Raw genomic sequence first — 102173 nt, forward strand, 5'->3', positions numbered from 1 at the left:
CAACAGCACCTCCCCATTTGGTATCATCACCAAACTTGCTAATGGTGCGTTCACCTCCTGCATCCAGATCATTGATAAATACATTGATCAGAACTGGCCCTGGAATTGAGCCCCGAGGGACACCACTGGTGACCGGTTGCCAGCCAGATGTAGCCCCATTCACTACAACCCTTTGAGCTCTGCCCTTCAGCCAGTTCTTCACCCTGTGCACCATAAACCCGCTCATCCCACAGTTGGACAACTGGTCCAGTAGGATGCTGTGAGGGACAGTATCAAAAGCCTTCCTAAAATCCAGAAAAACTACATCCGCCACCTTCCCTTCATCCACCAGGTGGGTGACCCTATCATAGGAGGATATCAAATTAGTTGAACAGGACTTTCCTTTTGTGAACTCACGTTGCTTGTCCCTGATGACTGCATTATTCTTTAAATGCCTTTCAGTAGTACCCAGTATAATCTTCTCCATAATTTTTCCAGGAACTGAGGTCAGATTGGCAGGTCTGTAGTTCCCTGGGTCTTCCGTCATGCCTTTTTGTACATTGGAATAACATTGGCTAGCTTCCAGTCAGCGGGGACCTCCTGGATTCCCAAGACCTCAGGTAGATGATAAAGAGGGGTCCTGCCATAACATTCGCTAGTTCCTTCAGAACTCTGGGATGAATCCCATGAGGCTCCATGGACTTGTAAACATAATGAATCTGGTCTAAGCTTTTGTTTTACCATGTGGGGTTTTTTGACAGCCCTAAATTCTTTTGTGGAAATCCTGGTCTTTGATGAAAATGGTAGTGCATGGGCAGAACACCTTATTCATATTTGTAACAGCATCCATTTCTTTAGGTAATTGTCCTGCAATAAGTGTATCAATACAGCTGAAGCAGTACAATTTTTTTGTGTTGGTAAGATGTTATGTGTCATTTTCCTGGGGTGCATTTTTGTCAATAAGGTATATAAAAAGTGTCAAATGCCATAAGACTTTGAACTTAGCTGTGGCATGTACTTGCTGTTGTTAATACAAAGAACAGTAGTAGTACCACCATCTTCTATAAGCAGTTGTTAATTGGCTGCTTACCTCATCTGCATGCAAAGTCCTAACTCCATTCATCATGCATTCAGCTAAGACCAGAGTTCTTTAACCACTCCAGATGCTTTGAAACAACCTGCACCCCCTCATCCTACAAAACCACAGTGTCCAGCATAGTTTTTTCTTAATCATTTTTTGTTTCACTGATGGATTATAGATATCATCCATGTCAGTCTAGCTGCTTATCAGTCACACTCGCAAGTTCCTCATTATCTCAGTTGCACAGTTACAAGATCATTTAACTGTCTAGCGTTGCTTTGGCCAACTCATGTTATTTAGATTTAAGTACATCTATTCCATTGGCTTACGAATGCTTCTTGTCTTCTGAATCCCCTTACTCTTTTTTAAATAAAAAATGTATATGTTTTAGGGCACTGCAGGTGGGATACAAATTTGAGAACTTATATGACAATATTGCTGTATTTTGTAAATACCGCATTATTTTTCATGCGTACCAGAAAAGGAGAACTGCCAAAATACCCAAATCATTCCCAAATCTAAAATCTTCTCCAGATTACATTTGCAGAAAGATGTTCCATGGCCAAAATGTGTGATAGGATAAAGGCATCATACAGATTTAGTGCAAATTTCTTTGGGAAGATCCCATTCAGGACTACAGAGTCTGTGTTTAGGGACTGGCCTTGTGCCAAGTGTCTATGCAATTCATCTTCCATGCTCATACTCTGATGTGTCCTTGTCATGGGATGCTGGAAATTTGTTCAGAGCAGAGGGGTGTTGCACAGCCTGTTGTAATGGGTGCACTCGACCCCTTAACCAAACTAGCAGTCATTTGGAACAGGCTCCAAAGGAGGTAAAGGCATGAACTGTAGCTCCTGTTCTCCAAAAACCCACAAAGGACCAGCGTGGCACAGTGAACATCAATGCATGTGAGCTTGGAACACCAATCATGCAACTAACACATGAATAGCGGGTGGCTTTTCCAAGACTCATTTATCAAGGAACAAAGTTGTGGGTGCAAGGAGTCTCACGCAAACCTTTCCCATTGCACGTAATTTGACTACAAGCCAACCACTTTATTCCGTAAGTATGACGGCCTAAGTAAGCCACCTTGGAGCTCTCCCTGCTAGGCAGCGTGGCTGCATGGCGGTGATCTCCCCTTGAGCTGGGACACCTCTCAGGCTTGCTCCTTGAGGCAGAGAGACCTTTTACCATCGGCAGATCTTTGGTAAGTGACTGATACCATGCTGAATTAACACTAATGAAACATTACTAATCCATGTAGTTACTCAATATTATTACAAACTTTCCATATATAATCCTTCAGACATAAACCGTTGACCAAGTCTGAAACTAAGCTTAGACCTAACCATACCTAGACTTCTCTCTGAGAAGGAGTTTAGAAAGCAAGGGCATCCACTTTGAACCTCGTGACTCAACGGGAGGGTCCTCCTTACCCTTTGCGTCCCCGGTCTCTCTGTGAATCATTCTAACTTGATGTAACTCAATTTTCCTTTGTATGTTTTTCCATGCAGTAATTAATAGAGTGAACCTTGCCATTGAATGTTGTTAATTTGCACTTTTACAACATCATATTAAAACCATTTTGCTAACACCTTTGACAGTGGTTCTTTAAGCGATCTAAAGCACCCATTTGCGACAAATTGTCATAGTCAGCAGGATCCTAAAATCAGGATTCATGACACCTGTGAGGCTGAGCTTTGTCCTTTTGTATTATCTTTGTTATCTAGACATGCTAATTTAAGATTTAGGCGATTCACCTTTTAGATATTTCTGACGAGTGGTTCACATTTTCTCTACAACGACCTCTTCAAACCCCTTTCTAAATGATGGTTTTGACCTCTGTAATCCCTGATAGTACCTAGGTATTTATCTTTCTGCACCTCAACTTGCCCCTTTTTGGGCTGAGGCTGCAGAGGTAGGAAAACTAGTGCCATATGTGTAAGCATGTTCAGCAAAAAATGCTAATAATCCCACACCACTGGATAGCGATTTGTCTTTTTGGTTTCTTTTTGGTGAGGCCTTGGGGAATTTGCATAAATTGAGAGACAGGTAGGCATAAACCTGTGACAAATGGCTCCCTTGGCTTGAATGCTAAGCGGCAGCTCCAGCTTGAGTAATGAACCCGGGGTATTAAAACAATACTTATACAAAGTAAGATATGTTTTCTCAGGGTACTTCTTCAGCACTGACAATTATCTCTGTTACGATGCATTTGCAGAGGAGCTTGCTGGACTTCTTGGACCCAGCTCAGCCCAACTACAGCACCACCACTGCGAGTGGAACTCTGCCCATCTAAACGAAGCCAAAGATTTTGCACCCTGATTTACAGCATGTGCTGCTTGGACAAAAGAGAATTGCAGTTGTACACTGGCTTTTAAAAATATTTTCACTCTTGAAAGAAGCCTGATTGACAAAGAATATGAGCCATTGAATTATAACACGCCAGATTTTACTAAGAACACTCTAAATATGCAAATTTATGGGAGGGGAAGCAATATTCTTACTCCTATTTAGGATGGGTTTGATAGACAGAAATAATTCTCTTGTCACTTGTTACAGAGAAGAATTATTAATTTTGCTTTGTCTGTAGAAAGGCAAAAGCCAGCAATCATGTTACAAAGTAGGTTGCATAAATTGGTTGACTTTCAATGCCTCTTTCCCCATCACATCTTAGGAAGAAGAAAAGATTTCTTAATGGTGCCAGGTTCCATTAGAAGAGTAGCGCAACATAGTTTTAATTGACGCTTACCATGTCTTAGGAAAATAACAGGCAAACTCCCTGACCATTCAATTACCATATAAATAAGAATGCGCATATCTCCCCACATATCAGCATCTTGCTTTTTTTGTTGTTGACAAAAATATGTTAATGGATAAAAGCAGCTTTTCATTTGAATAATGACTTAATGCTTCTCTGAATTTCAGATGGTGGATTAAGCCCTTTCTTTAAAAGTTTCCAATTTCCCTATAGTTCACCAGCTGCCTTTGCTCAAGGAAAAAAAAAAAGGCAAATGGGAGACTTCAAACCTCAGCACCTGCTAGGGTGCTGCTGGGGTTTATAAATCTGTTTAGAGAAATGAAGCATGTAAGTCCTCTGCTGCCTTTTGTTCAGAAGACTGTCGTTGATGGGAGAGAGGAAAAAGCCCAGTGGTGCGTGTTTTATGGTGGAGACCAGTTTTCTTTTTCATGCCTTGCCAGGTGGAGGTGATCCTTTGTAGGTACACACTTCAGGTTTACAAGATCACTGAGGAAACAAGCAGCACTACCTTCTTTTGACTTGACCATAGGAGAGGCACCAGATCTGAGCCAAAATCAATTACAGGCAGGGCACTAATGTTAATTGTTCAAGCAGGTAATTATTTATGGGTATAGCTGTGGTAGTTGCATGTGATGCCTCCTTCATTCTGCACTGTGGGCCATACTGGCTGCCATAAGTTTTGTTGTCTCACTTCATTTTTCAGCAGTCGGAGGATGGAAAACCCATTTGCCTGACACTCAGTGGATTCCCAAACAGCAGCTGCCCCATTTTCACTTACTCTCTCCCACACTTTGTACACCAGACATCAAACCGGCTTTGATCCAGCTAAAAAAATCAGTAACACTCCAGTCAGAATGACAAAAACAGTAGGCAATAGCACTTAAACCAACCATGAGACATGTGTCCGGTAACGTATAAAGATGTCGTTCAACAGCCAGCCTCTAGGCCCTTCTCAATTTCTGAAAGAAAGCTCCACGTTCAAACAAGTATTGCAGTTCAAATCACTTCCCTAGTTTAGGAAGAAAAATAAAGGCAATACCATGCTCCCCACACCTAATTTCTGAAATAATTTAGACTTGAACACTGACTGCTTAATAGGAGTTTTGAGCATGCCAGGGAAGGTGAGGAAGCGGTTTGAGGCTGAACCGTGTATCAGTGGAGCATCTCATTCTGTAGTTATATGCTGTGATTGATATACAGAAGCACAGGGCTCTGCGAGTGGTGGTTGCTAGATGGAACTTGCTGTTAAAATTGCAGACAGTTCTGAATCAGCTGTTAAAAAAAAGCTTCCACTAGATGGAAGGCTCTTCTTTCTGCTTTCTCCTCATCTCTTCCCCCTACTCACCGAGCCTCGGACCTGAAAGCCACTGTGCTTTGATTGTACGCCCATGTCACTTGGAAAAAGCACTTACATTGCATTGGCAATTCGCTCTGCAAGGCCCGTCTTCTATATCTGATTTTCAAAAGGTGTACTTAGCACATCTGTCTGAAAAATCCAATCTGTTAATTATTAGCTCCAGATGATACATATGATCAAGCTGAAAGCAGGAAAAGCATCAGGCTTTTCACAATAGTGATTTGTTACTCCCAAGTGAATTCCTCCAAGTATCTATGTCTTTCTATTCCTTTCACTGTGGAATAAGAATCTATGTCCATTTGTCTTGCTAGAGAGGAAAATAATCTACATTGTGCTATACACTTGGAATGGTGCAGATAAAGGAATGTGTAAATAAATACCTTTGCTTGTATTTGCTGCCAGCAGCCTTTGTGTTTCTCTCCAAAGGTTCAATATTGCAATAGTTGTGCTATAACAAAAGGACCTGTTTCGTTAGTGTAGAAGGGGATCTCCTGGTAGTGCAGTAAAATTTAACTTAACCATTTTCATCAAAGAAAAAAATTAAGTAGGGTTCAAGCAAACATGACACTGATATAGAAAAAAATCATGTTAAAAAAAAAATCAGTTTAAGTTCTCTTTACATACCTTCTGCATTTTTGGGCCATTCAAAGTACACTTGGATTCCTAATTTCATACATCCATTCTGAAAAGCAAAACACGATACTCCATAATAGTGTACAGAGAAGTTTCAGCATAACAGATAGAAGTCAAAAGAAGCCATATGGAACATGAATTGGATTGTCTTGCTTTGTTGCCCATTATCGTCTTGGTCTAGTTCCATATGGTGATTGAGCTCTGTTTACATGACTTTGATGTGTAGGCATCTATGTTATTGGAGCTGTTAACCAATTAATAAAAATCTAATGCCATATGTGCTGATTCTACAGTTCGCTGTTTTATTTGCATTGGAAACTGATCTGGGAAGAACTCTGTTCTCAATTCTGTTCTGATGATAATAATGTCCTTTTATACAGAAACTGTGCTCACAGTCACACTTCTAAGTTGTGCTTATTGAAAGGGAGCTCTTGATGGGAACTGATGCAAAGCTTTGGTAGAAATTCAGATTGAAGCAGTTCATGATCTGAAACAAGCTGATTCTTCTCGGTCCATAACTTGGGAACAAATTCTGATTAATGAACTCATGTCAGAAAGCAAAGTTTAAGTCGTCACCTTATGTGTAATTCAGGTAGGTGCTAAAGATGAGGTAGAAAGGAACTCATTAACAGGTTTCTGGACAAGGGCCGGTGAAAATGATAAGAACTTGATTTTGAGATTGTTCATTAGTTGTTAAAAAATTTAGAAAGGGACTTAAATTTCACGCTTTGGTTGAAGACCAGATCTTTTATGGATTCCATTAAAATCTTCAGGAGGGACAGGTTTTGTAATGTCTTCCTTCTACAAAGTGTGCCACTTTTTTGGCACATCTGGGACACATTGAGAGGCAGGGCCTCGGTTGGGTGGACTGCTGCTTGGGGCCAACGGGCTTCTTTCTGAAGTCTGTGGTTGTGGAAGGTATTTCTCTGAAAAATCCATATCTGCAATCTTTCTCTGTTGATCCTTACTTACCTCTGCCCTCCAGGAATTACCAGCCATGCTCACTTTGCTTTTTGTTTACTAAAGCAACAAATGTATTTGTACAGCAGTGCTTCAGTAGTACTTCTGGGTCAGACCACGCTACTCTTGTAGTTACTCCATGCCACATAATGAGCTTGTTTGAAACGAGAGTATGGATGATTTGCCAGAGCAAATTGTTTTTCTGCTGAATTCAGTGACACTAACTCAGCAAATGAGGATTTGGCCCATATTAGCGTTTATTTCCTTTAAAAGGGAATGACTTTAAAAAGAGCCTGTGGATTCACGGGACTGCTATTACCACAGCTTGCTAATGATAATTACCATGGAATTTCCTGTTTGAGGAAATCCAACTGTGAGTTCATGAACATGTGTGAAAGCAAACAGAGAGGAAAAACAGAATTCAAACAACTCTTCAGTCCCTTAAATCTTGCTTTCGATTTGCAGCTTTCCTTCGGCGTTCAATTCTGTTTTGTAGCAATGAAAGGCTCTGACAAGTTGCCTGGATGGGGGAAGTATTAAAGAAATAAAACCAGGAACCAAGCAATTCTTTTTTATTGACGTATATTATTTTTTACCCTAAGTGGTGTAACAGGAATTTCTTCTCGCCTTCTAAATTAATGTTTTTGTTTTATTATCCATACAGTAATACTGCACTGCCATTTTAGAAATTACAGATGCACTGAAAGAATACTGGAGGTTCCACTGAATCTATGTATTTATGTTGCATTCATCGGGGTAACTGATACATTATACATCATAAATAAAAAGACACAGCGCCCCATATTAAGTCATTTTGCGTTAGAGGGCTCTCATTTGCAACTTTCTCTAAAGCAAATTTTAATAATAGTGAATTATGTTCCTTAAGTGAACCTGTATATAAATTACAGATTTAGAAATGAAAAATAGCATACATTTGGTTCTTGTTCATATGAAATGAAAGGCTAGAATATATACACATGGTAGAGTCAAATTGAATTCACTTTCCTATATAGTACTCTCTTATTTTGAACAAAAAAAAAAGGTTGCGTGACTTATTAAGCTTAGCCTGGTGAGATGTCACAGCAGCCTTACCCAAAAACATAACTTGCTGTTTCTGTTGAGCCTTCCTCCAGTTTGCATGAGGTCATCTGGCCTCAGTGTTGAGTCTTATCTTAAAGACCCACCATGCAAACCTACTGCACCTTGAGAGGCGATATTTTACCAAGTAAAAATCTGCAGCCTGATGTTACTCCACTATTTTATCAGCAAAACCTACTGTCTGTGACCAAAGTCTAGTCTATACGTAGCTTTAGATCCTGTCTACAGAATACTGATCATCTACCAGCCCAGTTAAAATAACACAAGAGGTATACACCTTGCACAGGTCTTCTGCCAACAGGAGGTGATGAACAGCTGAGTTAGCACCAAAGTCTTCCAGCGATGATCCTACAGTTCTTACAGTCATCGCTGCTCTGATTTAAATTTTGCTGCTCAGAAGATCACAGTGACTGGAAGCTCCTCTCTTCAAAATTTCTAGACAACCTCCTTCTACAAACTGTGCTCAGTGCTGTAGGCTGGGGTCTCTAAATAACCTGTTTATTTGGACGTGCAAAAGGACATAGAGAGTACAGGAGGGGAGAGTTTCATGCCTGGTGAAGGACATGGAAGTACAGTACAGTGGTCCAGCCAAAAATCTGGACTTGCCTGCCTCCCCTCCCATTTGTGCTACTGTTCTGAGGAATTATATGTCACTCTCAGTGAGGACCTCATCGTGGTCTTCACCGTCTGGAAGAAAGCAGCCTGGAGTCTCATATCAATTGTGAGCTAATTAAGAAAGTGGCAAAGCCCATGGAAAGAGATCTCTTTTAAGACCAAACTAACACTAAGCTCTCTCTAGCTTCTGTAGGACAAACTTAACATTTCATTTACCAATGAGCTTCACTTCTATATCTCATTTTGAGTTGACAGTTGGCTGCAACTGGGGAAGAGCAAAATGATTTTGTTTTAAATAATAAGATTTATTCTAAATCCATTGACTGGACATGTTCATAAAAAAGAAAGTAGAAGCAGTGTTCTCCAACTGTTCTTTTTGGGTTGCAGACAAAATGTTAATAGAATAAAAATACGAACAGAAAGAATGCATTTGAAATGGAAAAGAGGTATGTGCCAGAGCATTCATGTTGCGTACATAAAATCTCAAAGGCATGACTTCAAGTAAATCCACGAACTAGGCAATCTGAATGCATGGTTTTGCAGAAGAAACCTGTGAGGCAGACTTTGAAGTAAAAAAAATATAACATTTGGCTTTTCCAGCCTGAGGGGTTAGGCTAAAATCAATCAATCACAGGCATGCTGTGCCTTAATTTCAGGTCAGACCCAGTGGCCACAGCATCCCAGGAAAGACACTAAAAAGTCTGGAGACTTTTGTGTGGGACTTGCACTTGGTGAGAAAACGGATTGATCCAAGCAACTACAGGCTCTTTTCTCTGATCTCATTAGTACACAAAGCTTTAGAACAAATGCTGAAGGAAAAACTAATTAAAGATGTGGAGGTATATGAAAAACTAGTTAAAATGCAGCAGGACTTCACCAAAGATAGAACATGCCAGACTAAGCCAGTATCTTTGTCTGATAAATCATTTTCTCGAACAATGGAAATACGGTAGATCAAATCTATCTGGACTTCAATAAAACATTTGAGAGGATGCCATGCGAGAAAATATTAATTAAGATGGAGAGATGTGAATGAATGTAAGAAATGAAAAGTAAGGACAATACTGTGTGCTGAAAGGGAAACTTTAGATGGAAAGAGGTTACTGATGCAGTTCCACAGGGACTCATCTCAAAACTAATCTTACTTAAAATTTTATTAGTGACCTTGGCACAAAAAACATGAGTGTGCTAATGAAACTTGCTGATGACATAAAACCAAGACCTACTGTTATTACAAAAAAGGATTGGAATACCCTATGGAAAGACTTGGATGAGCCTGTGGACAGGAGAAAGAGAAATGACATGCAATTTAACAGTAGGAATACAAAGTTGGGCACTTACTTAGCAGAAATTCCTATTAATTCTAGTAAAGTGGGGTGAAGAGGAGTCTTCTCCAGATGGACAGAAAAAAGAAAAGGTATTGCATGAATTAATCACTCAGCAGCAGGAGCGAGCCAATTTCTGTTTGGAAAAGGCAGCGCGAGGGGTGTACCACGTAGCCAGAGCTGTAAGGGCAGTCGCATTGGGTCAGATGCCATGTCCCATAGCCCCCCCTTTCTGACAGTAGACACCAGCAGAAGCTGGGGAAAGTGAGTCTGGCAGGATTTTCGTGGAGCAGTGGAAGCATCCGGCAATTTGTGACTCAGTGAGGTGGTGTCCTTCTGTCTCTAATTATGTTTTTGCCCTTTTGGGTTTTTTTTACTTGATTTATCTCAGCTTACTTCCCATTCTTATACTGGCAATGACAATTTCCTAGTGTGAGTTTGAGGGTGTATAAAGAAAACGGCATGATCCTGGTGAAATTGTGGGATACGAGATCAACCTGGAGCCTTCTGTCAGGATGCTGATGGTACTTTGGACCTCTCCTAACTGCATGGGGATGCTTGGGTAGACCTAGAGGGGCTACTGGTGTCACATGCTTGTAAAAAAGGTACAGGAAAAGGATAAACGTTGGTCATACAGGCTGGAAAATTACACCAGGCAGACGTCGTCTGTTTGCTCCCCGGACGGACGGAGCAATGCCACCAAAGGCTTGCGGCGTGGGGCCCACCAGCAGCACGTGTGTGCCTTACGGCGAAGGGCCACGTCTCACTCCTCGACATCACTGGAATGAATTACAAAGGGCGGGTCCCCCCTGGAGCTCTTTGTCAATATGTTCATTGCTCCCTGCTGTAGTCAGATGGCGATGCTTGAAAACTTGATAACTCATTCATTCCCCCCCCCCCCGGCTAAACAATAAAGAGGCAGTAAAAAGAGACTAATTTCCACATTTTGCTTCCCCCCCCCGCCCTTCAGTCATCCAGCAGGCCTGCGGCAGCGCCGCCCCAGCCCCACACCCCCGGCCGGCTCTCTTCTTCTCCTGCCGCAAACCACCGGCGGGAAACGAAACCGAAAGGCCGGGGCCGTGCTGTGTCTCCGACACCCCGCGGCATTTGCTCTAAGAGCTGCCTTCCCCCTGCCCAGTTCACCTGTGTGAGAGGAGGGCGGTGGGGCGGCCCGAGTCCCCAGCGCACCGCCCCGCCAGCCCGGGGCCGACGACAAGAGCCCCGCTTCGCCTGCCCCGCGGAGCCCTTTCCGCCCTTCACACCGCTTCCATTTCGAACAGCGGGGCCCAGTACCCACCCGCCCCAGGCCTGAGGCGAGGGCGGCTACAGCACGGCCCAACAGCCCCCCCGCCCCGCGTTCCGCTGCCTCCCAGGGGCCGGAGGCTCCCACTGTGCGCCGGTCAGTAGCCTGCCCCCTCCGCCGGCTGGCCGCCCGTAGGGGAGGCCGGCCCCGGGGCGGTGCCGCCGCGGCCCGCCTCGTCTCGGCCGGGAGAAGCACCTGTGGTGCCTGCGAGCCCGCGCCGCCACCAGGTACGTGAGGCCGGCCCGGCCCGGCTGCCTGCCCCGGGGAGTGCGGAGGGGCCTGGGCTCGTCTGACCCCGGGGTCCCGCTCTGCCCCGGCTCCTTATCCTTGGGGCCCGTGGTGGTTTCCTCCGGGGCGGCAGCGATTTCCTCCCGGTGAGGGAACGTAAAAGTAGCTGGGCTTCCCGGGGGGAGAAACTCGCTGCCGGGAGGGGTTTCGGGGGCGGCGGGGCAGCGCGGCCCGGAGTGCCAGGTGTGATCCTCGGGGGCTCTTCCAGAGAGCGCTTCGGAGCTGCATATAGATATGTAGGTGTCTGTCAAACCAAGCGCTCTTTGCTTCTCGTTGTAACAACCTGTTGTGCTGCCATTGGGATGAAAGGTGCCTTATCTACAGGTAAGGCAGCCAATTGCTGGGTGTGGGATTCCCACCCCATTTTGCTCCGTCGGGTAGCGGCTGTACCAGGTTCCCCCGTGGAGGGTGCTGGGGCAGGCCGGGGTCGGGCAGGCTTTTGGTGTGTCCTTTCCGCGGGACGCTTTCCTTTTTACTGTTTCCCCAGTAATATGATTCAAAGGTCATAATGAAAGACAGGTTTATACTGTGATAGGTATGATATGAGGCTGTTATTTTACACTGGTGCTTACACCTTAGTCTGAGAACTGAGTCACATGGTTATTTGCACAAGGACATGACTCAATAGGATTCTGTATGTTAAGAATATGTGAAATAGTTTGCCGGGTTTGATAGTAGGTAGATGAATTTGTGCTCTTGTGGCCATCCCTACTGACTTTGTGGGAGAACTTCATAGGATGAAAAGTTTCTGCATGCGAGTCCTGTTGCAGAATTGGAGCTCGCATCGATATTGAAACCTCACAAGAAACACAGAAAATGGGGTAAAGATTACAGTAAACTTGTGATTGAGATTTAATGCTATGATTATAAGCTATAAAATATGTCTTAAAGAACATCTCTAGTTATATATTGATGTTGTGCTTTTAGGGTTTTCTTTTGTCATCTTTGTTACCAGTCCTTTGCAAATTAATTCCTTGTCACCCATGTTATAATATATGTAATTAGTTCACTTTTCAGCACTCTTTCTATATATGTTGCATCATATTTTTGGCATGTAGTTAAAATCTGTATCGGCATGCACGTGCACAAGGGGCTGAATTAATGTATATGAAACTTTCGTTCTGACCTTTCCAGATGTCTGAGTGATGACCTTGTTATTTTGTAGTAAGTTTTCCAGGCAGAAGGTGGTACAAGGTTTAGTTAAGGCTGATTTAGCTCCTGGGGGGGTGGCTGTTGTAAGCTGGGAGTACAGACTGGAACCGGTTCCTCTTGTTCGCTGCTATTAGCATTCCTGCAATTCCTTCTGTCCAGCCCCCTTCCAAAGGCACCCTGGTAGAAGTTGTCTACCAACAGGCTGAAACCCTTTAGGGCAAACAAACCCTTTAGGGGTAAGCCTCTCTTCCCATACTTGCGTGGCAGGCAAGCAGCTCACCTGAAATCTAAGGGAAAGGCCCGTTCCTGGTTAGATGCCTTTTCCCTTCCCACAAGGGTAATTGAGTGCACAGCCAGGAGTTTCCTGTCCTTGATGCAGTATGTTGTATCAATGACCTTGCTGGGGTTTTGGCTCTTCCCCCCCGCCTTAACACAGATGAGCTGTTGGCCTGTTTCTTGGTCCCTGAGCCAAATAATCACTGAACTGTCTTTCACTTCCACAAGTCCAACCGAAGTGGCTGAATGCAGGAGCAAAACTCATGGAGCAGTGGTCAGGGCCATTGAAGGTAGGAGCCTTGCTTCCAACACCAAAGGCTCTTCCAAGGAGGAGTGACCTCTGCTCTTGGGAGGTGTTTCGGCAGCTAAGTGTGATTTTTGCTGCTGGCGTGTTATACACCTTAAGTATGCTGACTAAAAGAAAAAAAAAAAGCATGCCATTTTAGCTTCAAATCTAACAGTTAGCTGAGAAGTCTCTGAATAGATCTAAGTCAGGCAGTGATGTTTCTGTAATCAAAGAAATTCTTTTTTAAAGGTGCTTTTACACAAGTCACTTACTCCAACATCTTCGGACAGAAATATGCAGTAATGCTAGATGGAACTAACTTTAATAAGTGAAATGAAACTGAGTTGCCTGTGTGGTTTTCTTAATTGTTAGAGCAGGAATTCAAAAAGTAAATAAACATGGAGGGGGATGTAAACTATTTTTAACATTCTTCTGGATTGAATAAATGTTTAATAATGGTACTGCTGGGGAAATGTGTAAACAGTATTTTTTGTACTCCTCTGTGAACTCTTAAGTTTCTTTTAAGAATATGGATAGAGCCATGAAGTCATTGTGTGACTGAGTATTCTACGTGCTTATGTGGGTATTGGTTTTTATCAGGTTTAAATTTAACAGATTTTTTTTTTTTCAGATAAATTGTTCAGAGTCAAAACAGTTTGTGGTGTAAAGAGTTTGTGCATAGTATAGCTGTAATGTTTGTGCTGTGCTGACTGGATTAGTTTAATTTTGAAATTCAGATACAATAGAACAGTCATTATTTAATAGGCATTCTGTTATTGAGACTATAAATCCCATTTTTAAAATTACAAATGTTTCATTTTGTTTAATGAGACAATAGAATAACTGTAGGATAAGTACCGTCACCGTGTAGACGATATAAACCCCGGTCCAAGATGTTATTGTGGCTAGGGATGTAGGCTGTAGCTCTGAGAGGTGGAAATTGGGGGATCTAGGCAAGCTGCTGCTCAGGAATGGGTCACGCAGCCAAGGCCACCTGGGAGCGACTCCTCACCCAGCATTAGTGTCCACAGCTGGACATACCACTGGTATGGCACCACCATAACCCACTGCCAGGCAAATGATACAGGCTGGCTGGGGCAACCACGTACGACCTGCTTGTGAGTTACGTGAGGCTGGAGTCACACAGGTTGACCCCCTTTGCTTTTGAAGAAAAAGGAAATGACCTTTGTATCTGGCAGCTTTCCTGCATGTTCCTTGCTTCATCCGCCCAGCTGAGCTGAGAAAAGAAGCAGCTGTTTCATATCCAGGAATGAAGAGGTTTGGCTAGGATTTGTATTATATAAAAAAAGCCCACACGTGATTTTTCATGAAAAAACAGGCCGTGTGAACAGTATCAAAATTTTAATGTCAAAATAAGTACAGAAAAAAAAAAGTAATTTGGGAATTTTGGAAAATGTAAAATCTTACTGGTTTTAATTGACGCCCCACCCAAAAAAAGCCACAAACAACAAAACAAAGCTTTAGAATATGTGGGTAAAAGTACTGATGATGGGAAAGTTTGAATCGGCAATCTCTAAGACTGAAAAGGAGTGAAAGTACAGAGTAACTGTAAAAGTATTGTCAAAAGACCTTTATTTTAGCAACACTGCTGGATATTACTCTCAGAAGACACGAATTCTGTTGTAGGTATACACTGCTCAAGCCTGACAGCTTAAAACCTGACAACTCAATTGGTGCCTTTTCAGGGAGACAATTATCAAAAAAGCTTTCTTTGCATCAGATGAGAGACTGGCAGGTAGTATTACCAGTATACTAAAGAGGGGCTTAGCTGAACCGTCAGATTTTCCCTGACCCTAACTAAAATAAGCTCTCTTGTTATAAAATATAAGGCATTTTAAAAAGATAGCTAAATGTAATCATTGACTTATACCTGGTTTAAGCAACAAGAACGTTTGAAGGAAGGAAAAATAAAGAAGAAATTATTATTTCTTCTCTGCTTCTCCTGGAAGTCTTACTTTGTTCATACTTACTGAATCTTTCATTTTTTATTACTGAATTCACTTGATATGGAATTGATGCAATCCATATCCTTTGAGAGGTTTTTTCCTCCTCACTCTGTCTTTTGGAGGCATAATCTTTGATCTATGATGACAATAATTTTCACGGCATGTGCAGACAGTGACTGCAGATGGGGAATAAGTAACATAAGCTGACAAACATGTAAGAAATAACAATCCTCTAATCATGCAAATATGAGATGGGTCAAACTGCACATTTGTAATAAATTTTGACTCCTGTGAGTGCTGCCATTTGCTACACCTGGGCTGCAGGTGCCTCTGAGAACCAAGGACTATGTGTCCAGTGCCAGGCACTCAGCACTGCATTCCAGCTGCTATTTGAGGTTTTCTGTAGACTGGTAGCTGTACTCAGTTTTCTTTTATTCTCAAGCCGATTCTTTATGTCAGACTAGTCTCCATATTCTTAGTTCTTTGAAGAGTAAAGCATGTCTAAATAAATAAGTAAAAAAAAAAAATAAAGTTTTGGGGAAAACCAACTACATATAGGTATTCCTTTAAGCTATTTTTTCATGCTTTTAAACTATTCCAAAAGTAAGGATTATATTTCTGTTTTCACCATTCAGGCAGCATGGCAGGCCTGTTGGCCAAGGGGAGCAAGCTAGGATTGGCTCTTCTGAGGGAACTGCTCTGTTTATATTACTTACATGTTGTCTCTTGGCAAACTCATAGGTAGTCTTCAAACAGTCTAAGAGAAAAGTTGTATTTCATGACTTAAAGTATCTCATTTGAAATTGTTGGCAGAAACAAAAATGGATTCCAGATCATCCATGTTAGCTCTGAGATCATTCCTTCTCCTCGTCCCTGCATGCAAGCCTTGCCTCTATGACTACATCCCTTAACAAGAGGGAAGGACAGTCATCATCTCAGTAGAAATGAATGGTTCTTCTCCAGGTCACATTCTCCTGTCCAGAAGCTGAAGAAGGAATTACATGGAAACAAAAAATACTGTTGTGAGTCTGTAATTGAAAATATGTCTTTGCACACATGCATGGGGACTAAAAATCACGTTGTTGAGGCGTATTCCTCTCTGGCATTCCTGAAGGTTTGTGTGCTAGGCTTAGGAAGCGCATTGCTCTTTTTGTAACACACTTTGTGGCTTTGTATCCATACATAAACTTTTAATTTTAAAAAACATAGTAATTCTATTGTAGAATATCATGTTGACACCAGTGTAGGTCATCATCAAGGCTGAATCTCAAGATTAGCTGTACAGACTTCTGCGTATTGGTGGGATGGAATAACTGATAGCAATTGTAAGTTGCTATTTCTGAGGCCAAGCAATGTAAGAGGATGTAACAGCTGATGTGCTGATAGGAAAAAAAAAAATGGTGAGACAGAACAGTCTTGGGTTTCATTTCGAGCTATGTTAGTGGACACAGATTTTCTGCTTATTATCCCCAGTTCGGACTCATTCAACTTCTCTCTTATCTCATCTCTTCTCTCTTATCTTGTTCAAATTCCATTTCTTTCACTTAGCCTTCTCAGTAACCCTTCCTGAACTCCCATCTTCCATGCTTCTTTTGAGGTTGGAAAGTATCAGCCCACAAACAAACTTGTGAAGAACTGAAGAGAAAGCCTCAGACTTGGAAGTTTCAGGTGATACCAACTAGGCTATGATACCAATCGTGTCCATAGTAAAGAAAATCCCCAGCAGTGTAACTTCATTGCCTTTCAGTGATGTCTGCCTTAAGAGCATTTTCTTTGATTTGTTCATTCTGAAAATATCTTTTATACTTTTTATGTTAATATATTCTGGGAATATTTCTTTTAACTGTAGATTGTTAGCAAGACTACAGCTGACATTGTGTGCTGTGAAGTGCTTGTATTTCACTAGATTTTTCTAACTTTGAAATTAAGCCTGCTGAAGACTTTGAGCTTCCTCTTCTATATGGCTCCCACACAGCCATCAGGAAATACGCTGTCTTTGGCATGATGCTGCAGGATCATGGTGATAAAGCTGAACATCAGAAAGATGTTCAGATGGACGAACATTCACCAGGAATTAGTTGTTCTATGGCATACAGTGACTTTCTCTGACAGTTACATATGGTGACAGCATAACACAGTGAAGATAACATGTAACAAGTTAAAACGTATACCAAGTTTCTGCAGATAGACACTTCAAAACAAAACAAACAAAGAAAAATTTAAACTAACCCTTAAACTCCTTACAGAGTTCTCAGGCATTTGCATCGTGGTAGCCCTTAGTGGGGATTTTGTTGGCCATCACAGGCTCACACTGATGAGCGTGGGGAGCTTGGGCTAGTTGTAAAAAGGGATGCACAGGAAAAAGTTACAAGGCTGTTTACAAGGAAATAGGTGGTGGTGGGGTTTTTTAACCCCTGGTCTCCAGTGAAGAGTCTCTGTAAATATCCACATCTTCTTAATATTTTCCTGATACCATATAACTGACACTATTCCTGTTTTGTCTGATGTTGCGCTCTCAAACCTCTGTTGCTTTATGCACACATGCATGTCTACTAAAAAATTTCCACTGAGATGCCTATCAGCTAAAAAGCTGTAGAGCCACCTCTATGTGAGCATTAAAGAAAACCCATTCCATGTCATTTGTTAGACAAATGAATATAAGGTCTATAAACACATGACAGTGTGCACGCTGATAAACCAGTGTATTGGATGCTACATCCTGAAATACTTCATGGTATCTTTTATCATGTAACTAAGAAGAACTAGAGAAGATTCAGAATATAAACCTGGTGAGTCCATTTTTATTTTTAAGAAGGCATTGAATTATTGGGGAAGAATGCATAACATGCCATACAATAAATTGGAAAGACTAAGGTGTTTCCATTCATAGACTTTCCACATCCATCTTTACTGTTATTCAGTATATTAATCTACCATGTGAGGCAGAGAAAAGTGCCAAAATTTTGTTTGCTATATACATAATTTTTCATGTGTTTACACATACTAAATATGGAAATGAATCGAAACAATGAAAAAAATTAAGATTTTTATCCGCTTTTTTTCTCTAAATCTCACTCTCTCTTCTGATAAATGTTACTAACAAAAGTCTGTAGTGTCATGGGAGCTTCCACTTTTGGAAGCTGTCCCAAGCTTGAGAAGCCACTTGCATGAAGCTTGAGTGTGAGGCTGAAATTCAGAAGTTTGGCATGTTTGGTACAAAGCTGGCTTTGAAAAAAGCCTGTGCACTGAGGGCTGATCTCTGTAGCTTCAGAGAATACTGACATTCCCAGCAGCTCATTTGTATCTTTCTTCAGTAGGTGGTAGTGTGGAAACCACAGTAGCTTTAACTTGAAATCTCAGTTCGATATAACTGCTCTCTTTTGCATGGATGTAGTGCTGGTTGTCACCTATTGGATGAAATAGAAACAAAAATGTCACTTTTCTGAAAAACATTCTATAGGTTTAGGTTTATGGGGTTTGCACCCTGTGTTTTAGGAGCTGAGAACTGGCAATTTCAACCTTCTTGTTGAACGTTAGCTGAGACAGTGTACATGGTGGGATGCTAGGAATGCTGAAGCTGGGTGCCGCAGAGGGGACTTGCCACAGAAGGTGGATAATTCTTGTGGTCCTCAGAAGAGAGTTTTAGCATAAGCAATGATCCTATGCATGGGAGGAAAATACCTGACAACATAGGAGTGAGATCCTATCCCGACTCAGTCAAGCTTAGTGTGAGTTGCGGTGGTGACTTCTGTGGACACAGAATCTCACTCTGTGCATGCAAGAAGGACATTAAACCAGTAGGCGAGTTTTCATGTTAAACTTGGAAGCCAGAAATAACCAGTAGTAGCTTAGTATCATCTTCCCTGCTCCTGTATGTCCACTGGGTCTTTTTTATTTGGCAGTGGTTTTTTGATCTTGCCTAATGGTAGGAAAATTATTTTGCAACAGTGTTTGGGTAGCAGAGTAATTTGTGGTTATGTTTGTAGCTTGGTTTGTCTCTGTGTCTGGACTTATTATACATACTCTTTTGTTTGACAGAAAGATTAAGCAGATGTGACAAACTCACAGTTGTAACCTTATCTTTGCAGTCAGAAGCTTACAAGCCAGGATAAAAGATATGTTATTAAGACTTACAAAGGAAAATACCGCAGGAAAAATGAAAAGGGAAAAAAAAAAAATTTGTGCTTGATTCAACAGCTGCCTTTGCAAGTAGAGCTTGTGGTACTGGATATTGGTGTCATAAAAATGCATGTGATATTACAGGTCTTTTTTGTTAGTCTTAAGTTTTGTTCTGGGTGTAGTGGCCTCATTGATTGTTACTGTAACCTGCTGACAACCCATGTGTAAATAACGATTTTCTGTAATTAAAAAAGAAGGAAGAATGACACTGATATGAACCTGAAAGCTAGTATTTTTAAGTAATTAATTGTAAGAAATGCAGTATGTAAAGCTAGTTATTTCCTCTGACAACCTGGTAACTTTTCTCATACCTTATTTTCTTATCATTTAAAAAAGTCTTCTCTCCTTTCTGCAAAGGACCCATGCAAAGAAACTGGTTGTTTATTGAAGTCCGTGAAGATATCCAAGTATAGAATTGTACCAACTAGGAACTACTAAAAGTACCAACTAAAAGAAAGAAGTTGTAAACCAGGGAAAAATCTTATCCTTAATTTCTTGTAGTTGTCTTTGCTCTTAATTGTACCAACAGTACTAAACATTTTTTGATAGAAATGTCATTTTAAGTATAAGATGCCTTTGGTTAAAATAGCTTCTTGTTCCAGCCATAAACCTCGTAGGGCCCAATTATTATAAATGGGATTATTATAAATTCACCTTTCAGTTTCTTTTTATTTCGTTTCCTTTCTTTCGCAGCAGACAGGAAGTGTGAATGAATCGGCTCTAGAGCCAAATGATCCTTATCTGCCCTTGGGATAACTTACTGAGGATTTTAAAGTCAGATGGTAAGAAAAATTTACACTAACATTTAAGAAGCCTCATGAAACCCTACAGAAGCCTGACTAAATCTATGGAAAAAAAAGAAAGAGGGGAATCATTAGAAGCCATATAATAAAGACTGGATGAAAAAGCAAATAGTACTTTACTCCCAAATTACACTTTTCAATTGAAGCTCATAAAGAGCTTTGCTATGATACTGTTACTGACACCAAATAGTACACTTCTCCTCGAGGAGTCCTGTTTCTTTTCACCAAGTATCTACCAAGTGGGTGCAGGGTGGAGTACAAGTTGAAGGTTTTGGTTCTAGCAGCTATAGTCAGGGGTAGTGAAACCAAATTTCTTACGTTGAAGCAAAATATATCTTGACATGAGCTGAGACTGGCAAGATCTGATTAGGTAAAGAGTGGCAGAAATGCTTCCTGATTAATCAAGCAGCTAATGGCCCTTCAAGGCATTGATTCACATAATTCATTTTAGCTGGACTTCTGCTGAGCGTATATGTGAGCTGGTGCTTTATGTCTGTCCCAAATGCTTTCCTCAGTCTGGGCCTAACAGGGCTGTATATCCATTTTACACTGAGGCATGGCAAGTGACTTACAGGTGTATGTTCTTAATATATAAATAAAAATGAAGAAAAGGATAAAAGTCCATGTTTGGAAGAAGGCAGAATATTCTGTCAAGTGTTTTGTTGCATTGATGGGATTCTCAAAGTTTGTGCTTGAGTGTGTCACTATTTCTGAAAAGTAATCTGATAAGCAGTGTGCAAGGTTGTTTTCTTGTTTTGGTTTGGTTTTTGTGGTTTTGGGGGTTTTTTTGGTGTGTGGGTGCTGTATAATTTTAATTGACCCTCTGAGAGAATGGAAGGCTTCTTCATCCTGGCCTGAAATTCTTTCTAGGGTTTGGCATCTAAGTTGTTTAAAAAAGAAAAGGCTGGCATAGTAATACTCATTCTGGCTGTTTTATATGGCATTTCTTTATTATGGCCAACAGCTAAGACAAAGATGGCACATATATTAGTCTAAAGAAATAATGTTTTTCTTGCCAACCACGTTGGTAAAGCAAGTGTGTTACATACCATTTCTGGTGAGGTAAACTGTGTGTCCACGTCCTTGGAAAGGATAAAAATGTTGTTCAAGAAAAACTAGGGATTTATTTAAAAGGCTAAATTTTGAATTATGGCAGTAAGAGGAGAAGAGCCTCACCTGATAGCCTTATTTACTTCTGATCACTGCATAAATGAGGAATTTGTGTGTTCTCTGCTGTATGGCCTTGCAGTTTTCCACAGCTGACTTACAGTAGCCTTGTCCCCTTGCTTTTTTCTCAAATTCTGCACTCTTATGTTTATATACTGCTTATTAAATATTTATTAAACATATCAAAGGGAATATTGTTGGAAGGTGGATAATATGATAAGTTGCTGGGTGCACAAGCTTCTCTTTCAGGTCACCTGAAGGGCTTGAGTGCCTGAAAACCTACCAGTTGTTTTTTAACCCTGCTGCATTCTTTGACTTAAAGGGAAACATAATGTTTTTTATTGTCTTGCTTAAATGCAGACCTTTGTGTTGCTTCTGTTGTAGTAGTACTTTAGCCTGTAGCAACACCAGAGACTACTTCAGCATGTAAGTAATAGAAAATTTCTGTATGTCTTCCATTTTTTTGTGTGTGCTGACAGAGAAGAATAATGAATAAACAATGTGGTCTTGTTAGATTTAGCATAGGTTTATGTGTGTATACAACCGATGCACTCGTATCTGTAGATTTGTGTAGCAATTAGCATATTTATGTTTGAAAGTTCAAAAAGATCTGGATATTAGTATTGTTAAGTACCTCTGAAGAGCCTTCTAGTAGCATTTCATGGAGATTAATGGGCTAATATGCGTCACTCCTGCAATATGTTACCAGTGCTAGATTTCATACGTTGGAAATAAGATTTCCAGATGTTAGAAATTTGGATTCTTTCCTAAGATGATAATCTGTGCCTGTTTGGGGGCGCTGTTAAAGAGATAAAGGTAATAAACCAGGTACAACGACAGCAAATAATTTTACATGACAGTAGGGAATTGGCAAGATTTCTTTTGAAGTTGACTTTAAGAAAAGTATGGAAAAGGTCAGATAGCAGAATCCAGTTGTTAATGATAAGTTGTCATTTCAGCCACCATGCTACTGGTACCACTTCATTTCTTTTTCTACAGTCTCTTACCTGAGAACTGCTCTGTAACATGCATGAATATAGACAAATACCTTTGGATAAGTTGATGATGTCTCCAGGGTTGAAGCCTTTATAATGGGGCAATGGTTCCACAGTCATGATTACCAAATATACATGCAAGCAGATCAGCTGGCAATAAAAATTTGATCCAGATCATTCAGTGATGCACAATCCCATTTTGGTCAATTTAGTCAAAGTACATGGAGGCAGCAGAGAAGCATAAATCCTTGTTTATGTCAGCTTCAGGAGGACAGGAGATACTTGATGCCACATAAATCTTTCTGATAAAAAAGTTAACCTGCCAAAATTGTTTGAACAAATTTGAATTCGTAGAGTTCGTTTATGCTGTGTCATTTCTTTCTTTCATGTGACCTCATTTTTTCTGATCCAGTACAGGGAGCTTGAAAGTCACACTTAATATATCATTGAACCGTGACACGAGATGCTTCTCATGCAGATTTTACTTAGTCCTTTTGGAGCTGGTCTTCTGTATGTCATACCTGGTAAGAGAATTGCACCTCTAAAAGATGTGAGCGTAGTGAACAAAAGAAAATGGATAGGAAGCCTTTTAGCCATATTTCTAACTTTAAGTCTAACTTTAGGGTTCAGTGTTGGTATTTTTCCAGCTTTTACAGTTGGAAAGATCTGCCTTTTCCTCCCTTTCCGTCTTCTGTTTCTTTTTTGTCCTCTAGTTCCCAATACTCCATAGTCCTGGCTGAGAAACTTGGTTATTCTGCAGTTTTGCACATACAAGAATTCCTTGTGCTCTACCACAAACATTATCTATCACAAAATTTTGCTCGCAAAAGCCAGCAAAATAAAGTGTGTGTGAGTTGCTAGCGAGTTTTAGTTTTGGTGACAAGATGAGCAAGAAACATTTTAACATCATCTTCACAATTCTACCATCAGAAAAACAGTTGAAGCTCTTGAAATGTGTAATTGTTTTTCAGTTTTTGTTCAGTTGTAACTCCAAGACATCTATAGAAATCTAGCGTGATTTTTAAAGTTAAGATTCTGAGGATGGGATGCGCTGGTGTGAATAGAGGGGAAATCTGAGGTGGACTGAATATGGAAGAAGTTGAGTTCAAGGTTAGATTTAAATTGGCCATTGTTGCTGCTTGATTATATTGATGGTATTGAACATATGAACTATTTTGGGCTATCCTAGGGTGCACGAATCAAGAAACAATCCAATGCAAATGGAGAAACAGTGGAACAATAGGTGCTGTTGTCGTCATTTAACTTGATTTTGAATTGAGATTTATAACTAAACACAGGCTATATGTTCACCATATGAAATGGCTTTTGGAATTCGCCTCCTGTGCTTTACAGTACTATTTCATTCTGGTGCAGTGTGGAGGTGGGAGGGGTAAAGGTAAGCCTGAGTATTGCTACATCTTGACAAGAACTGGAAACATTGGCCTGTGTTGCATAAATATAAGAAGGGTATTAATTTACTTCAAAAGCCCTAATTTATTCCAGCCAGAGGAATCCCCAGTGAATAATTATGCAATTAAAAAAACCCTTTTTATCATAATATACCAGCCCTTTGTCCAGTAACTTGTCAGATTAATTTAATTAAAAAACAGTCTTAAAAATATACTTGTCTACAATTGAAAGTGTGTGATCCCTTGAGATGCAAGCGCTAGTTAAACATGAGTTCAGCCCAACATAATTCTGCCACATTAGTGTGTATTACAGTATATTAATTTAGAGAGCAAGTTCCATAGATGACTGATCATTAATGTTTATTATGATTACATTATAATAATCTTTGTTTAGTCAACAAACATTTACACTGAATCAAAAAATGGTGGTGTAGTGTGTCATATTGCAGCCACTTATCCATGTTCAGATAATTTTGTCCTAACGATACAGCAAGCTTACATGGCTTTCTGTTAATCGGTTATACATTAGGCACTTTTTTTTCCCCATGTGCTTGCACTGTGCCAGATGAACGAATGGATGTGATAAGAAAATAGCTGCACTGTTTCAGACAACAAAAGAGTATTTCCAAAACCTCTTTGCTAGTAATGGGTAGAAATAATCCCTTTACTTTAGTGCTTTCAGAACTGGGAATGCCTGATACATGCAGATATTTATACGCAGTAGGAAAACAATTTTTATTTCGCTCTGACATGCTCAGTTCTTCCCGTAAATAGATTTTTGACTCCTTCCAGCAGAGAAGGTATGGCAGGGTGTGTGTGGGGGAAGAGACCTTGCTGATATATTTCATGGTCAATGAAATGACAATGCATCGCTGGTTTCCTAGTAGAGGAGGAAAATGGGTGATGGGCAGTCTGTAGGTTCAAAGTATGACCTGCTCTCTTTACCTACCTTCTCCAGTCCTGCACAGAGGTGATCACAAGCATTATAGAGGCCGGCAAGTCACAGTATACTTTGAGATTGCACATAGTATATAACTGTGGAAAAATGTTTTATTAGGTGAGTGAGGTCTGCATGGCATCCTGCAGTCCAGAGTCAGCTCTTGGAGGACTGGCAGGAGTGGCCAGAGTTGGGTTTATGTATCCCCCAGGCATTGTTCATGGCCCAGGACAGCCTGTAAAGGCTGTCCCAAACAGCAATGCAGCCCCTGCTGCAGGCAGTAACCCTCTACTTTCCTATCTCTGTCCCACTCCAGCATCTGTACTATTTTAGGTAATTAAGTTCTAAATTCTTACATACAAACATGTGCGTATGTGTTTAAAAAAAACCCAACCAAACAACAAAACAAAAAATCACCACCAACACCCCCCCCCCCAAAAAAAAAAACAAACCAAAAACCAAAACCTTAATGAATACATTGCTCTCTCTGAGAGGAAAAATAATTCTGTCCAACAAAAACTAAACTTCTCATTTCAGGAGCATGCTACACAGTGTACACCATCTTCTCTGCTGAGAATTCACTTTCTTGCACAGTGTAGCAAATGTTGCTTTATCTATTTTATATACAGTGAATGTTTTCTTTAAATGAATGCACTGCTAGTTAAAAATTACCCAGTTGATGGCATCAGAAACTGAAGTCTGATTTATCATCAGAACAAGTAGCATGTAGGCACCTCTTCCCCTCCTTTCAATGCTAATATATTTTTGTTCCAAACAAGGTTTGAACCAATGGGGCTTAAGAGGATGCTTCAAAATTACATTTATCATCTTTGTTCAAAAATGCTTACTATTTCTGTGAAGTTACTGGTCTCTCCTATCTTTGCTGCTATACATCCATGCGGTGAACATACAGTTTGCTTTGTATTCACTCTGGTAACTCAGTGGTGAAAATTGTTTGTGTACCAGGTTATTGAACCATCAAGCTTCACCAAATGCTGTATCACAAATGAAAACCATTGCTTAGAATATTACAGTTCTGATTGCCAGTGTAGTTGTAAGTGCTAAGGGAATACAAAGGCATTTGCTCATTCAGTCAGGTTTCATCATTAACAGTTTAAGCAGAAGTAGTATAGCGGGATGAATTCTTAAGCCTTAATAATTTAGGAAGTTGTACAAATAAAAGGAGATCTGCCTGCAAGTTTCAGACAGAATTCTGTTCTAATAAATACCACAGTAGCAGTGAGAAATGTAGTGGACTAAAGAAAAACCTGTTCTGCAGTTATGGACTTTTCATCCCCTTTGTTTCTGGAGGGTCTTCAACCTTGGAGGTTCATTTGTTCATGTGCAGCCTGAGAGCTCAAAATCTGATTGTGCCGGGAGTGGGAGAGATGAGAAGAGAGAGAACTCGAGGCAGGAGAACGTGGATATCAGCAAAGCAGAGGGTTGTGTTAACCGGCAAATTTGGTGGTGGTTGCAGATGAAAAATTATGCACAGAGGAGCTAAGCCATGGTGAAGAAACTAGGGAGAAGGTGGAAAACAAAAGAGTCGTGGTGGCAGAAAGAGATGAACAAAGGGGAAGGCCAGACAGAAAGAAGAAGGGAGGGGAAGAACTTGATGGATGGGAAGACAGGAAAACAAAGTGAGAGGAGTTAAATCAAAGAAGGAACAAAGAGCCACTTGAATGGGCATGGAGAATTATGACTTAAAAACATGATCATGGAGGAAACGGCAAGTAGCATGTCACTGGCTTCCCCTCCTTCTTCCCATTGCCAGCGAGGATCAGGTTTACCAGAGAGTTGGCGTTTGGCTGAACAGAAGATAGGATTATCCCATCCCGTATTGAAGTGGGAGCGTTAGAAGAGTGTAAGCACAAAAAGCCAGGAGGGAGTTGCCAGCAAAAATTGACATCAAAACCAGAGTCCCTCGACCTAAGAGCAGTAATGCCTGGGAGTAAGGAAATAGGATTTGGGGTACAGGCTCTTTAGGGAAGTCATGCGCTGGGGCAGTGAGGGCCACAGAAGTACCAAGCACCAATAGCACGCTGTCCACAGAAATTGCTCTGCCCAGTCGAGACACCAGCAGGATTTCTGCACAGTGCTAGACTACACTAGGTGGCTCTGCCATGGGGAGTTATTTTTGCATGGTTCAGATTTACAATGCAGATATGCTCTGAGCGGCCCAGGCGTTGGAGGAGCAAAGCCACATTTCCGTGTGCCTTCAAAACTGCAAAGAAACAAAGCAATTCAGGTTTTGGGGGTTGGGTAATTAAAGAATAATGCTTTAGTATTGATCCAGGAGTAAATACTGAAAAAACTGCTGCATGGACTTGGGCTTCTTTCAAAGTTTAGGACAATATATACCATGTCCAAGGAAGCACTGTTCTCCTATTTTCCAAGCTCTGAATGGATGAGCCTAGTAGAAAATTGCTTTCAGAGAAATCAGTGCTGTTTGATCAGTGTGTAACTTGGTGTGATAGAGCACAGAGACTCATGACAGGGAGACTGTCTTCCTTTCTTTCTGATTTTCAAGGCCGTGTCTCAATCCATCACAGGAATTAACCTTTGTGTGTGCCCTCTCTGATCATTATATGAAAAGAAGCTCAAAATCCCCCAAACTAATGTGACAGAGAAAGAATAAAGTCTTTGTTTGGCTTCTTTTTAAAACCATACACATTTCATTTTTTTTTTTCCTTTCCCATTTTAACATAGTATTTTTCATCTCAGCCTGAAAAACAGGTAAGTTCTTACATTATGTCTGAGACAGAGTAGTGATGCTACAGCACAGTGTTATTTTGTATGGAGATAGATAGTTTTAACCACTATAAATTCTTTAATGTTTTTGTTAATTCTGAAGGAACAAAGGCATCAACTTAACATGTAAGAACCCAAACCATGTTAAAATTTATGCACAAGGTAAATGCTGAACAGTTGCAGGGATATTTCTGATATTTTGCTTTAAATTTTATCATGACATTTTTGTGTATTAAGTGATATGGAAATCAATTTATATAGAAGCAATTAAGAATAGTGATTATGCTTTTAAAGTTGATTGAAATATCCATATATAGTTGGATAACCTTTTGTAAACTTGCATTGAACTTTTCAAAATAATAATTTTCTAATTGTAAATATTAATTTATCAACCTTTGTATCATCATCCTTCAAATGCTTTATTTTTTTCAATTTGCTGACTTATTTTATTCCTTTGAAAATGAATTTTTCATCGAAAGTTTGGTTAAAAATATTTTGACATTACAGAGACATGTGGCCAGTTCTAGAAATTTGTGTGTATTTATCTTTACCGCACCAGAACCAGTGAAACTTATTACAGTAGTAAAATTAATTTGGGATTAGAACCCAAATGGAAAATTTAATAAAATTAAAGCTGTTTAATTTTTCCTGAATTTCTGGGTTCAGTAATGCTTCTTACCAATGTTGATGTGTGAAAGTAACACTAGAATATTTACTTTTCCAGGCTTCACAGTATTTTCATTTAGAAAAGGGTATTTCAGTTCTGTGCAAACCTGGAGATGCAGCCATGCAACTTTGCTTGCTGTGTGCAAAGCCCCATCCTTGCAGAGTATGGGAGTCCAGGCTGTAGGGTGAATCTGTACTGGCTGTCAGCATGGAAGGAGAAGTCATTGCAGCAAATAGGAGAACCCTTTTATTTTAAGAATAGTTTCATCCATCCGTTTTGATTTTTTTTTTTTTTTTTCCTTGCATACTTCCCATTTCTGATCTGGTCAGCATGGTAGGTACATTGGGTGTTTAAATCACACATCTACACATCTCTGTCACAGACTGTAGGCCTGACTTCAGGACCCTATATGTTTGTACTGGGCTTGCATGGCAAGGTTTTGGTAACAGTGGGGGTACAGAGGTGGCTTCTGTGAGAAGCTGCTAGAAGTTTCCCCCACGTCAGGCAGACCCAATGCTGGCCGGCCCCAAGATGGACCCACTGCTGGCTAAGGCCGAGCCCATCAGCCACAGTGGTAGCACCTCTGGGATAATGTAGTTAAGAATTGGGGGAAAAGACCTGCGCAACACCAAAAGAGCAGTTGCAGACAGAGAGAGGAGTGAGAATCTGAGATGAACAACCCTGCAGACACCAAGGTCAGTGCAGAAGGAGGGGCAGGAGGTCCTCCAGGTGCTGGAGCAGAAATTCCCCTGCAGCCCCTGGAGAAGGCCATGGTGAGGGAGGTTGTCCCCCTGGAGCACACGAAGGTTGATGGTGGAGCAGGTATCCACCTGCAGCCTGTGGAGGACGCCCCAAAGGAGTCTGTGACCCCATGGGAAGCTCGCACTGGCGCAGGCTCCCGGCAGGACCTGTGGCCCCATGCAGAGAGGAGCCCACGCTGGAGCGGGTTTGCTGACAGGACTTGTGACCCTGTGGGGGACCCACGCTGGAGCAGTCTGCTCCTGAAGGACCGCACACCATGAAAGAGACCCACGCTGGAGCAGGTCATGAAGAGCTGCAGCCTGTGGGAAAGACTCACGTTGGAGAAGTTGGTGAAGGACTGTCTCCCATGGGAGGGACCCCACGCTGGAGCAGGGTCAGAGTGTGAGGAGTCCTATCCCTGCACCACAATATTCTCCAAAAGATGTAAGCAGCTGTCAGATACAACAGAGGGTGTGGCTGTAGGTTATAGGCTCCCTCTTCCTTCATGCTTGGTGTTGGGTGAAGGTAGAGCAGCAAGCAGAACTCTACCGCATCTCCTCCCTACGTGCAGCGGTAGCAGTGTTGTTGCCCACTGTCACGATGCTAGGAAGGCAAACAAAACACCAGCTCTTGCAGGAAAAGTGATGATTTTGTGTTTGGTTCCCCTCCAGGGAAATACTATACCAAATGCCTCCAATAGTTTGGGGGAGTCTGGGTCCTATATGTAAAACTCTGCGAATCGTTTGGTTACATCTACAGTATAAACAGCTGCCTGAGACAAAGAAAGAAGACAGGCAAGAGAGAGTAGAGGGTGAGAGAGGAAAGAGGGTAGCCGGGAAGTGTTAGTGTGCCAGCTGTAGATTATAAACAAACAAAAAACCAAAACAACAAACACAAAAATAAACCCCCTGCTTGCTGCCAAGTGAAACATTAGAGTTTCCATGGTGTGATAATTTGTAGAAACTCCAAAGAAGAAAGGATTTTCCGTATTTTCACCTGCGATGCAGATCTCAAATAACTCCAATGTTCAAAAGTACTGGCATTATTTTAAAATGAGTCAGTATGTACTCCATTCCCTCAGGTTGCCCGCTCCCACACACACATTTTGCACAGGAGCAGAAGCTGGGAGAACAAGAAGAGTTGGCCGGGTATTGGTGCTGCTGCAGCAGAGGCAGCTGGGGGATCGGGGACAAGGAGCTTGCTGGAGGAAAAGGTGGCTCTGTGAAGAGGTGCTGAGCGGTGAAGGAACGCTGCTCGTATTAACTTGCTTGGGCGTACAACTGCTCTGCTGCTGAACTCTGGTTTCCTTTTTAAAAGCTAATCCATGCATTGTATACGTGGAAATACGGTAATCCTTTTGATTTTATTTACTCTGTCACAAAAATCGGTCTAGTTTGCGAGAGACCCTCTGGGTAGCAAGGCAGGCTTTTGACATTAGCTGAACTAGACCCACATCAGTCCCTAAAACAAAGGAGGCCCAAAGAACCAGAAGCCTGGATGCTCTCCCTGGCAGTCGGTCCTCTGGGTGTCTGCTTCCTAGGGGTGGTCTACTGATTTACACCAACATATTGCTAACAAAGAAAGGTAGATTGATAAAGTATATGGAAATAAATGATGTCAAATATGTGAAACAAACTGCTAATGAAGAACATGGGCTTTGGTTTTGGTAGCCATTGTGTAGGAAACACACGAAGGAAAAATAGAGCAGAGAACTTATGGGAAGAAAAGCAGGATGCTTTGAATACACTTTTCGCGAGTACATTATGCACTCAGCTCGTGTTGCTGTGTTTATAAATTCCATAGCAAAGTTCCTGCAGTATTATAAATAACAAAATAATCTTCTGAAACCACTTTACCTGGTTTTGTAGATGATACCCCTTAGCAAATACTGGGTGTGTGTAGAATTCTCATCCTATCAAAATGTAAATTGCAGACTGCTGTTACACGGTGAGCTGTGTCACACCTTTTAAAAGTAACAAAGAATATCAGTGGAAGGCAAGAACATTAGGAGAAAAAAAAAAAAAAAGAAGAGAAACCACACTATTTAAATTTGAAGAAGAACATATCTGACAGCTGAGTGAACAAAAAGAATAGGCATCAAAGACGTCTGCGCCTTGACAAATGTTGGGAGGAATCCCTCGCCTTTGTTTGGACTATCCATAGATGGGAGTTCATTATCAAGCAGTTCTGTGCATGACTGCCTTTATTTTCCAGAAAGTAATGCCCTTTTAGGGGTGTCAGTAAGTAATAACCTTGCCTGTGGAGGGATGTAGGATGTGGTATTTTGTAAAATACTTCCAAAATTTCTATTATTAATGAAAGGCTTGCAGTTTGGCTCTTTTCGGGGCTTTTTTTACTACCTTTTTGGCAGGGCGAGGTGGGGGAAGGCACTAAATCTGACAGTTTACTAGAAATGGTGATACGTGGCATGGAACGCTATTAAGGAGATTATGTTATCTCCTAGGAACAGAGAATGCTGTGGTCAACGGGAAATCAATTTCCGAGGGTGCTACAGTAAATTTGTCTTGTAACTGGAAACTTTCTAATTGCTGCCCCAAGGGAATGCTAAGCTGAAAACCAGGCAGATGGTTTCTTCCCCATTTCCCTTCTTCTTTGATTCCATCTAAATTATTTCTAGCTTCCTAGTAACTTTGTGTGTTAAACATTTGCAAATGTTTTAATGCTATCATAGTTGCTCTCACTTGTACAGTAACTTTGCTGTTCAAAAGCCAGATGTTTTTTGGCACATTTTGGGAGAGATTTAAATCTGTCCTCTTTAGATTGAGCTCGCTGCTTCCAAGTATAGTGTTAGCAATTAGTATGAAGGAGAAATTGGTTTTTATTCCATGCTATGCAGCAGAAGGATTGTATATTTCTTTTTTCTTCAAGTGGGGGCTCAAGGAGATGGTGCTTTTTTTCCTATTCCATCAGTTCATTGAGACTTTCATTACTCACATGATCTGAAGAACATTCTGGTGTCAAAGTGTGGTGGGTCGACCCTGGCTGGGGGCCAGGTGCCCACCAGAGCTGCTCTATCACTCCCATCCTTCTCTAGACAGGGGAGAAAAGGTATAACTAAAAAAAACCATGGGTCGAGATAAGGACAGGGAGAGTTCATTCTCTAATTACCATCACAAGCAAAACAGACTGAACTTAGAGAGGGAATTCATCTTATTTATTACTAAGCAAAACAGAATAGAGGAATGAGAAATAAAACCAAATCTTAAAACACCTCCCCCCACCCCTCCCATCTTCCCGGGCTCAACTTCACTCCCGGCTTCAACCTCCGCCCCCCTCAGCGGCACAGGGGGACGGGGAGTGGGGGTTACGGTCAGTTCATCACGTGGTGTTTCTGCCACTTCTTCATCCTCAGGGGGAGGACTCCTCTCATCGTTCCCCTGCTCCAGCGTGGGTCCCCCTCGGGGTCACAAGTCCTGCCAGCAAACCTGCTCCGGCGTGGGCTCCTCTCTCTCTCTCTTTCTCTCTCTCTCTCTCCCCCCCCCCCCCCCCATGGGTCTACAGGTCCTGCCAGGAGCTTGCTCCAGTGTGGGCTTCCCACGGGGTCACAGCCTCCTTCAGGTGCCTCCACCTGCTCTGGCGTGGGGTCCTCCACGGGCTGCAGGTGGAATCTCTACACCCCCTCATCCTCCCTCCATGGGCTGCAGGGGGACAGCCTGCTTCACCATGGTCTTCACCACGGGCTGCAGGGGGATCTCTGCTCCAGCGCCTGGAGCACCTCCTGCTCCTCCTTCTGCGCTGACCTGGGTGTCTGCAGAGTTTCTTACGTCTTCTCACTCCTCTCTCCGGCTGCAAAAGCACTCTCTAACTGTTTTTTCTCTTTCTTAAATATGTTATCACAGAGGCGCTGATTGGCTTGGCCTTGGCCAGCGGCGGGTCCGTCTTGGAGCCGGCTGGCATTGGCTCTGTCAGACATGGGGGAAGCTTCTAGCAGCTTCTCACAGAAGCCACCCCTGTAGCCTCCCCCACTACCAAAACCTTGCCACACAAAACCAACACACAAAGATATAGCCTAGTTTTTATGACTTGTTATGACTTATGATTTTATTTATGATTTACAGTTAAAATTCAATAGGATGGAAAAGCCTTATGTAAAAAGACATGTTAGAAGGAAGGTAGTGCCCCATTTCCTTATAAGAGCTTTGGGAAATACTTGGTTGGGATGAAGTGCGTGAAGATCAGATATATTGAACATTGGCTTTCTTTCTTCAGAAAGTTTGGCTGAATGCAGGTGGTAGTTGTGGTGGGTTGACCCTGGCTGGATGCCCAGTGCCCCCCAAAGCCACTCATTCACTGCCCTCCTCAGCCGGGCAGGGGACAGAAAATATAACAAAAGGCCCATGCGTCGAAATAAGGGCAGGGAGAGATCACTCACCAATTACTGTCACAGGCAAAACAGACTTGGCTCAGGAAAATTAGATTAATTTATTACCAATCAAATCATAGTTGGGTAATGAGAACTGAACCCAAATCTTAAAACACCTCCCCCCACCCCTTCCTTCTTCCCAGGCTCAACTCCACTCCCGATTTCTCTCCGTCCTCCCCACCAGCGGCACAGGGGGACGGGGAATGGGGGTCGTGGTCGGTTCATCACACGTTGTCCCTGCCGCTCCTTCCTCCTCGGGAGAGGACTCCTCCCACTCTGCCCCTGCTCCAGCGTGGGGTCCCTCCCACAGGAGACAGTCCTCCACCAACTTCTCCAATGTGAGTCCTTCCCACGGGCCGTGGTTCTTCACAACCTGCTCCAGCGTGGGTCACTTCCATGGGGTGCAGTCCTTCAGGAGCAGACTGCTCCAGCATGGATCCCCCACGGGGTCACAAGTCCTGTCAGCAAACCTGCTCCATGGCGTTACAGACTTCTTTGGGGTGTCTCTACCTGCTCTGGTGTGGGGTCCTCCTATGAAAACTAAATTGAAAAACATAACAGAAAGGTACATTACAAAGAGCTTATTATGGTCAGGTTCCAGCTTCAGCAAAGAGCTGAAAGGCCAACTTGAAATACTTGGTGGAGTTGGAGGCTAAGAGGTGTGAATACAAGTGTAAACATTTTGTTTAGGGAAAAAAGTTGGGAGCAAATTGTTCAGTAAGGTAGGAAAAGTCAACTTTTCTTACTTTGCAGATACATTTTGCTTCAAAAACATTTTAAATTTTTGTTTATTCAGCGTAGATACTTATGTACCATTTACTCCTGACCATCGCAGGTATTCGTGATCAGATAATATACCAAGTACTTAGGAGACGAACCATGTACAATATGTGTCTCAAATTAGTTGCTAAATGAAACATGAATCATCACACTAGTTGCTAATTGTTAATTTTAGAAATGTCTAAATACCACTCAGAATAATATTAAACAAATTAATTACTAGTTAGAGTATCAATCACTGTTTTGTTTGCATCATAGTTTAAAAACAATAATGGAATTATCATTTGGAATGCTGTGTGGTAAAATTAACATGAAATGTATCTGGCCCAGAATTGCTTTCATTTTTTATGAAAATTGTTGCTCAGTGAGAAATTGCAAAATTTTCTCTTTTGAACTTAATGGGACTTTTCCTTTTGTATGTGCTTGTACATTGAGAGTTTCCTGTAAATGAAGATAATTATTTTCAACAAGAAACAAATAAGATTGTTATAAAATAGTTGGTGAGTGTTTGAAAATGCTCAAAGTGGTAGAACCATGTTCATATTTTATCTGTAGTGCAGCAAGTTATGGAAATGCATGGTTGCCTTTGGTGATAATTACTGTTACATTAGTATCAGATCTGTGAAATGTTTTGTGAAATTCTGGAAAATCTTCCTTAGCCATCAGAAGCTCTTTTAAATATCGTGAATGTTATGGTGAATGTACTTGTTTCACTGTAGTACTTGGGAGGTGTAGTAATATACTAGGATGCCAAGGATTAAACCCAAATGAAGACTTTGCATTACATGGTGAGAATCCATCTCTAATTCACACATGTAGCATCAGATGTTTATTAGCTTTGTTGATGTGCAGTTTATTTCTAGAAAACTCCTTATATATTCCTTCTCTGTTTGTTTTTTTTGTTGGTTTTTTTTTGGTTGTTGTTTTTTTAGAAAGGGTCTTATCTAACTTTCAGACTTGGTCTGGAATAAACCAACTTAAGCTTTGGGATGTGCAGGTTGGGCAGCATCAAGCAGGCAAACTGGTCTTTTCTTGGTCCAAAATTTCCCAGTTTCAGTTCTTTGAAGTAGCAATACAAAATCTAACCTCTTGGCAAAGAAGAAAAACATCCTTGTGCATGCCTTTTCTCAACAACCAACCCATGAATTTGCCTTTTTTTATTTAATGTGTTTAGATGAAACTGAACTGGTATGAAATGGGGGTGGGGTGTTAAATTTAATTAAAAGGAGAATTATAAAAGCTCAATTTATTTCTCACCTCCACAACCAAGTCTGGATTTTAATTTAAGGGAAGCACTCATTTTGCCTTTTCGAGCAGCTGCTTGGGAAAGCAGATCTTCTAAATCATATTCTTCGCTCCCGATGCTCACTTTGGGTGTGTTAGTATTCTGTTTACAAAGCACTCCACAGAGCATTTGACAAAAAGCAGTGATTACGCACAGGAACTGCTGTTTTTTCAGGTTTTTTATATGTTAATGCTCACTTGAAATTTTCATGAAGCTCTTTCATGTGAAATGTGAGGTATAGACTGTTTCCTGTAATAAAGCTTAAAACTGTTATAGAAGAAGTGATTATGGTGTGAGGGTATGGATTATATATAATCTTCTTCATCAGAGAAATAAAATTAAGAAAAAAAATAAGGTTTAAGTTGTTTCTAGATGTGAATTCATCTGCAATGCTGATGTTTATCATTAAAAATATGTAATATGTATGTATTTTGAAGAACAACCCCCCTGAAATAAAAACAAGTCAATTTGTTGAAAGTCTTGTTATTACACATAGGTTTTCTTTTTTTTTTTTACTACTGTTTTAAAATACTTTTATAATACTTTGTTGTACGAAAACGGTGCCCAAACGCAGATGAGCTGGTTCCTCAACAATAATTCGGCAGTAGGGTTTGGGGGGTGAGGGAGGGGTGTGTTTTCTTTTTATATCTGTACAATGTGCAAAAACCGCCACGTTGTGATGACAGCTACTTTTGTTTATTTTCGTAGGGTTGACCCAAGGACCATTTCATCCTGCAAGAATCAGTTAGCAAGATCTGCATAGACTTGTTCCTCAAGGGAAACATGTCTGAGATTGACTATGAGAAGTTAGCTGAAATAGGTAAATATTTTTAATTATACTTCAAATGGCATCTGCGTAGCCTCACAGGTGATTTAATAGACCGTCTTCAGTAAGTGAGAGGCTTCACCAGCATTTTGTAATACTTCTTGGAGCAATCCAGTATGAGTTACAGCCACTGTACTGATGTGTACCCTATTAAAGCCATTAGGGTTGAAGGTTAGTTTAATACATGCAGCTTTTATGAATTATTGGTAGATGTTCCTAGTGCAATTCTAGGCTATTGGAATATCACCATCATCACATATTGTGGCACAAATGGGAGTCATTACTCCAAAGAGACAAGTATTGAATGAGCATAGAGATTGCTGTATTGCATGTTATCTCCAAAGATGTTAGTGGAGCTGAGCAATATGACCATGGCATTAGGGGCCTCATCATTTTGAAATATCAGCGCTACGTTTTTTTTTCCTTGAGTTTTTCAGGATGCCAGGTTGAACTGCAAAGCAAGAGCCTTCCAGAGCTTTTTTTTTTTTTCCTTCCCCCCCTCCACCTCAGTCTCCCTTTCCCTGTCCCTCACCTTAGCTCTGATTTCTCCATGTCATGACTTTGAGCTGCAGCACCTGGCTGGCTTTTTACTCCTAGGGCCTGATTCAAAATCCACTGAAAGCAATTTTCCCCCTCACCTTGGCGAGCCCTGGATCAGGCCCCTCATGTTGTCTCCCAGCCTGGGTTGAACAGTGATAACGGTGCGAGTAGTAACAGATGATCCTCTGCTATGGGTCATGGAGCAGGGCAATAAACTCCCCTATCATTTGCAGGAGAAAAATGGACCTGTGGTCTTCCGCAGTTTGGAACAATGAATCGTCTTTTTTATTTGTGTTTATTGCGCTCAGTCATCTCTTGAGCTCCAGTCCTCTTGCTCGCATGTTTTTTGGGGGGGGAAAAAAAAAAAAAAAAAAAGGGGTGGGGTGGGGAAGAAAAAGAATATGGAAAGAATTATCTTACTAGGTTAGGGTTAACTAGCTTTTCAGTAGATACTGGGATTTCTTTAGTCTCTGTGAATAACTGCAGTACAAACTGGCATGTGTATTTACTTTGCTTCTCTCCTTCTTTGCTACTTCTCAAAGCCAGATATCTATACTTTGTTTACAAACCCTTACCCCTGCTTTTTGGAAATGTGTCAATTTTTATGCATAGTACAAAATAATTTTTTACAGAAGGAGTTAGCCTCTGCCCCTCTGTACCAAAGGCTGTAGTTAACATATTGATTGTTTCTGTTGTGTTTAACTTGAATATATATTTAGCTTTTAATAAAGCCTGTTAAGATTCAGTGGATTCTGGTAAATGGTTCACAGCTTCTGCTTCATATCCCCACAGACGAGAATTTTCTATTTCTTTTTCTCTCTCTCCTTTGCAACTTTTTGTTACTTTTAAGTGGTTAGAGTGCTCAGCCGTGAAAAAAAAACCCTACTAAACAAAATAGCGTTTTCCTTGTTCTGAGTTTTAACATGACTTAGATATACAAAAAGGGAAAAGAATTGTGAAATTTTTATGTTTGTATTATTATTCCTGGGTCTTGTGACAAAAACATTCTTTAAAGTGTAAGAATACTTTTCTAATTAAGGTTAGTGTAGCTTTTCGTATATGTTACACTTTTAAAGGATAGAAAAATACACGTTTTGGAGCTGATAAGAATTTTAACTTTTTTCTGTGTCTGAGGAGGACTCTAATGGTATAATTCTAAAAGCAGATTTTTTTTTTCCTATAGGACTGCTGATTTATTTTCTGAGGAGACTTTAATGTGAATACAGACATAAAGAAATGTAAAAGTAGTACATACATTCCTGACTCCGCTTTGTCTTTGAGAAACCCAGCCACTAGTGGCATTTTTCATTCTTGTGAAATGCATTTTTGGTACAAATCGTGTTAAAAATGAGACAATAAAGCTTTCACGTGGTTGTTTATAGGATAGAAAGAGATTGGGAAACTGTGAGTGGAAAGCATTCCAAAATATTTAGTAGGAGTCTTTCTCTAGCACTTATTAGCTACTGGCATATAAATCTGGCTGAAATCTACACTTAATATATTCTCTCTGCCCTAGTGTTTCTTGCATGGTGGTCAAGTCATAGGAAATATGCAGATGATCAGAAGGCAAAACATTCTTGAAATACTTTTTAAAGTTGCACTAATAATGTTATAGATAAAACCGTTAATTCTGCCTTATTAAAACTTGCATGATGAAAGAAATGGATGAAGTACAGCGGGTGGTGCACCTTATCAGAACGTTCATTTTTCTCTTTACATGTACCTTTTCTTGTTTTAAGCTACCAAGACGCTTGTGTGTTAATGTGTCAATATAATGTTATTCCCATCAGTTTGTAGAAAACTATTCATGTGAATGGCATAGAAACGTTTGTGACAGTAATTATCCCAGAATCTGTCTTCTTTTGGGTATGTACTTAGGATCAGCTCTTTCTGAACCTTACAACAGTTTGGAAAAAACCTGGGAAAAAAATGAAAACAAAACCAAAAATCTCTGGAACAAGATTGATTGACCTTGTATTGCTAATGTCAATGTAGAGTAGATTTTAACTTGAAAATTTAGTCCAGAATGTAATGAAGTTTGGGGAAGGATGCCCATTGATTTCACCAAGATTTGAGCAGACTTTTACACCTTTGCTTGGCCTCTAGGTGGAATATATGCTAGACGGACGTTCGGCTGCCTTGCCTATTGCAACTTCAGAAGATTAAAAGATTTCAAGGAAACAGTGGATTTTGGCGGAGGGGAGGTGGAGATTTGCTTGCACTTTGCTATCTTTATGCAAAGTACTAAGTCTGCCCTCAGAGAGCGTTCCCGCAGGGTCTTATAGTGCAGTAGCTGTCAGTGAACACGTTAGTGTACTGAAACTTTGACTTCCCCGTTTGGACAGCCTTGAAGTAAAAGACAAGCAGCCGTAGATGGATACAACAAGCAGATTGTCAAGTGTAGGAAATGATGACACAATACCAGCAGTCGTGAATAGCAAGGTCACAGCTTGCCAGCTGTCCAGTCATTGTCAAGATTTTTGTGAGCATCACAGTAGAAAGTAATCTTAAGGAGGATGTGAAGGTAGCTTTGAGATATTAAAGGGTTGCTTTTCCCACATGTGACATAGGGTAAAGAACAAGAAACTGATCTGAAACTGCAACAAATGGTGATAAAGACCTATGTTTTTGTCAAACTGGGCTAAAATTCAACCCTTCGATAATGTATCACAGGCACAAGTTTTTCTTTGGTCATTAGCACTTAAGCATTCTTGCTTGCTCCTTTAGAACTGCAGAAAGACGAAGCAGAAGATACACAGTCAGAACAGGAAGAAACATATATGTCTCCACCACTTGAGGATCCTGAGTTAAATATCAATCACCCTTACTATGATGTTGCGAGACATGGCATCATCCAGTTAGCAGGTATGTTTGGAAAAATACTACGGCTTCATGCTTACTAGACCCCTTACCACATTTTTCTTACTGTACTCCTCAAGGTGATGCATAGGAATCATGTTGATGCTTTCAGCCTTCATCCTGAAAAGCGGCTGAATAGTAATATGTGAACTCAGTGCTTTTCTGCAGATGAATTATGAGTCAAATATATGAGTGTAGTATTGCTTTAAAATATAACTATAGCAATATGTTATAATCTAAAGCCTAACTGTGGCTGTAACAGATCTGTACTTTATTTCAGTGATAAGCTGTTTTGTTTTCTGAATAACCTGAAGTGTTGCATAGCCACACATAATCATTTTTCTAGTCTGCCCTGGAAAGGGCGTGCAACTCTGAAGAGATATGGGTTACTGTATAAAAACTAATAAAAGGCAGAAAGGAAACTGTTGATGTAAATGTTAACTGCATTTATCACCTGACTTTCTGTTGTGACATGGAGAGAAGCGATGGTTACATGGCGTATTTGAATATTGGATCATTTAATGTTTACAGTTACTTATTTTTAAAATGTTATGGCAACATATAAGACATGCAGGCATATTTATGATATAAAAGAACCTCTTTACACATTGCATACTTTTTCCCTTTGGCTTATTTTTGGCATCAATGTGCTTATTAAAATAGCATTAATAATCACAATCCTGAACTAGAGATGTATACAATAAGAAAATAATAGCAGTATTTAACACTGCTCATCCTAATGAAGTCTAAGATTATGTTGTATTGTGCACACTTTTTGTACCTCATACTTTAGTGAGCCTAGATGATGATTTTTCAGGAAAATTATGAACTCAGGTTATACATATGTACCTTCCTGAATTTGAGCCATAAACAGGGTGTCATCCATGTGAACATATGAACTTCAGCAAAACCAATCCTCTAGCGAGGTATGATTGACTAGGGCAGTGAAATCCATGGTAATTTGACTTCTGACTGTAGTGCTAGGAGAATTTTACCCATAGTAATTTTTCTTCTTGAAGCTAGTTATGCACAGGATAATAATTACCTTTTACCTTTTTCAAAACTAACCCTGCAACATAAGACCCAAATCCATAAACAAGGGAATAAGATTTACATTCTTGTGATTTAAAAGCTACTACCTGCTAACCCACTAGGATGTTTCTCACTCAAGCACCAGTTTTGGGATGGGGGAAATACCAAGATATAAAAGTAATTAATGAAAACATTGAAATCAAACCAACAAACTGTGAAATAGATGTGTTAACAGACACACTGGATACACCAGAGTCACTGTATCTGTCCATCTAAGAACCTCTTCCATCTGCTGTATTAGACAGTGCTTCATAATAATGCTTTAAAAGAGATCTTCAAGACTTTTTTTTTTCTCCTGCTAGTACACTCAACATCAAATTGTGATGGGCCATGTATTTACTGCTTCAACTTTAATTATACACAGTTATTTAGTAAATGTTTGTTGTTGTTCCTCATTCTTTATTCACTCAAAGCTGCCCTGGAAGTCATAAGCGCTTGCTACTTGTCTGTCCTTGTGTGTTTATTTTCCTTGGAGGAACCATCATCATTTTTGCAGCTGTGGGCAGAGCTGCTGGGTGATGAGCTGAAATCCCTGAGTCCGTGCTTAGGCAAAGCTCCTCTTCTCCATCCCTCCAGACTGGGGGAAAAGGGGACGAGTTGGCAATTTTAGTGAGTTCTCCTCAGCTGACCAAGATGACATTCCTTGCTGATTTAAAAAAATAAATATATAAAGGTTCACTTACTACCAAGGCAAACAAAACCTGTAACTTTCATAGTCTCAGAAGGACCCTGTCATTTGACTCAGAAGAGTTGAAATGGTGGGGGAACTCAAAAAAGGGTAAAATTTTTGAATGAGAAGATTAAATATACTGGAACAACTCCTTTTAAAAAATCATACTTTTTCTGATGGTGAAACAGAGAACAGGTGATGGGGAGAGAATGATAACCTACCTGCCCTTTCCTGAGCAGTCCCACCTGGCTTCATCTTATGCGTATGCCTTGTTCCTGCGTTAAAGAATGGGAATGTGCTTCATTATAGTGGAGCGAAAGCCACAGTGCTTTTTAGAGACCTACCTGTAGCTTCCATAGTTTCATCTTGGAACTTGCTCTGTATCAGTATTTGCTTGGAATAAAGTCCAAACATTAGGTGTACTCCTGGCTTAAATTCACCAAAGCAAATGGAGGTATTTACAAGATGAATCTTGGCTGTAATGTTGGATTATCTCTGATGATTTTGTCCTTAATACTGCAGTCTTTTCTATGGGGAAAAAAGTCTCCTAGCCATTGTTTAAGCTCAGAAAAGAATTTTAGCTGCCGTTTCAGTCAGAAATAGATGATGGGGTTTTGCAAGTCTCCTGGACAATTTAAATGCAAAGCACAAGCCAGGAGCCGTGCTTCAGAAGGCAGTGTGCACACTCTACACCAGCTCTGGTGGTGGGATGTAAGAGGAGAACGCAGAGGTGTGCATATGAATGCGGAACACGGGGAAGGTGAAATATGATCTGAAGACATGCTTCACCTCTGCAAAACGAGACCTCACTATCCCCAGCGCTAACTGGCGTGGAGTCAGGTTTGAACGTTTTCTGGATTTAGATTCCAGTGAGGAAAGGCTGAGCTCTTCTGATCTCCTTCCTATCTTGGAAAAGGCCATTCTCTTTTGAAACAAATCATTTTTAAATTATTTGTACCTGGTTTATAATGGTTTTAATAATCTCTCTGACTAAGACAAAGTATAACTTCAGTGTTTGGAACAGCTGATTTAAAGCAATTCTGAAAGCTGTACCTTCAGTTTTAATTCTGTGATTGAAAGATAATGAGATGTATTATTTGAAATGATTGAAGAAAAAGAAAGAATTTAGGTGAAAATATTTGCGGTAATTTATCCATCTCTTACAGTGATCTAGTTTCCAACAGTTAATTTTAAAAAATTCTAAAATTACTTCTCGCTTCTCACAAATTAAAATGACTTGTAGCTGCTTTCCATAACAATAGCTTTGACTATATGCAAAGGAGATATTTTTTTTTAGTTGTATTCATATACTGTGAAAAGACAATTAATCAAATAAGAGTAGGGGACATTTTAAAAAGATGTAAGCTTTAATAAGTGTTTATTAATTACAGACTGATTTATGTCACTAATACCAATGTGCAGCTGACTAAGTATATGTATATGCAACAGTGCTGCAATGCTGGTTCTTTTTATTTCTGTTTTGAAGGAGAAATTTCAATCTGTTGCCTAAAAAGAAACTCCAGATTATTTTTCTTTGTGGCAAAAAGGAGGGGACGTACAAGGATATGTGATGCATCAATCTTCCTTATTTTCTATAGTTTGCTTCTATAATATGATTGCTGACAACTTTTTGTGATACCTTTTTTTGAATATCTGCTTATTTGGGAGGACTCTCTCTGATGCTTGTGTTTTCATTAACTGCCAGTGACATCCCTTTATGTCTTAGACAAAACTTTCTGATGGAATTAAAGTCCATCGTTGTTTTAAATCTATATTTCCCTTCTTAGCCTTTTATTGCTTTTCTAGTTATATTTAAAGATTTCAGCTATCCAGCCTGAATCTTTGTAGAGATTGTCCATATTTTTCTCTAAGATCCAGTTGGTTTCATGCCCATTTCTGATTTTGAACCAGTGCATTAGAAACTGATTAGAATAGTATTATGTAGATCAGACTGTGAAAGGTAAAGTTGTAATTTAGTTTTTGTAATATGTAAGGAGAAATGGTAGTGAATTACCTAATAAGTCTAAGACACAAGTCCTAATAATTTTCAGTCCATCTCAGTGACAGCTTTGCTACTTCTTGCAATACCTTTAGGAGCAGATCTGTGGTCTGTAAATTGCAGGAAAGAACTGGGTTTAAAGATTATATATATTTAAAAGATTTACTTTGTTCACTTTTTTTATTTGGAAAGGGTATTCCTGAAATCATTATCTCTGACACTATTTCATGCGTACCCTTTTGGGAAAAACAAAAAATCAACTGGAGAGACCTAAGACTCAGGCACTTATCAAGAAGGAAGACAAGGGCTCTGGTTTGTAACCTATTTGCAGCACGAGAACAGATTTTAATATGGGCTTTGCACTTTACAAAGTGCATTGTAACCGTTTGGATTGTCATATTTTTCTCTCAATTGTTAAGAGAGGAGGCCCAAAATAAAAGTTGATATCAGTGAAAAGTATTCCCTGCTCTAGTGAAGAGGGAACTTGCCTGAGTGACAGAAACATGGGTTCAAATCCTTGGGCAGGAATTGAACTCGAATTTTCCACATTCTGCACCAGTTTTTCTCTTGCTTCTTTATTCAACTATTTTTTTCTCCGAATGTGAAAGGAAATAAATCCTTATTTACTGTATTTCTCATTTCAAACATTAGACTGTAAGTAATAGTGTCTTTTAAAAAAGACAGTACTGAGTTAATTATATCAAAGTATACGGATGTGCTTTCTTGTTGAATCTGAGAAAATATAACGGGTTTGTTTTAAACACCATTTAATAGAGAACAGGCTTGCTAATGATGGCTGAAAGTGCCAAATTCAAGTGTCAATGTGAACTCAATTTTAGGTTTGGGTATCCTGACAATATACCACAAGTCATTCTACACCCAAATGTACCCTATCAAAAAGAAAAACTTAGCACTATTTCCCCTTAACCAAGTAAATTTAAATTATATTCCCTTTCTGTTTGACCATTCTGCTGTTTCTTTGCTTTGCTTAAATTTTCTTTTACGCTTTCTGTGAATTATCAAAATACTTAGTTTTGCATCACGGAAAGCAGTTTTGATTTTCACTGTCCCTTTTAAGACTAGAGCATTGTTCTAGTCCAGAGAGTCAGCCAGATATAACTGTACTGACATTAGAGAGGTTAGCTTCAGGAAGGGCTTTAACTCACCCTTTTTTCAACTTATTTGACATTCTTCAAGAGGAGCACAGATGAAATGTAAATAATTAATTACATCAAAAAGCAAGCCATCCTTTTGCTTTCAGCTGATCTGAAGAAAATGTGCTACAGAAAAGTATTTTTCTCAGACAAAATTTAAAAGAAAAATTGCTCATGGAAGAATCTTTGATGGGGAATCTTGGCTTCCTGAAGGGAATGAACAAGATTCCTGATGTAGGAAATCTCCTGAACATTCACTTATAGTTGTTCCTATTTAGAAAGACACCTGAGCATGTACTTGATTTTAATAGCAATTTTAGCATTTTCCAGGTGCAGTACTGCTGCAATCCTATCACAGAGAGTTTCAAAATAAAAAGGTGGACATGAGTGGAATCCAGAGGAATGAACACAGAAAGGGAACTTTGTGAAATCAAAACAAATTGACTCTTGGAATTTAGAGTTGGTGTCATTTTCTGTATTTCTTTGGTGGATCTGGTCTCTGTCCCAAAGGATAAACATTACAATGGATATTTTAATACTTCATCTTTAAGCTGGCTAATATCAATTGTAATGTATTTTCATATGATCAGCTGAGGTGATCAATGCCAGGAGAAAGAGGACTCAAATCTCTGCAGACAAAGGTGTAAGCTGCTCCTGCTAATGTTGAGACTCAGCTGTGTTATCTTGGCTGTGTATTTTGAACTGACAAAAAAGTTTGCCATTATGGATGGGCAGAGACCCACAGTGGATTAGTTGTGGGTGTATTCACTGTCCATTACTCAGCCTAGGCAAAACACAGAAGTTTCATAATGGCTTTTTTGTGACCCCGTATTTCCCTGAGTTGTAGAGAGCAGGAGGAGGCTTGGAAGCACAGTTTGTCTTGCTATTTACCATACTGTAATTGAGGTTTAGGCTCATTTTCTCTAGCTTAAATTCTATGAAAGAAACAAATACATGAGCAAGTGTTTTCACTGTTGTGGCCAGTCCCTTGGATTTTGAACCCGCTTCTACTGCCATTGAAACCAATGGCAAAACTTCTGTTGACTTTAGGATCTCACTTTGCTGTAATGTGGTAATGACAAGCTTCAGTGAAGTAAAAGGATATTTCACTTTTCATTTATAAGATAGTAATGTTTAGTATCATCAGAACAAAAGCTCTTAAAAAGTCATGCTAAAATTGCAGCATTCAAAAGATCTCATTTGCAAATTAGAATGAGCTGTATCATTAGAAAGAAACTTTTCATTTGTAAGAAGCAGTTAAGAAGTGCTGTGCCATCCAAATTCTTAATTAAAAAGTAGAACAAAAATCCCCTTTCCCAATTGCCCTTCCCTGTGTTTTACTGTAACTTTTTTTCTATTGCAAAGTTTGACGTCAGAAGCGATGTATGATTTATATCTGTTTCACTGAAATCCAGACAAATAAAACTCCTGCAGATAGCTTGTATTTTAATGTGCATAACTCTCATTCTGGACAGCTCGCTCCACACACCCCTCTTTACTCACCAAGCGCAGAGGAGGAGGCTGGCATCTCCGTGCTGTGCTCCCAGGAGTGGCTCCGTGGCCAGCACAGCTGATAATCCTGAGGCTGCCCAGGAGCGTGTCTGCACAATAGCAAGTCCCTGGTCCAAAGGCAGAAGCCTCCTATTCATGGGTGAGAGAGGTCTGTTGGACCTTTCTGTGCATGAGGGCAGAATCTGAGCCAGGGACGTTTTTTTTTTTTAAAGTGTAGGTAGGTGGCTAGAAGAATGTGAGTGCCCAAGCAGTTAAGGCACTTTGGGAATGCCTCCTGAATATTTGGAGCTTAAAACCAGTGCAGAAAGGTAAGGGGAGGGGCACATTTTCCAGGGAGGGTAGAAGAAGTTACCAGCTTTCATCTGAAAGTGTTTGGTGACATTAGACTGTGGAATAAAGTAGGTTAATGTGAAATTATGTTTTTGACCTGAAAATGAAATGTTAAGGAGCAAAACTGAAATTGCAATATTGTTTTTGCTTCGTCCCCTGTAGAGAATGAGGCATCTTCTGGTTCTAACTTGTTTAAGTCCAAGTGGTAGGGAAATAAGGATAAAAATGTACTCTGTGCTGATTTAAAATCAGTGTACTTCCAGTTGCACTCTCTTTTGAATGTGCAAGTAACTGCCACTCCCTACTTAACCATTCAAACTGCACTTTCACATGTTTGGGTAAAAATTCTATCCTCAAGGTCATGGGATTCAAACTATGTCAGACTGGGAAGCAAATGCTTTAGCAAATGCAATGGGAATTTCCCAGGGTGCTCAGTCACAGCCCTTCTGGTAGAGGGCAAGAGAAGTCTGCTTCTGTATTGATGAGCACTTCATGTGTCATGTTAAAATGTCATAGAATCACAGAATGGTTTGGGTTGGAAGAGACCTCAAAGATCATCTAGTTCCAACCCCCCTGCCATGGGCAGGGACACCCTCCACTAGACCAGGTTGCCCACAGCCCCATCCAACCTGGCCTTGAACACTTCCAGGGAGGGGGCAGCCACAGCTTCTCTGGGCAACCTGTGCCAGTGCCTCACCACTCTCACAGTAAAGAATTTCTTCCTTATATCTAATCTAAATCGACCCTCTTTTAGGTTAAAGCCATTACCCCTTGTCCTGTCACTACATGCTCTTGTAAATTTGATGTTTTTCAAAATGTTACTGATACCTATGAAGAAAGAACAGCCTCTATCCTTTCATTAACTGTCATCACTAATGGGAAGCTGGCATTGCTTTCTTTGGTTTTTAAGAGTTGAGGTTCTCTGTCGCCTTTTCTGGTTTGCTCTTGTTGCCAGTGTGTCAGTGTGGGGTGGGAGAATGAGGTGCTCTGCTCGTGATTTTGAGAACGTTTCTCTGCCTCAGTTTTCCCATTATTGAAACTAAGCAATTGTGTTTGTTTATGTTCTAAGTGTGTCTGCAGTCTTTTATAAAGCTGGTTATTTTTTTCTAGCTTTTAATTCAGGCAGTCAGATGTGACCAACAGTAACAATTAGTGACTCATTTAGTAATTGAACTGGAAACCTTTCTTAGATTTATTTTGCTCATAAATATGATTGTCTCAAAATCTACAGTGCATTTTAGCACAGCAATTTTTTCACAAACAAGTCACAATTTAGAGAACAATCTTTTATTAATGTTTTAATTTAATTTTTGTTCATCGTTCATATTAATGCATGTCACATTATAATGCCTTTATAAGTACTCTGAGAATATCAAATAAGACACTTAAGAATAACTTCAGGAGATAAATTATGGTCTGTTTAAGAACAATATGCAGACATACCTGAGCACATATAATTTTGGCATTGTGCATATTCTTCCTTTAGTGGTCCTCAAGCACCTTATTTAACCCAGGAGTCAGAATTTATTTTTAGTGTGAGAAGGGACACCAGGCCTTGTGGGATGAAAACACACCTGTGAGAAAGATAATAAAAATAAGCAGTCAGCCAAAAAGAACAGGAAGAAAACCAGCCAGCAGAAAAAGCTATGTTTTGGAAGTCAAAATTACAGGACTAAAGGGGTAATTACCAAAATTCAGGGTGAGTTAGATCTTTAAAGGATGTTAACGCAAATAGCAAAAGGTTCTTTGGTTGTATAAATCAGAGAGAAGTGATCTTCTGTGAAATAAGAGTGGGGTGGCCATCAGAGATAATCCAGATATAGCTGTCAAACTAAATTAATATTTCATCTTGGTTTTCAGTAAAGACAATGATGTTGATGTTATTAGGAAATTTTTTTGAAGTCTCCTATGTGATGTTCATCTGTAATTTATTATCTAACTCTTGTCACTCGTGTTTAGGAAAGATGCATTCAGTCTGGAGCAGGGTAGAGAATAGCAAGGTCGGGGAAGAGATAGAAAATCTAACTTGTTTACAAGCGGTAAAATACAGGCTGAGAGGGGATATGATTATTGTCTAGAGAGTCCTTCAGGATGGTAAATAGTGCTGAAGGAGAAGCGCTGCTTCAGCTGAGTGATGTCATTGTCATACAAACAAATTTCCTGTGACTTTTAGACTTGAATTGAGAAAGCAGGTTGCTAGTTGTCAAAGCAGTGAGCAGAAGGAGCAAGAAACAGAAAAACCAAACTTGTTTTTAAGATAGAGCTCAACAAATCAATGGAAGGATTACGTGGTACGGTTCCTGGTGATAACACAGGCTTGGAACTGATAGTGCAGGAGATCTGTCCCAGTCCATGTTCATGTGTGAAAAGTCATTAAGTGTTAATCTCACCTCTTCCCTTCCTTTTCTCCTTCTGCACCTAAAATGGAATGGGTTTAAATAGATGCTGTCCCATCATGTCCTCTGAAAGTACAGTTGCGTACTTACACTCAACATGCTATTGAGGAACTGGACAAAGCAAATGTAGGATTTTTTTTTTTCTTAGAGAGGAATCCGTCAGATGAAGTCACCTCTTCCTGAGCTGAATGAAGAAGAGCATATTGCTATCGGTGGTGGGTTTTCATGGAAAATGTGTGTTTGCAAAGCTGGGAAGTTTTTTCTGTTTGTTCAGGTCACTTAATTTGAACCAACATCAGTAATACAAATTAGAACAGCTTCAGAGGTGGTCTGAAGTTGTTCTACCCAGTTTTCATAGAAATGCTCATATGATTTTATTTATTCATTAAGTGACTCCATTACAGATTTAACTTCCCCCATTTTCTTTTTTTATTTGTTTATTGTTTACAGCTACTTACTTAATTATGGGTTAAAAGAGGACAACAGAATTAGAAAGAACATCTGAAAAAACCCCAATGTGTGACAAAGCAGATGCCCATAGGGCTTGTAGGAGTAGCAGTGTTCTTATAAATTCTGGAAATAAGGCACGCAGAGTTTGAAAACATGCCACTTCCAAGACTACTAGGGAAAGCAGGCCTGTTTTCTTCCATGACTGAATACTGCAGGACTTAAATGTTCCCTGCCGGGAGCTGAGCACTACCAACCACCTTTGAATATGACTTTCTCAGCTGAGCTTCCTCATTTGCCCAGCACCTGCTTTGTTTCACTGCAGCGGTGGCCAAATTGCTTTCTGTAGGCAACATGTGATTTGCTAGTGAAGTTTCACGGTATGTTTTGAGTAACGATGACCGATACAGAGGTAGCCCCGCATATCAGGAGGTACAAGCCATTCCTTCGGATCACTGAGGTCCCACTGCATAAGTAAATGAGCATTGTCTTTACTAACTGTTGTGTTCACTAGGTGATGACAATTCTGGAAGGAAGGTGATTATCTTCAGTTGCTGCCGTATGCCCCCCTCCCATCAGCTCAATCACACCAGATTGCTGGAGTAAGTTTTTCTCAGTGTCCTGCATTTTATCTGTGAACTTCTATTAGCTTGTTTCCAGGTGAATGGGCTTTCAGAGAGGAGAAGCAGGGGGTAGGGAGTGAAACGAAAAGAAAATGTAAAACCTACTGGTGTTAATATTAAGTGAATGAGAGGTGGATGAAACTGCCAGAATTACTTCACCTGGAATCTTGACTAGAAGAAGCAATTCACTGTGTACTGAAATTAACTTCTTGTCTTGATTTTTATTAATGAATTCTGACAGTATTTTTTAAAAATGAATTTATGATGAGGACCAATGGAAGGGAAATTCTAGTATTTTAGTGCTCCATACATATGTTCTCATGAATAGCAGTGTTTGCCTTAATTTGCTGTACTTTATCTTTTTGAATTGCTCAGCAAGAGCATTGTTTAGTTATTTACCTCTTAGTGGTTTTCCTCTTTCGGTAAAAAGATCTGCATTATGAACAGAATATTATGCTTAACATTTTTATATGTATCTGACTTTGAATGTGTAAAATCACAACATTCTTTCTTATAAACTTGCTGCAGCAAGGTACCAGGACATGTTCCTGCCTTGTAGTTTGTCACTACAAGGAGATCTATTCTGCTGTGGGAGTCCTCTCTTTGTCAAGCATTTTAAGCCTATTTGGAGTTTTTGTACAGCCTCCATTGCCAAAACATTTGAGCACCTTTCAACCGTCAGTACCCGCCACCTTTGTAAAGGACCGAAGTACTATTATCTCAGCTTTTCAGAAACAGAGAGAGATTAGAAGGCAGATTATTTGAGAGATGTTTGAGACCATGTTGCTTCAAGACCTAGCTCTTCACAGCTGGGGTATTTCCACAGCCCTACACCAAAGCTTCCTGTGTAGCATAGAGGGAGTGTTAGTGCCTAGGAGGAAGAGCCTCACCAGTCAGCTCCTCACCTAGAGGAGCTACCTGCACCGATTTAACAAGAAATGCCAAAGAAAGGACAGCGACAAACTGTGGTGCTACCAGATCCAAGAACCCTTCCTCAGTTCTTTGAGGAGGCACCTTGATGAAACTAGGATTTCCAGCCCTCAGACTCTTCTAGACTTGAACACTTACACATTTTCCTGTATCTGAGCCCACATCAAATTCAAGTGGGAAGTCTGTGCGAAGAGAGAACTGAAGGCAGGTGTCTGAGTGTGAAGCTAGCAATATAACTATCAAGTGGTCTGCTTTTGAGTAGTTAGACCCAGATGTTGAGTTTTGAGGAAAAACTGCAGAGTAGGCTCAGATTGGTAGGTGTTTTGTGATGAAATCACTTAAAGAATTGATTTGATAACGCTTTTGTAGTGTCCCTGCAGTTCTCCTACAGCCTTGCAACAGGTAAGTGGCTGTACAAAAATACTGGTTATTTTATGCCCACAAAATTCTCGCAATTTTTTTTAGAAGTACAGGCTTTCCTGTGTGCAGTGTGCCAAGGAATTTACATGCTGTGAAATAAAACGTGAGGCACTCTGCACCTAAGAATATCTGTTTTGATATATTTTAATTTCAAACTCTTCTTTTAAAAAGTCTTGAATGACTGTTATTACTACTTCTTCCATTAAAATACCTTTAATACTTAAGTCAGGGATCAAAACAGCATTATAATAATTGCAGTGGCAGTCTTTGTCCCAGACTATTCGCAGTCTAAGATTTACAGTATGCTGAGGGAATAAGCAGATAAATGAGGCTGTGGGCGTACAGTGTAACAGTAAAGTTATGTGCTTTTCCATACAAAGGTGGATAGTCGAAATGGCCTTGATCCTTACAGATAGCCACAGCCTAATAAATGGCACATGGAACTATCTATTTTATTGAATGAAAATCACATACATGCAATTAAGAGCAATAGCTGGGGCTCTGTCGCAGAATAGTAAGATAGCATTGAGAATGACATGAGAAAGTTGAAATCTGACACAGCAAGAGATGAGGCCAGATTGTACTCCTCCATCATTGCTTTATTTGAATCATTGAGCTGTGTAATAGGCCCTACAGTGTTCTCAATTGTAGGAGAAAGGGAAGAGAAAAGCATCCTTAACTATACCATAAAAAAACAAATACACAGAAATCTGCTTATAAGGGGCGCAGAATTATTTCAAGATGGGGTAAGTAGTATAGTTCTTTAAATTAGGTTTAAGGGAAATGATCTATGAACACAGTCCCTGCAAACACGGGAAAGGCAAATATATTCAAGAAAACAGTTTACATTAACAAGCTGTAATTGGGAGTAATTAGGGCTAATGGATTTTTCAAGAATTTGAAAAGTTTTAAATTAGGAAACCCCAAGATTTATTCTTTATTATTCTGAAAAGTCAAATGACATTGTTTGCTTGGCTAAAAGAAAGGAATTTACAAAGACCAGAAGAAAGCAGAATAGAAGTTGCTGTCAGTTAAAATGCATCTTTTAAAACATTTCTTGGAAAACAGAGTCCCATATTGTCTTCATATTTTAGTGATTCATGAGCACCATAGTTTTTGTAACTAAATACATTCTTTCAAATTTCAGGCTTTGCAGTGATATGGAATTACTGGCAACACTGTCACTACAGCAAGATGAAATTGTTAGATAAATACAAATGTGAATTTGCAGTCGCTAGCGTTCAGTGCAAAAATAGCACATTTTCTTTCTTAGTTACTGCTTTAAAAATCTCATCCTCTAAACTGTCTTAAAACTAAAATGTTATCTTTCTCCTCAGGTACTTAAAGTATACGCTGGACCAGTATGTAGAGAATGATTACACAGTTGTCTACTTTCACTATGGCCTGAAGAGTCTGAATAAACCTTCTCTGAAATGGTTACAAACAGCCTACAAAGAATTTGACAGGAAGTATGTCTCCAAAATATTTGGTTTACTCTTCTGGTTGTGTAATGTCTGTAACTTAACTTCCAGAGAGGAAATGTGTCTTTCCTGATCCGCCTCCAGCTAACTGAGTTTGTTTTGCCACTGCAGATTCTTGTAATGATATTGGTGCTGTTGGTTCTCTTGTAAGTGTCTTCTGTACAGTACTAAGGAATGGCCCGAGTGCTGCAGCGATTATCCAAAGTTATAAAAAGCCTTGGGAACAAAACCAAGAGCCATTCCCTTTTCTGTGCACTGTTTAACAAGATACCCATGACACCTTATTAGTTATTATTCTCGATTATCTCACAGTTGTGTTTGAACCTTTGATCATCCCAGTGGCTACGGCTCGTGGCTTCAGGCTTTAGTTGGTTAGGGTGCAGTCAAGGCCAAAACTCCTAGATAAATAGCATTTTAACAGTGTAAACTAAAGTTCTGATGTTTATTCTCTGAAAATGCATGCTTACCAGTGGGGCTGAAAGTTCCTGGTGAAGTAAGTTAGTTTTGTTTGCAAGTTGTTACTTGGTCTACTTGTTTGTAAGTTGGCCTCAAGAGGGCAACATAACCAAAAGCAAAAATGTACACAAATAGCTCTTTCCTGAAAGTGAGAGCGTACGTGCATGTGCATTTTGGGGGGATGGATCACACATGTTTGATGTTTTTCAATTTTGGAGCTGGAACAAGAAGCAAATCTCATAAAAGAGGCCATGAAAAGGATTATTGGCTGTTTCTAGACTGGACTGGGATATAAATGCCTGAGCTTTTCACAGGACTGCACACCATGCTTTGAAAATTGAAGTTGAAATGTGCACAGCACCTTTTGATGGTCTAGTACTAGAGCTCACATTCTTGAATCTCCTGAAACTCTAAAACTCGCTAAGCAAGAAGAAGAGGTGGTGCCTAGCAGCCCTCAGAGCTGCCTTGGGAAGCTGTTACCTGAAGCCTCTAGCTGCTTTCATGAGATATTGCTCTCCACTCAGCAACAGATTGAGAAAGCTCTTTGGTTTTGCTAGTAGGTTTGTGAGTATGATTAGTACAATGCATCTGTTTTATCTGGGATTGGGTAAGAGAGAAGAAAGGTAAAGGACTCTTAAATTTTGTCTTAGATGAGAGGTTTGGATTACACTACCATTTTTGCTGTGCACTGACAATTCCTGAAAATAAAGCACTCTGTGGAGTTGGAAGCCTACTCTACCATACTATTTTCCTTCTAGGGGAATCCCAAGCCAAATTTACAGTTACTGTAGGAGGAGAGGCAGTATGAGGGTAATATCTTCTTCAGTTTTGTTGCCTTCTGACATGTGTATGTCTCAAGTGCCACAAAGTTACTTTCATTTGTGCCAGAAGTCTGTTTTATCCATTCCCCCACCCTGACCCAGAAAGTAGGAGAACCAAAGAGGAACAGAGAAGTGCAGGTGGCCGGGCAAAACCAAGCAACCATACACCCATCACTTTATTCACAGTTGGGACTTCTTAGTATACTGTCATTGAGAAGCTCAAAGCAGTATTTGCAGCCCAACATGTATGTTCCACAGTACTAGCCAGAGGAAAAAATAAAAAAGCACCTTTCAGACTTTTGCGTGTATGTTTCAGGAGTCAAAGGAAAGAGAGACCAAAAGAGAGTACAAGGGACGATAGTAATTAGCTAGTATCATGAAAGCAAATGTTCAACAGGAATAGTTTCAAAAGAATAGATCTTGCTTTGCAAGTTTAAAGCAGAGGCTCAGTAAACTTTTGTGGGCATTTAATTCTAATCTAGGAAACTATGAAGTACGTGAACTTCCACAGAAGCGGTGGCTTATGGCCATTTCTTCAAGGTACAAAACAAACTTCAAATGGAAACTTCAGCAAAGCAACTCAGGTGTTTTGCTTGTTGGTTTTTATTGTTGATTTTGGGTTCTTATCCACAGTGGTGACAATTGCACTGGGATGGTTGGTTGCTTATGTACGATAGTGGCTTTGTGAAAACAATGCCTTTTTCGTTCAAAGATCTATGGGCCCCATTAAAACCCAGACGGAAAAACTGCTGTAATTGCTGACTTGGTCCCTTTTCCCCCTCTTACCATAACCTAATACAAGAAGGTTTTTCTCAGGAGTTCACAATCTTTTTTTTTTTCCATGATCATTATTTTTCTAACAATGAATGGTGAACACTTGGGAGGGCGCTCCTTACTGGGAAGCAAACTTGGCAAAGTAATAAGCAACAATTTTATATAAAAAAGCAGGATATTTCATTATGCGTTTCTCAGGTTCATTTTGCAATAACATTAAATAAGAGCAGAGTCTTTTTTGTGCAGCCTGGTTTCCATTTCAGTTTCAGCCTACTAGAATCTATTGTTTGTGTATCATGATATGACACTGTAGAATCAAGCAATGCTATAATGGAGAAAGGTTTTTGTTTCATACAAAGGGGACCGTCCAATATAACCCAATGTGCAGTTGGCTTCACCTTTAGTAATTACTAGCAAAACAAGACAAAAGTAGTGGTAAAAATAAAAGATTAGGTGTAAATTTTACATCTGAAAATTTAGAAATTTTCTCCAACATGAAACTCCTGCAAGCAGAAAATAAAGGGAGATGAAGGAGAGTTATTTTTTAATATCATGTAATTTTTTTATAGACTCTTCATTCTCAATATTTTTTCAAGTCAACTAATTTCCTTTCTGTCCCCCTGATATTAAATCTATGAGGCAGCAGACTTTGGTTAGGAAAGTAATAGTGTTATCTTGACCTACTATTGTGTCATCAAAACTGACCATTTTTAAAAATTGGAGGGGTTTTTTCATTTTACATTCAGTTACTTCTGAATTAGGTCTTTTTTAATATATTTGAAAAGAATGCTGTATAATGTTCCTGTAATAATACCTCCCATTCAGTTGTAGCTATTCAGTTCTACCTTCTATGATATTCAGAAGTCTTCTAACAATTTCATTTTCTTTTCCTAGGTATAAGAAAAACCTTAAAGCACTCTATGTTGTACATCCAACCAACTTCATAAAAATTCTGTGGAATATCTTTAAGCCTCTTATAAGGTACTTGGCAGTTTATTCAACACATTTTCCCATTTAGTCTAAGGATGGTTTGTTCTCTAATAAGTTGCTTTTAAAAAGGCTTGAGGTAAAATATGTCATGTAACAGCACAATAGCCATTTAAACTGTCTTGAACTAATGAGTAAGGTGAACTTAAGCTTGGGTATGAATAATAGGGTAGAGTTCTTTCTAAGAAAAGGGAGTCTCAATTCATAGTAGTTTTACTGGTATGTTAAAGTAAATACCACTTTAAAACATAGTTATTCTGTGGACCATGAATGACTTTTTTGTCCTGTTTGACAGCACTTAGCACAATAGACCTGAGTCCATGGCTGGAATTACTAAGCAGTACAGTAAAGCAGATAATAAATGGTTAACCTTTGCTCTGATCCAAGTGCTGAGATGAATAGGAATGATGCTACTTGTGTGTTCAAAGTTAATGGCAAAGCCCTGAAGTGCCCATAAGAATTTGAGGTGGAGGGTATAACGGTGAAGGTAGATGTATTTTACTCGTGCATTCTTTTCCTTTGCCTGGTAAAAATTGTTGCTACCTAGAAGGAACTGACAATGGGGGCAGATATTGCTAAGTGCTAGGATGGTTGGGCTTTCTTAGTTTCTGCGCCTGAATTTCTGTCAAATTGAAAGTAATTCTAGCATGTTGCAGATTATATTATGAATGTCCTGAGGGCTGAAGGACGAAAACAGCTTATCTTGAGAAGTCATAATAAACCAACTAAAAATGTCCATTACAGTAACTTGCAATTGATTCAATTTCTGACTGGTAGAAAGCTAATCAATTAGAAAGGGGAAGTTTAACTTCTAGACAGATCAGAACATGTAAGCAGCATGTGAAAATAAAAAAAGTAATTACAGCTAAAAACCATTCCAGAATATGCTGTTCTTGCAACAGGAAGACTGACTATAGTACCTTATTTTAACTAACAAAACTAGTAAAATAATGCCAGAGATCCAGGATGTAGGCCAAAGGTGAGGGAAGTGTATCAGAAGCAGGAGGTTCAGTAGCTGATGGTGCCTGAGGAACGGGGATGGATTTTTTTTTTTTTTTTCCTCCTGATTTGCTGTAGGATGGGCGTGAAGAGCTTTTTAGGTAAGAACAAAAAAAACCCACAATAAAACCAAAAAAACCTCTTGATGGACAGTACAACACTCAGGTGAAAACTTCTTTCTCAGAAGCAGCTGAGAGCAGCTTGGGAATAGCTGCAGGCAAGCGGTTTTGGGACACTGATGGTTTTCAGTCTGTGTGTGTTAATGCACTCAGTGGAGCCACAGCTGGACAGCAGCCATGCTGTTTGACTTTAGAGTAACAATTGTCTGTTAATTCTTACTGAAGAAAAGTTTACAGGTACCTGTTCCAAATATTCATTTTCCCTGGATCTTACTATGTCCGTGTAAATAAGATGAATACTTTTTTTCTTGGAAACAGTATACTACACTAGCAATTAAATCCTTGTTTAGTTTGGATGTGAAAATGGGTGATCCTGATAAGCTTAAGCACCCATATCTAGCATGGAACATTCCAACCAGGGTTTGTCATCTTAGAGGCATCATCATGCTGACCTTCTGAACACCCTGCTTGCATCAGGATTGGCTGTTACTCTTTGTACTTGAGTTTTACTACTGTGTACTTGGATACTTGTTTTGAGTCTAATTTAGTAACACTCTGTTGTTACAATGTAACCAACAGAAACAAAGATATTTGTACACTGGGACAGACAAAGTAATTGAATGTATGAGTAAACTCGGAAAAGGTTCATAAACCGGAAGGTGGGATTTGCTGAAGCTCTTCTCCTTAAAATGGTTTGATTGCCAAATGCTCACATGCATTTGTGCTTTGGCTTGACTCAAGTTTGGATTGTTCAAGTAGGGGAACAAGTAAGGATATAATTTTAAAACTGGAGTGTGAAAGCAGCTATGTCCAATTTGCCTAAATTGTACTCTCATTGAAGATTGAAACTTATGAACATTGTTAATTTACTAGAATAGTACAATTTAAAATTTGTTCACAGTACTTTTTCCTTCCAGTTTAGAATAATCTTATCTTAGCAGATCATACTTTTATTTAAGTGTTAATATTAAACCAAAGTTCCCCAAAAGAAGGGAGAAAAATCCTGTGGACTTGCTGTAACCTAGCTTTGCTGAATGGTAGCCCAGACTCATTTGTAGATAGTGTTTCCAATAAAAATCACAGTTGTAAAATAAATTTCATTATCAAGAAACGTGTTTATTTTTCAGAGGTCTGTTAGTGCATTTGGTACCAGTTAGCACATGGCCTAAGTACTTTTACATGAACGATGTATTTGTTAAGAACTGGACAAATGACAGAATTATTAGAGTGAAGAACAAAAGTAATAAGCATTTTAGCATACTTGTATTTGAAAGTATTTAAGAAAATGGAAATACTTGAAATTTTTCAAGCTCCAGAAGTCAATTGATCTCCTTTCCAGTCCTGAAAGAGATGAGCAAGAAAGTAGTGTTAAATCAAATGTGTATTTTCCAAACTGCAAGAAGAGCACATTTCTGTGTGTGAGCTACTAGAAGCCAGCCACCTGTTATCAAATTAATACACAGTTAGATGATGATGGTGATGTGTCATTTTTAAGGAACAGCAATAATTCCTAATTGCCCACGATTTAGTTACAAATTACGTGTTCTGTCACATGTCCTGTATTACCAGGGGTGATGAGTTACAGAGAATTCTGCGCTAGCCCGTGGCTTAGGCAAGACGGTGAAATTGCAGACTGTTTTGGATAAAAGACACGCTGAAGAGCTCTGAAGTTGTACACACACAGACTGATATCAGTCAGCGTCCCAAAATTGCTTGCCTGATAGCAAAATTTAGCTCATTTCGATTAAAAGCTTCTGAAATGTTGAAGTGACTTATATTTGTACCATCTCCCACTAGAGGGAGTGTGTGTATGTGTATTGGACATTCCAGGGATAAATTCATTAATGTGAGAGAATTTTTCTCCTATTTTACTATCAAAGTAAGTTGCAGCAAAGTACACTTTTTATCATAACACCTATTATTTTGCTTGACACTTCATTACAGGACAGATATTTTGTGTTGTGGAAAAATCTGAAATTATTTCAGAACACGTGTATAAATGTGTCACTGAACCTTGTTTGAACACCTCAGCCTGTAAGTAGTGTATTCTGGCTGAAACTCAAGACCTAACTAGTGATACTGGGTGCTTCAAATTTGGAAAACTGTTTTGTGCAACTCATGGAAAAACCTTATTATTCAGGATGCTTCCTAGAAGCTATCCAGCCCTTTTCAAAACAGATAAGGCTGATGGCCCAACACTTCAAGGGTATACACTATGCACACTTTGAAAATCTTGCCTGTCGCTTACTACTTAATAGTTTGTGTCTACAGGCCCATTATTTTGTCTTTTGGCAGGGAGGAATACCTAAATAACACAAACATGTTGTTCTGTTGGCTGTGTAACATTTTCTCCAAAGTTAACAGTTCTTTTAGTGAGCTTTCTAATGCTGTGTGAAAGCTGTTTTTCAGGGGCTTTTAAAGCAGTGTTTTTCATATCTATGCAAATCACAAAACATTCAGATGGAAGTCAGTTATTTTTATTCAAATCAGACTCTCGGGCATGCACTGTATATGTTTGATCATATGAAATGAAATACATTTTATGTCTCCTGCTGCTTCAATTACAGTCTAATTCTGAGTTGCATCAGCACTTACATTTTTGTAATAGAAACTAAACCCTTCATAAATGTTCCTTACATGCTGATTTTTATACTTCTTTGTTGTTTGGTTGTTTTTTTTTAAAGCCATAAGTTTGGGAAAAAAATCACCTACTTGAACTATTTAAGTGACCTGAGAGAGCACCTCAAATATGACCAGCTAAATATCCCTCAAGAAGTCATCCGGTATGTGGCAAGTTTAAAATATATTGTCTCACCTTTTCTTGAGTAGTGTTGCATCCTGCTCACAATATTCCGAGCAGAATCTAATCCTATTTATTCAATGATTAAAAGTCTAATTTACCTATTTGTGCTTGGCTGGATTTAATTCTGAAAGCTGCATTGCCATCAAAGATGTACTGAAGTACGTCAGGTGTTTAGAGAAGAGAACGCTGTATAGTTTTCTAAAGATTTGGAACATCTCCATCTCAGTCGTGGAGCACTTTCTTAGTATAATTGCAGCTTCTATGTGAGTGTTAACAAAACAAATCCATATGTCATTACCGCTTATGAGTATTAGGTAACGTTCATGGGCAAAAATGTAATCCTGACCTCTTTGCTTGTATATTGTAACAGATTAAGTGACTTCCTTTTGCTAAGAGCATTCCCAGTCAGGAAAGTGTTGATTGATTTGAAGCTTTATGGATACGTCTATTGTTAGCCGATCCATTACTTTTATATCGTGCACGTATGTGTGTTAGGGAGGAGTATTGGAGAGGGGGCGGGAGAGGAAAAGAAAAAGAAATGCACAGGGCTAGAATTGTCAAGTGCCAGTATTAGTATCAATAACAGTCTTTTCGACACAGCACTTTACATGGAAATGCTTTGATGTACTGACAGGAAGTGATTTTATGTCACTGCTGAATGAAAGTAACTGGAAGCTTTGATTATGACTGTTATTGATGCCTGGTGGGTTTTTACGCTCCTTTTGTGTAAATACGGAATAACAGAAAATACCTTACAGCTCTAAGGTTATAAATTGGATTGCATGTTGCCAAAGAAAGGGGAGTTGTATTTTGAGTAGCAGATAGGTTTGAGTTTTGCTGTTAAATTATAGTGTATTCCCATTTTTTGGACACATTTATTATTATACTCCATTGGCCAAAGCAAAAGAGCTCTTCTATGTCTTGCTTAAATATGCAATCACAAATACTACTTAAAGATTTCCCTAATGCTTAAATTAAATTTAAGTTCTGTAAGACCTGCAGCATATACATTATTGTCAGGAAATCAGCATCACAAGCAATACTGGTAGCTGTATATAGTTTGTCAACTGAAGTGCGGAGAAAATCAGTGATTTCTTGACTTTTGCAGACATGATGAAAATCTTCGGGGGAAACAGAAGGGAAAACTGCCACCTGTGGTTAAAGTTCCTCCGCCACGACCACCTCTGCCTACCCAGCAATTTGGAGTCAGCCTGCAATAGTAAGCTGTGAGATTTCTAAAATATGAGATTTCTATATCCTGCAGCCTTCCGTAATGTGCAGATTCACCGGACGGAACATCTGCAACTATTTTGTTTATTATATGTTTAGTTTCTCATTGTCTTTGAAAGCCATGGAACTACGAGGCTAGACAATAGGTTTTATGAATTCAGGACAATCAGTCCCTGTGACCTGCCTGGTCTTTGTGTTTACAGTATCGTTGTGGTATTTAGTGCCAGCACAGCTGCACAACTTTTCTCCCAGTGGATAGAAATTTGCCCATATATGACAGACCCCCAAACTCATCTGTTGCTGGTGGATGCTGGCAGTTTGAAAGTGTTTTGGAGATATTTAGATAGTGGATAGCAGAGCCGAAACAAAGCTTCAGGTTCCAAAATGGCTGCATAAAGCTAAAATGGATGCTTGAGCCTTTATATATTGTTGTTTTGTTGCTCACATATTGTTCCGATCAGAATTTTATGAAATGAATAAAATCACTCTCTTCCAGAAATGCCCTGACAGCTGTTTACATAGATTACAACTCTATGTGGTATAAAAAATGATTTACTTTACACAATGAATGGGGTGGCAATAGTACTTGCAAGATTCAATTTTGGTTAAAAAAAAAAACAACCAAAAAAACCCACAAAACCTTCTAGCTTCCTACCCACAGTCATTTCTGTCATCTTTCTATGGCATCCTTCTCAAAAACAGCTGAAGAATATTGTTCACATTCAGCAAAGGCAATTTAGGCTGTCTGATACATGGGCATTTGTTGAATCGCCTCCCACCCTCAGTCTACTTTTTTGGTTCTAATGATTCAGCTGTAAATGAGATATAAAGTATAATTTTCCCCTGGTTAAATGTTAAGCATTAGTCCTCTCTGGAAGGCCTGAAATTAGTACAATCAATATCTATTGTGTAAGAGCTACTATGACATTAACTTTTATGATACCTCTTTAGAGTTCACCCTAACACTCGAAACATGGCTAACTCACTTCCCTAATTCAGAGAATATCTTTTAGGTGGGCTCCACTGGGCCATTAAGAAGGACAATGTTTTATGCCGCCACTTCAATAGTAAAACTCGGAATGTTTGCAGGCATCAGGGCACGCTCTGTCACTGCCTCCAGCCCAGCCTGGCTGCTCAAGCAGCTCTATGAAACTTCTTGCAGGCTTATGCGATCATGTTGTGCCACTCTTACCATCTGCTAGTCATATTTTATTTCTCTGTCTGTGCCTGAACAGTAAACAGTGTCTTTTGCTGAGCTACACGTGATGAGGGTGTGGTGGCCACCCTTCCTGGTTCTACCACTTTCCAGCTGTGTTAACATCAGCAAACCACGTCTTTGCTGTGTGCCTTAGCTTTCCCAAGTATAAAAAGGGTGACTACTTATAAAGAGCTTTTCTATGGGAGATGTGTGGGTGGAGAAACACCAAGCAAGGCATTACTGTAATTTTTGACCCAGAGAGCTCCAGCGCTGGCAATGGAGACGCTGACAGGTGGATGCCTTCCATGTGTGGATGGACTCACAGCACTTGGGTGTCTGAAATCAATGTACATGGGGAACCTCAATCCACCCCACTGCTACCAGTTTGATGCAAGTGCCAGCAATAGATGCCCAGAGCCTGGACAAGGATCACAGGTCAGCAGGAGAGCACCTGAAGTGCAACACAAAGGAATTCCAGCCAGTAGGTCAGCTTCACTGGGGGCCCAGCTTATGCCTCTATGCAAACGCGCTTAGCATGGGGAATAAATGAGAGGAGTTAGAGATGTTCACACGCCTGCAGGACTGTGATCTCATTGGCATCACGGAGATGTGGTGGAATGGCCCCTATGACTGGAGTGTTGGAATGGAAGGATACAGGTTCTTTAGGAAGGACTGGCAGGGGAGATGAGGAGGGGTTGTCACTGTCTACGCTAGAGTGCCTGGAGCTCCACCTGGGGATGGATGAGGAGCCAACCGAGAGCTTATGGGTCAGGATAAAAGGGAGGGCAGGGACAAGTGACACTATAGTGAGAGTCTACTACAGGCCACCCGATGAGGAAGACCAAGCAGATGAGGCCCTCTATAGACAGATAGGAGCAGCCTCATGTTTGCAAGCCCTGGTCCTCATGGGGGATTTCAACCACCCTGATATCTGTTGGAGGGACAAGACAGCAGGGCATAAGCAATCCAGGAGGTTCCTGGAATGCGTCAATGACAACTTTTCTTCAAGTGATAGAGAATCCAGTGAGGAGAGGTGCCATGCTGGACCTTGTTCTCACCAACAAGGGGGCACTGGTGGGGAATGTGAAGTTCAAGGGCAGCCTTGGCTGCAGTGACCATGGAATAGTGGAGTTCAACATCCTCAGGGCAGCAAGGAGGGTGCACAGCAAGCTCCCTACCCTGGGCTTCAGGAGAGCAGACTCTGGCCTCTTCAGGGATCTGCTTGGTACAGTGCCATGGGACAAAGCCCTGGAGGGAAGAGGGGCCCAAGACAGCTGGTTACTACTCAAGGGTCACCTCCTCCAAGCTCAGGAGCAATGCATCCCAACAAAGAGGAAGTCAGGCAAAAATGCTAGGAGACCTGCATGGATGAACAAGGAGCTCCTGGGCAAAGTCAAACAAAAAAAGGAAGCCTACAGAGGCTGGAAGCAAGGGCAGGGTAGCCTGGGAAGAATACAGAGAAAATGTCTGAGCAGCCACGGATCAGGTTAGGAAAGCTAGAGCCCTGATAGAATTAAATTTGCCCAGGGACATCAAGGGCAACAAGAAAAGCTTCTATAGGTACATCAATGATCAAAGGAACACTAGGGAAAATGTGGGCCCTCTCTGGAAGGAAATGGGTGACCTGGTTACCCAGGACATGGAGAAGGCTGAGGTACTCAGCAACTTTTTTGCCTCAGTCTTCACCAGCAAGTGCTCGAGCCACACCACCTAAGTCACAGAAGGCAAAGGCAGGAACTGGGAGAATGAAGAACCGCCCACTGTTGGAGAACATCAGGTTTGAGATCATCTAAGGAACCTGAACGTGCACAAGTCAATGGGACCTGGTGAGGTGCATCCATGGGTCCTGAGGGAACTGGTGGATGAAGTTGTGAAGCCACTATCCATCATAGTTGAGAAGTCGTGGCAGCCCAGTGAAGTTCCCATTGACTGGAAAAAGGGAAAACATAACTCCCAGTTTTAAAAGGGGAAAAAAGGAAGACCCAGGGAACTATAGACTGGTCAGTCTCACCTCTTGTGCCTGGCAAGATGATGGAGCAGACCCTCCTGGAAACTATGCTCAGGCACATGGAAAATAAGGAGGTGACTGGTGAGACCCAACATGGCTTCAGTAAGGGCAAATCGTGCCTGACAAATTTGGTGGCCTTCTATGATGGGGTTACAGCATTGGTGGACAAGGGAAGAGTGACAGACATCATCTACCTGGACTTGCCCAAAGCATTTGGCACTGTCCTGCACACCATCCTTGTCTCTAAATTGGAGAGATACGGATTTGATGGGTGGACCACTTGATGGATAAGGAATTGGCTGGATGGTCAACAGAAGCTCAACATAACCTGGCAACGTGTGCTTGCAGCCCAGAAAGCCAACCGTGTCCTGGGCTGCATCAAAAGAAGCGTGACCAGGAGGTCAAGGGATATGATTCTGCCCTTCTACTCCGCTCTTGTGAGACCCCACCTGGAGTACCGCATCCAGCTCTGGGGTCACCAGCACAAGAAAGACATGGAGCTGTTGGAGCGAGTCCAGCGGAGGGCCACAAAGATGGTCAGACGGCTGGAGCACCTCTCCTATGAGGACAGGCTGAGAGAGTTGGGGTTGTTCAGCCTGGAGAAGAGAAGACTCTGGGGAGACCTTCTAGCAGCCTTCCAGTATCTGAAGGGGGCCTACAAGAAAGCAGGAGAGGGACTGTTTACTAGGGCATGTAGTGATAAGACAAGGGATAATGACCTTAAGCTGAAGAAGAGTAGATGTGGATTAGATATAAGGAAAAAAATTCTTCTCCATGAGGTTGATGAGACACTGGAACAGGTTGCCCAGAGAAGTTGTGGATGCCCCCTCCCTGGAAGTGATCAAGACCAGACTGGATGGGGCTTTGGGCAACCTGGTCTGGTGGAGGGTGTCCCTGCCCATGGCAGGAGGGTTGGAACTAGATGATCTTTGAGGTCCCTTCCAACCCAAACCACTCTATGATATTCGTTCCTTCTGTTTGCCCACCCTTGTCCAAATTCCCTCTTGCAGAAGAGATGATGCTGCGTCACTACATAAAAGTCACAAATAAACAAATCCCATATGACTTCTAAATGAGAAATGAAGGGCTTAGCTTAGACTGTGAAGAAAGGTAAAGTTAACAGAGTAGAGGGAATGATATGTGTGGATGGCTTCTAAAATCTGAACCAAAAAAAACCTATGAACTTTCATCTTGATGAATGAATTGCTTTTGCCAATTCCTTCTCGTTTTATGAGTTCTATAGACTCTAATGGCAAAATGGTAGTGACCTCCCACCCATCTAGCTAGGAGCCAGATTTGAAGTCTTCTCCTGGGTGAGGAGGCCTTTCCATTTTTCTGAAGAGAGCTACAAGGAGACCCTGATTTTATTTGGTACAGGCTCATGGGAATACGTGTGTTGTGTATTTCATTACACTTAGTAAAACTTGTACTGTCAGAGTTGCTGCTCAGAGAAAGCTACTGTCGTTAAAGGACTGTTTCTCTGCAGAGTCCTTTAGTTTAAGAAAAGAAATTATAAGGCCCACAGGTCTGAGGTTTCATCAGTTTCAGTACTTCTGGGATGATGATTTTTATTCAGTCAGTAAAAGGTTGGTGAACGGGATTTATCCAAAGCCCTCATAGGTGGCCTAATTTTGATAAGATGTTTGATAATGGTATCCCAATTACTTCTGGCTGTAGAACGTGGTAAAGTCATACTGTTTTGAATATCCCTCCCTAAAAGCAGCGGGCAATGCTATCTCTGGTAACACTTCCTCATTTATCTTTTTTCTCAGTTTATATTGGTTAATGCATTTGCTTTCCAGAGCTATAATTAAAAATTAGAAAAACAAAAAGTGATTAAGCATTGGTTCAAAATATCTCACTGTTGTCCAACAGGCAAAGGGGAAAAACAAATAATGTTTTGTTAGGACAGCAAAATGAAGCTGAAAGAAGTTTCCATCTAGACACTGATAAATGACTGTCTGGGACCAGTGCCTCATCTTGGAGGAATCTGTTAACTCACAAAGACATTTTTAACCTCATAGAGTCAGATTTTCAAAATGACATAAGGCAACTGGGCATTTAAAAATCATGGAAGGTCTGTGAGACCTGGGAGTATAATTCTTTGAAATATAATCTATACTGAATTGGGTTTAATTTATGAGCGAGCTGAAGGGCTTATTATCAGGTTAGTTCAAAACTTTTCTTTCTTATGTTACCCACATCCACTCAGGATCCAAAATCTGAATTTAAATCTGCATTTGATTTCTTTAACCCCTTAGTGTCACCCTAAACTCTTTGTGGGGAGGAGAAAACAAATCCATACCAAGCTGACTTCATATTAAGTGTCCATCCAGCTTTGTTTACATTTACTTGTCTGGGATTTAAGCGTGTACGTGGTTAGGCATAGATGTGAACTGGAAAACATTCCTTATTGTGAGCTCCTGTGAGGACTCAATAACTTGGTCTTTGCTGCTAGAACTTGAATCTACTACCAATTTGTCCTGAAGTTTTCACTGAAATGACCCTAATTCAAGCAATAATAAATGAGCTTAGTAAAAGCAGTTAAATCATCCAAAGCTGGCTTATAGGATGTCTTTAGAATAAAGTGAGGGGGACCAAAAAAGTTTGGCTGTCTCCCTATTTAATTCTTTATGTCTACACGTACAGAGCAGATTTGACCAGTTTACTGAATGACAGTCTTTCCGTAGCATTTCTGATTCACAGCCTGGATTGCCTGGTTGCTAAATTGCACCTTTAAAGGTTTGAACTCATGTTAAAAACTATGTGATTTTCTTGAAAATATAAAATAACGCAACTGGAACTAAGGTTCATCTTGATGGGGGATATCAGACAGAACAATCCTTCTGAGGAGGTTTTGTCCACACTTAGTTTTTCATTTATAATTTAATGGGAATACATGCTCGGATTTGACAGGTACTTAAGAATGTGTAGCAGAGAGTGGGTGGGATAGTTTGCATGTTTAGTGTTTATTATGCCCTTCTCTATCTGCACATAAGAAGCTTGAATTAACAAGTTAGAATGAGGAGAACAACAACTGTAATGAGCTGGTTTAAACACTTATCGAACCTCCCGTCATGTCCCCAATAGAGGGCAATAGCCGATGTTAGCAGGGAGCAGGGTTAGAACAGGGCAAGCGCGCAGCGATACTTCCTCGAGTATAATGTCCCAGCTTGTAGTGGTCAGAGACTGGCAGGGGAGAGTACTACAGTACTATGGAAATGGCGCTCTGTTACTCACCAGCAGCTATTGCTTTTATAAATCCAGAGATTTCAAAGAACGTTCAGGTATTGTGTTGATATAGCAAGACTGTTTTTCTGTTCATTCAGCAATGCTACCTTCACACACAAAATGTAGAGCAGCAGGAATTAGCTATTCAGAATATATTCTCTGTAGTTTGCACTGCATGTCAGTGTGAAAAGTAGAATTTTTATTCTCAAAGTAAAGATTTTATGTTTAAAAAGGCAAGGAAAAATTTAGGGGACCCTCTGCTTATGTTGTTCAGATAAATACAGTTAAAAGGCACGAATGAAGCTTCCTAAATTTGCATGCTTTAAAGGAATTCATAATTGACTATATGGGCCAAGCGGCATCATTGTCATCTGCTGTATGTTCAGCAGGCTCCTGTAAACCCCTGTTGCTGCACCCGGGCGCCTCTGTAATCAAGGAAGGCTACAGCGGAGCTCCAGCACAGAGCACAGAGTTGACCTTGACTAGCTATTGACATTGTTCTGTTTTCTCTGGTTGGTTTGAAAATCTAAAATTAAATATCTTTTGTGGGAAGACAGGAAATGTTTTGATTTTCTATCCATTGCCATGGATGGGGAGAGAGGGCAGAGAAAAATGCACAAAATTGCCACAACTCTACAGCTTTTGCTTGTTGAATTGTTATCATAAACGTTTCAGGTTGCTTTCCTTTTGGTCAATCTTTCCGCTTGTGCATGCTGTGTATGCGTGACCGGGGAGGAAGAATGCATTCTAAACCAAATCTCAGTATGTCTCAGCAGGGAAAAAATGAAAAGGAGAGGAAAAGCAGAGAGAGAGAAAGATTATCAGCCAAGAATACTTAATGACACTTCAGAACAATGTGTAAAGACCTTTTGTGATAACTGTCCACTGTCTAGAAATGAATCATTGGGTATATAATGTGTTGCAGTAACTAATCATATATCCTATAGTGAGGAGTATTCTCCCTGGCTGGTGTGTTTACCAGAATAGATCCTTCTTGGATCTGACATGTTGATGAAATACAATACAGATCTGTGAATCGGTTACAGAAAACTATATTGTGCAGCATTGAAATGCTGTGCTATGCTCATCTCTTAAGCAGAAAGCGTAAGAGATCTCTCATTTCAAATTGCCTTTAGTAGTGCCTGATCTCCAATGTCAGTTTGCATTGGCCATCATAAAGCACAGCTGCTCATCACACCGTCCCAAACAAGGCAAGAAAAATGCAGATTACTTGACGTGATCCACAAAAAGAGGATAGAGGTGTGATTTCAATGACCTCTGAGCTGGTCTGATTTACATTAGCTGTGGTAATGTCCCTATTATTTTCTGTCACCTTAGGTCCAGTAAACTGAATGCTGTGTCCCACATTGTGAAATGTGATGAAAATATCCATCCCAGCTTTCCCAGCGTTGGAAAAATAGAACAAACGTTTGCATGTGACTTTCAGTGAATATCTTGCTCTATTTTAAAAAAACATTTATCTTGAGGACCTCTTATATTGTACTGAGCATGAAACCTTTCCTTCAAGGGAAACAGGGATCTGGTAGAAAATGGTAGATGTGCAGAAACTGTATCTTTTTTCCTAGAAAAAGAAAAATTATGTGTAGGTTTTATTATTACAAATTATAGCCCAGTTATTTGTCTCACCTCTCTGACAGATAAACTAGTGCTCAGCAGGAGCAAGTGCTGTAAATAATCAGTCTGCTATTTATACACTGAAATGGGAAACACATTTATGGGTAACAATAATAATTAGAAAACATTTATAAAAAGCTGCTGGGTTGCTGTTTGGTGCCTCTGGAGTGAGCAGCTGTAAGAAAGCAAAAACAATCAGTGCAACTTCAGAGAGACTGAGAATGGGTTCTATGAGCTTAAATTGTCAATAATAAAGATGTAACAGCTTCCAAGCAAATTAAAGTCTTGATGATGTTCCCATTTAAGTGAATTAAGCTTTCGACTAATTTTAATAAAAGTTGCCCTAAATGTTTAGGGTACTGATCTGAATACATGAAACAAAATTATTTGACACACAAGGATTGCGTTATAACTCCCCTATTAGAAAAGCTAAAATAAATGTTGGGGTTTTTTTCCCTTACCTTGATTTGCTGCAGGCTTTTCCTCGCTGGTATCCCGAACATTGACCTCGATACTGACCTCATCTCCCACCCCCTTTTCTTGTTTAGTCCCTTACCAGGGGATATCATTTCACTGGGGATTTCAACTTTGCATGCTGTGCAGAGACCACCTAGAACTTCCTTCCTCATGTGGTCTATTAGCAAGGCTAATTTATTAACAGGGCTGCAGAGTCACTGCCTGTTTTGTTCTATGTTTTTGCAGCAGGGTTGTTGTACAATACTGATCTGCTGCAAGAGAAAATAATTCAGATAGAGAAGCTGCCTTTCAGAGCAAGGGGTTCACACGTTCTGTGTTTGCATGGCTCTCTTCCCTTTGCTGTTTACTTTTGCAGGGGCTGGTGTGAGAGCTCATCGTATTGAAGCAAAGTTAGTTGTTAATTTTTCCTCTCCAGGGTCTAGGTGGAAGGCAGGGGGAAGGGGAGAACAACCTGGGTCTCGGAGCTGGTCTGAGAGCACTGCACAGCTCCTGCATGGTTGTAACACTAGCACTGACCTTCCGCTCTACAGTGTCACCAGCATGCGTGAAACTGCTGTAAGGTTGCTGAAGCTGGAAGGAGCAGGAGAGCCTGGGAATGGTGGGATACGTGTCCTGAAGGAGGCTGAGATGATTTTAGTCCTAGGAGAGATATTTTATGGAGGTGCCTGATTGTCACTGTGGGTAAGAAGAGGATGCTGCTCTGAGGACTAGGTCATAAACTTGGTCCTGGTAGCATCTCAAGCCACGGCCTTCTCTTGTCAGTGAGGTTTTTTCACTTACGGCCTCTGCTTTAGCTCTCATAAGATATCTGTGATAATGGGGAAGATTGAGGTTGGACTTGGTCTTACAAGTCAGGTCATAAATATTTCTTCTGGCCATTATCATGTTGTTGTGATACTGCAGAGAATGATTACTCCAGCAAGTCTGGTACTGTTTCATATTGAAATTAATGGTGCCTTGCCAGTGTGTAAGGACAAGAAGTTGTATCATTTCATGCAAAGATCATACTTGCAAGCAGCAGCAAATGCTGAGAATTACTAACATATAAAAGATCGTACTTTAGGATTATCTGAATTAAACTCGTTCCTTGCTGTAAGTCTTTTTTTTCTGCAAGTGCATTGCATACATTGTAGAATTTATTTGGGCAAATGTCTACAATTATCATGTTATGAACCTGATTTTGTGACACTTAGCTATATTTTTATTTAAAATTCCCATATCTGTTTACATCAAGGAAAATGCCCCTTTCCTAAAGAGTTCCTGTCAGATATAGATACAGCAGCGTCCACAAAGTAGTATTAACCCACACATAGAGCAGTATTGAATTTTGTACACTTCAGATTCTGGTATGGATACTTTGTTGAAAAAGAGCACGAAAAATTTGTTCAATGGATTGATTTTTAGTTAAGCCCATGGTTCTCCTGTGAACCTATGTCAACCAAATTTGACGGAGGAGTCGAGCTCTCACAAATACTACAAGGTTTTACAAATCATTGGCTGGAAGGAGAGAAACTGTAGCAGGAATTCAATTTTTCTGTTGCATTTGGTCTGCTGGTGCACCGGTTAGTGTTTAGATGGTGACTAATTATAAGCTACTCCTTACCTTATGAGGAAATATGAGATAAAGAGGTCAGAGGAGGAAATGAAAATACTCTGTAAAGGAAGTGAGGGTTTAGATGACATAAGGAAATGATCTTGGGTTACTATGATGAGGAAAGAGGTAGGACATAGGATACAAATCCATAGCAGATCAACTTCCCTCTGCAGGGAACAACTTATTTCCTTTCAAACAGCAGGGTGGTCTAGGTATTTGAAATAGTAGAAAGAGCTCTGGGAGCTGGATTAACAAGTTTATTACAATCACCTAACAAATTACATTGTTTTCTATAGCACTAGGGGAACTGATACATAAAACATGCACAGTAGAAGGAAAAAAAAATACGGCTTAGGAGAATCTGGGTAACATACAGACGGACAGACATTAGTGCCTGGGATTAGATTGGATGGTGAAAATAGGAAAGAAGAAGAGTAGGATTGAGTGGGCAATGAAACTGTAACTGGAAGAAATGGCACTGGTGGCTCAGCGTTGTGTTCCTCGAGTGATGAATAAGGTCAAAATGTTTGATGGTTGAATAACTGAATGGCATGAAGTATATTCCCCTGTCAGTTTATGAGTAAGAGAGGCAAAACCACTCTTTTTTCTGAATCTCTAGGGTGATTCAGTACCTAAGTCAGGATCTTGCTCTGAGTCGTCCCATTGGAGGAACTCGTCCACTCATGAACCTCCATTCATGAGGCTGGGGGTGACCAACCTCCTAAGCTTGGAGGTCCAAAATTAACCAGTCCACACATCCTCTTCTAACTCCCTTCATAGGCATCGGGAAGACAAATAGGAGGAGGAGGAGGGGATGATTTGACAATTTCCCTACCCCTCCATGCTGACTTATGTTGCTGTAACATCTATTTTAAGGTAGTTTTTATGTGTAGTTTAAACGAAATATAATACTAGATTGCTCAATCCATGCAACAATGTTACAGAAATTGTGTCAAATACACTCCAGTTACTGTAAGTTGCTTTATATTAATAAAGTAATAAGCCTAGATAGAGAAGAAATCACAGTATTTGGAAAAGAAAAAGACTAAGAATCATTCTCCCCTGCAGGTGCAACCTCAGCTAGCAGCACTAGGTTACGGCTATGTTGCATGTTGTATAAACATCTTGCATTTTCTGTGGGTGAGCTGCAGCATTTGCAGCCTCTCTTGATACAGTCACAGATCTCTGTGCTGTTTTGTGCCGGTGCTTTCGAGTTTGTTAGTAAAGCTGGTCACCTTTTAAATACCAAATATGAAATTGTACCTGTAAATATATATGAAGTCTACTTTAAAATCTGCGATTTGTCCTTTATTTTGTTATTAATTACTATAAAAATATAGCAGAATACTCAGCCGATACTGACCGTCTCTTTTGTTATACTTTTTAAACTGCCAAAGACTGTTTTTTTAAATAAGGAAGATAATTGCAGAATTTTCTGCGCTGTCTAGATCAAGAAAATGCTATGTTCGATTTTTTTGCCTCAACTGTTCACTCATGAAAGAGAGGAAAATCTCATTTCATGGGAATCATTCAAAGCGTTAATAATCTCACTGCATCACTTTGCCTTCAAAATAAATAGTACAATATCTTTTTAATTATACATGCACTGTGGCTTAAAAAGAGACAAATGACAAAGAAAAATCTGCATGATAAAAGGCCCCTAAACTTGCAGCATCCCTTGATCAAGACTTACTATGAAGCATTTGCTGCAAACTCCTTCGCCTGCCTCTAAGCTGCCTTGAAACCCCATTCCACCAGTGGTGTCCACCCAAATCTGATCACAGCCGCCACCACCGTCGTCACTGCGTCATGGTTAAATGCAGCTGTGCCTGGGGAATGCCAAGCGAGGGGTACAAAACTGGAGCAAAACCAATCTCAACTGGGGGCAAGGTTGGCCTGGAACACCGTTCTGCTCTTCTGTCCTTGACTCCCCTTCAGTACAGTAAATAGCACTTATTTATTACTCAGCGCTGTTATATAGCTTTTCTAGCGAGAAGAAAGCATTTAAGAATGGCTCTTCGAGTGGAAGCCCAAGTCAACTGTTTCAGTGGCTCCTTCAACACCTGTTGGAGTTTCGGAGGACTCTTGTGTTTGGTGTGGGATCCTTAACTTGTGGAAGGGAACATATGCTCTCAGTTCTCTCTCAGGTTTTTGCTGAGAGTGTTCCGTCTTGGTTTTGACTCTTTGTCTATGAATGCCATTTAAAGGCTGTTACTTTTTCTTTTTTTCCTAACAGTATCAAGGACAAAAATAAAGGCGAACTAATCCCCCCAGTAATGAAGGAAACTGTATCCTACCTAAAAAGAAAAGGTGAGTTTTGTGTCAAAAGATGTGTCTTTCAGAACAAGGACAATAGTATAGCTCAGTGCCTGATTCAGCAAAGTTTACAACTACACAGGATATGTTTATGTCCTGAAAACTTGCATGGCAATTGGGCACTGCCTCGAGAGCTTTTATGGGTAGGGAATACTTATTATCAGATTATTGTCCCACTGTGAAAAAAAACCCAAAACCTTTTTGCCCTTAGGATTAGAGAATAGCAAATGAGAAAAGATGCCTTGAAATACACCTCATCAACTCATGTCTGGTTTTAAGTAGGACTCCCAGTAAAAATCAATGAGAAATTCTGTTTTTATCAAACCAGTGGCCATAAAAACTCATTGAAAAAACATGTTTTGCAGGAGTAAGCCTGAAGTCCTCCCTTCACAAAATATTTTTCCTGGTATTTACAGACCCTTTGACTGCAGTTCCATTCTATAGTTACATTACATAGAGATACAGGTTACAAAGGCTTATATTTAAAATGGGAATGTCCAAACCTGAATTCCCTATATCACCTTCATGTACAGGGCAAAGAGAGGGTAGACTTTGAACTGCTGCCTATACCACTGAGCTCCCCGCTGTGTACCTGACCAACATAAAGGACCAAATATCAGGTGCGGTCTGTAGGGTAAGTGCACTGTATTCCCTACATAGGGACAAAGGTGCACACAGGGAGAAAGCCAGAGATAAGGCCGCAGTCTTGAAATTCCTTTTTCCAGTGTAATGTGATCTTACTTTTCGATCCCTGATTTTTAAGGCAATCACAGCAACGTTTCCATAGCCCTTTGTGCTCCAAGGCCTCAGAGTTTCACAAATGTTTGCTAAATCTTATAGTACTAAATCTATAGCCTAGGTACATTTATCTTACAGGTGACAGAACAGAAACAGAGCATGTGACATGCACAACATTACACAGGGGTAGAACTGGGAATGATTTCTCAGATCACTGAAAGAAGGGTGTGAATTTTTAATAGGTGTGTCAATAGAGGCAAGAGAAGAAAATCAAAATGTGTTTGGTTTAGTTACTTAAAAAAAAAAAAAAGAAACATCACTGGTGTTTCACATACCATTAAGTTTGGTTAATGTTTGAACAAATTTTGAGGATCAGCATGATATTTGTTAAGACAAAAACCAGAGTCAGATCTCTATATCGCTGTTAAATTAGTTTTATCTGAGATTTTCCTCATTTAAAGAGCTATTTGTATTGACAGCACACAAATGATATAAAATATAAATCTTGAGTAAATTATATTCTTCTGTAGACAGGCTCAACCAAAAATCTATATTCCACAATATTCCCAATTCTTAATTTGCATCCTTGAGCTGTCATTCTGAACAAGGTAAATTTTGCTTTCAGTATTCTAATAGTATGCATCATTGATCTCTGCTTATTTTAACTATTGCCACTAGGGTTTGGTCTGAGTTTGTTTATTTGAACCCTAAGTGAGAAATTTCAAACTTTTTAAAAACTTGTACTGAATAGGCTTCACATTTGTGAAGACAAAGGTGGAGGGGCCAAGAAAAATGTTGCTTCTCAGCTTTATTGGTCATTCTCAAGAGAAATCCTGGCTTCATTTAAATCAGTGCAAGATGATACTGATTTAAATGAGGACAGGCTAGACACTTAGTATCTTGCCTTCGTTGCTAGGCTGTGCTCCTTCATATTTTAGGTTACCACATGGTAAATAAGAACATTCAATAACTGCCCATTGTGGTTTTGTTTGGGTTTCATACCTTGAGTGAAGCTGATTAACGATATGCATAAGAGAAGAAGGGAGAGATCCACTGCAGTGGATACCCGCTTGCAATTTGCAAGCAGTGGGGCTTAGCATCTGTAGGGATGCTTGTGTACTGAAGAGGTAGCACCTTGCCTCTTGAAATTGCTGATTTATCTTCAAAATACCTGCAGCAGCCAAGGCCAAGTACTGGAGTGGGGCCAGTTCGGCTATTAAAGGTATCTACTGATCTGTAGTAGATCAAGAGTTCCTAATAGACTTTATTGAAGGCCTTCTGGTCCAAATTCAGGATTTCCACTCAAGCCCATAAAGCTGTTTGGATGTGCTGTTTCCAGCCTGGTGCTAAAGAGGAAAACTTTGCAGGTGTAGCTTGTATCAAATATTATGATTGGATGCAGGGAATGTAAATAGTTCACTACTAAGAATGTTGAAGGCAAGTGACTGGCAGCTTGAGACAATCCTTGTAATTATAATTGTAAGTGGATAATTAAAGCTCGTGTAGTGTATCAGTGCATGCCCCATCTGCAGATGAAAGCTAGACTTTTTGTGTGTCTTAAATTGTTATGAAACAATCATCCTTACATATATTTAGCTTATCTTAATAGGCAAATACCTCTTCCTCACTAATCACAGGAGTCAAGAGAGCTAAAATGAGGATGAATGTGCACTAACATCATTACTTCTCACAGCTGTTATTATTTAAAAATTGAGTGAAAATTTAGTCACTAAAATGTTAGTTGATTTAAACTTTTGGCTGTGCTTGGGAGGGGGGTTTTACATATCTGGCACTTCCTTGGACCTATTTAAAGATTTTAAAGAAATATGAGGTTTATGGACATCATTATATTGTGCCGGTGACCAGTAACTAATAATTCTTGCACTGATCTGACACAAAACCTCCGTATCTTGCTTTTGTTCTTTCTGGGTGTTTTGTCTCATCACTATTGCACCAGTCCCATACTCTTCCGTCTCGACAATTGCTGAGTCGACCAGCTCAGAGACCCACAGTTTTCTGAAGCAGCAGTAACATTAACTGTGCAATACAGCACAAAAAACGAGCAAGTTTTAGCTCTCATGGTTGTGATAAAAGAAAGGGTTGGCTCAACCTTGTTGTTGCAGAATTTTTCCTAGATGAAATGTTTGTTATTCTGAAAGCAGTAATCATCCTTGGGTTTTCTCCAAACTTCATCTTTTTTTGGCTAAAAATTCATCTGTTCAGTGCAGTATCAGCACAGTTTGTAAAGGATAGTCTCTGCGGAAATGTGATGATACTTCTGAACAAAGCCCTTGTCCTACTTTATGCATCTGCGCAAGTCAGTGGCATGGTAATGCTGGCCACCGATACGTAGCCCACCCCACGCACTTGCTAGCTGGACTATCTCTTTTTTTCCCCTGCTCTCTGTCCTTCTGTGCCCTCAGGAAGGAAGGACATGGGCTCTGTCAACTTTGACATTTTCCAACGAAGCCCAGGTTTGCTCAGAGCTGTCATATTCTCGATCATAAGGAGATCTCCACAAACCAGATTTCCAAGGAGAGATGGCTTGTCAGGTAGAGTGTTTTCTGACATTCTCAGCCAGCTGATGCTTGAAAGCCAAGTACCTGCCATGCCAAGGCTGTTAAGCAGTAGGTGATAGACATGCATTTTTTTGCACTTGATTATAAGTGTGCAGGTATCTGTTGTACCTGCTGTCTGCTATGATTTTAACTCTTTCTCTAAATCTGGAATATCTCAATGCTGCCATCAGCTTCAGTGAGTGTCGGTTCCTGTGCTGACAGCCCCGGGAGGCTGACTGGCAGCGTTCTTTGCACTCCAGACGTGGCCGTGAGCACAGTGAAAGCTTCAGTTCATCTTCCGGAAGTGACAAAAATTCACTGTCATTACCCTATTCCATTTGATTTTGGCATAGTTTCCAGCCTTGCAGAATTAGCAGGGAGCAGGTTTTGTTTTTCACCCTAGGTGCAGTATTTCCACTCTTTCTTCCCATTGCTACATTTTCACATCTACGTACCTGAAATCAGTTTCTGAAACTCTGACTTAGATCACAAAAGCTTCTGCAAAATCATGCTTCTTCAACAGGGTTAAGATTTTTTTTTGAAATATTAGAGACCCTCTGACATCTGTTAAGTCCGTTCCGTACTGCTCAGGCTCTTATTTCTCGAACAGATCTGATGCAGGAGCTGTGGTGGTATTCCAACTAGACACCAGCCTGCAATAACACGCTACCAGGCGAAAGAAACTTTCAGTCCCCAAAGTTCACCCAGCCTTTTTCATCTTAATGACTCTGATCCCTTTGACATATTGCTTCACGTCACATTCTTCCTCCTTGATGTTTAAATTTTTTGCCTCAGTTTCAGACAACGCTGTTGGTATAAGTGTTCTTCGCAGTGTGAGGCATCCTCATCTGTACAAATGAGCCCAAACTCCCCTTCTTGTACCGAGTTAGTGAGTGGGCTCTGACAGCAGCAAACACAGCCTCATCCCAAACAGCCAAATTAGCGTTACAACAGTGAGTGCGGGTTTCTTCCTTGTATATTTATTTATCTGACTGCATATTTCGATAGCTGTTTCTGAACAAGATGACTCTCACTGGATCCAGTTAATAAGTCACCCAGTACCATAACAGAGACTAAAGAATGTACTGTAAGCAGAGATTCCTCTACATCTGTTTGTATTATATAAATGAGATCTGTTATGGCTAGTGCCTCAGACACTACTGCAATAGAAACAATACATTAAGTTTCTTAATTTCTATAATTATTTTTTCAACAAAGGAAGGCAAAGTAGCCATTTCACCACTTTTATTCTATTTCCACTTTAGAGTGAAAAATGTTTTTAAAGTTCTTAATGCTGAATTTTAAAAATGCTTAATTTCAGTTCTTGCTAACCTTCACAGGTGTGGTGGGTTGACCCTGGCTGAGGGCCAGGTGCCCACCAGAGCTGCTCTATCACTCCCCTCTTTCATTAGACAGGGGAGAAAAGGTACAACGAAAAAAAACTTATGGGTCGAGATAAGGACAGGGAGAGATCATTCTCTAATTATCATCACGAGCAAAACAGACTGAACTGAGAGAGGGAATTAATCTAATTTATTACTAAGCAAAACAGAATAGAGGAATGAGAAATAAAACCAAATCTTAAAACACCTCCCCCCACCCCTCCCATCTTCCCGGGCTCAACTTCACTCCCGGCTTCAACCTCCGCCCTCCTCAGCGGCACAGGGGGACGGGGAGTGGGGGTTACGGTCAGTTCATCACGTGGTGTTTCTGCCACTTCTTCATCCTCAGGGGGAGGACTCCTCTCATCGTTCCCCTGCTCCAGCGTGGGGTCCCTCTCATGGGAGACAGTCCTTCACGGCCTTCTCCAACGTGAGTCCTTCCCATGGGCTACAGTCCTTCATGAACTGCTCCAGCGTGGGTCTCTTCCATGGGGTGCAGACCTTCAGGAGCAAACTGCTCCAGCGTGGGTCCCCCACGGGGTCACAAGTCCTGTCAGCAAACCTGCTCCAGCATGGGCTCCTCTCTCCACGGGGCCACAGGTCCTGCCAGGAGCTTGCTCCAGTGTGGGCTTCCCACGGGGTCACAGCCTCCTTCAGGTGTCTCCACCTGCTCCGGCGTGGGGTTCTCCACGGGCTGCAGGTGGAATCTCTACACCTCCTCATCCTCCCTCCATGGGCTGCAGGGGGACAGCCTGCCTCACCATGGTCTTCACCACGGGTGCAGGGGAATCTTGCTCCGGCGCCTGGAGCACCTCCTCCCCCTGCTTCTGCGCTGACCTGGGTGTCTGCAGATGTTCTTACATCTTCTCACTCCTCTCTCTGGCTGAAAAAGCGCTCTCTAACTGTTTTTTTCTCTTTCTTAAATATGTGATCACAGAGGCGCTGATTGGCTTGGCCTTGGCCAGCGGCGGGTCTGTCTTGGAGCCGGCTGGCATTGGCTTCATCAGACACAGGGGAAGCTTCTAGCAGCTTCTCACAGAAGCCACCCCTGTAGCCCCCCTGCTACCAAAACCTTGCCACGCAAACCCAACACAACAGGGAAGAATTGGTTTCCTAAAATGAGTTCTGAGTATCTGAGAAAATCATCAACTCATTAAGACTAAGCCTCAGAGTTCATCTTCTGGACCAAACCAGAGAAGTGCTCTTAATTTCAGAAGTAAGGTGTTGGTATCATCTTGAACCCAACTGATGATTTAGTCAAGCCAAAGAGGAAGGACAGGTTTAACATAGTACATTTGTGACTAGATCTTCGTGGCAACCAGCAAACCAGAGGACATTTTTTTCTACACTCAGCCTCAAAACCACAGCCCGCTCATCTGTCTAGTTTATAAATGCAAGACTTGACTTGCACTTGCACTAAATAAGGTACTACACACACACAAAAAAAATCTTATCTCTACCATGCCATGAGAAATTACCTTGCTTAATTAAATATTCACTCTCTTGTCAGAACAATTCGTAAGTGTTTCTAACCTGGTGTCATTCCTCTGGTGGTAATGATTTGACACTTTGCTCACAGGCCCTTTTCTCCAAAAAGCCCAGCTTATGCCACAGGGTAGTAATTTTCTTTCTCTGATTAATATGTCCCCACGTGTCCTCGGCAACCTATTTTGTGCTGAAATGAGACTATAAATGGGAGCTGCCACTTCTAACTGACTCTTTTGGCAACTGGGGATATAAGTAATGCCATGCTATGGAGGATGCATCTTTGCGTGTATGGCTTCCATAATGCTCCGGGACCGGGCTGCGCGAGCGGCTGCAGCTGCTGGTGCAGAGAGGGGCCCGCTCCCTCCAGAGCTGCCCAGCCTCTGAGGCAGTTTTATCTGTCATAGGCTGGAGGATTCAGAAACGCATTTCTGCTTTTAAATTCCAACAAGATGTCACAGCAGAAGTTCCTTTTCATGTCCTTTACTTACGTGTCTTTTTTCTTTTTTCTTCTTTTTTCTTTTTTCTTCTTTTTTCTTTTTTCTTCTTTTTTCTTTTTTCTTCTTTTTTCTTTTTTCTTCTTTTTTCTTTCTTCTTCTTTCTTTTTTCTTTTCTTCTTTTTTCTTTTTTCTTTTTTCTTTTTTCTTTTTTCCTAGAAAAGCAGGTTACAGACTGGATATAAGGTATAATGATAAATTAAAAGCTAAGTGGTGTGTGGCTGGTGGTTTTAGTGTTTGTTTAGGTCAGTATTAGTACAATTCACCATGCTTGCATAGTTTTGAAACTCTAAGCTGCAGTTTGAGTGTACCGATACACTCTAAAAATAACACTGCTTGGCAAAATCCATGTTTTGTTTGCAAACTCCCAACATCTGGAGGTCAGAAGACAGCTTTTAAGGGAACTTTTTTTTTCATTCATTATACAAGTGGGTATAAACTGCGCTATTTGGACCTGCATGAAGGCGTCAGATAGATTACAAAGGGCAGGAATGTTGCTCAAGCCTATCTCAAATATTAATACATTGTCATTTGTACTGGTCTTATGCAAAATACCAATTTGAAATATGTAGGTAGGATTATTATTTTTAATGTATTTTATGTTTTAGAGAGTATCCTCAAAGGTATAAACTACATGTTTGTCTCTGTTTTAAACAATTTAAAACCAAAGCTAACATGCTGGTATTATTACTAAAATTTCCCAAATTTGGTAACTTTTACATTCTGAGGAATGGCCAAATAAGGAAACAGCTACAAACAAATTGCAAAGAGAACTGATAACTAAAGAGACCATGTGAGATCATCAGCAGCTCAGAAGTGATGGAACAATAAATTCACAGTGAAGGAATTGCACTACCAAATTATGAAACAGAAAAGTTAACTATCCCCTGTAGGAAAATTATCTTGCAGTAGCCCCAGTTGTCAAGCCTTTCTCTCTTACCTCATCTCTTTTGTTGGCTGGAAGTGCTTTGCAGCACAAAGTTTTTGTTTGATGTTGTCTCGTGGTACCACTGGAGAGTCCTGAGCAATGACTAAGACTTCTAAATGAAATGGTAATAACCATGCTATAGAAGTTTAATGATAAAGTAATAAATGTCCTGTGGTATGATTATAGTGACAACTAAAGCTGTCCTTTATCTGCTCAATAGCAGAAGCAGTGGTAAACAGTGATTAATCTTTCCTCCTCATCCCCTCCATGAAGCACAACAAATCTTGCTGATGGAGAAAGTTTTGGTTCCATTTTTTAATGTGAATGAATACATCCTGGTGGTAATAGTCAGAATGGCTAGAGATGGATGGTTATGCATTCTGAATGCATTTGGATTGCTGCAGCTTAGCGAGTTTGCCTTCTGGCCCCCAGTTCTCGTGATCAATCAAATATCTTTTAAAAATGCAACACCGGGAAAGCTTGACATTGGCCATAGAAACATTTCTGAGTTCTTGGCTCTTTTGTTTTTATGTGGATGTTTTTACCTAGGGTTCATGGAGATGAGATAAATCTCAAGACTGGTTCATGTGCTATCAAATAAAAATGAACCTTGTAATAAGCACAGTTTGTGGTTTTGGTGCTCAGGCATTGTAAATAAATTATGTTCAGGGTGCCAAGTGTAAACTGAGAATATTCATTCATAAATCCAAAGGCTAGAGACTATACCATTCAGAACTGCAAGGTCACAAATACACTTTGTGGTCTGTGGAGGATGCACAGTTCAATGTCCTTGCTGCTGCTCAGCTTTTCCACAGGGCTGGAACTGTCCCTTCGCTTCCCCTCTGCACTTGATCTGCTGTGCACCTTCTTGCAGTGCGAGTCATCTTTACAAACTGCAGATATCACGCTCACTTGTTCTGTATTCATTGCACAGACTACAAGGGAAAGGAAGGCTGTGCAATCTCCTCCTCAAACTTGCACTGTATTCTAGCTTTTAAAAAAAAAAATACAACCCCCCAAAAAACAACCCTCAAATCTGTCTCAAGCATAAAAATTCACAATTGCCACTACTTTGTGCATTGAAGTTGTTACACTGAAGATGGACAATTAACATACGCTATAAAGTCATCAATCCTCATATTAGAAATAAATTAGTTCTAATTTTTAAAAAGAAATCTTACTAGAATTAGGTGATCTGCATGAAGATGTCCAAATCAGTTGTATTAATGAGAATAAAAGCTGCTTCCAAATCAGGATGGACACTTCCTGAGACTTGGCAGGACCCCAGCCAAAAGAAACACTTCCAAACTCAATTTGGGACAGAAGGAATTCAGATGCTCACTCTTTGCTGTTTCTCTTCTGAAAGCAGACAAATTAACAAAGGTTTTTGATGCCAGCAACCCTCAAATCAAGGATGATTGAAACAAAAAGAATGTAATTTTCTCATCTCTCTTTCTTTGACAAGTTTGCAGGAATGTGACAGCATGTGTTGCTTTAATTTATCTTTATCAGTTTTGATTTTCTGTGTCTTTCCTGTGGGACAACTGATCGAGGAGGGTAGAAGGGGCTTAAGTATTTTTAGCAACACTTTATTAATTCGGAGTGTGACACAGTTGTGTCATTGCACTGTAAAATTTTGTCTACTGTGGTAGACATCTTATTTCAATGTGGAATGAAGTGCCTGCCTGTTTTCATTTATGATTACTGACATTTAAATAATTACTCAGTTAAGTTCTCAATCGCAGAATCACTTTTCATTGAATACAGATGGATCCTTCACTAGTCACATCACTACTTTTTTTTTTTCTGTATAGCACTTAATATTGAAAATAAAATTTCTCTTTTTTTTTTTTTTTTTTTTTGGTCTGCAGAGCTTAGTGCAGGGTAGCAAAATTCCACTGGTCTCTATATCTGTCTGTCTATATATATGTTAATTTTTTAAATATTTTTTTTTGTGAGGGGCAGACAGCAGTTTGTGCTGAGTTATCTCAACAGAGGCTCTGCAGTGTGGATAGAATATGTGAGTGACATGCAGCTGCGTGTTTATCAGAACCGGAAAGTCCAGGCTCATGTCAGTCATCCCCTAGCAGCGTTCTGGCAAGCACTGCTGCTCCAGAGTTGGTATTCTCAATGGACTTTATTACCCATGCTATTCATGGAAAAATAGTTCAACTTGTACACAAAAAAAAAAATATTTCTCTTTAAAGAGACAGCTGACATGAGTCATGCTGTAAACAGGATTTGATTGAAGAACACTGCTAGCAAAAATTAAATATGCTACTTCAAAATTATTTTTTTAAAGGACAAAAATTAATGCTTTGAGCTGCAATGACCAGGATTGTCCTCAGCCAATTTTGCTTCCTCATCCCATAACTCTGCTGGCTCTGGCATTTGTTTTGTCTACAAAAAGAAGACAAAGTGATTAATTTTATTTTAGTGTGGGTACCTTGTGTTAGCTTAATTATGGTAGTTTCAAGAACTGTTTGGGGTTTTTTTTCCCTGAGTGTCTGAAAAGGAAGAGAAGGTTTGAAGAAAGTATTTCCTGACTGTGTATAAGGGTGTGTGCTTATCCATCACAGTAGAATAACCAACAGGAGGCTTCAGGTCCCCTTCCTCCTTCCCATCCCCTATTGTGAGACCACAGTTGGGCCATGTGCTAATGCTGTTCAGGTTACGTGACATGGGAAACACCAGCGTTCAAATCACATTTTCAGGTAGCTTTGCCCTGCCTAAACGCAGAAAGCACTGAGAGCAATTAATAGACCTACAGACTGCTAAAAAAAAAGGATCCTGATGAGTTCATATGCATCATAGAATTCAGAAAAATATATTGCAAAAGGGCTGTCTCTGCACACAGGCTCTTTGTTTTCCCCCTTCAACAGCATAATTGCTATTGACTCATGTTTCTGTTTACCGGTAGGCTGAAGTTATGACCCATGCTTTATTTAAAAATTGCTCTAATATATTATTTTCTGGTCTGAGCATCTTTTATGCAAAAAAATATAAAATGTGGCTGTCTTGCTGTTGCATTTTTTTCACTTTAGAATGAGAATATAGCTTTTTCTTCTTTCTTAACAATTGCACTAACCTACATTTATTTCGTGTCAGGTCATTTGGATCGGTTGCCCACAAATGTAAGAAGGATTGGAGATATCTGCTTTGGTAGTTGGCTTGTTGCCACCTGTGATCAAACAAATTGTTGTATATTGATTCAGTTTCAGCTGACCTGGAAAATGAATTCTGGAAGAAGCAGAGCTATCGCCCATATCCCACATTTCTGCAGATAAGGATAAAAGTTGCTTTTTCCCCCTCAGAACTCCAGAAAACATATCCAGCAAGAGCTTAACGTTATGTGCCATTACAGTAACGTTGATGGGATGCAGGGCCAGACAAGTACAGCTGCTGTCTATGCTACAGATTAATGTCTTTAATTAGATTCTTGAAAGCTTAGCCAATAAAGGCATAAGCATGTTAAAAATTGATATTTATTACATTGTAGTTTATACAGTGAGATTCACATCAGATTAAAGCATTAACTATTAAACCAATTCCTGCAAACTGAATTGCAAGTGTTTATGATGTCCATTTTCTGAGAGACTTGTTTCTACAGAAAACCTCTAGTCCACTGACAGCCAGCATAATATTCTACAAATTCTCAGGGAATTATTGTATTTCTTGTTTGCTGAGGGCAATGCGTTGACGAGCTAGCTGTTCACAGCTGCCACTTCCAAAACCACGTCTTTAGACAGGTTGCGCTATAAATCTAATGGAACAGTTTTACTACAGCGATGCCATTTGCCGTAACTTTATTCAACTGAAACATGACCTGGTCGGGAATAAAGCAAGCGGTCAAATAGATCATAATTATTGTCCATTTGGTTCCTTTAGTAACCACACGTGTCCTTCTTAGGTACTGTAGTTTGAGATGTCATACTCCTTCCAGAACCGAGTGCATGGACTAAAGTTTTAATATTCAACCTGGTATTTAACAGGCGAGGGCATAAATGCTGAGAAAGTAACTAGGAGCTGTGTTCAGCTAAACTCCAGCTAAGCCTCTAAATCGAGCCAGTGGAGCATTTTCAAGCACAGCTTGGGGTTCCTTGCAAAAGTCTCTGAATTGTGTCTCTGAAAATTTACTTTGATAGTACATTATCAGTTCTTTTAGTATGCTGATCTAAATTCATCTGAGCAATACTAAATGCTCTTCTGTAAGGAATGGGTTCATTAAGGAATTTTGTATTAATTTATTAATTTTTCATGTGTAAAATATGCATACAACCTGGGTGAATTTACAAGAGTGACTGAATATCTTTCACTAATGTATGACTCAAAATTTTTCTGGAACACCACAAAAATTCTTGATCATGCAAATAGATGCACGTGTACTTTAATTGAAATGTACAAGCATTGATTTCAGTCTGGCTACTTACCTGCTGAAAGATAAGCATGAAAAAAATAAAAAAGTCAATCCACTCTTCCACACTCACATAAAGAAATGAAAAGCAGTCCCTTCAAGTCAGCGGGTGGTCTGCCACCCTCTCAAAATACCAGCAATTTTATGTTTTGTCAGACTACCATAGGCTAATATTTTAGATTACTGTGCTTCCAGTAGGAATCTCCAATTGAGACTACATCTGAGCCAAACTGCATTACCTGCTGGGTGGAAGGAACAGCACAACCTGGAGAAAAGGAAAGAGAGAGGGACGTGATGATTTTGCCAAACTCAAAAGCAAGAAGTACAAGTCTCAAGAAAAGTAATACTTCTTGTCCTCATCCTGTTTTGCATAATAATTCAGATAAATAACTTGCCTTGAAAGCTGTGGTCCAAATTAGATCCTTGATTGGATGCATTTTATTGAAGTTTTTCCTCTGTAGCTAAAGTCAGATTTCAGTTAGTCCAAGACATGAAAGCAAATTAGATACATACCCTTCAGGAGATTTATGATAAATATTTCAGAAGTGTCTCTAGACTAGAATTGGGTATTTCAAGATACTGTGGGCAGACAGAGTGTTAAGTCTTACTGACTTCCAGAGGGAGGTGGAAGGAGCAGTGGTCTGCCCCAAACTACCTTTAAACTGGGGAGGCCGGTATCCCTCCAATGGTAAGAAATAGGGTCCTTGATTCAAAGAGCCTATGAAACGTTCCCAGCCTAATGGATCTTGTCTCACCCACTGACAGAAGAGGGAGCTTAGGGAATCTTTGCAAACACCCTCTTTAGCTTGCTAAGGATTTAAGGCATTTAAAAGGACAATAGCAGATTTACAGGTGTGGTTTGGGGCTCAGTGCGCAGATATGCTCAGTGAGAGTGGGTTTGTAAGCAGCCTGGCGAATCTAAATCTCCTGCTTGTATGTCATTAGATGCAATTGAAAGCTACTTTTAAAGAAGAATGATGGTTGGCAAGACACTCTAAAACACTTAGGAAAGGTGGTGGTATTTCTATGAGACACACTAAAGAAAGTGCTGTAGGCAATGTTGCAACATTATTTGATTGGATGTTGTATTCTCAAGGACTTTATTTCCAAAAAATGAATGTATCAAGTGGGGTTTTTTTCCCAAGCTTTCTGCCTCTGTTCTCTTTTCAACTGAACTTGTAGAGAAAAACAAGAGAGTGAGAGCTTTTACAGATAAGACCTGCCTTAATTGTTTTTTTTTAGGACTACAAGTAGAAGGCCTCTTCAGAAGGTCAGCCAGCATCCAAACTATCAAAGATGTTCAGAAACTCTACAATCAGGGTAAGCTGTCATCATAACATTACCAGTAATAGTGCGAGGGTTTTGTTAGTGTTGGGTTTGTTGGTGAAGCAGAAATGCTAGCGTTCTTATCATTAATCATGTAACTATTTGTAACATAAAATAATAAGAACACTAGTACAGAAACCTGAAAGATAGCAACAGGCACTTAACACTTACTGAATAGCAAGTCATCAGTTGATGTCAGACCAGAGCTTACAAAATCCATAGCAGCTAATGAATGATAAGGTTTGAGTCAAAAATGGCCTGTTTGTTCATAAACACTTCTATTGTCTCTATGCACTTTGAGTTACTGTAGTTACAAAGTACAATGTCTTTGTGTCATTTTACCTCTGGTGTTTTTCCGTGGTTACGGCAAAGAAATATAATTTTACCTAATAATTTGTGAAATGTAGTGAGATAATTTTGAAAGTCACTGACTTCCCCATGAAGTCATTTAATGAAATGCCTTTATGGGAGAATCTCTTATAGCAAGATTAATAAAACTCTATGAAAAAATACAAAAAGAAAATGCCAGGAGTTACCAGCAGCAGAAACCCAAGAGGTTTTCTGTTCAAAATGTAGTATGAAACAGTTTTTAAGCAGTAGTTTCAAGAAAAAGTAAAACATATGATTGAACACCTTTTTTCTTCTTTTTCTCCTTTCAGGCAAGTCTGTGAATTTCGATGATTATCATGATATCCATATTCCTGCTGTTATCCTAAAGACTTTCCTTAGGGAACTCCCTCAGCCATTACTAACGTTTGAGTGTTACGATCATATCCTCGGAATCACCAGTGAGTATAAATAAGGTTTAGAAAAACTTATACAGCAAGTTGAACTGGACCTGGCTAATTCATAACCGCTGTTGTTTGTTAACCATGACGCAGTTGTGGGTATGTAACATTATTTGTGCTTCACTGCAGCCACGAATGGACAACCTCATAATCTGTACCAGAGCAAGGTGGTCAGGGTTACTGAGACCCTCTCTGCTTTTTACAAGGTTTACTGGTTTATCTATATATTATACTGTATTATTAAGAATTAGATCAGACTTGTCACTGTCAGGGCTCTGGTTTTATGTCATGGCACAGCACTGAGTCAGTCTCAGTGATACAAGTTATGTTAAAGCAGCTTTAGTTTTAGCAGCAGCCTTGGCAGAATGGTGGGAACAAAATTTAGTCAGTCATTTGTATGTTTCTTTCCTTTTTGTTCCTTTTTTTTTTTTTCATGAGGAGGGGATTGTTTTTATTGGAACTATTCCTATGGCATAACATATTGGGAAGAAAGGATCTAAAGCCATGGGAAGAGAAGACTTTGATTATCTAAAATCTGGCACCACATGAAACTATGAATTATAAAACTTTAATTACATGGCCTTTGTCAGGAACTAGAATTTTACAATGCTAGCAAGGCCTAATAGATGGGGTTTGAATATCTGAAATTCCAGAATACCTGAGATTTAGTACCCAGTACTTTTAGAGACTGGTATTTTGCCACTCAGGCTACAGTCAAGCTAGCAGGGAACTAGTAAAGCTTCCAGTAACAAGTCACAAGCACACATTTTTCCAAAATGTGCTTTTTGAGGAAATGATGTATATTATAGTGGAGTATGGCTTCCAACAGAGTCTGTTAGCATACCTCTGGTAACCGTGGGCTGATGCTGTTGCAAAGTGTGGGTTATCGGCACTATCATGACTGTTGCTGTTGGGATAGGTCACTAATATAATACAGGTTGAGGATAAATCTCAATGGCGACATGTTTGTAAAGTGCAGAAGTACAGCAAGTTTACTCTACCTAGATATACTGGGTAAATTCTGGGTGAAATTTTTAAACTGTACCCATCACTAGCATCTGCGCGTACTGTTTCATGACATTAAGTTTATTCGTGTATTTCCATTAAAAAACTTAAATCAGGTCATGTTTGGAATCCCCTGAAGTTCTGTACCGTTTTGCTATTTGCAAGTCTGTAGATCACCACCTTCCAAATCAAGGATTCATCTGTCCACATGTTAAATAGCTCAGGGCATTGAGAAAAACAGGTCTGTTCACAGAAATGGTAGAAATGGAGAGACTAAAGGTAGTCACTCAGAACTGGAAAGAATAGGGGAAATTTGGAAAAAGGATATATAAATGCTAATTTTTAGCGAATGAATCTTGTGCTGACTTTCTGGACACGATATTACTTTGTGATAGAGCTAACTGAAAAATGAGAACAAGTCTAAAAAGAGTCTGAGAGCAATGCATTGTCCTAGGAACACTGGGAGGTTTTGCTGGGCAAAACACCTGTGAAATGTTCATTGCATGTTATTTTTGCTTACTGTTGTTTTAAATGTTGTCAAAATATGTTGAGAAGTGGAGTTTAAGAGAAATTGTCCTTGGGCTTTCTTGTTATGCAGTGTGATGTCCACTATCTTTTCTTGATGCTGTGGTGAAATCCTGATTTTAAAAGATCTTAAGCTTGAGAGCCAAGCTGGACTGCAGCAAAGGCATATTCTCTGTGAATACAGTGCAGAAGGGAACTTTGAAGAGGTGTGATTGCAGGCAGCTGTCTTGGGATGATTTGAAAATTCCCATTCTGTCTTCTGGAAGACACCAGAGCAGTGTGTCATGTATCTATTACATCTCTTAACAAAAAAATTCTTGGGATTCAAATTATCGTGTCCTACAGGAACTGGTAGCTTTGCAGTAGAAAAAATGTCAACACAGCTCACCACAGTATAGCTTCATGTACTTAATCCAGAGCCTAATGGAATGTTTAACATGCTGAAATTTTGTGCACACATACTTATGCACACCTCTAACTGTGTCAGGGAGAGGGAGAGAGAAATGCAACAAAGGCAGAAAAAAATCAGCACAAATGGGCTGGTCAGGTGTGATTATAATCATCAGACCTTTCTCCAAATTGGTGTTAAACTTCCAGTACTAGAATAATTACAATATTCGGGGGGGGGGGGGAGGATGGAATCACTTGGAAGAGTATTTGAAATATTATCCAGTGTTAGTGTAATTCTCACCCAGACTGTCTAGATGATGCAAGGAGTTTGGGGTCCAGTTCTGCTTTTGCCCATCTGTAGAAGTGAGTTCATAAACCTGCTTAGGTTCGTCTCTAGAAAATTCTTACCCACCCAAGTGGCCATCTCATAATTTTTTGCCAAGACAGAAGAGATTCCTGCAGAATCACAAAAGTGTTTTTAAAGTTAGTAGAGTGCCAAAAGAGCATTTTGGGCAGGACTATGTCTCAGCAAGAATAAAAACAGAGCATAAAAAGTAGACGTCTGGATTCAGTGCGTGGAGAGATAATGGGATTCAAATCAAGACCTTTGAAAGTCCTTTCTAGCAAAGAAATTACCTTGGCTATTTCACTGAATCGAGAAAATACTCTGACAGTCAATCTTAGCCAGATATATGACAATACAAAATATGATAGGGTCATTCAAAGGGATAACCCTAACTTGTTACTGTGGTCTTGGAGGTTAGTAGAGCTGAATTTTTTGTCAGTTTTACAGATGGATATCTAAAGTAATTCCAGCAGATATAAATAAGGTATTATTTCTTGGTAATATTTTGATGTGTTGGAGCTAAGACTGACTTTGCTATTGCAGGTGTGGAGAGCAGTTTACGAGTCACCAGATGTAAGCAAATCATTCAAGGACTTCCTGAACACAATTACGTTGTTCTGAAATATCTGATATGCTTTCTCCATATGGTGAGTATAGGCAAAATTTCCAAAGTGGCGCCAGTCTTTTCTTTCTAAATCTGTTCTTGTTAATTCAACATTGAAATCTCCACAGAAAATAAAACTGAAGAATTTAAGAAATGTAGTGAGGTGGTGGTGCAGTACATGCCAATGGAGTGAACCCAGAATGCAGAACCCTCCAATTCTAATAAAAGTCAGTGCTAAACAATGGTCTGGCCATCCCTTCACCATGAAATTCTTTAGATGTAAAGAAAACTACTGTGTAAATTTAAATGGAACTGTGCCTGTACTGGAATATTTTAAAGTCTTGTTCCCCCTTGCTTCCCCAACTCCACATTCACAAATGTGTGGGTTTTATTGATTTAGTTTTTGGGGTTTTTTTTCCTACTTTGGAGAGAAAAAAAGCCTGAAAATAGTGGTTGTGTAATTTTCAGTGCCGCAGAAAAACTAGGTGAAATCACCTTTTTTCTCCAAAGTATAAATCTTGAACAACTAAAACACCAAATAAATTAGTGCCATTTTAGAAAATGATAGAAATATTAATGAGCTTTAAAACAACAGTCAACAAAATATTTTATATTAAATCTTACAAATAACATTTTCCTGTTTAAAATAGCTTTTCATCCTGTAATTTACTACAGTGCTAAATGAAAAACTTTAACTGTGCCATTTTGCAAGTATTTTTGGTATGCTTCAGGATAAATGAAATCTTTTGTCCTACTTTTTGATTTGCTGATTTTTTTTTAACCCATTTTTGGAAACCCCACAAGTGTGAGAGTTTGGGGAACATCTATTACAAATAGTTCTACGGTTAGCCTAGTGACATCTTTTGGTTGCCAGGAAAAGACAGTAATAGGAGTGTAAATTTCTCTTCCTTCTCCCTTATGCAATGCATTGCCTTTTCCAGATTGCATTTTTCAAACCCGGGTGCCTAAAATTGAGGATCATGGTGTAGCTGACAGCTAATTAAAGTGATCTGGCCTTCAGAAGTCCTAAGAGCCCATCGAAGCAATCATATATGTGGAATGATGCTGATTTTCACCAGTGGAGGAGTTGGCCCTCAGTAACTGTTCTTGGGTTACAACCATGTTTGCCATATTCCAGCCTGTAGCATATTTCAAAAACAAGTACATTTAATCCCTTTTTCTATCAAAACACTACAGAAAAGCAACATTGAAGGGAACACATTGATACGACCCTCACTCAGACAGCACTTGCAGGGTTCCTGTAATACCCGCACGTTCGTTTAATGTTGCTTAGCTGAACTCTAATGCTATTAAGGAAATCCTCATGTCATTTGCTATTATTTTAGCAACTGATATCTCTCCTCAGTGTTATGAAACGTGTAAGTGACTTTGTTCCGATAATAGATGCACCATCTCAACACACTTCTTAAGAGCCGAGCACTTGAGGTGTTAATGAGGTGTGCAAAAGTACTACATAGTGTTTTCTGTAATTGGGCAACAGCACACAGCATTATTTTTGACTATGCCTTGTTATGTAAAGCACAGCATCGAGTTGATGCTAGTGCTCAGATCTGCGATTTTTACTGATCCATGGCTTTTCATCCTTAATGTCTCAGGGAATATTTGCATTTGGAAAGGTCAAGGGAACATGAAACAATCTAGGAGCTAGAGATTTCTATTCACTGCAGATCGGTGTGCTGCACAAGCTGCCACAATTCAAACTTTAACAGAGCACTTTGCCAATAATCCTAGTTTTTACCTGCAAGCATCAACCTTCTTACATATAAGAGGCAATTTAATTCTCAGCCTTGAGTAGTGCAAGAGGTACTTGTGGTAATTTCATGAAGTGGGATGAATTGTAATCACTAGATACAGGTTTTGAACACTCAAGTTTGATACAGGCTTGTGGAAGAAGGAAAAAAAAATCCCTGTTTTCTCTGCAGTCTCAGCCCCCTTACTTAATGAAACAGCTCCTTCTAGTCCAAGGGTGCTACAGCAAGACAGTGCAACTCCTACAGAAGTAACAGAATTGAATTTCAAAAATAGGTCCAAATCCTTTAACCTTAGATTAGCAGTGATTTTGCCAGTAATGAGCCCAGCGTGCTGTGAAAGGTATAAGCTGCCCATCTCCACTCTGCAGCGCATCTGGCTTCTAGAGAGGGATTTGCAGGGTCCTCTTGGAGCTGCAGTGGACTGAGGTCCCTAGGCAGAATTGGGCAACTAGGAGGAAGAGGGAAAACAAATTCAAAACGTCAAACTTGGACCAACTAGAAAAAATGGACAAGGTTTTGGGGCCCATGAGCTACGCTTCAGATCTGTAATTGAAGCAGCAAATTTAAAGCCAAGTACAAGCTGGAAAAAAAATGCTCTGAATTAATGTTTTGTCCCAGTCACCTGTCCAATTGAAAAGTATAATTAGCACCAGCAAAGCTTGGGGGTGGCTGGAGATGACGGGGCATGTTGGGAAGGATTAGATGACTAAGCCTAATGGAGCAGATACAAGCAGTTGGCACATTTGCAAGGTAGCTGAAAGCGGGGGATAGAGACTTATATTTCCAGTCAGTTTGTGGGCATGTTCTAATATCTAGTAATTTTCTTTTCAAAATGTTTTGTGGAGTATCTTCCAGCATTGCAACTGAGTGTTGTTCTTCAGACCCAGCCAGCAGCTAAGCACCACACCACTGCTCGCTCACTCCTCCCCACATCGCTGGCATGGGGAGGAGAATCAGAAGAAAAAGTTAAAACTCGTTGGTTGGGATAAGGATAGGTTACTGGGACAGCAAAGGGAGAGGAAAACAACAACAGTACTTATAACAGAATATACAAAGTGGGTGATACACAATGCAATTTGCTCCCTGCCCAGAACCTGATGCCCAGCCCAGCCCCAGGCAGCGACCCCTCCTCCCCGGCCAGCTTCCCCCTTATATACTGAGTGTGATGTCATGGTATTGATTACCCTTTTGGCTGGTTTGGGTCAGCTGTCCTGGCTGTGTCCACTCCAGCTTCGTGTGAAAATGGACTTTATCCAAGCTGAAAACCAGGACACTGAGAAACCAAAGAGGTGGTGATGTCCCTGTATTTTTAAAACATGATGGTAATTGGCTGTTTCTACCCCCTGTATTTCACTGTTTAAGTTCATTAGGTAGTGTATTGGCTGTTTGGTTTCACTCCTGCAGTAGCCATGAGGGTGCTGGGATGAAAGTATTTGGAATCCACAAATCACGACAATTTTGCTGGGGGGAGCTGGGTGTTTATTCTGGGATAGTGAAGATGTATATTTTGCATTTGTTGATGTGGCACTAAATCTTCAGTGTTTATTCCCAAAGATGAGGTTTGCAATGTATAAGTTTTATCTTCCTAGAGGTCCTTTTTTCAATATAGGCTTCATAGCTTAATGATTTTTCTATACATGTTCCAATGAAAGGAGGAAAAAACTCAACAAACTGGAGCTGTGTAGTGCTTTGTTGTAATACTTTTCTGTGATGTTCAGATGATTCCTTCAGAGATACAATCTCAAGGTCCTTGGAGAATTGTCTTTTATTAGCTTGTCAAATTGGCAGAGCAAGCATATTCTCATTTGAAACAGAGATGATGGTTACTAACTTTGAGGGAATCAAAGAAGGAGTCACAGGGGTTAGTCCAAATGCTAAAGATGTCACTTGTATTTCTTAGATAGAACGTAGCTTGGGGGTGCAGTTATTTACAGGGATAGCCCATAAAGAGATTGCATGCTGCCCTTACATGGCCTAGCACTGGAACAAAACATCAGCTGCACACGATGGTGGTGTAGATGAAGTGGATGTGTTCATGTCATTTGAGAAAGAAATCTGGCACTGGAGCAGTGAGGAGGTTGAGATGGTGTGAAGCCCGATCCCCTTGGAGACGGATAAAGCCATTACCACCGGTGTCACAGGGCTTCCTTGCTTGCAGCTCTTGGTGAGCCAGCCAAGATTATCATGGAGAGAGTTGGATTCAGTTGCATACTTTTTCTTGGATCTGCTGAGGAAGGGATCACTGTGTGTTTTGGTGTAAAGCAACGTGCCGCGTCTCCCTTGAATTCCTAAGTGTCAGCCTCGTTGATGACTCACACATAAGGCTTAGTGTAGCTCTGCCTCAGATGATATAATCGCTGTTTCATTTTATCTTAAAGATTTTCTCTCTCAGGGAGGAAGCTGTGTCATGGGTATTCTTGTTGATCATTTCAACACTGACTGTCTCCTTGAAATGTTCACAGAGCAGTGGTGGATGGGAAGAGATGGTTTAATCTTGGAGTTAGAAACATTATTTGAAATAGTTGGCCTAAAGAGAAAAAATAAATCTAGCTCTACCAGCAGGTCGCAGTAGTGTTGCTTTGAGTTGAAACATTGGCCTTTGAAGGCCACAGCTAGGTTAAGCTGGGTGTGTTTCAACTAGCACTTGAAGATAGCACCTGTACATGACTTGTAGGATGGAGCATGTCAGGGAGCCCTCCCAAAAAACAGAGGAAGACAACTGCAACAGGTCTGGCTCCTTCCAGCCTCCACAGTCCTCCTGTACGATACCAGATGCTTCTGGGCCATCACAGGGTACTTGCCCTGTCTACACTTAAGGTACCTGCCCTAGGATATACAGCACTTATCTTTGGTTTTGTGCTATAGAAAACACAATGTGATGGGCTGTAGCGCTCACATTATTTTAGAGACTGTCAACTGAAAGAAACACTAAAAAATAATTTGTCCTTGACCCACAGGGGTTTCACATGTACAACATTACACAGTGTGGATGCAGCCAGTATAAGCCACCTCACCCAAGGGCCAGAACGCAATCCTTAACCTTGTTTTATTTATTAGTATCCAAACGCCAGCTTCATTGTCCAGCTACCTTCAGGGTAATATCTAGGTCTATGTCTCCTTGTTAACAGGGTACTTACTCATCGTTGCCCTAGTCGTTTTCCCTCATCAGTTATTTTGGTAGTAGTTTAGCTTTTGCTACATTGCTGTGATATAATGAACTCTTGTTTCAGCTGATCTCATCTGAAGCAGATTAAATGAACAAGATGGGCTTGTTGGTTTTTCTCTGCAGTTAAATAGTGCATTGAGAGTGGTCTGTGAAGGTCAGCAGGTTATACGTGGTTCGTGCTCTAGAGAGAATGATGTGGGTTTTGCATAAGGTCATGAAGCAGGCATTGCCATTTAATCTGACAACTTTTTACTCTCGAGTTGTGAAGTCGATCCTTTGAAAAGGTGGTTATGGCACCAGTATCTCCTTCCTTTATCCCGCCCTGCTTCATGACCTTAAAAAGAATTGAAGCCTTTAATCTTTGTAGGGGAAGTAGCATCACGGTAGCTCTGATGTCCCAGAAGGGTAAGATTGAGGCAAAGATTGAAGGGAAAAGTGGTACCTATTATTGGAAAAATTAATATGGTTAGGAAGAAAATTTTATGGTTTTGGGCACATAAGTGCTTCTTCATGTCCCCCAAGGAAAAGAATTCCATCTTGCGCACGTGTCTAAAGGGCATTATATCCCCTCATGGCTGAGCAAATATGCTTTTTGCTAGGTAAAACACTGAGAAGGGTGGGACTGCGCTATAGGAGATAGAGGGGATTGAAACCTGTGTTACCGGGCAGAGGGCAACTAGAGTTTATGCATGTGCTAAGAAATGTTCACATGATCATAATGTTTCTTACATTTTCGTCTAGTGCCCTCAGGCTTTTCATAGTACTACAGAGCTGCCTTTTCAGGAGGCTTTATGGCAAGGCAGAAGTGGAGAGACACTGAGAAGTAGAATTTTATCTTTCCTATTCCACTTGAAATTGTAGCAGGAAGAATACATGGGAGATTTTGCCCAATAATTCCTTGTTTTGTTCTGAGATGACAGATTCAGAGTAACCTGTACATGGCAGTTTGTAACTGGGTGGTCTTCCCAAGTCAGATTACTGATCAACAACTGCAACCATCAGCCTGAGAAGAACTGGCTGAATTACCTAGGTCAGGAGGAATCAAGAGCACCTTCAGGTTGCTGGGTCTTTACGATAACAGAGAAGTTGCCAGATAGGACACCCAGACCATATTGGGCTTTAGATACCAGCCATGCAATGCAGGAGAGCAAAAGATGCACAAATTCCCTGCCAGGCTCACACAGAAAAAAAAAACCAAACTCCTGCTACCCAGGTCTCGGCTCATATCCACAGACAGAAGTAGGACACATCATCCAGGTGCAGAACAGATTTCAGTGCTGTGAATTTTACCTCCAGCCCATTTTCACCTCCATTGCTTCAGAGGAATTGGGTGGATGTGGAGGAACTCATGCATCAGTGGGAGGGAATAAAAATCCTTCTAAACTCTTGCAAACAACTTCAGAAGTCCTCAAGGTTTATTCTCTGGAGGACTTAGTACTGAAGCAGATGGGATAGCTGTTTGCTTGTGCTATCCTTCCCTGCCCCCCAGCAGAGATAACAATAGATTTCAAATAGAAGGATTGAAAACAATTGATTTTCCTAGCGTAAGGAAACAATTCAGCCTTTTTGCTTGACTTACAGACATCTTACCTTGCACTTGAGGGACACAGACTCCGGTGGACCATAGCTCTAGGCTGCATAGTCAGCCCTGAGGCTGTTAAGAAGCCAGTGATGCCTGCGGCCGGGGCCTCCTCCCATCACGTGTTTATCCTCAGTACAGGGTGGTGTCTGGTCTCTCACTCTCTGGGGCACATGTCTGCATATACCTATTCATGTTTATGTTTTTCCAGGTTTCACAGGAGAGCATATATAACAGAATGACAGCATCCAGCCTGGCCTGTGTCTTTGGTTTGAATTTGATCTGGCCATCGAAAGGAACAGCCTCCCTGAGTGCTCTGGTGCCTCTGAATCTCTTCACTGAATTACTGATAGATTTCTACACGAATATATTCAACTCCCGAACAGTGCCTGGTGAGGTCTTACCTTAGTGCTCCCAGAAAGTAAAATGGAGTATGGCTGCGTGAGGGAAAGGTCTCTGTGCCTCGACTGGTGGGAGCTTTATATTCAGGGCTCTCTCCTGTGCAGAAAACTTTTGATACGGAGTTAAGTTTCTATAGCTTTCCAAGTACCAAAGATGTTGGGAGAAGCATGCTGCCCCATATATTCTTATCACATGGGGGAGAATATGTACATGAATATTCAAAGACCAACAGGTCAAAGTGAATCCCCTTATTAACTTGAGCAGCTGACAAAAACTAGTATGTTACAAAAATCATGACACTACTTGCCAGTCTGTCATTTCTTTGGGGATCTGGAGACCTTACTATGTGGCATTATTTTCTGCATGGGCAGAGCTAAGTTCTGGACCACTCCTGAATGTACATTCTTTTCTTTTTTTTTTTTTTTTTATTTGAATACAAGTTTGTTAGAAATTTCCCTATTAAGTTAATAAAAATGGAATCAATTTTTAAGATACTAACATTTCGAAACTATTTTTCCATATATTTAAGTGTCTTGTTTTACCAAAAAAAAGGTGTGGGCAGTTGTGGCACGTCAGGTTTGCAATTACCATGGAGAATAAAGTGTTTCCTGGGTAATTTGAGTTGTGCAGACAGCTAAATAATTATGCTTGCAAATATCTAATATATGCAGTTAATCACTGTAGCTGCACATGCGAAGTGTGTGGCAGGTTTTTTTCTTATTATAAGTTCAAATGGAGAGCAATAATCTCAGGGGTTTTTTTTCTCTAAATGCTTGGAATTTTCATCAGTGGAGTTCTATCAGAGAGTACCCAATACAGAATATAGACTAACTTTGAGAGGGGTACTCCTAATGTTTGGGCTGCATGCTTTTGCAGTTTGAGTTGATAGGAATTTGCTCTTCAAATCGGTTTCTCTAGAAAGCAATAAGAGCAACAACTTGGATAATATACCTAATGTCATTTTTATACATTGAAAGTCTATTGTTAGTCCCAATGTGAATAATTAGCCAACATAAAGGGAGAATTTTCAGTGTTTTCTTTCTAACTATGCTATTAATATCGCTTGTATTTGATGAACTGTAACACACTGCTATTTCATTGTTTAACACTGATTGGTAATGGTGGTGTAACAAAGTTATCATTACAGTTGCCTGCAAAGCAAAAGAAAATTAACCAGTGGTAAAAAAAAAAAAAAAAGTAAGTGGTATTTTCCCCAATGCTCTGGTCTCCCTGCTTCTGTGCAAAGCAGAGTGACTGTTTAGGCTTCTGTAAAAATAATAGTCCCAGGAAGACAATTTAGGCATCCCTCCTCTGCAAACACAGAGGCACTTTTTACCCTGTAGGCTCTAGCGAGTTGAGGGTTTGTACGCCTGTGTAAAGGGTGCAACAAAATTTCATTGCAGAGGGTAAAGAGGGTTTGTTCTTGTCAGCATTTTCAGGAAATGAAAATTTTCAGGAAATGAAACATATTCAGAAGGCTGGGGAATGCTGGATGTGCCAGGCCTTCATTTGCCCAGTAGGTGTCATCTATAGCATTAGACAATGATTAAAATTTGAAAAATACAGAGGCTTCAGAACAAGATGTGTTAGGACCAACTTCTCATGTCACAGTTGTGTGTTTTTCCCAGTTCCCCAAGTGTCTTAAAGACAACTTTTTGGCTTTTGAATATCTGTAAGTAATAACCACCTATGACTCCTATTTAAATAAAAAAAACTTGCATAATACGAAGAGAACAATTAACAAGTATTCATGGTTGTTGCATTTCAGCAAAATGAGATTGCCAAGGATAAAACTGTCATAGTTTTGTATTTCAACTCCTCAGTTTTACACCTGAGTTATCAGTGACAGCATCCTAGCCTTGCTGTATTGTGAAAAACAAACACAATTATGCTCAGCATTGCTCGGCGACTTGGCAGCATGGTTCTGCGCATCAGCACCCTGTTCTGATAGGGGAGGAATTTGGCCTCTGGGAATTAACAAAAGCTGGGTATTTTGCCACACTCTGACCTTGGTCAAAATACATATGCGATAGTTTTGCTGTCTGTAAAAAGAAGGAGCACCTGACATTAGAAAAGTGCTTTGGGATTAAATGCTGGTAAGTCCTATAAAATGGTGGTTTTCCATTTCCCCATGTCCTCTTCCAAATATCCAGCAACATCAAACGGCATTTAGTCTTCGGGCTACGCTGCGTAATGGGAATGTGAGTCCTGGATAGTTTAAGCGCAGTAACATACCAGCGCCCTGTGGGGTGAAATCCTGAGTTCGTGGAAGTCAGCTTTGCTCAAAAAAATCCCCAGAGCCTGGGGAGGGGGCTCCCTCATAGATTTAGTTCTCTAACTCATCCTGGGTTGGGAGGGTGTGGGAATTTGGCAGCAGCAGTCGTGCTGGTGAAGCGCGGCCTCGGGGCAGAGCTGCCTCTGACCCCGTTACTTTTACAAGTAAAAAGTGCAAGCAACGAGCATCCCTTCAGCTAATTTGCCTGCCTGTAGACACACAAGATGATAGTTAAAGCCAGACTCACTCTTTTGGTGTTGGTCACATGCCAAACTGCAGGTCTTCCTTGTAGTGCTTTGTAAACTACCATTTGCCAGCAATTTATAGCTCTTCTCATTTAGTGAATGAAGAACAAAATGGCGTTTTCTCCTCTCAAGGTGCCTTCTTCCTTTAAGGAACAGATAACATCTGTTATCTGCCAGCGCGGGTAATGTGATGCCCCTTAAGGAAAGCAGAGGTTCTGGTCCTGATTGCCATTAGCACTGGTTGGGGGGGGGACTGAGGCAGGGGGATGGGGGTCCCGCTCCCCTTTACCTTCCTGCCTCCCCAGCAGGCAGCCCGAGACAGAAGTAAGGAAGGTGCTCACCTCCACCCCAGCCTTTCCCTGCAAGCCTGCCCATCCACAGGCAAGGGACTTCCCCAAATCAGAGGTACCTGGGTAGCAGAACTCTCCTAGTGATGAGACCCCAGCTCAATCTCCCCTACCCCAAAGGAACCAGCAAAGTCCTCCATCTGCAGCAGAAGTCCCTGATCTCCGTCCTGAGTGCCAGACATAACTATGACATTAAATCAGCTCTCATGAATTATTCAGAAGGGTTTGGAGTGAAATTCATGTTAGAGAAATATATGTTTCAAATTTCCTGACTCTAAGAGGAGTCCTGGAGGTGTCCCCTGCAGTTACTTTGATAACAGTTTCTCTTTACAAATGATAATTGCACGATTCGAGCTTTTGTACAGTGTGGCCTTGTGAACTCTTCTCTCATATCAAAGAACAATTTTCAGATCATTTCCATAGCAAAAAGAAAGTGATTATGGAGATAATCTGTTGGAAACACACATGCTGGATTTCAGTTTAAAACAATAAAGTGCAGTCATGGAATGAGAAATCAAGTGTTACCTAGCTGACAATATACAGAGAATAAATTGCCGAAGCATTTTAGTTTACTGAGCTGTTAGGAGTTGAAAATTGGTCCCAAGATTAGTCTGATTATCAGGATGCCTCTAGCAACAAGCACCGAAGGGGGAAGGGAATACTTTCCTACCTTGAATCTATGAAGAAATGTAAGAAGATTGAACAATGTCATTAACCGAGGGGAGTCTTTACGGTTCTTACAAAAAACTTCCATAAATGAGTATCACTTACATGTGTGCAGATGATCTGTCTGTGCGTGCTGCACTCCTCGAGCAGCATCCATCGCAGAATCTCTCAGAGCCTTAGAAGCTTTAATATATTCATCCGCTCACAAGGAGACTAATAATAGAAAAGCCCCAGATACTTTATTCACCTGTGAAATGTGTACTTAGGTAGCAAGTTGAACTTTTAATGGGATTGATGGTACAGTCGTGTGTCCCCCGCTTCATTTCCTGAATAGTTTGTCTTCACAACCCTGGAAAATGTCAGTTTGCCAACACTCCCACTTTTCAAGTGGCCGTGGGGGTGTTGGGACGTGGGGGGGAGAAAGTCAGAGGTACTGCCAGCACCTGTAATTTGTGAACTGAGAAGCTCGTGGTCAGTTGAAGCTCTACTGGCCAGTCACGTTCCTGCCCATACTCTATTCATTTCTAACATGTTTGTACCCACAAAGACAAGTCAGAAGCAAACACACCCTGCTTTAAGCTGGCACATCTCCTTGAAGCCAAAGGTATGACTGTCAGAAATATGTAAATTGTGTGTTAAGTGATATATGTGGCTGGCTGTGTGAAAGGTCTTCTGCCTTTCTCGGTGGAGTAATACTTATTTTCACCATCTGAAGAGCTGGATTTTTGTCTCTATCTGCGCACATCCTGGAATGCCATTTCAGTGTGTTGCACCTAATGTAGCAAAGGATTCCACTGTCCTCCAGCATCATCTGGGAGCAGCGGAGGTTTGTAGTGGGCAGCTACAAACGCTGTCTTCTTTCTTGCAACCTGGAAAGCTTGAGAAAGGACTGCCTTAACTGATGAGATTTCTCTGGGGTTACAACCAGGAAAAAAGCCCTTTTCCACAGCAGACCTGTCAGCACCTAGAAAGCGTTACCTAGAATTGTCACTCTGAGGGAAAAGAGTCTTGGTTTGTCTCCCCGAGCTGGAGATACACACACACACGATGATACATGAGTTTTCCTGTTTCTTCCTAACTGGGGTCTGTTACCTGTAGTGTTAGGAAAGCCATGGTAATCGCACACAGAAGGACCCCAGCCCTGCTGTCCTGGCTGTTCCTCTCTAGAATAGCTGGCAGAAGTTCAGCCTTAAAAATAATTAACTGATTGGAAAAATATTTCTGCTGCAACATGACAACTCAACAAAAAATAAAAGCATTTTCTTAAAAGGCACAGTTTTGGAGCCATTCTTTCAGAAATCGTGAAATTCTTCCAGAAAGCTGCCTGCATGCCTCTGAGCCATGGACCCCCCAGGCTCGCCCAGGGCCTGGCTCTGGCGCTGCCGGCCTCTGCGGTGCTCCGGAGTGGGGGAACTGAGCATCGCTGCTTCCCATTCATGGTCTCTTTTGAGATGGCGTCGCCTTTCCGCACGCAGCGCTGCAATTATTGCCAGAGGTAAGGAGGGAATTCTGCTGGAGCCGGGGGAGACGACACACATAGCTGACTGATCATTAAAGATGACTTTTTTTTTTTTCTGCGGCCCTGATTTCTCCACGGTGCAATCATCGTGCGGTAACTGCTTTCCTGAC

The 102173-nt window shown here is 40.4% G+C and overlaps 1 protein-coding gene across 4 annotated transcripts; it reads left to right on the plus strand.

Annotated features, from left to right (window-relative positions):
• Positions 1–10833: 10833 nt before the first annotated feature.
• Positions 10834–97503, plus strand: ARHGAP8 (Rho GTPase activating protein 8). 4 transcript variants are annotated; one of them, XM_075760088.1, is made up of 14 exons: positions 11161–11339; positions 19954–20042; positions 35888–35999; positions 39273–39410; positions 49519–49606; positions 52315–52446; positions 55404–55490; positions 59299–59397; positions 60526–60636; positions 73027–73100; positions 86351–86428; positions 87094–87222; positions 90032–90135; positions 96821–97503. In XM_075760088.1, exons 3-14 carry the CDS (start codon positions 35963–35965, stop codon positions 97016–97018), a joined length of 1275 nt encoding a protein of 424 aa, XP_075616203.1. In that variant the 5' UTR covers positions 11161–11339; positions 19954–20042; positions 35888–35962; the 3' UTR covers positions 97019–97503. The 4 variants fall into 4 exon arrangements, with proteins under 4 accessions (XP_075616192.1, XP_075616203.1, XP_075616212.1 ...); XM_075760077.1 differs by lacking the exon at positions 19954–20042 and having other exon boundaries at positions 10834–11339; XM_075760097.1 differs by lacking the exons at positions 19954–20042; positions 35888–35999.
• The last annotated feature ends 4670 nt before the right edge of the window (positions 97504–102173 follow it).

The sequence above is a fragment of the Balearica regulorum genome, chromosome 1, assembly GCF_011004875.1.
Source record: "Balearica regulorum gibbericeps isolate bBalReg1 chromosome 1, bBalReg1.pri, whole genome shotgun sequence".
In the NCBI taxonomy this organism is placed as follows: Eukaryota; Metazoa; Chordata; class Aves; order Gruiformes; family Gruidae; genus Balearica; species Balearica regulorum.

Coding starts and splice junctions, on each gene's coding strand:
- ARHGAP8 (XM_075760077.1), top strand. CDS start 35,963: ATGTCTGAGATTGACTATGAGAAGTTAGCTGAAATAG. Junction 60,637..73,026: donor TTTGGAGTCAGCCTGCAATA/GTAAGCTGTGAG, acceptor TTTTCCTAACAG/TATCAAGGACAAAAATAAAG. Junction 86,429..87,093: donor TCAGAAACTCTACAATCAGG/GTAAGCTGTCAT, acceptor TTCTCCTTTCAG/GCAAGTCTGTGAATTTCGAT.